Here is a 110332-nt window from a genome sequence, read left to right on the forward strand (position 1 = left end):
GAAGAAGGAAATTCTCTTGGAAAAGGAGGCAAGCCTAGGGGTTAAAACTGATGGCAACTTAACACAAGCAGAGGACTTACAAAGAACGCTTCCAACCAAGGTTGAGAAATCCATTTAGAAAGACATACACCAACCAGAATAAAGACTTTTGGAGAAAGTTTTTGAATTTGCCTAGAAATTTATGTCTTTTAAAGGCATGCCAAGGACTATTTTCCTGTTAAATGATCCACTCATGTGTCTCTTCTACTAAAGGACTTCCTGGTGAGCTGGGTAAGATAAATGGCAAGTGAATGGAAAGGCTTCCCAACCAGCCAACTCTGAGCAGCTTTGAATGCCGGAGATTTGTAAGAAACCTTCCAGATGAAGAAGGGAAGAGAAGAGGCAGAATGGCCAGAGGTAGAACTTGGGCTGTCTCAAGAATGTCCTTGGCCAGTCCTGCAGGCAGCTCTGAAGCTGGGATGACCCTTCTGAGTTGTCTCAATTCTGGTGCAGGTGGGCGGCTTCCCCAAGAGGGCAGAATGTGGGCAAGGTGGCTTTTCATCTAAGGCCTATTGCCAAAAGGGTTCCCAACCAAGGGCTCCAGCCAACAGCTGAGAGATAACAGACTCAGTGCTGAAGGGAGTTCTATGTGGTCAATTCGGCTTCCAGCAGGCTCTGCCTAGGTTATCCTTAGGACAAACCCCCTGACTTCAAGTGTCTTCAAACTAATATTCTTGAATTTGTATCTTTAGAAGGGAGATTTCCGCTGGACTCCAGACCCCTATGCACGAGTTACTTCAATACCTTTGCTTGGATGGTTTGAAGACATCTAAATCTCAATATGTCTGAAATTGAATTCAAGGTCTCATGTTTGCCTCACCCCCCAATTCATACGTTGAAATCTAATTCCCATTGTGGTATTACTTGACGTGGGGTGGTGACTAGGTGACTAGGTGACTTTTGGAGGTGACTAGGTCACGAGGGTAGACCCTTCTGGATGGTATTAATGAATGCCCTTATTAAAGGGACCTAGTAAATCTCTTTAGCCACTACCACTCTTCTGTTTTTCCCACTATGTTAAAAGAAGCCAGCCATCTGCAACCTGGGAGAGCTCACCAGAACCCAACCATGCCAGCGACCTGATCTTGCCCTTCTAATCTCCAGAACTGTGAGAAATAGATTTCTGCTGTTCGTCAGCCACCTGTGTATGGTACTCTGTGATAGCAGCCCAAATGGCCAAGAGAGCCTCTACCCTTGAACTTACTCCTCTGCCGGCCTTGCCTCAGTGAATTGCCCCCTCCTGCCCACATTGTCCTAGCCAGAAACCTGACAGGAATTGTAGACATCTCCTTCTTCCTCATTTTTATGTCTGATTACCAATTCTTAATAATTCTCCCTCCTAAGTGTCTTTCAAATAAGTCTACCCCTTTCTATTACCATGACTCTTACTTAATCTGCTCCATTTCCCGGCTTAACAAATCCCTTTAAAATCATATTTTTCTCCCGCCATGGCAGGAATATGGTTGGAACCAGACAAAACTCAAATTGAAGTTTAACTGCAAAGGCATGGGATTGAGAGGTGGTGGGCCCTTTAAAAGGTGTCTGGGTCATGGAGACAACAGTCTCATGAATGGATGGGTTGGTGGATCCACTAGTATGGATTCCAGGAGAGTGGGTTATTGGTCACAGTGTAGCAAGTTATAGTATAAAGAAAATCCAAGCTGGGAGTTGTGGCACACCCCTGTAATCACAGAGGACTGAAAGTTTGAGACCAGCCTCATAAATTCGGTAAGGTGCTAAGCAAGTTAGAAAGACCCTGCCTCAAAATAAAAAATAAAAAGGGCTGAGGATGTGACTCCGTGGTATTAAAAAAACAAACAAAAAAACCCACACCTGGGTTCAATCCCTGATACCAAAAAAATAAAGATAAAAAAAAATACAGAAAATACAGCTAATCCAGCTTCCTTGGCTTTCTCTTGCTCCTCCCCAAGAAGCGCCCACTGTCCTCTCCACTTTCTACCATGAGTTGAGGCCACACGAGGACCTCACCAGAAGTCAAGCAAATACCTGCTGTGGTTTAGACAAGTGTCCCCTCAAGATCTATATACAACAACTTGGTCCCAGGGTGGTCTTAGGAGATGCTATGACCTTTAGCGGGTGGAGCCCAATGGAGGGTCACCTGAAGTGCCCTCACAGAGAACGGCGGGGCCCTGGCCGATCCTGCCTCTCGGCTTCCAGCATCATGATGTGAGCGCTTGTTTCAACGTATGCTCCTGACATGATGTGCTTCCCTCATCAGAGCCCAAATCTAGGGGACCTCCAGACCTTGGACCTGCGCCTCCAACACAGTGAGATGAATAAACCCTCTATTCTTCATTATTGTGATGCAAAGTCGACTGACAAATGCTGACTCTGCAACCTCGGGCTTCCCAGCCTCCAGAACCATGAGCCAAAACAAATCTCCATCCTTCATAAACGACTCAATCTCAGATCATAGCAACAGAAAACACCAGGACACTTCCTCATCCCTCTTCCAGCCCAGGCAATCCCACACTCAGCCTGGGAGGCTCTTCACAATCTGTCCCCTGTGCCCACGTTCCACTTCCCTTGTCTCCCAAACACACTCCTCACCCAGAGACCTTCCACGTGAGGTTTCCTCTGATGCTTGCTCTGTGGGGAGCACTCTGCCCACTTCGTTAATTAATTTCCTATGATTCTTCAGAGCCATCTAGATATTACCCTCAGAGAAGTCTACCTCAAGGATCTAGATATTCAAGTCCTCTCTCATACCCTCTCCGGGTCAGTGATTTTTATTTTCAGGTTTTGTTTTATTGTTTTGATTTGTTTGCTTATTGTCTCTCCAAAAATATATCACTTATTTTATACCAATGAGAAAAATATGAAAATTTTCTATCAGAGGAAAAATACCCACTCAGTCCTACAAAATGTAAAAAAAAAAAAAATTAATTGTGGATTTATCAAAGACTATTAAGCCAATGTGATAAAATCAAATAATTGAGGGTAAGTTCACTGGGTATTACACAAGACCTTGTGGAAAAGTGCTTCTACAGACCTGAAACCTTTTGATTTATCAGAAAAGCTGAGCAGTTTGTAAATATCTATTACTCTTAAACAAAGTGCAGTGGGGATGTAAGTGCTCTCTCCCAGAAGGTGCGCTATACATTTCCTTTAAAGAAAACATGTAGTATCTGAAAATTCCTTACAAAAAGTCTTTGTAGAGAAGGTCTACTTGCTTGATCTTTTTGTATAGATTAAAGTACAGGAGTAGAGGATCATCCCTCACCGACATTATAAGGTAAGAAGTCCCTCGCCTCCTTGTAGTCCTTTCTCAAAATGGCTGCCAAGGCAGTTCTGTTAAAGTTAGTCGGCTCACATCAATCCTCTGCTCGGAGCTCTTCAGTCCTCTAAGCAGCCCAATATAATCTGGTGTCTCTTGCTCATTTTTTCCTCTCCTCTTATTCACGCCACCAGACCTCATCTTATTTTGTGTTGTTTTGTTTGGGGTGAGGGTGCCCCGATTTCTCCAGCCTTGGGACTCTAGGGCTTCACCCAGGATGCCTCTTATGCTTTCCTCCCATAGAAGTGCCTGTCTGGCTCCATCAGTTCTGGTTTATCTAAGTCACACTTTCTATGGGAGGCCTTTCCTTCACCAACCTATTTAACATTGTACCCCTGAGACATTCTCATATGCTTCCCTCATTTATTGCTTTATTTTTCTCCTTAGCATATTTATTTATTTGTTTGTTTGTTTAGTTTGGTACTGGGGATTAAACTCAGGGGCAATTGACCATTGAGCCACATCCCCAGCCCTAAATCTCTACTAAATTTTGTATTTTATTTAGAGACAGGGTCTTAGTGAGTTGCTAAGCGCCTCACCATTGCTGAGGCTGGCTTTGAAATCACAATTTACCTGTCTCAGCCCCCTGAGCGGCTGGGTGCATGCACCACTGTGCCCATCTCCTTAGCACTTTTTTTTTAAAAAAAAAAAAAACATAGTTTATATTTATTTCAACATCTGCTTCCCCCAAAGATGGGTATTTTTATATATTTTGCTCACATTTGTTTCCCCAGAGCTTAGAAGAGAATCTGGTACATGAAATTGACTCAACATATATGAAACATGAATGCATGTATGTATGCATGTCTTACTTGAACTGGACTCACATAAGGTAGGAGACTCCTGTACAGAGGTCACGGCTCCTCCATAAGCTCTGCCCTAGACCATCTAGACCATTACATAACTGAAGACTCCCACCTTCAGGCAGGAGTGGGTAGTACATAATTGGCAGCCACTTGGCATTATCTTTTGTTGGGATAATTTCAGTTCTCACTTGATCTGTGCCTTTTGATACCCAGAAGATTCCTTTTCATGATGATTTAAAAAAAAAAAAAGAAAAAGAAATGGTCTGGCTCAGAGAGGAAATAGTCCTAATATAGCAGATGCTAACTACTGAGACTAATGGGGTGACCCACAGTCAAACTAGGCCTGTTCTAGTTGTTTGAAATGTTCTCTGAGCATCAATCAAGTCCCAGCATAATGAAATCCAATGAGGACACATTAGGATCCTTGAAAGACCAACATGACAGCTGATATTCTGTAAGTCTTAGCCTGTGCAATAAATTTTCAAATAATAAGAAAAGGGCATATATAGATTGGAAGGGAAAATTAAATCTCTACTCAAAAACAAAATAATTGTCTTTGAAATCACACAAAAAATATATATATGAACAATGAACAAAAAAAAAGTATTACTAAGAGTAAAACCAAAAATCACAAAATACTTATGTCTACATCTTACAAAATACATGGAAGATCTGCAGACTGAAACCACGTGCATTCAAAACCCAAAAAAGGGAAAAGACCAAAATAAGTGAAGACATACACCATATTCCCAAATTAGAATATTAATATCATTATGAGAATTTTCACCAAACACCTATATACAGATCAATAAAAATCCCAATAGTGTTTCTTATCTACACCAACAAGCTGATTCTCAAATTTATATGAAAAGACAAATGACTAGAAGAGTCAAAATAATTGGGCATTCACTACATAACTTTTAAAAATACTATAGCTAGTTGTAGGAAAAACTAACCACACTTCCTGTAGCTTCAAGACAGTGTGCTTTTGAAGAAAGAGTAGAGACACAGATCCACAGAAGAGAATAGAGCATCCAGAAATAATCACAAACATGGTCAACTGATATTTTTAAGGAAAATTTTGTTTATATTATTATAAATAATGATTTATCATAAGGATTATTATGCAGTGTTATAAATTAACTTTTTTGAGAGAATTTGCACAGTCACAAACAATTTTAGGAGGTCTCATGCTCCCCCAATGATGACATCTCACAAAGTACAGTGAAAAATCCCATGCAGAACACTGGTGTTGACAGAGTCGAGATACAGAACGTGTCCATCACCACAAGCTTCCTTCAGGATGCCCTTCAATAGCCACAGGCGCCAGCCTTAATGCCCTCCTTAAACCCTGGAAACCTCCAATCTCTTCTCTATTTAATAATCTTATCATTTCAAGAATGTAATGCAGATTGGATAAGATAACACATCACTTTTGAGATTGGCCTTTTTCACTCAGCATGATTCTCTGGAGACTCGTCCAGGTTGCTGTTGCACGATGGCTTATTTCTTTTCATTGATGAGTATTCCATGGTATGAAGGCACCTCATTTAATCCTCCATTGGAAGACATCTGGGTCACTTACTGCTCTCAGCTATTACTCATAAAACAGCTATAAATATTCATATACAGGTTTCTGCTTTTGTGTGAACAAAAATTCATCTCTCTGGGATGAATGCCCAGGAGTGCAATTGCTGGGTTTGTGTAGTTTTTTAAGGAAATTGCTAAAATATTTTTCAAAGTGGCTACACTATTTTATATTCTCACCAGCAATATATGACCATCTAAGATGCTTTGTACCCTTTCCAAGCCTTTGATGGAGTCAGAAATTTTTATTTACCCACTCTAATAGTGTTATCTCATCATGGTTTTAATTTGCATTTCCCTAAAAACCAACAATGCTGAACATTCCTTGATGGGCTTATTGCCTCTGTATATCTTCTCCAGTGAAGACTAAGTTCAAGTTTTTGTTAATTTTTTAATTATTGATTTTCTTACTATTGAGTTTAGCTCTTTACTAGATTCTAGTCTTTATCAAATCTGTGGTGTTTCAAATATTTTCTCCCATTCTGTAGCTTCCAATTTTCTTATTGACTTTTGCAGAATGAAAGATTTAAATTTAATGAAGCCAGTTTTCTAGCTTTTTATGGATATTTTTGTTGTTGCATGTCTAAGAACTCTCTGCCTAATTCTATGTCGTGAAGACTTTTTTCTGTGTCTTCTAAATATTTTATGGTTTTACATTTATATCTATGATCATTTTGAATTATTTATTTATATAAGATATGAGGTTTAGGTAGATTCTTTTTTTTTTTTTTTTTTGCACATGATACCCAATTGTTCCAGCACCATTTATTGAAAAAATAACCCTTTCTTCATTGAATTAAATGTTTTATTACCTCATAAAATATCAGTTGAGACTATGCTTCCAGGGAAATGGAGTAGACATATGTTTTCCTATTCCTTCTAGAAAATGTTAAGACTAAAAATCTTGGACGTTATATGCAAAACAAACATAAGGCGGAGAGGAAAGGAAAGAGAAAGACTGGATCAAGACCTTATGACTCATGAAACACCATCACGGTGAGTTCCTAGATTTTCTTTTTTGCTTCATATATTCCAGACTTGAAGCTGAAGAAACTGGACACTTGAAAATGCCACCAGGCATGGACAAAAATGGTCCAATGGAAACCTGCTTTCAATCAATAGCCACTGCCGAAGTCTGGCTGCAGCAAACTAACCGGGGGGTGACGAGCAACTTGTGAAGGTTGATACAGCAGGAGTGGGAGCCGTTTATTGTAGGACAGTAGGGGTATATATACATAACTAATTTCACACAGCTTATCTTAATTAACATAAACTAGGTACAGCAGTCAACCAATAAGGAATCATCATCTTAATGATTACACACAGCTTAACTTAGTTGACATAATCTAGACACAGCAGTCAGTCATTAAGGAATCTCTATCATCTTAATGGCTCGCTGGCGTTACTTCACAAACCACTCCCTCTGGCAAAATGCCAAGTGCCATCTTGACTTGTTTACGGACCCTAACAATCCACCCCTGCCCCCAGAAAACCAAGAAAGGGATAGCCTAGCGAGACAAAATTTAAGGAAATAACCACTTCACTCTAGCCAAGTGCCATGGAAGAAACTGGGGCCCTCACCATACCCACATCATTAAAGGCTGAATCAGGACCCCAGACTTCTCCCCTCCTGAGGCCGTACTGATGTGCCCCAACAACCCAAGGCTGTTGCTTTTGACTTGATGGGTTCCAAAAGAATCCTATCCACAAAGTTCCAGGTGCATACATACTTGGTGTGTCCTAGCTAGGCAATTTGTCTCTACCAGAGTCCAGAAACATATCGGAAGCTGTTTTTCAAAAGGCATTTAATTTTGTGCTGTGGGCAGCATGATTTTGATCCATAATCCCATTATAGGACCTGTCTAAGATTTTCCATAAGCAACACATTACATCTTTTTCCAGTACTGACATCTTCAACACCATAAGATCTGCCAGATAATATGACCCAAGCAGCAGGATTACTTACACCACAGCCCAGACCTGCTACAGAGCTCTTTTCTGCACTGGTTTCCACTTAAGTTGACAAATTTCCATGTCACCTAATATATGGGCTGATATAATCAATGTTCTTAGGTGATAAATGTATCACTTTAAAAACTGTCCTTCTCTGATTAGGATGGAAAGGAATGCATTTACCACATCAATACCATGTTCCTACTCTACCAATGATGTCTGTCTAACACAGAGGCTGTGATCAGGGCTACTCTTCAACAAAGTCTGTAGTAGTCTACAGTCTTTCACATTTTCATTGTAGCTATAATCTTTGCCATCCTTCCACACCTGTAAAACATCATCTTGCTCTTTACTTAATATCTTATCTAGGAGCAGTGGGACAATTTTAGATATTTCCACTCATCTTTTCCCAATATAACTCTTACTGCCCAGGACAAGTATCCAATGTGGGGGTTACTTCAACCACCAGGTACTTCAACTCCTGTCACATACCTGGGAAATGGGGAAGTGACTACTGGGTAGGTTTATAAACCCAGTGGGTGCATTGTGCACCAGACTTTAGTCAGGATTCCATTTATTACCTCATTCCTAGAAGATTCCATTCTAATAGGGGTGCCTAGAAGATGCTTTGCAGTTCTAAGTATCAGTGTCAACTCAGAACCTTTGATCAATATTCCTAAGTATTCTTTTTTTCCCAAGCATCTAAAAAAGTGTCCCAAAGTACGTGGATCACTGATTATCTATAGGCTTGAATTCTAGCCTCTTTGATCATGCAGTCTCAACATCCATCCCAGATATGTCCCTTGTTCATGCCAATACATGCTAACTAACTCTTAAAGAGCTTTCTATGTTTTCTCTCCTTCTTCCTTTATCTGGCCGAGTACTTTTCCAGTTGGGTTACACTAGGACTTAATCCTAATTAGACAGAGAAGTGAGGCAGTTCCCGAGAAGGACATCTCTTGCCTTAAAGGTGGGGCTCCTGCACCACCTTCCAACACAAGCTAAGAATAGACCACCTTTGCAAACTCTGAGGATTCATGTGAATCCTTCTGTATACTACCAGCACATAGCTATGATCCCCACTTAGAAACGTAGATACTACTCCAGTGGCATACCTCTGCCTCATCAAGTGTTCCCCCATAGTAAAAGGCTGTGCAGTGCTACTCCCCCATCCACTCCCAGAGTTTTCAGCCTCCCTACTCCCTCAAGCCTGTTCCCTTGTTCTAAACTATTCTTTTACTGTTTTATAAACCTGTTTCCTGAAGGGTCCTAGATTACTCAAGACTTTTCTAAAACGTTAGCCTTTCTTCATGTTGCATTAGATGAAAAAAAAAAAAACCTTCCGTTACTTCTGTGTTAGAAGATCCCACTGATATTTCCTCATAATTCCAAAGTTCATTTGAAATCATCTGAGTGATCTGAAATAAATGGCTGAACGATTATTGGAAATATTGACATATTTCTTCTCCATTCTGTATTCACTAAAATCTTTCATTTTCCTCCTCTTCCTGCCCTGCACATCTAAGCATAAAACATCTACCACAGAGTCCAAAACAGAACATGAAAATAAAATCATACATCACATAATGATATCTTGGCCAACAACAAATTTCATACACAACAGTGACATCACAGACATGCTAACACAATGCATTCTTCACGTGTTTGTGATGATGCTGGTATAAACAAACCTATTGTTCTACCAATCATATAAAAATCAGCACAGGGCTGGGGATGTAGCTCAGTGGTAGAGTGCATGCAGGCATGCATATGGCCCAAGGTTTGATCCCCAGCATTGCAAAAGAAAAAATATAGTAAAGTATAGCACATACATTATGCACAGTAATAATAATAACTTTAATGGTTTATATATTTACTATACTATGCTTTGTTGTTGTTTTAAAGTATACAAGTCTACTGTTATGCCAGTAGCAACCTCACACATCTTGTGTTTACTGCATCTCCTGGTTGCATCAAGAGGACAAGTTGATAACCGACTCAAGCTACCTAAGCTTGTGTATGCAGACTCTCTGATGTTTAATGATGCCTTTATAAGAATGTAGGGCTACAGGACCAGACTACTGGGCTAAAATAAGCTGCCTTTAGTCTAAGAGGAAATAAAGAATTAGGTACGGATTTAATGAGTGGACATTCCTATTCATGGAGGCCACAGAAAAGAGAGTCTGGAAACAGATGAAGAGAAGCCAAGACTATATAGTAGTCTGAGGTTTTAATGTATCAGAGTCATCAACCCTGCTAGAATTATAGAATCATAAATAAACAACAGTATACAATGAACATGTCATCAAAGAAGCCCTATTATATTTAAGAAAACAGAGACTTCAATACATTTTCACCAGGAATTATTTAACAAAAATTAAAATATTTAAAGCATTCATTTCAGTGAGAGTGTTCATTATTCCATGGTTCTAGAACAGTGAGACAAACTAAGTTTGTACCCAGCATTAGATTCATACTGTAAATCTAATGAATACTAGCACACCTGATAAAACAGACTATATTATTATGTCAAGTTGCACAAGTCACATAAATAAAAACTACACTGAAGCAACCTAAAACTTCACCACAAAACTTTATGCAGCATAAATTACAATAGAAACATGTCTCATTTTGCAATGCATTTAAGTTGTACATGCTAAAATTTGAAACTTCACTCAAGGATTTATCATACTAATAATTTATTCAGCACACTTTAAAGAAGTTAGATGTTTCTGTGTGCAGGGGAACTGTGGACCTCATGTGACAGGCAGGACCTGGGCCATGTGCCCAGGCAATATGTCCTTCAACTAAAAACAAGTGGATTGATAAACAATAACCAGAAGACATGCTGCTTCAAATCCTAGGCCATTGGACTTTTATGAAGCAAGTAAGTTATAAGTAGAGGAAGAAACAACACTGTGAATTATTTTACAGTGCTTACATCTTTTATTATTTAATGAGAATTTTGTATATTCCCATTTTGCATCACCAGTGTAAGAAAATTAAGGAAGCTCAACCTCTCAATGCTTCCACGAGGAATTGATGTAATCCATGTTCCCATCTGGATTATTAAAGGAAAAGACCTACCACCTCAAGGGAAAGAAGCAGCTAGTGTACAAAAGGTTTGATACGGAAAACCCTCTTCTGTCTCTCCCTCCCAAATTCCCAAGCCAGCAAAAAAACCAAGAACACTGCTTAATGTAACATTACTACTTAATATTAGGTAGAAAATAAAGGAACTAAACTGGAAACACTTCTAAATAATTGTTTCAGAGTTCTAAAGTTCTCTCTCAATGATTTAAAAATAATGTATCTTTTAATTAGGAGTCTGGCCATGGAGAAGGGCATCTCCTCTGATCTTTGCTCAAAAATGTTCCTAATTACTCCATATCATTATAGAGTCAATTGTAATATATGCATATCATAAACATATACACAGGCTAATTATCCTTAGGATGAAAGCACAGCTTAAGTAATAATTAGTTTAGTTTTAACATCCAAAATAATTATTGCTCTTCACAATTTTAAACAAAGGGAGGAAGCCAAAAATAATTTAAATTAATACAAGTTTAATTTAAAAGTTACACTTAAAAGAAGAGATGCATAAGTAGCACTTGCAGACTTACTAATGAAAGGTAAAAGTTACCAATTATAAACATAATTGTGTTGATATGCTAATTAAATTTTATGTATAAGATTAATTTAAAAGTATTAATTCTGAAAATAATACTTGCATGTATATGATAACAATGTTTAAAAATTGCATCAGCTTGCAAAAAAAATACTATTAATTTATAAAGAGGCTAGTTTTCCCATTGAACTATTAAATTGCCAATTCCAAAATCACAACAAAGTTAACAAATAATTGTGATTCCATTTAACATTCCATCTTTAAACTCTTCATTATCTTCACTGGGAAATAAATCCAAAGATAGGTTAATCCTAAATGAAAGGTAACAAAATTTAATCTTATTAATAAAATAAAACATCATGTCAGTCAGTATTCGTTGACATTTCTGACATTCTAGACTGTAGAGATCAGCGGGACACTCCTGCACTTACTGTGTTAATGACATGCTTGCTCTGGTCAGCCATGGCCTCTGGTGGACTCCAGGTACAGCCCGTACTTTCCTTCTCCACTCAACTCCTGCTAATACCCTTGGTGACTTCATCAGCTCCATGGACAGGAACTATGTCCCAGAAACATGTGTCACAGGCCACTGCAGGCACTCACCGCAAGCCCACTGCCCAGACCTGCCATCACTTGTGCTTTGCTTCCAGGTGCTGGAAGGCTTAGAGTTCCTAGCTGACATGTTCCCTTCCTCCTACTGTTCATGCCCCTCACTCTCAATGAGCACAGTCCCTTGACCTCCTGCAGACTCCATTGTGCTTCTCTCACTGACCCTCAGTGAGCTCTCTCTTTACTGCCAAGTAAGCCCCTAGAATCTCTAACTTTGAAACTAAAAACTCCCCTTCCTCCTCAACCCACCTGGTGTGCAGTCTCCTCTCTCCATCTCACAATGAGGCTTTCCTTTGCCCCTACTGTGAGAGCAACAAATGACCTTTATGCAGCACAGATCGATCACACTGGCTCCAATTCAACACTTTCAATTGCTTGCATGCAATTTTTATCTGGGTCCCCTCACTTCACCTAACATTCAACATTCAAAAATAAAAGCCAATACATTGACTAAAGAGTTCTTTTTCCCCACTCCTTCTTTCTTATTTCCTCGTTCTCAAAGCTCAGTGCCTTCTTTCTGATCCCGACATCTAATCATGTCTCTGCTCTACCTGTCCTTCCACCTTCCTTCAAGAACATTTCACTTTTTACTTGGATTGCCATGACAGTCACAAGTTTTCTTTTTCACCTCCTGATTGGTCTCCATTGAAAACCTTTTCACAAATGACAGATTCTTTCTAAAATGCAGATCTGATAGCTTCACTGTTTTAAAATGTTCTACATATTGATGAAGAATAAGATATTTGCATAGTCTCTTATTATCTTTCCATGGAATATTAATTAATTACAAAAAGAAAAATTGTAACCATAAATGGGCAACTTAACCTAGAGATCCAAGTCAATAAAGGATCAATGAAGATCACATGACTCCAGATATGATACTTTGAGAAGTAACTTTACTAATATAAAGTTCCAGTCAAAATGCATAACATAAATCAAATAGTAACAAAGTACCAGCAAGTCCAGAGGAATAATCTGAAACTTAACTAGTCTACTCCTTAAAAAAAAAAAAATGTCAATATCATGTGCCGTCTCTGTCCAGCAGAGATGGCTAACTTAAGGTCACTCGGGGGAAATTCTCAAGGCGTTAGAAATAAAACACAGACACACAATTTACCTTTAAACCAAGCTCCAGGACAGCTCCTCTGCCCTTGGCTTCAAGCTCTCCAAACAGGAGAGCAAGGAACTACATGAGAGGCTGGCAAGAGAGCAAACACATTTTGGAGCGAGCTTTTATTAGGGGAAATCTAAATTTTTAGGAAATCCCAGTCCAATGAGGGTCAAGGGGAGCAGGGTTACAAGGACAGGTGAGGTGATTGGATCCCTGGGGATGTGGAGAGACACGCCCCTTGCACGAAGACACAGTTGATCGCACCCTAGAAGACTGGGACTATCCAGCAGCGTGATGGCCGGATGCCATACCATTCAGCAGGGGAGTCAAACATGGTCACATGCTAGATTGGCCTCTCACAATCATGAAGTAAAAAGAAAGGTTAAAGAATTGTTACAGATTTAAGAAGATATTTGACAACTAAATACAATACATGATCCTGGACTGGACTTGGTACATAGAAAAAACTACCATTAGACTCATTTGAGGCAATGGAAAACAATCAGAATATAAATTATATAATGGTTTTATATTAATGTCATATTTCCTGAATTCCATAATTATAGTGTGGTTATACAAAAGATACACTTTTTTAGGGCATACATATTAAAGTATTAGGGGCAATAGTTTCATACACAGAGAAAGGATAGGAAAGCAAATGTGGAAAGATGCTAAAATTGGTGGATCTGGATAAATAATAGAGTTCTTTCTTCTTGCAACTTTCCTGAACATTTGAAATCATTTAAAATAAGTGGTCCATGCTTCTTCATTACCTGCTAAACAGACTACAGATCCTTGCCTAGCAGCTAAGTGAGACTCTTTGAAATACAATCTTAGGGTTTTTTTACATCTTTCTTTAATCATACTATCTTAAGTAATCTTTAATAAAACTATACATTCCCTAAATGCTGTGGTTTGGACCTGGAATGTCGCCCAAAGGCTTACATGTTGAAGGCTTGGTGCCCAATGCAGCAGTGTTCAGAAGCGAGACTCTTAAGAAGCAACTGGCTCGCCAGGGCTGTAGCCTGGAGCACTGGCTTAGAGGCTGGTGGCACCATTGGGAGGTGGAAACTTTAAGGGCAACCTAGTGGAGGAAGTAGGTTACTGGGGGTGTGCCTTCCCCGGCCCTTTCCTCCTTCCCTCTCTGTGCCCAGCTGCCCTGAGGTGAGCAGCGTTCACACACCATGCCTTTCTGCCATTGGATTCTGTCTCACCAAAGCAAAGAAGCCAGTCAGCCACAGAGAGAAACCTCTGAAACCATGGGCCAAAATAAAACTTTTCTCAAGTTGTTTTTCTTGGGTGTTTTTCACAGCAACAAAAAGCTGCCTAATACACTCAACATTCTGTTGGAGTCCATCAATTTGCTTATGTTCCTATCTAAGGTATATGCTCCTCTTCACAGTCCCACTTATAAAAATCTAATTTTTATTTTCAAAGGCCTGTCTTACCTCCTCTATTATTTTTCAATTCCCATAAAACTGTATGTAATCTCTCTTTAGGAGCTTAATGAGTCTAAATTATTAAGAAACCAGGGACATGATTGTTAAAAATAAAAAAGAACAAGATGGTCAGTTTAAAACCTGGGATATCAAAAGTAACTATGGAATAGCTTAAAGAAAATCAGAGGTCAGAGATAGAATAGAGATTTAAGTCATATACCTAAAAGAAGTAACTGGAGAGCTATAAATAAATATCAGTATGTTATCTGAAAGTGAATGTAAGGAGAGCACCGGTCTGACAGTTATTCCTAGAAAAGCAAAAGGGGCACATTAAAAATACACAGAAAATACAGTCAAAGAGGCAGAATGAGAACCATGACAGTCTTCAGGACACAAGAGAAAAGAAAATGTTGAAGGAGCTATAATAGAAAGATAGCATTAAATGTGACAGCACTTTCAAAGAAAAAGAGAAATAACTGGAAATATGAATAAAAGGAAGCAGAAGAAAAAAATGGACCATTGGGGGAGTGGTTTCAATAGTTTAATGAGAAGAACCTAAATGAAGTTTTAAATGTCAACAAATACTTAAGGAGTGCCAAATACTGGATTAAGGAAATAAGTAAGCTGGAACTAGCAGTGGATATATATTAAAAGGCAAGGAAAAATCTATACAGTTATTATCTAAATGGATTCTTACCAAAAGATGAGCATGAGATTCATCTTGTGTAATCTGAGTCTAGAAACAATATAAAACACAAAAATTCAAGTTTGTCTTTAGCATTGATTTTCTCTTTAAGAAATACATACTAAGGAATAAAGTTGTAACATTTTTGAAACATTATTGGTTTTATAAAAATTTTGTAATCTAGTTTAAGACTGTAATGTGAACTAATAAATTACAAGGATACCTTTTTGTTTATTAGAAACTATTTCTGAAAAACAAAACAAATTAAGTTGTTAAATAATCTTTACAAGCTTACTTTATGTTTAATAGAAGGCCTTTTGCTGAGGCACAAAACTTGCTAAGTTCAAGGTCATACACCTGGATTATCATTCTGAACAATGCCCAGTGTTCCTGCACACTATTCTGCCTATTCAAACATCATTTTCTTTTAAACAATCTCTGACCACTTTCCTTGCTCCTAATCCCTCTTCCTCTTTATTGTCCTTTACTAGATACATGAAAAAGAATATCATGAATCTGAACATTGGTTTATATGCCACCATTGCAAACAATTTATGCTATTATTGATGCAATATTATATGAACATTAAAAAGTTTGCAGTGTTTATATTGCTTACAAAATGGTATTGTTTTATTATCTTATTAAACTATTCTTCACAAAATTAAATACAAGTTTAATGACTATCAAACAGAAATTGTCACCAAGTGACTATGTATTCTGAGCACCCATAGCAGCATTCATCATGATAGCATGCATGTGCAGCAAATAAATTAACTATTTTGATTTACCAATTCATATGACATTGATTATATTAATTTTATTCAACTTGACATTTTAAAAATCCAGAACTTCCAATTATGATAATAAACATAGTAGATTACATCACATTTTTCCCTGACCACAATATCAACTCATTATTGATGTGGCTTTAGAACATGGTTTAATTCATGAGCTGTTTTCCAGGAATGAAATACTGACATCAAGGCCATAACTCCAAGGCAGGTTTTAAGTGCCTTAAATTGTACTGCAACATCCATGGAAAGGAAATGACCACAAGAAGCTACATAAATAGAATGCATAATTTTATACTAGAGTTAAAATGTTTTTCTTCATCAATAAGGATGAGTTTTGTGATTGGTATTGAAATTCACATTTAACAGACAAGTGTGTTCCCTTTGCTCCATAAATTCCAGCCAACACACACTTTCTGCAACCCACCCACTCCTATACCTATGCCTGCAGTCTGCTCTACACTTACTCCTGGAAGACATCATGTGCTTTCAATTATGATGAATGCTGATAACATAGTAAGCTCACTTCTATAGTTCTATACATTAAATGTGACAACTAGGAAAACTACTAGTATAACATGCTCCAAGGTGAACTAAACCATTTATAGAAGTCAGTTTTCTTGAATACAATAAAAATTGTGTTAACTTACTTTCACTAGATAACTTCTGGCATTTCAGCCTGAGTCTATATTTTTCATTTTCTTCAAGCATTCTAGAAATGACTTTGTATACACTGTTCCATACTGACACCTTAAAAAATAAGCACAATTAAGGAATGCTGAACAGAATGTAGGAATGCAAGGGGTAATGATCCCACTATTACATGTCAATCAACATTATAAGCAACATTAGCACCTAAATTTAAATATGATTGTTTCCTGTGATCACTGAATTATCTGTTCTCCTTTTCCAACTTCCTAGAATTCCACCACCTGTAGTATTTAAACTGTTCTGTATGAAGTTTCCTTTCAAAGGCAATGACCATCAAGTTGGAACCTAAATGGTTCCAAAAACATTCAATTAAAAAAAATAGTAAATTTCTATGTCTACACCATTGGGCAGTGATTTTTAATGTATTTAATTCTAGTTAAGAATTACATATTTTTTCAAGGACACAGAAAAACAAAATTACTAGACATCATGAATATACTAGAATAAGAATGAGTACTATGAGATCTAGACTCATAATCTGGAATTGGTAAGTGTTGAAACCTCATCAGAAATATCTTTACATCCTCAATTATTATGATTGATGAAAAATATATATGTAAAGCACTTACTTCCATGTCTGACATACAACAGTCAAAGCAAATATTGGCTGTTGCTCTTTTCTCCTTACCCCAAAGGAAATTGTTCTTGGAAGAAATATTTCTTAGTGCAGTAGGAAGATTAGATGCTCTCTCAAAGTACATATGGTGCAAGGGTTAGTTACCCTGCATACTATTTTATATATACATATGGATTATATATCAAACAAATTCAAAGATCAGAAACAATACAATTTTATCATGATCAACTAATAATTTCTTTAAATTAAACTAAAATGGCAATCAAAGGCACCTGATCTTGACTTAGTTAGAACATTAAAGGCACCATGACATTTGGACAACTAGGTGGAGAACAGAGCAGCAGTAAAGATTCATCCCTGTCAGCTTTCCACTAGAGGCCTAACATGTACTCCTTGTCTTTGAAAACAGCTATGTGACACTGATATAGATAATTTTCCTTTTATATGAAATCCATGATTTTATTTTTATACCAAATTATCTATCAATGTGTTATATTCCATGAAACACAGATTATGCTTCAAAAGATCTCCCAGGGTTACATTTTGATCAAAAGGCATTTTATACCTTCAAATACTCTAAGGACTGCTCTTCATGGTTAATAAATATATCCAAGCTTACTTCCATTTCTGCCAAATTACTTCTATTTTCTCATTTCAGAAAATTAAATTACTTTATTGGAACTGTTTTCACTGACTTGAATATCTTCACACACTTTGAACTTCAATCTAAAGTTCAAACTATTGCTCACTCCCCTTTACAATAATATACCTTTTTCCTTTTTTTCATTATTTTGGAGGCTTCATTCACTGGTATAGGAAAATCAAACTTTTTAGCTGCATCTTTCTGAATGACACCTAATTTTTTAAAAGAGTAAAAACATATCAAAGTCAGTACATATTTTAAAGAATTCACTAACCTTAACATAGAGAACTCAGAAATGTCTCTTAAGGTCTTTTGGAGAATTTTTACACTTGTTGGTATATTTCTGATCATTAAATAATACTACTTTACCATTTAGTTAACAATATGCTAAAAAAAACCAAGAAACCTGAAAGTGAACAACCCTGTAGGTAACCTAGGAAATCATTCACTTATTCCATCTTCTCCCCTTTCTGATTTGTGAGTCCCCAAAGGGCCAACAACAGAATAAATACAAGAAACCACATCTTGCTGCTGTTCCACAGCCTCCCTCCTCTCCCAGGCCCTCCAGACACAGCTTGTGTTTCCCACCACACAATCCCCTGTGCTTCCTCCAGTGTGTCTCACTCATAACCCTCCCAGCTTCTGCACATGCCTCCCTACCAGGCACACATGTGTGCATACACACATACCCCAGGTGAATTCTGCCCATCCTTCGACACTCAACTCACATGTCACCTCCTCTCCACAGCCTTCCTTCAAAGACACAGCCCCACATACAGCACTGGCTCCCAGACCTCCTGCACTGTGCTTAGCACACTTTTATATCAATTTTCTGCAATCTGTTACCTCTGGGAGGATCTGGCTCTGAGGGTGGTGGCCATGTGTGGCTTATTCATCTCTTCATCTGTAATATTATAGAGGGCTCCTTGACTTATGAGGGGCTTATATCCAGATTAAACCCATCATAATTAGAAAATATACAAGTCACTAATGAATTTACTATACCTAATCTACACTATATCATAGCTTAGCCTGGCCTACCTTAAACAGGCTCTGCACTTCCATTAGCTCACAGTTGAGCAAAATCTCCTGAAACAAAGCCCACTTTGTAATAAAGTGTTGGGTATCTCACATACACACAGAGATGGATGTTTCATTATCACGATGGGATGCAAAAACACTGGCAATACAATACACTGTAGGGTACCTGTTTACCACGATTGACTGAGAGCCATAGCTCCCTGTTACTGTCCAGCAGCACTTGCAAGTGTCCTACCATGTTATCATAAACTACCAAGGTATCATAAAGTTGAAAAATCGGCTAAGTTGGGGGAGGTTTTACAGAATGAATAAGCTTACTGACTCCATTCACTGAACCAGCATTGTGGCCTTCCCAAAGTTAACAGAAGAAAACCAAAGGGCTTGTGTCCAAAGACAAATCATAGACAATGTGTGTTCCCTAAAAGCCTTTGCATTTGCTCTCCTTTTCTACAGCATCCCCTACCCTTCCCCATTTCAGCCCTGACCCACCATCACTCCACCTGAATCTTTTCTACACATTTCATAGTTAGCTTTGCAGGATGTAGTCTCTGATCTCACAAAGCCACTAATGCTCAGTTACACAGGATTTATCACATTATTTACTTGATTATTTATTCTTCCCTAGAGATTCAGTTTCTAATTGTTCCATTTGTTGAATGATCTAGAATAAGCTCTAAAATGACACTTTCCAACTGGTGAGGTACATGTCACTGATATAAGTGAGGCACAGACACAGTACTAAAGGACAATAATTCACACAGTGAGAAATATCCCCTTCCCCAATTCCTTTTCAATCTCTTAATTATATCAAGGAGGAGGTCTGAGTTTGGCACAAGCATGCCATTTAGAATTCTCTAAGTCTTGCAAATTTCCCTTTATGAACATAGACAACCTACTTATTTAGAATTCTTTTTTTTTTTGGCCTTTATTAGATTTATTTTTAATAAATTTCTATTTATGGCAAATAGTATAGGTTTTCCAGTGTGGTAATGATGTAAGGTGTTCTAAAAACAAATTTAATTAAGAAGGATCATGTACCTATTTAAATAAACGTATTAAGTAATAGTATAGATGATAATACAGATATGACATAGAAAATTAAGTTTGGGAAACTCTGCTCTTTACATTCCCATGTTTAATCTTTCTTCTAAATGCCTTCAATATTTAGAACATTATATTTGCATCATTCCCAAAATTTCCTGTCTAAGTGTTATCCAGCCTATACCTATACTTCTTGAAGCTAGGATAGGAGCCATCAAGTTTGTCTGTAATTACTTGCAGATCTAAGGTATAGTAAGAAATATAGCCTGGCATTTTGGTACGTGCCTATGATCCCATCAGCTCAGGAGATTGAGCCACAAGGATTGCAAGTTCAAGACCAGCCTCAGCAGTTTAGTGAGGCCCCAAGAAACAACTTAGTTGAGACCCTGTCTCAAAAAAACAGCAAAAGAGAGAATGTACAAAACAGGCAAAAATATTTCTTCCACTTAATTTTTGTACCACACTGAGGCTAACTCCAGTGTACACCATGGATTTTTGCCCCAACTTGTCCATCAAACCTTTCTCTACTCCTCTTTCTACACACTCCACCCAAACTGTATTTAAAGTTTTACCTAATTACTGCCCATTGCTGATCCATATTCAATAACTTGTCCACATTTCCTCCCAAGTGTCCTTTGTCCCTATCTCAGCTCCACATAGATATCACAAGGAACTTCCACCACCATCAAGCTGTCCTTGATTCTCTCACCCCCAAGTTATTCAACACTTCCAAAATAGTATAGCACTTCCACAATAGAATTCAATCCTCTTTTATTTATAATTTATGGATATATCTCCCAAACTCTGTGTAGACAAAAAGCCAGCCTGATTTATTAGTCTTCTCTGGAATGTTAGGCCAGGTGCCGTGGCACACACCTGTAATCTCAGTGACTTGGGAGGTTATCGCAGGAGGATCACAAGTTCAAAGGTAGCTATGGCAACTTGGTGAGGCCCTAAGCAATTTAAAGAGACCCTGCCTCAAAATAAAAATAAATTATAAAAGGGCTAAGGTGTAGCTCAGAGGTTACCTGGGTTCCGTTCCTTGTTCCAAAAAGAAAAGAAAAAAGAAATGTTAGAAGATTGCCTGATCTCACTGTTCCTGGATCTCTGAACTCCAGTACATCTTACAGTTAACAAACTTATCTTCCAGAAATAAACCTGTCCCTGATAATTTTACTCCATTATGCAAAAATCTTTAATTATGATAAAAATGACAAACATTCCAAATCTGATCCAAAACTTATTTTTCATTTATGCAATAAATATGGGTATGTACCTACCATATACTAGACACTGGACTAAGTCACCTGTTGCCTTCTAGCTTTCTCTGCTCTATGTGTCCACATAGTCAGGGCATTTATTGTGTGCCAGGCATTTTTTATGTATTATTTCACTTAGGTAGGAAATATTAACTCCATTTTACAGAATCAAAAATTGTGGATCAGAGTAGTTACAAACACAACCAGTATTACCCTACTAATAAAAGACAAAGCCAAGGTTGTCTTTGACTTCAAAGCCTGAGGATTTCTACTATCCCATTAGAAACTTTTCTATTCAGTTGCCTTGATTTTCTGCCTCTATGTCTCTTCTTTCTTTGAACTTGATTATCAAAGCCTGGTTGAGGTCCCTCTGCCAGCACTCACAGCTACTAGCATAAATCCTCATAATTCACGTATAAGTCCTTCAAGTGCTGAATATATGACCCATCTTTGTCACTAGCCAAGTGCCCACCACAGTGTGATAGATGCTAAAAAAATGCTACTGGATGGATAAATAATTCATCTTTATTCCCCACGGAGAGTGAGGTATAAGTATTTAATGGATACTTTTAAAAAGTGACAATGGAAACAATATATATTAGAATCTAAGGGAAATATTTAAATAGTGATTTTAAAAATTCACTATCACTGAAATCTCCTGCTTAAAAAAAATCCATTAAAAGAACAAAGAAACCCTACGGAAATAACAGGAAAAGAAATACAGGTGCGCTGAAACTAATGATGAAGAGACTAAAAACAAAATATCTATCAGTTAATCAAAATTGTAGCTTTTTAAAACAGACTGAATACGAGGTAACTCGTCAAGAGGAGGGGGCAGCAGATCTCCAAAAACTAGGGGCTACCGTGCCTGTGGCACAGGGCGGCACCGCGGGCCCAAACCCCTGCCGGCGGCCATGCGGGTTCCAGACCGACGGAGCCACTGAGTCATCCCGGGGATGGGGACCCGAGGGCTGGCTGCCGCGAGGGCTGGCTGACGGGCGAGTGACCGGCAGAGCTAAGCCACAGGAAGGCTGGCTGCCAGGAGGGCCGACAGGGGGTGACCGCGCGCTGGCTGACAGAACCGCGGCGGGGAAGGGAGTGGACAGAGAGAGCAGTCGGCCCGCAGGACCGCCTGGGAGGCGGAGGACGGGGGACAGGACGGGGGACAGGACGGGGGACAGGGGAACTGGCAGGAGGCTGAGGGGCGGCTGCCTGGCAAAATGGCTCGCAGCAGCGGGGACGGGAAGTGACCGCCGCGGCACGTGGCGGCGCCGAGGAGCCCGCCCGCCCGCATGCGCGCGCCACGCCACCTGCAGGGCCGGGGCGGCCTGGCGCGCTCGACGCCCGCAGCCGGGAGCTGCCGGCACGGCCCGCGGGGACCCTGCGCTCGGGACCCGCGGGCAGCTCGCCGCCGCTCAGGAACCCTGCCGCCGCCTCCCGCGGTTCCTTTGGGCCGCCGCGGGTCTCGGGCCTTGACCATCCGCGGCCGGAAACCCGAGGGCCACCCAGCTGCAACACGCAGCCACACTGGTGCGAGCCGAAGCGGGTCACGTAGACGAAGCGCGCTGGAGTCCGCCGCTCCCCGCGGCCCGCTGGCGCCATCTTACTCTGTCGCGCGGCCCAGGGGTGGGGGTAGGCAGGGGAGGGTGTTCCTCTGTGGGGGAGTGGGCGGGGCCACTGCAGGGATGGGGCGGGGCCACTGGGGTGGAAAGCAGACGGGGTTCCTCTGTGGGAGGGCGGGGCGCTGCGCAGGTGGGCGGGGTCATTGCTGGGCTGGAAAGCGGATGGGATTCTTCTGTGGGGGGGACGGAAGACTGCGCAGGTGGGCGGGTTCACTGCAGGGCTGGGGCGGGGCCACTGTAGGGCTGGGGCGGGACCGCTGGGGGTGGAAAGCAGAGGGGGTTCCTCTGTGTCGGGGCGCAGAGCGCTGCGCGGGTGGGCGGGGCCAATGCTGGGGGGCAGGACCGTTGGTTGAGCAGGGGTAGGAGGGGCTGGGGCAGAAAGGCTATCACTTCATATGGCCAGCATTCGCCTGGGTTCACTGACCTCTCACCCCTCCCACTGCCTTTCATTCATTATCACCCGTCCATGCTTTCCAGTGGGGTCATTTTCCCTGTGCCTGAAGTGCCACCTTAACGCTCCCAAAGGCTTCTGTACTAAAGGCTTGCTTGCCAGCCAGTGGCACTGTTGGGGGTGGGGCCTTTAAGAGGTGGGGCCTCAGGGAAGGCGGTCAGGTCCTAGGGGCGTGCCCTAGAAGAGGACAATGGACCCTAGCTCATCTTGCTTGCTCTGCTTCCTGGACACCTGAGGTGAGCAGCTCAGCTTCATCACAGACTCCCCACGTGATGTTCTGCCTCAACACAGGTCCCAAAGCGATGGTCCGGGGACCATGGACTGAAACCTCTGTACCCAGGAGCCAAAATAAACTCTTCATTTTAAGTTGTTCACGCCAGATATTTGTCATCGTGACCAAAGCTGACTCTCACGCCACCTTAGTTTTCACTTTAGTATGATCCTGCTGGTGATGAGTTAGCTTAGATTTTATCTAATACATATTTTTAACTGAATTTTTAAAGAATGTTTTGCTGCACATTGAATCCAAGGTAGCCATTATTTCCTTTCAACACCTTGAAGCTACGATTTTCTGGTTTCTGGTAAAGATGTCCCTTGACTCATGATGGGGTTACCCTTACACCCCGTTAAACCCGTTATATGTTGAAAATATCTTAAGTCCAAAAAAGCACTTAATCCTGTTCATCTGGCCCACCAGGCATCACGGCCCAGCAACACGCTGTGCCCTGGAGCACGGCAGTTCATCCTGACCATGCGTGGTCCACACCACACACTGCTGGGGCAAGAGAAGACCAGAATTCAGCGTGGTTTCCGCTGGCCATCTGTTGATTTTGCACCATTATAAAGTTGAAGAATTCTACATGGAAGAATGTTCAGTCGGGGTCCATCTATTTCTGTTGAGAACTCAGCTGTCAGAGTGTCACTACCTGTTTCAGGTCAGTCATCTTTTTTTCCCTCTGCCTCTTTTGCAGATTGACCTTGTGCCTCCGCTTTTGGAGGTGTCACTGTGATGGGCTGGAAGAGGTTTTCTTGGCATTGCTCTGCTTGGGCTTAATGGTGCTTCCGGAAGCCCTTTGTTGGAGCTGCCGAGTTCTAGGCCGTTGCTTAGTTACCCATTGCTGCTTTGCTCTCTCTCCTCTTCTAAGGTCCTGCTACACACATTCAGTCTTGTCACTCTGCTTTGTGTATCTCTCACGCCCCTCTGCGAGGCATCTGTGTTTGTTCCACTCATTGCTAGGGTCTGGTTATTTTCTACTGGTTGTGCACCAGTTAACTAGTCTCTTCTTCAAAACTATCTAATCTGCTATTAAGCCCTGCTAGAGTTTGGGTCTGGACCATCCCCAAAGGCCCTAGTGTTAAAGTCTTGGTCCCCAGTAAGATGTCCTTAGGAGGTGGTGGAACCTCTGGGAGGTGTGGCCAGTGGGGGGTTTTCTGTAATTGGGGGTATGTTCTGGAAGAACTGTGGGCCCAGCCCCTTTCTCTTCATCACATCCCAGCCTAGGGTGAGTGACTCTACTCCACTCTTCCCCACCACAGGTCCAGAAGCAGTGTGACCCCTGACCTTGGATGGAAACCTCTAAAACTGTGGACCAAAACAACCCTCTTGTCTTTCTAACTTGATGATTTCAGGTGTTTTAACAGTAACAGAAGCCAGATCCACATGAGCTCCTTTATTGAATTTTTAATTCCAGCTGTATTTTTCAATTCTAGAATTTCCATTTCCATTCTCATGAATTTTATCCAGAATTTCTTCAGAGTTTTTTCTACTACATATCAATCAGAGTTATTTTCAATACCATTATGATGATGGGAAAATATTTTCTTGGTTTTTGGTCATTGGATTTTAAATTCCTGGGTTTTTTTTTTATCAAACACCATATTAAGTCATAAAAATGATAGAGATTATTTGAGGCTCCATATGATAATGTCTTACTCCACAGAGAATATATGTGTTTCTGGCAGGCAGTTAAGGTAGGGGAGTTTACCTGAATCCTGTCTGGAATCAAACTGATTTATTGCTGGGTTCAGCCTTTACTAAAGTGGGTGTGAATCTTGTTTAGTCTTTATCCTTACTTAGAGCATAGCTCTTCAGGGCTAGAGTGTTTACTAGGGCCCTCTTTGGCTAGCCTTGAACTTGCTTTGTCCCTCCAGCCCCTGAAACCATCTGAACTCTTCTTGAAATTTTTTTGAGTTTCTTTTTTGGTAGGGGGAGAGTAACAGGGATTGAACTCAGGGGCAATCGACCACTGAGCCACATCCCCAGCCCTGTTTTATATTTTATTTAGAGACAGGGTCTCACTGAGTTGCTTAGTGCCTCACTGTTGCTGAGGTTGGCTTTGAACTCATGATCCTCTGGTCTCAGCCTCCTGAGCCATTGGGATTATAGGCGTGCGCTACAGCCTGGCTCATTTTATTTTTTGATTGACATATAATAATTGTACATACTTTTGATATACAATATCTGGAAAAGGTATTTTGGATAAGACCTCAGAAAGGCCAGCAATAAAAGCAAAAATAGACAAGAGATTATGTCAGACTAAAAGAGACAATCAGAAGGGACACCCTACTTACAGGATGGGGGAAGAGGTCTGCAAACCACACGTCTGATAAGGGGTCAATATCCAAAATGTATAAGGAACTCAAACAACTCAGTAGCAAAGCCAACACGCAAAAACTCCACAAAGACCAACCTGACTTGAAACTGGGCAGAAGCTCTGAACACACATCTCACTGCTCGCCATCTTAGCCTGTGGCTTCCCCTCCCAGAACCATGATGCCTGGGTAGGTCTTGCTCAGTCACCTTAAGCCTTCCTCTCCCTGCGATCGGTGGCCCCCTCGTGGCCCCCTCTGCGTCTCACCACCTCAGTGGCTTGCCATTCCTTTTGCATAGAATTATTTCCTTTTGAATCCAGTATTGTCACCGGGTAGAAGGGACAACAAATCAGAGGCACACTAGTTCCCACAGCCAGACCAGGGATGGGGAGACGCAGGGGGGGGCTTGAGGCTGCACCTCAAGCACCCATTTCTGCCTGCCTATGTGCTCAGTCACCAAGCCACCCCACTGTCCTTGTTACCTGGGGCCTTCTGTGAACTGCACAAGCAGTAGGCATGGATGGGCCCTGGACAGGAGCCCAGCCCCTCTTAGGGAAAATCCACACAGCCAGCTCCTTCTCCTGCTCAGATCCTAGCCCCAGGGCCCCCTGAGGGCAGCCACCCTGATCCCCTCCCAGGCGCCATCTCTGCCGTGGTCTGAATGACTTGCTTGGTGGTAGTTTACTTGTTCACGAAGGGTCACCCTCCCTCCACCCCTGTGGCCGCATGCAGGCAAGGTCCTTGACTGTCCTGTTCCCACAGCACCTGCCCAGTGCTGACCACAGTGCTGTCGTGCAGGCGTGCCACCTGGATCTGTGTGTAAATGAGCAGACAGATGTCAGAAATCACAGAGCCCGCACAGAGGGAAGGAGAGGTGGAATCTGCAGGACCAGCCCTCCCCTGCCTCCCTCCCTTCCTGGCTCCTCCACCATTCCAAGCTCTGTCCCCTGTGCACACTGCCCAGACCTCGCCTCCTCCCTCAGGAAGCTTCACCCCTCCACGGGGACCTGACCAGTGCCTTTGGTGTCGGGCAGACAGTGTGGCCTTTCGTGTTCTGTCCCTGCTGCTGGAAAGGGAGGTGTCAGACCTGAGGCCCAAGACTGAGGGTGAGGTGAGCATGGCAGGCCCAGCTGGGTCTCCGTCACACCGAGTTCCTTAGGAAAGACTCAGGAAAGAGCCTGAGTTTCCTGGGTGTCAGCTCACTCTGTGGAGAAGACGCTTCTCGATTCTTCTGTGAGCATGGTTCAGGCCTTTAAGAGCAATCCTCTCCCACCCCGTCCATCCTTCTCGGTGGACTCCAAATACACACACCCTGACGTCAGCTGTCTCTGAGAAATGCCACCAGCCTGCCCTATCAGCTTCCTCGGCCTTCCTTTGGTGCTAGGGGACCTTCGGGTTCATCCCCGCTGACCCATCCCACCCAAGCCAAGGGCCAGCCTTCAGCCTGGAGTGGGCTGCTCCACCCACCCCTGACGCTCAAGGGCCTTCTCCCTTCTGAGCCTTGCTCCCCTCAGGGCCCCGTCCTTGCAGTCCTCAGAGGGTCCGGCCCCTCCCCCTTCAGCCTCACCCACCTGTGCCCTTGGCCTCAGCCCCACCGAGCTGCTCCACCTCCTCAGCCGAGCCTGCCAGCCTCACTCCACCTGCTGGACCCTCCCCTGCGTCCACTGGCTTCCCCTCACCTCAAAGCTCAGCTCAGGAGCCCTTTCTCACCAGGTGCCTGGCTCCCTATGGCTCTGAGGAGCACCCAGAACAAGCTTATCACAAATCGTGATCACCTGTTAACGGGTCTACCTGCCCAGCTAGACCCAGCTGGCCTCAGCACCGGTCCATTCTCCATTCACACGCTGACTCATTCACACCCTCTCCCCACCAGAGCCACCTCGAGGAGATAGGGAGCATCTTGGTTCACCGTTGTATTTTCAATGTGGAGCAGAGCACCCGACACACGATAGGTCCACACAGTCCCACCTTTTCCTTATACAACTTTCACTGAACACTTTCTTGAGCCAGCGTGTACCTGGAGTGTGTCATTTAATTCATATACCCACCGTATGAGACAAGTATAGTCACCCCTGCTTATCTGAGAGACACATTCCAAGACCCCCCAGTGGTTGCCTAAAACCTTGAATAATACTGACACCTCTATATTGTTTCCTATACATACATACCTATGATAAACTTGCACCTTTTCACTCAAAGAAAGCACTTTATGGCTTCTCTTTGGCATATCCAAATTGCCAGTATCAGTATTCTTGTGCCTTGAGGCAGTTATTAAATACAATAAGTGTTACTTGAACACAAGCACTGTGATACCACCACGGTCAATCTGATAACTAAGACAAACTAAGTAGCTCACAGGTGGGTAGCATATACAGCATGGATACGCTGACAAAAGGATGATTTATGTCATGGCAGGATGGAGCAGGATGACAGGGATTTCATCATGCTACGCAGAATGACATGTGATTTAAACTTATGGATTACCCATTTAATATTTGCAAACCAAGGTTGACCAAGGCTAACTGAAACCTTGAATAAAGAGGGGATTACTTTACTATGATTCTGTCATAAGGATCATTAGCCCCATTTTACAGATAAGGAATAAAAGGCATAGATCAAGTTGCAGAGGGAAAAAAAAAAAAATCCCAGAATCACAGAGGGTTTCAGAATCAGGCAGCATGGCTCCAGCAGGCAAACCTTAACCCCTGCTCCAGACGTCCCTGTCGCCACATCTGTCACACTGCATAGTACCTGTCTCTCTCCTCCTCAACTGAGCAGCTCCCAGACAGAAATGATGGAGGGGAGCGTGAAGAAATGAATGAGTCTAACTGTGACAGCCAGACGCCCTTGCCGCTGCTCAGCTACCGTCAACCACCAGGTGGCAGTCACAGCTCCCAGATGAACGCCTGCTCCCTCCTCCCCCTCCCTCCCTCCCTCTCTTTTTAAAAATAGAAATGTGTCCATTTTTATTGTTATCAAGACGTGAGCTTGAATTCAAAACACAACTCCCGACTGGACTTTGGGAAATGGCACTTAGAGAAAGAGTCCCCATCCTCGCACACCGTGCGCATCCCCGCCCCCCTGCCAGGTGGGCCAGGGCAGGTGGAGCCGGGGATGCCCTTGGGCAGTGCACCGCACAGCCGCCGGGGCCAGGGTGAAACATAATTTCAGCCCAAGTCAGAGAAGCTTTGCTCCTCCTCCTCCGGCAGCTGCAGGAGCCCGGAGAAACAGAAGAGCAGCTCCTCCCAGCGAGCGCTCCACGTGGTCCTCCAAAGGGACAGCGCACAGGACTGTGGGAAGGGCCTTCCACCTCGTCTGCGCCTGAAGTGCGTTGTCACCCTCCGCTGGCACTGCCACCGGCTTGTGGTGGCTTCCACTGTGTTCCCGAGAACGTTCCCCGACTCCACGTGGGAGGTGGGGGCTGAAAGCCCTGAGGCAGCTTCGCCTTTCAAAAAGCGAACCTGGGACTGCAGGGAGGGAGAGAGGGAGGCCAGCCCACGAGGCCGCGGAGGGAGGGAGGCCAGTCCACGGGGAGGGAAACAGGAGCGCTGCGACCCTCCAGAAGGCCAGGCAGCGCACTCAGAGCCTCCTGGACGATGCCGAGGCTTCTTGTTTCTAAGACTGGGTTTCAGGGTGGGATCTTGGGACCCAAGTTTAGAGGTGCCTGAGGGTTCGAGCCTGTTCTCAGAGCAGTCAGCGGATCCCATGGCTGTTGTTCCACCTCAAATGTCAACGCCTCCATTTTCAGTCCTGGGTAGTGAGAGAACCGCTGGCCCCAGGTTACCCAGCCCAACGCTGAGCTGAGCTGGGGCCCAGTGAATGGCAGCCCCCACCCCTCTGGGGGCTGAGAGATGCAGGAAAGTCGAGCCTGCCCTCCCCCCCTGCACTAAGCCACCTAGCACACACCTGGCTCCTACTTCCAGGGACTCGGAGTCTAAATTAATTAAGTTTCCTACATCATTTTGCATAAGCCGCCTCAGGCAAGTATCAGAATAAGGTAGAGTAACAATCGGAATTAGGATCAGTTCAATGCATCGCAGTGTCACCTGCCTTCTTGTTAAAAAGGGAACCTTCTGCCCTTTCAAACAAGAATTTCATGGAGACTCCACTAGACCTGCATCACCCATAGGGCAGCAGCCGTCCCCTCCTAAAGGGCTTTGCCACCCTGGCTCCTCCACACCAGGTCTCCCAATTGCCAGGATGAGCAGGAATCGGCTCAGATGCCTCCCTGACCCCCTTCTTCGGTGGCTCTCCCTAAATCTAATTGACGATACAGTTTTTAAAATGTAAAAATAAATGTAAAAGCCCAAACTATGAACCTTCTAGGAGAAAACACAGGAGAAATGCTTCCTGGCTTCTGACTGGGCAAGGATGGTTTGAACAAGACCTCAAAGGCCCCATCAAGAAAAAACAAAGAATAGACAAGTTGGATGACATCAAACGGAGAGCTTCTGCACAGAAAAGGAAACGCTCCGTGGAGGGAAGAGACAGCCACAGAATGGGAGGGAATATTCGCATAATATACATCTGAGAGGCCGTTGATGTCTAGAGGACTCAAGGAACTCGGCATCTCAGTAGCAAGAAAGCAGATGACCCAGTTCAAAATGGGCAAAGGGCCCCAATAGACATTTCTCCCCAGAAGATATTCAAGGAGGTACCTAGAAGATGCTCCCCATCCCTGATCATCAGGGAAATGCAAATCGAAACCACACCTAGAAAATGCCTCACTTCAGTGAGGACAGCGGTTATGGAAAAAAGAAGCCGGTGCTGGGAAGACATGGAGAAAAATGAACCCCCGCCCCTGTTGGTGGAATTGAATTAGCACCGCCATTACGGAAAACAGTGCAGAGTTTCCTTTAAAAATAAATGAAAATAGAACTAAAATAGAAACCAGAGTCTCCAACCTAACTGGTGAGGCTCTACGAGGTGTCCCCTTGGCCTCTCAGCTCAGCTCCTGCCTACCCCTTGCCCAGGCATCCAGCCACACTGCCCTTCAGGCGTGTTTATCTAGCTTGGTGTTACCCCAGGAGGTTTGCACAGGTTGCTTCCTCTGCAGAACACTTCACCCCAGATTGCAGCACTGCTTGTTTTTTCTTGTTATTTAGATTTTTACCTGCCATCCCATCTCTGCAGCCAAGTAGCCCCTCTCCTTCCTGGTCTCCACCTCTCTTTCCTAATTTATTCCCCTCACAACACTAAACACACTTTCTTGTTTGTGGATGTGTTTACGTGTTAATTGCCTGGGTTTTCTTTCTAGAATGCAAATGCCAAGAGGATAGGGACTTTGCTACTTTTGCCTCCACCATGTCCCCAGACACTGGGACAGTGCAAAGTCTTGTTAGGTGAATGAGTAAGTGAATAAGAAAACTCCCTGGTTAATTCTCCTTTGCAGATCGACAACTCTGGCTAGCAGCTGTCAAGTTCAGCATTCAGACTAGCACTTATGTACGGTGGGCTCTTGGGGTCCTAGCACTTCACCTTTGCAGATTTAACCAACCACAGACTCAGCCAACCTTGGATCAGAAATACTCAGAAAAAATTCTTCATCTATACTGAGCACGTGCAGACATCCCATCCCTAAGCAGAACAGGATGGCACCTGTTTCCCTAGCGTTTGCATTGTCCTGGGTGTCACAAGTCACCTAAAGGTGTTTTAAAATATACAGGAGGGTGTACGCAGGTGGGAGGCAAACACTCTGCTGTTAGATAAGGGGCTTGATCCTCCTAGCATTTTGGTGTCCTTGGGGGCTAAAGGACAACTGTCACACCTTGCTTTTGCAAGACTTTATCTGCCTAGATGCTCCCCAGGTCCCCGTCCTGGTGAGGACAGTCAGAGTTCTCTAAGACTCACCAGATCAGTCACAGAAAGAAACACATGCCCACATGCACACGCACGGGCACGCCAAGGGCTCGAACGTAGGCCTTTGTCCCAAGAAAGCCATGCCAAGAGGGCCTTTGCCTGTCCTCCTCCACGGTGCTTTGGGGCCTGGCCCAATATCTTTGTTGAAGGAATGGATGGATGAATGACTGAGTGAGTGGGGAACCGGCACCGTCCCCTCTCGGGGGTTGTCAGGCTGGTCTGCTCAGGCCTGGGGAGAGGCCATCTCTTCCTCTGTGCCTCCCATCCCTGCCTAAAGCTCTGGCTAGGAGCCTTCCAGCTCAGGAGGCCGGGCACCCCGCCCACAGAGGGCACTGCTCCCAGCACCTCACTTGCGGTGACTCCCAAGGGTCAAGAATACCTCTCAGGACCTGCTCGCTCCTGAGAAGGCGTAACACGGGGCTCACCTCCCTCTGGGCCAGCAGTGTGGGGTCCCAGGCCTCAGCCTCACTGTGACTCTGTCCCTGGGGAGCTTTCTTGGCCCCAGTGGGGGGCTGCCTTGCCTTCTTCATCAGACACTCCGGCCTCCATTTTCCCTGTGAAAAGGATGAGCCTTGGAGCCCAGGGGCTGTGAGCATCCTCTTGGGACACAGAAATCCTGTCCCTGGTGACTATAAGAGCAGGTCTAGGAAAGAGAATGAACCTTCTGACCCTGTGAGTCCCTCGCTCACCAGCAGCAAGCCACATGATGGGCCCCAGGACACATTCACTGGGAAAAGCAGTGCTTGTCCCCCGTCCCCAAGAAGGCAAAGGGATGCTGTGAGCGACAGCTACCCACTGTGGTAAGTGTGCATCAGAGGAGGCTTCTGATGACAGACGAGTGGTGACGAAGGGGAGGGGTTGCTGTGGTCCTGACGGCCCCTCCCAAATTCTCCTTGAACTTTGCCACCCCTGAAACGGTGCTAAGAGGCGGGACCCGCAGGAGGTGACTGGGTTGTGGGTACATGGCTCTCAGGCACGGGTCGGTACTGTGTCTGGCAGTGGGCGCCACATCTGGAGAAGTTGGACCCTCTTGCCAGCTCCAGGCCCTGGACAGAGACTGGGGCCCAGCTTGTGGACTTCTAGGTTTCTGTTATCATCCACCTAGTCCAGAGGGTTCTGAGACAGCACCAGAAATGGACAAGATGGGGTCTTTAGAAAGTGACCCAGGCAGCTGACCCCAGTGGGGCAGGCCTGCAGTCTCCGCTGCTCAGGAGGCTGAGGCAGGAGGATGGCAATGGAGCAAGACCCTGCCTCAAAATAAAAAGGGCCGGGGACACAGGTCAGTGGTGGAGCACTCCTGGGTCCATTCCTCAGCACCAAAACCATCGTCATCATCCAGCAGGTTCTCTGGGGCAGGAGGGAGGATCCAGCTCTGGGTTGGTTGGGTTGGAGTGAGGGAAGGGGCGGAGAGGCGGGAAGGTCATTTACACTGAGGACGTGGCCAATGAGAAGAGCTTGCACCAGGACAGGGTCTCGCACCAGAGGAATGGAAGGAGGCCCCTCAGTGTCATTGGAGTCCGTGATCAAGAGGAGGCTGGGGTAGAGGTCGAGGGCAGATCCTGCAGGCCGGGACCCAGGGACATGTGGATCTGATGTCCAGGGCAACGGGAAACTGCTGAACAGAGCTCGCAAGGCTGCGGCAAAGCTGGGCTTCTGTTCCACTCATCCGCATCAGGTGGATGGTGCAGGTGGTCATCTCAGGGAGGGGAAGGGACCTCTCTGCCCTGGTGGCCCAAGGTGAACCATAACCCTATGGTCGTGGGAGCCACCGGTGTGTGTGGTTTACGTGCTTTTTCATTATTACTTCATTTCATCCTGACCCCAAACAATGGGATATTATTTGCCCCCCTGACCCAGGAGAAAATGGATTCTCAGAGTTACCGAGGGCACCTGGCCAGTCAGAGGTGGTGCAGGGGCAGAGTCCAGCAGTGTCCCTGCAGAGGCATGGCAGAGACACAGGGATCCCTGTTTCGGGGGTTTGAGCCCAGCTTTGCCGGACCAGCAAGCCCAAGTCCTTCACGTTGGCCTGCGATGCCTTGCGGCCACCTTCGCCTGCATTCGCAGCCTCCAGGGCAAGGGGACCAATCAGAGAAACTAAAATCCACATGTCCTTAAAGCAGTGCCACTGAGCTGCCAACCGGGGGTCAAGGCCTGCTTTGCAATCCCCTCCCTTTCTTTTCCCAAAGAGAATGATCTGGGGCTCATCCCAAATGGTCCAGAAAACCACACCTGGGGACACAGCCCTCTGGAGTCTGTCCATTTGGTGGCACACACAACACCCTCTGCTGTGGGAGGAGTCTCCTGTTTGCAAGATGGAGAGAAAGATGCCAATAGCTGGCACTGCTGCAGCAGCATGGCCAAGGAGTCTCAGCTTTCTTCGTCACCATGGCAACTGCTGTAGGCTGTGGGAGTGGGGAGCCCAGAAGGCAGCCAAGGAACCTGGCGTGGAAGAGGGGCATCCCAGGGCTCCTGTGGCCGCCCACGCCCACTCCTGCGCCCGCCAGCCTGGCACCAGCACTTTGAGCAGACAGTGGAGACAGCAGCACTGGGATGGCCGTGGTCACAGTAAGGCTTCCCACTCGCTGAGCGCTTCCTCGTGGCAGGATGTGGCCCCAGGGCTCCAAGACCTGGACCCCAGCCCCCAACCTCCAAAGACCACGACACTCCACTCTCCATGTGGAATTCAAAGAAAAAGCATTGAATTATAAAGTAGACATTTAAAAAGAAAGAGAGACTCCATCTGCTCCATTTGAGTGGTGGCTGTGTGGCTATAAAATTGCCTGGGCCTCCGAGAGCTGAGAATGTGATCAGGAGGTGGAAGCCGCACATCCCTAGTCATGGTGCCTATGTGCACAGCTGGGGCCCTTGGCTTCAGATGAGAAGTCCCTTTCCTTCTCCTCCTGCCCCACCCGGCACCCTCCCTCCTGGGTTTGCTGGATTCGCTTTAGCCCACCCTCCTGCACTCCACCTCTCATACCCCCAAGGCTGCCAATCCTGACCTAAATAGGGCATTATGGGACTAAATCTCACCCCACGTGCATCCTAATTTTAGCATTTCATGTTCAGTTGTGTTGGATTTGAATTTTGGGGGTAGCCAAGGAAAAGGAAGTAGCTGATGACTGCATTCAGCTGTGGCCTGAACACATCATCGCCTGCAGAAGGACATTTTGCTGCAAATCAAGATTCAGATCTTCTCAGTCGATTCTTCCGGGCTCTGCAGCATCACATCTGTTTGAGAACAGCTGTTTAGGCTGCAGCACATCAAAGCTGTGTGCTCCAGAGGGCCGGTGCTCTAAAAATGGAAAGCATTTTCCTCTCTTCTGTAAAGACATACAAAATCTGGAATATAAATTCTCTGCAGAAACCTATTTTGATGCTTCCAACATCCCAGTGCTGAAGCAAAATGTTCAAGTGCTGTTTAAGAATTCACAAGGACACACGAGTGACAAAGCCCCTCCTCCACGCCTTTGGATTTCAGGACTATTTTTGTGAGAGCACAGAGACTATGCAGAGAATCGAAGGATAGGACGCATAACAGGCGCTTGATTCTCTATGCAGAGTGTGCTGCTAATAGAGTTTTAGAGGAGGAAGTAAAACCCTTCCTCCTTGCTGGGATTTTCCTTGATAGCTAAAAATACAGCCGGGTGGTAGCTCACACCTGTGATCCCAGTGACTCAGGAGGCTGAGACAGGAGGATGGCAAGTTCAAGGCCACCCTGGGCAATTTAAGGAGACCCTGTCTTAAAAAGGGCTGGGGGTGTATTTTGGTGGTAGAGCTCCCCAGGTTCAATACCCAGTGCTGCAAACATCATAATAACGTGTATAGATGGATCTGTGTGTGTCACTTTTCCACCTATCTACCCAACCACCGCAGCCATCCACTGAGCCAGCTAGTTATCCTTTCTTGACACCCATGTGATTTGGGTGGTTTGGGCCACTTGTCTTAGTTCCCTGGCCATCTGGGGGATGCTGTAACTAGGACAAACAGTAGCTCTCACATTATGGTCTCAGGCATCCTTCTCAAAGCCAGCTAAGGGTAAAGGATTTATAGATGGGCTTGCAGGATGGTATGTGTCCATGAGTGCGACTTCTTGGTGACTCCCTGTCAGTGCAGGGGAAATGAAGTTTTAAGGAAGTTTCTCCTTCTCAGCTTAGAAATTTATGAGATGTGAAGTGAAGCAGGACCTGCCTTCTGTGACCCTGGATGCGAATCCCGGATTCGCAGGTTGGTCAACCTTTCTGGTTTGGTCACCTTAAATGGAGTAGAACTCCTGTACCCGTCTCCCTGGGTTGTGGGGGAAAGGGCTTCTGTGGCACAACACCTGGCACCTGGGAAGCACTCCACCGAGGCCAGGAGATGCCGTTCTTACTCCCAGAAATTTACTTCTGGAAATCTAGCACACACTGCTAGGGAACAGGGCTGTCCTTTTCCTTTGCTTCCCACCTCAACTGCTGTGTGTCTTTCCACTGTGGTTGAATCAAAGAGAAAGGACATGGACTCAGCCATCTCTACTTCCCCACAGTGAGTAGAAATAACATGTGAACCTTTTGTTCCCACTCCTGAAAATGGCCACAGGACCACAGGCTTGAGCTCACAGGAGGCCAGTAAGGCAGACAGACCTGCAGGGGGACAGCAGGGCCACCTGGTTGATAGAACTCAAGGACATTAGTGTGGCCTCCTTACCGCCCCCAACTGGCCAATCCATGATCCGCAACGCATCTCTTAGTTGACTTAGAGGTCAGTTCTTAGGGAGAAGGTGAACTCACGTGAGGACTCACCATCAAAACTCACACTCCTTCTTACAACGTTTGTTTCATAGCTTATCTCTATATTTTTGAATATAGCACTTGTAACCAGGTTAGGCTTAGGGATGGTAATTTGGTTTTACAAACAAAGTACAACTTTTTTAAAAACAAAAAAATTCCTGATCCTGTCCATTGCTAACCCAGTGGCTGAGGCTTCCGGGGAAGCCATGGAGACTGCACAGATGAGAACAGGAATCTGGGCTTCATGGGGCCTGAGCTGTGGCCTTGCTGCAGCACCCACCTTCTCTGTGGGACAGTCCCATGTTCTTTTCAAGGGGGCATTAACCTTGCTGATGTGTGTAAGTGCCTGACATAGAACAAGTGATCGTCAATGAGTAGTTTCCTCTTCCAGAACCAAATCTTTTGGCCACTGCAGTCAGGGACGCTGAGAGGCCTGTGATGGTGGAGGCCATTCCATTTTCCCACCGCAGCCCAACCTGCCCCAGCAGGTCACTGCAATCAAATATCCCACAGTTAGAGACACAAGGGCAGATAGGAGGCTCTTAGTCCTCACTGGATGCTACCTAAAATCATTTTTGGTGGTTCACAAATTTAGATTACCATGGCCCTCCAGGTTCTCCTGGAGAGGAACTCATTTCAGATCACGCTTCAAATGCCCTATTGGCTTTAAAGGGTGCTGGGAGTCATGACTAGATCTGTTTTTTGTCTCTTAAGATGTTGCAGGGGTTGGGAGAAGAGTTGAAAATAATCTCTTTAAAATGGTGACATTTGCTTGATCACATTGACATTTTTGTGGTATTGAAGTTCTGCTTCCTGAAATAGACCTCCAAAGAAAAGGAAGAAGATCACGCTTTGCCTTGGCGTCTGTATTCGCTGATTCACCACCACCCTCCGCCCCCATCTGCCCACGAGCAGTTTTTCATGCCACTTAATCAGATTATATGCAGTACAAAACACTGGCAGTTTGCTCACATTCTGGATTTGGACACTGCTGTTCATTTTTAACTTCCTTGAGACAAACTGTACTTTTCCAACTCTGGTCACCATGCTGAATCACAATAAGACACTTTTTCCAGGCGACCAACACTGACACCCAATTTGACTAGAGAAAGATTAGAACTTAAAATATCCTGAGAAAACTCAACTCATGACAGAACAGAATGTTCTCTAATAAGGTACCAAATCAGTACCTGCTAGGTGAGAGTTGGGAATTCTTAGTTTACTCAAAGCCAGGATTTGGATCCTCAGTGCTTGGAGGAGGTATGCTGGGGAAAGTTTGCAAAGAAAACTTTTGAAGGAGGAAATGACACGAATTCTCAGAAAGCTCTCATATCACAGAATGCAGATGTTAAGTACAGGTTGCTTGTTTGAAGCGGGGCTTGTGGTACTTCTGAGAAATAGGGCTAGTCCAAGTCAGGGAATGTGTGACCGACAGGGCTCTGTAAGATGCCGGTTTATCCACAGAGTAACTTCTTTTTCTATTTTTATCTTTATTTATTTATGGGGTGGGAATTAAGGAGATGAATTAGAAATGGGACAGGGGCTGGAAGCTAGATAGGTGGATAGGACCCCAGTAAAACAAATGTGGACATGGGAATCAGCTCTGGATGTGACTAACTAGGGGCCAAGTACCTGTGTAGAACTTCACAGAACACCTGTGCAGGTCGCTAAGTGGGATTCTATGGGGGCACAGTGGTGCACACCTATTATCCCAGCCACCCGGGAGGTTGCAGCAGGACCACATCAGAGGCCAGCCTGGGCAGCTTGCCAAGATCCCATCTCAAAATAAAATAAAAAGGGCTGAGGATGTTCAGTGGAGCCCTTGCCTAACATGTGTGAGGCCCTGGTTCAATCCCCAATACAAAAGAAAGTGAGGTTTCTAAGGCTCTCTGAGACTAGTAAATAATACTAAAATGTCACAATCATGTTTTTCAAAATATGTTCCTTGGGATCCTGGGCCACATGCAAACAGAGTTTATATTCTAAGAAATTGGGGGAAGGATCACTTCCAACAAAATAAATAGGTTTCTTCACTGGAGAGCTTCAAGCCTGCAGCTAAGGCACAGTTCTACTTTTTCAAGGAACAGGTGACCTCATTTCCTAAGTTTAGTTAATGATGTGGCTTTTAAAATTTTTTGTTCTTTTTAATAAAATTATTTTCAAGGAAATGTGCATTCAATTTTGGATTGATGCAGAATAAACAAAGAAGAAAAAAATCAAAATGCCCCAAACAGGTAGCTGTCCCAAAGGCTGTCAGACTCGGAGTCTGACAGCAGTGCTCCTGGTCCTCGACTTGAGAAATAAATATTGGCATTTCCTCATGGGTATTACTGTTACCCCACACATACTTCAGGGAAAAATACACCCTTAAATGTTTTCACTCATCTCATCAACACTTGTAACTGCTCCTTAATTTTTAAAATCAGGAATACACTTTTCCTGGGAAATTTTATATCAGACTTTTAGAGAGTTTCTCAAACTTAAAGAAAAAATCTAAAATTTCATTTATTTTCTTTGTGAACGCAGCATGAAAACAAACCCACTACCCAATGAGGTTATGAAGTAACTGGATGGTTAAGAACACAGTGGGTTTGGGTGAACAGCCAGTACGGCAGGCAGCTGGGAGTCCTGGGCTCACCACTCTGGGCCTGCCAACAGCAGGGGAGCTGCTCCTCCATGTCCACCCTGCGCCAAGACAATCGAGCGCATTGTGCAGAGCCGATGTTTCACGTGCTTAAAATAAATATTTCCCAAATTAAAGAAACTAAATATGCTCATGTCTCCCTTCCTCTCTTTTTTCCTCTTAAAATGCTGAAACCATCTCAGAAGGCCTAAGAGGATCGTGGAGGTGGCAACCAAATGCCACCCCCATCTCTGATGTCCCTGGGCTTCCTCAGGAGCCTTCCCTGAAATCTGAAGGGAAGTCTGGGATACTGCGACCAAGTCAAAGCCCTGCCAGCAGGTCAGAATCCCTGGCCCCACCCTAACCCCCAGTTTTATTCATTCAACATCTCACATTACAAATATTTAAGAATATCCCAGTGACCCGGAAAGCTGCATGCAGGGAAAGACAGTCTAGAAGCCAACCATCCGGCAGTCCGCCTGCCTCAGGGTCAGACCTGCCTCCAGTCCTGAGAAGGCTGCACTAGTGGGAAGAAAGAGGAGACATTACCTCTGACAAAACAGGAGATTCTCAGGTCACACATTTTGTCACAACCAACCCTTAACCTGGAAGTGTATAGTCTAAAAATATAAATACGAACACATTGCAGCACTCAGTAGTCTATACCCCCATGAACCAACTCAAAGGTGATATTTCTGATTCACATGCTGCAGAGACCATCCAGAGGACATCCCAGAGGCCATATCCTGTCACCTGGGGTCTAGAGAAAACTAGGCCTTCAAAGTCAGATGAGACTTGCTTTTTGAACTGGGAGTGTAGCTCGGTGGCAGAGCATGTGCTGAGCATGAGTGAGGCCCATGGTTCCATTCCCCAGCACCAAAAAAAGGAAAAAAAGAGAGATTGTTTCTAAGTCCTCTGGCAGAGGAGCCAGAAATCTTCCCTGACAAACACCCCAAAGTGAAACTCCCGGATGTGGACTTCATTACATTAACATTTGTTCTTTTACTTTTTTTTTTTTTTTTTTACATTTGGCCTTAGGCAGGTGGCTGAACACTCAGATCCAGGCTGAGGCCCCAACGCACACGAATAAAAGGAACTCTGGGGCCTGTGAGCCAACAGCCCGCTCAGGGACACCGCAAGCCGCCCACATTTCCAGGCTGAAGCTAGCAAGGGGCGCTCACCACGGACACCCCCGCTGAACAATTTTCCTTGTTGGTTGCCCTGCCTTGGCCCAAAGGTACACCTAATATTTTTTTAAGCGATATATTCCCAACCACGGAAGCATAATGTACTTATGTTGAAAAGAAATATTAAAAGAAATCTGAGTTAAAAGTTTTATTCATTCAACATCTCACATTACAAATATTTAAAAATTATATGCATACTGGTATAAATAGTCATTTGCAAACTATTTAATAACATTAATTTTCCACTAGCACTTCAACAAATGAACTCTTTTAAAAAAGGAACTGTGTTATATAACTTAAGAGTAGAACATACAAAAATAGGAACTTAACGTGAAAATGACTTTAATAAAAAATGAATTACCCTTATTTAAAATGCTATAATAAATACTACAACCTCCCCATACACAGTAAAAACTATATGGAAATTCAGCCAAGTAGTACAATTAACTGACACACTTAAATAACTTTTCCTTCTGATAATATGAGCAATACACTGGGAAAAAAATTAGGGATTAGTAAAAACTAGACACCCACTTGCTAAAAGTTTCACTTCCAAAAAATATAACAAAAATCTGATGAAAATTATAAAAACTAATTATACTTTAAATTTTAAAAATATAAAAAATAAAAGTTGAATACAATATTGTCCCAATTCTTACAATGCTATCAATCACAGTAGCTTTAAAATAAGATAATAAAATAAAGCAAATGACCAAAACCTCTTTTATTCCATTTTTAAAAATAATCTCAAATTTACATTAGTAGAAAGATTGATTTCTGATTCTTTTCTTTAGAAACACCAGCAAGAAAGAGGATTACTCTTAACAGTAGAAAATGACATTTTTAAATGTCTGCAATTAAAAACAAAGAATTACACTGCAAAGATCTTTCAAAAGTTTGAAATAAGTATTGCACATAACTTGAAGTTAACTTGCCACAATTCATCACATTCAAGTTTTAAATCACCTTTTAACAGAAGATTCAACTCTTCAAAACAAAAGGGGTGAGTTATCAAGTCTTTCCAACAGCACTCTCATAAAATGCTAAATTCATTCACTGCAAGTTTTATTTTGCATTCTGCAGAGGTCTGTGTATGGAGAAGTATATATATTATACCAAAGCGTGGGGACCGGAAAAGGGAGGGCGAGGGTTCCTTTACATAGAAAATAATCAGAAACACTTTATTTTACATTGCAAAAATAACCATGTAATTACTCTGTAACTACATTGTAAGTACATGGCTGGTGCCATGCTAGTGCGCTAGAACTACATGCTTGGTAAATTGAAGTGAGACCCTAAAATCTGTAAACTAATTACATGTTAATTACGTTTGAGTTACATGGTAACTCCCAACTACAATCCCATGTAATCTGAAGGACATGTAATCAATAAAATTCAGAGTAATAGATAATCATTGTTTATGCCCTGTAAATTGAAGTGTAACCAAATAATCTGTAAACACGCTTGTCACACAATCACAAGTAAATATTAGTAGAATAACAATTTCTTACATTAGTCATGCATACTAACATTACACACCTGTCCCATGGCAGGCTATTTTTTTTTTTTTCCTTATATATAATTTAAAAGAGCAGACATCTCTGAATCAAACACTTAACATCAATTTATTAAGATTAAAAATGGCTAAACATTCACCAAAAATGTCTGCGTTTTATGAATAATTTTAAAAACTTAGTAAGAAGCTGTAGACAATTTTGTTATTTTAAATTTCTACCCTATGTTTATGCATTTAATTTTTTTTTCTTTTAGGAACTACAGTGTTATCTGTCATTTTCATGCGAATTTTTTTTTCATTAATTTGTGACTTTACATAGACTATTTCTTAAATTACAGGCACACCAAGAGCTGGTGCCGGGGAGGGATGTTTAAGCAACATGCTTTCTCTTCTCTGCAGACTCTAAAATAGCATTGCCAGTGCACAACATTCATAATTTAAAATGTATGCAGAGCACTGAAATGTATAAAAAGCAGAATATAAGAAAATAAAATTTATTAAAATTATTTATATTAAAAAATGAAGTATATGAAGATCTCTCAGTAATAAAAGTACAAAAAGCTACTCTTTGCAATATGAAAAATTGAGGTATTGCATAAAGAGATATCCCGTCAGTGAAAAGTGTGCCTAAAAATGTTCACTGTTGGAAAAACAAGATATACAAAAGTAGTGCATAACAAATATACATTATGTGCATGACAAAATAAGTTAGCTACAAAAACACTGTACCGAAATTCAGCAGGTCATGTACAAAGGGGAAAATTATTATCCAAAGCTAGTTTTCAAACAGTGTTGTTTCTTGTTAACTCACCACACCTGTTTACTGAGTAGGAACAGCACATAGCACACCCCAAGCCACCTACAAGCATGGAAAAGAATCAAAAGAGGCAAATGAACATTCCAATCAGAATCATGTGGTTCAGGAGAAAAGGAAAACAAAAGTCCCTGACCAGCTAGCTACGCGAGAGCACCCTCCATCGCATGACTGCTTTACTGTTCACAGGGAGTTCTTGAAAAGCAGCTCCCTCTCTGTGTTGGACTCCTAGACAGCAATGCCTCCATTTTGACCTTTGGAACTTAACAGGTATAGTTCATTAAAGCCTGTATCAAAAATAAAGGACTGCTTTTCCTAAAGATAATCAGTGGGGGTCATCAGCCGGATGGTTCCACAGCAGTGCTGGGCAAGTCTTTGGTTTTGAAGGATCCAAGATGGTAACTGTTAGGTAGCACAACTAGCAAGATGGCCGTTAGGTTGTTGTTGTTTACTGTTTTGCACACTGATAAGAATCCTTTGAATTGTTGATAGGGCATTTAATAAAAGAATGTCAATTAAAATAAAAGTTACTTCCATGACTAGGACTTCAAGAGACTATTTTAAATTTACTCCTGAAGCATACTGTTCAACACATAAGAACGCCTTTCGAAGCAAGAATTTTATTTATAAGAAAGCATGCATTACTTGATGAAGTTGGCACTTCAAACACTGACTATGTCCCATGCTAAGTTCTGAAACTGTAAGGTTATTTTATTTTATAGGAAGAGTAAGATAAACATACGTACCTTTGCACAGATTTACACAGTTACTTAGTTCAACAGTGCAAAACACTTTGCAACTACTTAACTTTTTTAAAACTTTTTTCCATTTTCTATGTTACAACTAAATTACAGGATATCCAAAGTAAGTTTAAATCTAAAAGTAAGCCAATCAGCAGCCAATTTGTATATTGTTTTTTGTCTCCGGGTTTTGGCTACGAGTGTTCTGGAACAAAATTAAAAATGGAATCCTTGAGGTATCTCTAGATCTGTTGCTTTTAATGTCAAAATGGAGAGCAAAGGCTGACACCTGACGAGTGTTAGTGAATTAGGATATAGAGTTTGTATATAATATCAAAAACAAAATGCATACATTTGTTCTTCAGGAGAGGAAATGCTAGTTTTCCCACCAGTTGTCATGAATTCTAGCTTTGGTAGGTTTCCTGGGGCTGTGACCAAATAAGTCAGTTAAATAAATAAGTGCACTCCCCTCAGTAGTAAATTTACCCAATTCTTACATTCTGAATTTTTAAAATTTTTTAAATATTTGAAAGAAAGTAAACCTAGCTCTGCCTACTTGACTATTTTTTCTGATGTCCTAATAATGCTGAGGCAGAGTGAGTTCTCTTCAGCCTCAGGACCCTTAATATGAATTACAACGCTGTTCACCCTTGCTCAGGCATCTGTGTGCTGTGACACGCTCTTTCCTGGTAGTGACTGTTCACTTCCTCCATTGCTGTTAAAAGCATTAGAAGGGGATGGAAAAAAGAGAGAGAAAAAAAAAAAAAAAAGGAAGAAAAGGAAGGAAAAGGCAGAAGCACTTCCCTGGGGGGAACTGTGTCAGAACAGACCGATAGTGTTCTTGTTGCATGGTTATCTTAATAAAAGTATTCTTATATGTTATATTATTAACAATAATTTAATTAAAAACCCAAAATACTCTATTGTTTCATTTCTCTGTTAATATTTCTCTCTCTCCTCTAAGAAAATGCTGCAGGAAGTTGGAACCCTCTTGGTCTCCAGCAAAGCAAGAGAACAGAACTTCCACGCAGCAGGTGCCAATACAAAAAGGAGTTCAGACACGTTGTTTGCAGTGACACAAGGATCTACAAAACACCTATACCATAGGTCACTCTTTTCGTTATACTATTGTTAAGTTACACACTGCTACAAAAGGACATGCCAGCGTGAAGAGGCTGAGGAAGGGTCAGAAGAACGAAGAGTGCACTTATTCTGAGGCCTGGAAACGAGCACTGTAGTTAGGTAGCCTTTAGTTCCAGCGGAATGAAATGTGCCGAGGGCGGTCGCCGCCTTCCTTCACCAGGGGCTTGTGGAATTCCCTGCCAGCACGAGAATGAATAGCAGCCCAGCAATATTCACAGTAATACTGCAGACAGGTAACATTAGCACAGAAAAATGGGGCGAATTTGCCCCCGCAACGGGCCCCCTGACATTCATCACACAGCTGATCATCCAAGACATATGGCTTAACTTCCACCTGCAACGAAACAATAAAGAGGGAGTTCACATTTGTCGTGACTGGACCAGGCACCTCTTACCAGGAATACAGTACGGTTCCCTCCACCATCTGGATGAATCTGTGCCAACGTGCCCAAAAGGGAGGGCCAACAAGTCCTTTACTGCAATGAAGACGGACCATCTTTTAAGAACTTTGGTTATAAGACTTTTATACCTTTTGCTTTTATGGTTTCATCTTATTAAATAAATATCCTTCAGAGGGAAAAGAGGATCTCACTAGAAATCAGAAAGTGAAGCCAGCTATTCAGAACAGCACACTATGAGATTAAACTCATGGGGAATTTTCAAACCCTTGTTTTCACTAGTGGATCTGGACTTTTGTCATAGGTACAATTGTAATTTAAACAAAACCTATGAAGAGTTCCCAGGTTCCATAAAACAGCACTCCATGACAGTGACCAGTGGGAAGGGGCCTGACTTCTGCATTACCAGCATCTGAGTTGTCACCGAGCGGGCTCACAGTTTCTATTTACAGCATCCACATCAAGGGTCATAATCACAACCCTGGAATGCTGGTGAAACAGGACCTGGCCAGGGCACTCACAATCTGAAACCTTGTTTAGTTTTGTCAGTAAGAATGGTTTACTTGAGTCTAAAAGTCAGAGGTGAATTTATAAAACTGGGCTGTTCAGTACTCAATAGGCCAACCTGTCATTGGAGCCTCTCGACAAATAAAAGTCACATGGCTCTCAGCTCACTAGCTAGAAGACAGCTGGTCATTCTTAGTGCAGGAGACACCCGTAGTGGAGGCTCCCTCACATCACAGTATTGGTACCACTGGGGCCATCCAGTTCTGAAAGGAATCCTCACAAAGGTTAGCCAGGAAGGAAGGGACAGGAGTAACATGGAAGATGCCAAGGGCAGACAGAGCTGGCCCTGAGGCTCGGGCCTCTAGGCCACTCTATGTCATCTACAGAGTGGCAAGAACATGTCACAGGATGTCACTGTAGAGGACATAAATTGAGCCTGAATTTCTGATGAACACAACTCCAAAACTTACAGTAGAAATTTATATTACAGTGAGGTACAGATATTTTTCAGTGTGAATAAAAAGCAAGTAGGCATGTTAACATACACTGCGATGAGTCCTGCCCCTTTTACCAGAGTTTATAATGTACACCTTTCTGCTTAACGTAATCACAGTATTGTAAATGACCACTATTATTTCAAAATGTTTACTGCCACTGAAGCAGAAAACACATGACGTGAAACACAAATGGTGTGTGTAGACCACTACTGACTTGCCAGCTTCCACACCTCGGAGTGAGAATGGCACGGGAAAACCAATCAATAAAGACTTTAGCACAAGGCCCCCGAGTGCTGGGTATCAACATCAGTGCTAATGAGAGTGCTGGCCTGCTGCAAAATAGGGCTTGCACCAGAATACACCTCAGCACGCTGCCTCCCTCATGAGGAAGGTCCTTCTCATCAAAAACCACTGTCGGCTGAAGCCAGCACTGCACCTGGTCATGCAGTGGATTCAGATTCTGGTGTAAATTCCTATCTCACCACAACCTACTAACAGTTTCTGGCCTGGCCTTTGGCTCACAGGCCACACATTCAGTAATACTGGCGTAAAATATGGTTCTATCAGAATGTGGGCTCATGAGGACGGTAACTTCTTATCCTAGGCACTAAAACATCTGTGGAATGCATGAAACACAAAGAAAAGGAATAAATCTGTGGGAAAAAAATAAGACATAATAGAATACAGAGCGCTGATATAATATACTGGAAAGAGGAAAGAACTATCTTTCAGGGTTTCTTTCCCAGTCTTGTGATTCAGAGGGTAAATCCAACAAAGAGGAATTTAAAAAGTGTTGAAAATAATGCTAAGTAATACTACCTAATATTAGGTGGAAAAACAGACTACTAATAAAAAGATGATTCCTTCTATTTCATCTATTACAATGAAAGATTTCTAAGCAAGGTGGATCTAGAAGTGAATTAATTCAATAACACGTTACCACCGTGCATTGAGAAATAGACTTACAGGGGTATTCATGATGTTCCAAGATTTTTTTAAAAATCAGGAGATATTATATGCATTCATGTTTCCATAACTGATATAAGGTAGGACAGAGGATTCAGTAAATTTTATTGAATGAATGAAAGGATGGGGTGACAGTCTAGGAAAGATTAAATTAACTCAAGTAAACTTGTTACGGTGTCCAGTGTCCTAGTCCAGCTATCCAAAAATCAGAGAAGAAACTCAGAGGCAATTCTTAGAGCCCACATGTGACTGACTCTATAGGCATAACTGCCAGCTGTCAATTACAGCAATACAAAATCCCCCATTCAGCAGCCTAGGACTTACCCGTTTATCTATCTCTCCGTGCTGCAGCTGGACAAAGCGGGCACTGATAGCAGCTATGTAGCTCTGTTGATTAGAGAATGCCACTCGCCCAGCTCCTTTTGGGTATTTCAGCTCAGGGTCCGTGTCGATCCCAGCATAGCACACACCTCCATACAGCCGATCCATTATCATAGCCAGCTCCACTGAATGAGGGGAGCAAAGGGGGCATTTAAATCAGGAAAATTCATCTGGTTCATCGACGGTTTCCTTCAAAGTAGTTCATTTTCCTCCGAGCTCACATTATTACAGTCATTATTAATTAAACTCATTACTATGACCAGTAGTACAGTGGGTTAATCATCAATTTTTTAATTGTGGGCAGGGGCTCTGTGGTTTTACATGTTCTTTTCTAATCTTCACAACAACTCTAGGAAATAGGTAAGAATTTCCTAAGGAAATTGAGGCACAAAGATGATCCATCTGTCCAAAGTCTCAGATTGTTAAGTGACAGTCCTGGGCTTGGCAACCAGTTTTGCTTCCTATCCATGTTATTGCTGCATGGTCACCAGTTAGCAAGGTATTTCTTACTATAAATAACTAATTAAACACTAATTAAGAGGGGCTTTGCAGCCTCTCTCCATCAAAACCTGTTACCTTTTCCTATAGTCTAGCTATTCATCTATTTCTCATATAAAATTTGAAATAATTAAAGCATCCTTTCCATGAACTGTTACAATTCTGAAACTGCATTTCTGTTCATCTTATGTTCTTTACCTCATTCATGCTATTAAACCCCAAGCTACTAGATGGTGGAGATGTAATTTCTTCTGTAATTACTACTCTAAAAACATGATGCACTGCTGAGAGCCAGTAAACAGCTCTCAGCAAACAGCCGAGCTCAGTAAATAGCTGCAGCAACTGAGGACATGGGAAACCAGCGCTGAGTGGCTCAGTACATAAGCTACTTTCCAAGGGCTTCTTTTTTCTTCAGACAATGATGAGAAAGATAATGTGAGCCCTTCACATCGGTTACCCCATTCGATCCAAAATAACCCTACGAAGCACATGCACTTTCCACTGTCTTGACAGATGGGGAAATTGAAAATCAGAGAAATTATGTCATTTGTCCAAGGCCACTCAGAGCAGAGCATGTAAATTCAAACCCTCACAAAACTGATTGCTAGAACTCTCACTCTTAGACAATGAGCTCAAACACTCATTAAGAGTTCATCCTAATGATCTTTATATTTCTTATTTTAAAGGGCAGGGAGTGTTTTTGGATGTTTGATCATACCAGCTCGTAATGGTCGAGGAACACCCCCAACAAATATAGTTTTTCTTGGGTCAAGTGGCTGTGAACCATCCATCACAAAGTCACTGTCACTGAGATTCCAGGGCCGAATCTGTACCTAGGGAGTGCAGAAACCAAAAGTGTCTCATTATCAAAAGGTTTAAAATTATCGAAGAGTATTGTATCTTTAAAAGTCAAAATCTATGTCATGACAAATCAAAAAAGGTATAAAGCTCAAAGACTTAAAAATAATCTATATCCTAACCCTTCATTTCATCTGTTAGAGCAAAATAAACCAAGGTGGAAAGTTCAATTTCAATGTCTACTATAAGCCAAATCACTTAGCAGGTCCTTATTTATTTGTAAGTTAATTAGCTCTTTTTCAGCTTATTGGGTCTTCTACTCTATCCAACCCCTCAATATCTGCATAATTAAAATTTAGCATGGTATCTGACACTGATCAGCTTATAGTGATAAACTAGGATTGAATGTCCAAATCAACATATGTATAGAAAATGCAAATTATTTCTGATCTTAATAAATCTGTTGCATTATTTCAAAAAACATTTCAAAGTAAAAATATCACTGATATCTGTAATAAACCATTTTGTGATAAAGACTTCAGTATGTCAAACAATCAATCGATCGAGAATCATGTACCTCATTTAAATTTGTTTGCATTTACTAACTGCTACAGGTGCCCACACCAAAGGTAAGGTATTTCCAAATATGCACACCAATAATGCCTGAAGCCAGAGGTACCCAATTCAAACACCTATAAGAATTGGCGTGAAACATAAACAAGTGAAGCAGAAAGAATCCAGGCCATAGGAACTCAAAAGTATGTTCCTGACCCAGACACCAATACAAGCTCCACAAATCATTGCCTGAGCAGGCACCCCATGCTGTGCTCCTGCACCACTTTATTTGGATGGTAGAGAAGTGTCTCTTCACTAACTGCTACCTGGCTAAGAAGGAACTGCTGATTGGTCAAGTTCATCACTACACTCCCTAATGATGAAATTCTATGATAAAGAAAAACTTCCAGGAAGAAAAAATAGCACCCAATATACCTTTACGAGAATACACATAATCAATTCTACTTTGGGAAAGCATCACAGGTAAAAAGTTAAGGACTCTTTGGGTAAAATCTTGATCCAAGAGAGGATAGAGATAGAAAGACATGGAACATATTTGTGATTTGAGTTTTATTCTTCAGAAGAAATTCAGCTGCTTTACCTTTGTAAAATGTTTTTTTTTTTTTTTTTCAAGTGAAGACTTTAAATAGTGAAGACTTACCAAATAGTTCAACTAACTACACATTCAATGTCAAAATAATGTGCACGGATATACAGAATGTCAATGTTAGGAACCTGATAATAACAAAACCTTTTTATTTAGATTCTACTTACAAACATGTCGATTAAGTACATCAAGATGTTTTTCAAATACAGCAGATGGATCGAGGCAAAAACTAACAGCTATTTTACGCTAGACTGCACTTACTGGCTTATCCTTGATGGTGGGACTTGATACACACAGGTAGAGCTTTCCATCTTCTTCAATGCATGCATCAATGAGAGCCTGAACAGAGCTTTCATCTTGAAATAGCAGGAATGCATAGCCTGAGAAAAAAAGAAGAAAGGGCTTATACTTTTTCCTATCTTCTTTGTGATTCTTCAAGAGATAGAAAGTGTAAATTAATACCAAGGAAAGGAAAAGGAATAGAAAAATATAAAAAAATTTAAAACTTAACCAAAAATCTGATAATATCAATGCATAATTCACTTTTGTAGTAAAACATAGAGTAGAATTGAATTTGAATTAAAAGTAAGTTATATAGAAATTTTAAAGACCACTTAGAAAAATATAAGCTGAAAAATAGGAAATGTTGTGATGAAGGTAAACATTTATGAAAAGGCTGAACGCTGAACAATATAAGGTTAAACTGTACTTGTATACTGAATCTTGGGAATTACCTTTAGGAGGAAAATAAGATTTGCTCTCTGCTTTATGAGGCCAGTCCACAATCAAAGGGCCGAAGCGACGAAAACTAGCTGTGATCTCATCTAATGAACAAGAAAAAAATTCAAATATTTTAGGGTTACTTTTTTAAAGTAGTAGTTTTATTAACAAAAGCTTTAAATCTGCCATCTCTGAGAACAGTTCACAGAACTCCTTTCAGCCAGATTCACCAGCTATCAATGTTGGGCACATTTGCCTTCACCCTCTTCCTTCTCTCTTCCCCTCCCCCCCTCCATCTGCACATGCATGAACCAATCTAGCAATCCACCCACACACCATCTTTTTCTGACATGATACTCTGTAACCCCAAAACACGACAGTTGGTATCTGCTCAGAGCAAGGTCACCTCCTTATATACCAACATATAGAGTATTCACAATCAGGAAATCAACATGGGTACAACACTACCACCCAATTCACAGACTCCATTTACATTTCAAACTATCCCAGCAATATCCCTGTTTCCCTTTTTGATCCGGAGTTCTACCTAGAACACACGCTGCATTGAGCCCTCACAACCCTGCAGCGCTGGTCCTTTTTAATTGGGAAGAGCTCCCCATTCTTCCATTTTTCACATTCATTCTACAGGATGCTGCTATGCTCTGAATATTTGTGTCCCTTCCCCACCCCTGCCCAGATTCACATGTTGAAACCTAACCTCCAGCGTGAGGTATCTGGAAATGTGGCCTTCAGTAGATGACTGGGTCTTGGGGGCAGGGTCCTCAACAATGTGATCAATGCCCTTGTAAAAGAGGCCTCAGAGACAGCCTTTATCCCTTCTTCCATGTGTGCTTACAATGAAAAGATAGCTGCTATGAGGAACCAGCCCTTATCAGACACTGAGCTTGCTACGGCCTGGATCTTGAACTTCTCAGCCTACAGAACTGTGGGAAATTTCTGTTGTTAATAAACTATTCAGTCTTTGGTAATTTGTGATAAGTCAAGGACCCTTGATGTGAGTCTGTACTCTGTTTACTAATGACCAGATTCATGCTACACATTTGAATACAAATACCACCATGACGACAGTCTGTTGTCCTATCCTACCACACTGGACATGTTAAGCTTGATCACTGGTCAAGTTGGTATCTGTCTGGGTTCTCCATCTCAAGGAGATCACTTCCCCTTTGTATCTGATAAGTGTATTACAAAGAAATATTGTGTAGTCACCAATATCCCATTTCCTCATTAGCCTTGGCATCCTGAAGAGTCCTGCTTCTATCCACTACCTCAATGATGATCACCAATTTTCATCATTCCTTCTACATTTACTAGTTAGGATTAAACAGTAATACTTCTTTCCCTTTTATTCATTTATTTATATCAACAAAGATTTTTTAAAATTTATTTTCTGAGATGTTGGAGATTGAACCCAGGGCCTCAAGGATGCCAAGCAGGCGTTCTGCCACTGAGCTACACCCCAGCCCTAGGCCTACTTTTTTATAAGTCATATAATCCAATTCTCTCCTTATTTATTTTGATGCTCACTTTGTCCAAAAATATTATCCCTGATTTTGCCCATAGGAACTTCCTTGTCCTCTGCCGTGTCCCTACCATTTTTTTAAACACTTCTATAATTTGTGGCACAAGAAGATACTTGAGACTCATCCTGACCTTCCATTGCTCAAGCTCTAGAATCAACTATTTTTTTTTTTTTCATGAAGTCCTGGTTCCTTTTGGTGGCAAAAGATACTTAAAAAACTAAAATTTAGGTGTGCCACAAGTTCATTACTAGTGAGTTTTCATTATTTCCAAGTCTACCCAGTGGACAAAGCTAGAAAACAAATGAAATATGCACATGTACATTCATGTTGATGGCTATTTCTATATCTGTGTATTATAAAAACCTATGATCTTACATTAGTATTCCCAGTTCCACTCTAAATTCTCAGTTTTTTCTAGCCTTCCTTCCATATTTGTAAGTTCCCTTCTCATGGTGAGAAACTTAGCTCCTCTGGTCTGCAACACCCTTATTACTTGTTCAGTATAACCAATCTTCCAGCCCCTGCTAGACTCCTCTGCCTCCTAGCTTGGTGCTCCGGCTTGGGTTGGCCCTGACTCCTGTACACACCATGCCCGCTGCTGCCAAGGCTCCTGGGCCCTGTGCACATACAGGAAAACACACCCCTTGACTTTGTCATTGCTCCTCTTATCAGCCCACCTCCGTGGACAGCAAGAAACCTAAGTCAGGCAGGAAGGGAGAAGGAAAGAAGGGAAAGATAGCAAAAAAAAAAAAAAGAGAGAGAGAGAGAGAGAGAGAGAGAGAGAGAGAAAAGTGAAGACTTGATCATACTTAACCATTAATTTAATGATATTATTTGCGCCTCATCATATATTTGGATAACTAGCAGGTAAATTCTAGGAAAATATATTTCCAAAAAGCTTCTGCAAAAAATTGGTTAAGCATTGTAAAGGAGACCTGATGAAAGTCAGGAAGAACAAAAAATTGAGATGGGGACTACATTCAAATTCCATCCTGGAGGAACTGTTTTCATTTCCCCCAGACTGTGAAGCGGACAGTCTGTTCTGCTACGCCTGTTTCTACATTAAAGGGGACTCACGTGAGACTGGTAAATAGGAGAATGACGTCAGCCGAACATGGAAAAGAGAATGACAGCCATCAGAAAAGACAAAAGCCCGGGCTCCAGAGATGCGCGTGTAAGCCCCACTCTGCTCTAAGCACACTGGAACGAGGACCACCAGGGCTCTCTCACCACAGGTGCATCTCCAACCCTGAAGGACATCTGACCACTTGCATGTCCTCAGGTCCAGAGGCCCGGTTCCCTCTGCTTCTTCTCACACTGCCCTTGGGACATATTTAGTACTCCCTGAGGCTGCCCCTGCCATGCTGAGATTCTTCCTTCAATTTTTGATCCGGAGTTCTACCCAGAACACACGCTGCATTGAGTCCTCACAACCCTGCAGCGCTGGTCCTATGAAGAGGCTGATCCCCACGGCCATCATCACATCCATGTCTGTGACATGTCCAGTGGTTAATTCTCTTTTTGTTCATGTCGCAGGTACAGATTCACTTGGTTTTAAATGATCTGCCTCTATATTCCTCATAAATCCTGAAATTTTTAGAACATAATTCTATAGAACACAATACTCTTTAAGATATGCTCGCTAAGGAAAGGATAGAGATGGTTTCAGACTAAATTGAAATTTCCCCAAGACATTTCATTATGTGTGTGGGGGGGAAAACAAACCAAACCCTGTGTTTATTTCAATCTTTGACTTTTCAGAACCATTACTGTCTCAGCCTTCCAAAAGACTGATCATCTTGTAGAAAATGAAGTGGCTTGATAAGTTTTAATTCCAGTCTAAATGGTGAGTTATTAAATATTATTATTGGACCCAACAGATTTTTAGAGAAACCTGCTCTATTCTTAAAATATGAATTAGTTTACTTCCATTTCCATTCAGGAAACCAAGACCAAAGAAGTTTGGAAGAAAGCAACCAAGATATATGATCACTATATGTCTACTTTGAATTTTACTTAGAGTTACTTAGATCCAGAGATGAATTGTGGATTCCTAGATAACTGGTCCCACTAACCCTTGGCATGGCTGGCTCCTTACTAAAGTCTCAGTTCACATTTCACCTCCACAAAGAGGCTTTCCTTCACCACTTGCATCACTAGCTCAGGTCACCATGTTTGCTTTCAATACTTACTCTGGTATTTTCTTGCATGTGTACATATTTTTAATGGGCCTTCCCTAACCAGAATATCAACTCTATGCAAGCAAGGACATTCCATCTTGTTTACTGTTGTAAACAAGCCTGAGGGCGGTGCACAGCATTTAGAAAGCAAGTAAATATTTGCTGAATGAATAACTTTTAAGATTCCTTTTCTTGTGCTACAGTTGTAGGCTACATTTATCAAAAGTTCACTATTAACCTAAGATTTAAAAGTCTGAAACAATGAACTGCACATTTATGAAGCACTTATAAAAGGTGGGAAAGAAAGATGGAGACACATAACTGAGTTGGCCAAGGCAGGATGAGCAGCACCACGTGTGCTCATGACAACAGAATGGCTGCCCGTTTCCCAGCAACCCGGCTCTTTCTCACTGAATGCGCCCCTTGCTTCAGCAGGTCCCCGCAGCCTGCCTTCCTCACCACTGCACCTAGGCTCTGTAGGACAGGAAGGCAGGAGACAACAATGCCATGGAGCCTGAATTCCCGGAGTCAGATGGCACCGCAGCTATAAAGACGAGAGCCCTACTATGTGCCACCACAGGCACCCTACTGTAGACAGTTTTTTCTAAATATACCTTCATCGATGTCAGGAGGCAATCCGCCCACGAACACCTTGCGAGAATACCGCTCGACCCGTTCCCCGTTCTGGTGAGTGAAGCAGTGAGGGGAGCCAAGGCCGCTATGAAGAGGCTGATCCCCACGGCCATCATCCAGGAACCCATCTTCCATTGGGAACAATGAAGACTGACCTGAAATAGAAAGCAGGACAGAAAGCTAACAGGAAATGCTGCTTGTCACTGATTACTATGCATAAGAACAAGGAAAGCAGCAGATCCAATAAAACTGCTTTTACTTTTCTCACTGAATAATAGGATCACTTAGATATGCTCTTTAGTCCCCATCACCTTTAAGTCCCAACTGAGTCAGAGAAAGTACATGGTTAAATAGAGGGCTGCTCGAGTATCCCACTGGGACCCAGAAGCCTCAGCGAGGTGAAAGGGAAGTCCAGCAGGAGAGAGCACTCCTTTGAAAGCAGTTGGCAGCAGACTGCACTGCCTTGGCAGGGCCCCAGGGCCACCGGCACACTAGATATGGACACTAAGCATGGGATCTGACTGTAAGATGCTAAGCCCTTAAATTTCTTCAACAGATCAAATAGCACAGCCTGCCCAATTTCCTCTAAGAATGGGTTTAAAATGAACAAGTCAATTTTTAAGTGAACGCTCATTTTGTTTACCTTTACTAAGGGGATACAACCAAAACCCACCTACTATTGATACCCAAGTTCACTGTCTGAATATAAGACCCACAGGCATGCTAAAGACACATTTGTTATTAGCTGAGTAATTATTAGCTCACCAAGGATGTTGTCTATTTCTAAAAACTAGTCACTAAATTTGTTGTTTGAAAATGATATTGCCAGAAAAGGAGAAAAGACCAGAGATGCCTCTGTGTGGACAGTCTTCCCATGTTTACCTGACAGAAAATAGGAACTTGTACACCATCAACAAAACACAGAGCTACAAATAACTGCAAAATCTCTCAAACACTGCTTTTTGTCACTGTTCAGCTGCCAATTTACATCTAAGATCTATAAAAGGAACTTGCTAATGGGTCCTCTAAAACTTATTTCAAGTGCTCTTCCCTTATCAGAACATCCCAATACCCTTTTGCAGCCACCCTTGTCTTTAATTTTCATTACTAAACACAAACAATAACAGTATCTTTATTGCACATTTATCCTAAATTCCATGTCAAATGAAGACAAAAAGTAATTATAAAATTAGATATTGTTTTCTGAATGATCTTCAAAAATCACTTAGATTTTACATCTTAGCTATTTAACTGTCTTCTTGCTTGGAAAATGGCAAAACTATTACAGACAGCAAAAATAAGGTTTATTCAGGCACCTCTAGGAAATGAGTCTTTAAGATTCCCTAACACTTCTAGAGCTCCCCCCCACCCCAGTATTTGAAATATATAGGAAGTCATTTATTTAGCTCAGCTTATTTTAAACCAAATGTTTTATGCTTACTTAGTAAAATCAGCTGACCCAAATTACTTTAAGTGAAATTGAGCCTCAAAGATAATGAGGTATTTTGAGACTAGTCTACATTATTGCTTTTAAATTTTTTTAAAATTTTTTTTTCTCCCAAGAAATTCCCTCAAAAGGAAAAGGGGGGGGGGGAATCTTTAGATATAAGTAAGTTGAATATCTAATGTAATATAGGGAAGTCACATGAATTTAAATCAAAATCCCAGCATTCTGGCAATTTGACTAGAGCTCATTAACTCCTTCAAAACACAATGTCTGGAATGCCAACTAGGACACAGAGGCCATGGAGGATCAAAGCTGTGTTTCTGTGCTTTGCCTTCCCTTACCCCTTCCTTCCCCTCAAAGGCTATAGAAAGTGCAAGCTTGGGTCCTCTCCAAACACAACCAATACATTCAAAAGTTAGAAACAATAATGTTACCTCTCCTTCGCCCATATGTCCTTGCTGCATGTCAAATGAGAAGAAAAAAAACAAAACAAAACAAAAAACAAACAAAACAAAACAAAACAAAAAAAACAAAAAAACAACCTTTCAAACATTGTCAAAAGAATCAACTGAGATTTCATCTATCAGCTTTTGAAACAAAATTTGGCTATATTCTTCATGTCCTAGTTAATGTTTCCAAAACAAGGAACTGAATGGTGAGAAGTCAACTGAATGCATTTTTTAAAAGTTCTTCAAAGACATTGTAAATCTTTACTGAATCTTACTTGTTTTAAGGGAAACTTTTGGCTGTAGTTGTCACTCAAAGTCCAAACCATTATAAAACTGAAACAGCATGTAACAAGATTTAAACCAACTAGTATATTAATCATATTTTTTCAGATTTTCCTGTTCACTAGCAATTTAGTAGATATACTGGTATTTAATTCATGTCTTTTCACCACTACAGGATAAACAACATTTTTACAGTATTTCTCAGTTCATTCCTAATAAAAAAATCATAACAAATGAATATTTAGGCAATTTAAAGCTTCTTTTTAACCAACAATTTTTTTGTGACCCTAATCAAATCTTCTACCAAACCCAAATGCTGAAAAGTAAAAGGCTGGGCATTACATCACCAGGTAGGCTGTAGCCAAGGGGAAAGGAAAAGGCAATCATTGAATACCCAGGAAACAAGAGCACAAACCTTAAGTCAGGAAATTTTGGAGAAACAAACAAATTGGCACTTAAAGCCCTGACAGTCAAAGGCCTCAATTCTGTACAACAAACTTTTTGTAAATGACCTATCTTGCTAGCACTATGGATAACAGCACAAGGGCCTGTCCTCAAAGGACTGGCGACTTTATGTGTCACAGGCCACATAAGCCAACACAAGGATAATGTACCATGACTGCTGCTACACAGTTCTCCCCTCATCCCTGGTTTCTGTCCTAAGCTTTGGTTATCAGGTGTCCACCTCAGTCCAAAAATACTAAACAGGAAATTCCAGAAATAAACAACTCATAAGTTTTAAATTGCACCATCTGAGTACCATGATGAAATATGGAACCTTCCCATCCATCCCGCCTGGGATTTGAATCGTCCCTTCACCCAGAGAATTCAAGCTGTTCATGCTACCTGCCTGTTTATCACTTTTGAGAAGTATTTTCAGAGACAGAGATCACATTCACAAAACATTTATTACGGTATATGTTATAGCAGCTCTGCTTTTATTATTGGTATTGCTAATCTCTTAACTATGCTCAATCTGTACATTAAATTTTATCATATATTTGTGTGTGTGTATATATACATATCTCTCAGTATGTATATTTATGTATTTAACCTTAGTATATGTAGGGTTCAGTACTATCCTTGGCTTCAGTCATCTACGGGGTCTTGGAACACAGTCCTTAGTTAACTCTCCTAGTTATATGGTAGGAGTGACAGGACAGAAGAGAAGCGACAAATCTGATTAGCTGGCATCTGAGATGGTCCTTCAGGGAAAATCAGAGGAATAGCACCTGAGGCCTGGCAGGGCCATAGGCGGGATGCTGTAAAGTTCAGGGAGAGTGAACCAGAACAGAACCCTACGGCTTGGCTAGGGACAAGGTTTAACAGGACGGTGGAATAGGTTTTTGAGTTAGAAGGCATAGCACCTTTTAGAAGTCACATTACACAATGGCCAGGGTTTTCATTCTTCGTCTTCTAAGTAAGTATAAGTTCTAAGTATGTATAACTTAGAAGCAACACAGGAGTTATTTTCCAAAATGAAATTACATCTCATATCAAAATACACTTCTACCATTACTAGATAAAACAGGATTTCACCAAAGTACCTGACTAAGCAGACTGAAACAAAATAAAGCCTTCCTTGAGGAAAACTTCATAGGTTTTAAGTTTAAGAGGAATAGGTATTTTCCAACTTACCAGACAGAAGTTGGAAAGACAAATAGTATCATAAAAGCAGATGCCTGCTTAAGAGTCTCCATTTACACAACTGTTTTGAAGACAAGGGAACTTGGGAAAACAATGATTTGAAGATCTTCGTTGGTTCTGTTTATCTTAAAAAAGAAGATTCACGCTGCTTGGATTTCTGAGACAGAGATACTTGAAAAGAGTAGGATTTTAAAAGCTACAAAATTAACGTGAAAATGCTCATAGCTTCTATTTACTAATGTCATTTCAGGAACAGTTAAAAATAAAACATCTCAAAATCTTCAAATGTATACTTTCAAAATTTGATAATGTTATACAAAATTAAGCTGGTTAATATAGAGGAATTCATGGTTAGATTCTAAGACCAAATATCTGAAAACTATGCAGACACTCTCCTATATAACAGGAAAAATCAACTACAGGTGTACATCCTTGCAAACTACAAAAATTGCCCAGTCAAATAGATGGATGAATTAATAAAGCTGGGGGAGGGAATGACATTCTGGAACACACAAAATAAGAATGTGTAAATTTTTATTTCCAGTTATTATAATAGTTTATAAATTATTTTGACATACAATAAAGGAAAAGTAAATGAACCATAAATTCAGTGACTCTTCCATGAAGTGAACACATCTATATACCCAGAACAGAATGCTAAATGGTGCCACTTTACTCCATGTATAAAAGATGTATTAAGTACCCCCTTCTCATTTATTTCAAATTATATTTGAAGCAAACTTTTTGGTGAAATACACTGAAACAGATTCCCATCACTTTCCTGAGAAAAATGTCAGGAAGATGTCTAAGCTCATGACCATAAAGTGTTGCTTGCTATCTGATGTTTTGCAAGCATCTGAGGAAGTAGCAAGGAACAAAATGGCTTTAATTATGTTCAAATAAATCTGTTTTAGGAAAGTTCTAAACTTAGCTGAAATAAACTCTGCTCAGAATTTTCCTTTAACTATTTAAGAATAAACTATTTAAAGATTTGAAAAATACACATGTAAACACCACTGAATAAAAATCTCCCATTCCCCATCTGAGTTAAAATCAATGCTATACATATGTGTAGCTACCTTTATTTTTATTACTTAGCTTTGATTTATAAAGTCCTCAATAATTTACATTCAGAATTAATAGGAGTCCAGAATGTTAAAATGGGTTTTAAGCATTATGATGATAATTTTTTTAAATTTCCAGTTACATGTTATTAGATGTATTAGTAAATATTTTATTTCTATAATGTCTTTACAGGACTGCTTATACATGTTTTTCTTCTTATTAGCCCTGTGTTCATCATGAAATTCCCCTTACTAAAATATTTCATTAATCTACAGTGCTTGATTTGCCAAGAAGGTAAAGAAAGACCGTCCAGGACTTTTCCTTCTCCCTCCACATATATACATATTTCATTGTAAAAATAAAATATTATTTATCTCTTCAAAATTATCTTTTTCTCATTTGCTTTAACAATGGATAAGTGTCCATAATATGATACATTCATAAAGAGAAAGCATCTAGTATGCAACCATATTAAAATGTGGCACATGGGCTGATGCGGAAGCTCTCTAAGATCTAGTTTGCATGCAGTGTCTAAGTGTGTATTATATGATCCTTGTGTAAACTTAAAAGTAAAAATATAGAGAGATATTAAAATATGTATTAGCCTTTTTTCCAAAACAACCACAAGATCCTGAAAAAGAGAAAAAATAGAATAGGAAAAGAAAGAAGGCCTTTGCTTCTTGTTCCATCTACTTCTGTACTACCTGAATTCATGACTACTGTGTATGTGGCATTGCTCTATTGGCTGATGGGCCATTTCTAGTTTTCTTCTTGGTAGTTAGTACCTGCATTAAAGACAAACAAATGTTACTAAAGAAACGCTCCCTTTCCTACATGACAGCCATAATTCTGGAAGGAAGAAGACTTAGGCCAGGAAAGATAAAATATTAGTAAGTTTCAGCAGGCAGTGCAGAACGGAGCCTCTTCAGGCTCCTGGTCTACCTCAGGCTTCCCACTGTTTCCCCTGTGGCTGCCCTCTTGCTGAGAAGGAAGCGGGCACTCTACTGGGGGAAAATAAAAAGGGTGGTGGCTCAGATGGAAAGAACTGACTTTTCTGCAGGAAAATGTGGGGGAACCGGACATGGTGAGGAGCTTCTGTAGTCCCAGCTACTCAGGACTGAAGTAGGAGAATCAATTGAACCCAGGAGTGAGCAACACAGAGAAAACTTGTCTCAAAAAAAAAAAAAAACCTGGGGAAAATTAGCCAAATCAGTAAATCTTAAAATTACAGGCTCAAACTAAAAGTTGCAAATCTGGGAACAAAAGATTAAAGACGGTGGAACCAGAAAGCTTGACCTCATCGCTGCAGGAGGCAGGAGGACGGCTCAAAAGGACACAAGGAGGCCAATAGTCATTCAAATTATCTTTTTAATCAACCTCAAATTTATCAGGCTCACTAATTTTTAATCCACATCTATGCTTACTAGTTACAATTCCCAATGTCAAGCTGACTTGAGCTTTTATTAGCTTGTAGGTACAACAACATTCAAAGAACATTCATAAGCTATGGTAATGATATGCATTATTAATTTGTAAAGAGTTTCCCAAGAGGAGGGCAACTCTAGTTTCTGCATACCTCTAATTCTCAGTTTATTAGAAAGAGAAAGGAACAAATGAGAGACCAGGGGAAGATATCACATGCTTATGTGATGGACAGTCACATGCTTAGTAAGTAATCTCCCCCTTTCTCAAAAACAACTCAAATGTGTCATTCTTAGTTTAATCTTCAAGAGTTCCTCTGGGCTTTTCATTACTATTCTAACCCAACAACTGTAGAGGACATGAGTTTACAATGTTCCCACATCACCTTTTTCATGAAAGGATAGTTCACCAGGCCCCATATTCTAGCCCCCAGAACCATATCATACATTTCAGTGACTATCATCCACAGTGCTCCTGGGTAAATGATACCCTTCTTTTTAATAGATTTCTGCCCCCACCCCAAGCAGACATCTTCCCTCCTTCCATTCCAAACAACTATAGCTAAGGAGATGTTGTTCTATGCTAGCCTTTAAAAACTGTCTTACTAATCTCCTTCACTGGAACAAACAAATATTTAGTTGATGCTTCTAAATGAACAGACAGCCTTAGAAGAAAGGAATATACAGATAAATCTGTTAAAAACTAACATTTTCCTGTTGTTCTATAATTTTGGGGGGCCATACGTTCATTTTTGAAGAAGCTAATCCTAAGGGCTGAAGAAGTGAAACAGGAAATGGGAAAAATAAGCATTTTAAAAAGAGAGCAATGCACAGCACTTTTATACAGAGGTGGTGGCAACTGCATAGTCTCCTTAAGTTAAAAAAAAAATTAATCTTTCACCTAACATCTACCACAGAGCTTAGCCAAGCTGTGCCATGAGAAAATGGATATGCTCACTGCATTCCTATGACATAAAATGTACTGTCAAAGGCATCAGCTAATGGGCTGAATTCTGTCCCCCTACCCACTCACAAAATTCAAAGTTGAAGTCTAGCCTCCAGGGCCTCAGGACGTGACTGCACTTGGAGATAGGGTATTTAAGGGCTGAAGTTAAATGAGGTCATTGGGGTGGGCCCTAATCCAATATCACTGGGGTCCTTCTAAGAAGAGACAGACACAGACAAGCACATAGGGAAGAGCACGTGAACACACAACAGCCTAAAAGCCAGGGAGAGCTGTTCAGAAGATATCACCCTGAGAACACACCCAGCCTCCAGGATGAGGGAAATCTGTTGTCTAAGGCACACCACCTGCAGTACTTGTTGTGGCAGCTCTAGCAAACTAAAACAGTATCCAAAAAGTGGACACAAAGTGAGTTTTTTAAAATACATTCTAAATCCAAGAATTTTCCCCCAAGATCCCCCGACCTCCCTGCAAAAAAAAAAAAAAAAAAAAAAAAAAACACCTCTATAACTAATCTCACACAGCAACAAGTTGAATCATTTTCTGAAATGAACTCTGCAATATTCTTAGCAGAGTTTTTTTTTTAATCATTATTTGTTGAATTATATTGGCAATGACTCTTAAAAGTCATAAGTGACATATGAAGGTCACCGGGTAGCATAAAAGCTGATGAGGAGCAGGGCCAAATAATAATAAGTAATTTGATCCGTGGATGAGTAAGCTCCTTTTATCTGTGTACAGGCAAATGTCAAGGTTATTCCAATATAAATTGCCAAAACTTGTGGAAGGCTCTTTTTTTTCCCTTTATTTATTTAGAACTTAAACCCCATTTCTTCCTCAAAAGCTTTGAGATTGCTTGAAAATTTCAAAACAAGTTGGATAATAAAATCATAGTGGAAATTCAAATGTTTGTGTTACAATGTTCACGTGAAAAAGAAGCTAACAGCAGCTCTAACTACTTTCATCCAAAGCAAACACGAAATGCCTCTAGGCTCAGAAACTTGGAAAGAGAGCTCTGAAAGTCACAGCTGAACAGTACAGAGGCCAGGCCACCACCTCTACAGGCCTCTTACAGCCCGAATAGACTGGCTACAGCAGACAAGGACAGACAGGTCCCTAGAGTTCCCTTCTATAACTGCAAGTTGACACCATGTATTAAGCATTTATTTTCAGCTCTAATAAAAGGTTCCATGGCCATAAGATATGGAGGGACTGCATTGGGACGTCGAACCAAGTTTTAGGTCATCCATCTCAGTAGTAGACACAGAAAGCATGTTTAATAGTGGACAGTTTTTTACAAACTCCTCTTAACCCATTGTTTTGTAATTTTTCCTTTTCTAAATCTTTAGCACTAAAATTTATAACCAAAAAAATCACTATAATTATTTTAGTTTGATTACTATGTGCCAGGTGTCATGTGAAATGATTTATATGCATTTATAATTGTCACCACAACCTCAGGAGGTGGCAGGTATCTAATTCTTGAGTTTGTTTTCATTAAGCACAATTCATGACATGAGATTTTTAATATAGCTACCCAAAACCTGAGATACAGCAAGAACAAAGCTAGTAAGAAATATACAGGAATGAAATGAAGTTACATTTATAGATGATTTCTATAAGTGATCTGCTCTAGAGGATGTTTTATGACTATGAGTAGGGAACAGACAATGCCCACATCTAAATGAAGGTGAATAAGGGCTGGTCTCAATGCCTCCTTCCCGGCCTAGATTCAATTTCATGATTTTTTTTTTTTTTTTTTTTTACTGGGGACTGAAATCAGGGCATTAACCACTGAGCCACATCCCCAGCCCTATTTTATATTTTATTTAGAGACAGGGTCTCACTGAGTTGCTTAGTGCCTCACCATTACTGAGGCTGGCTTTGAACTCTCTATTCTCCTGTCTCGGCCTCCTGAGCCACTGGGATTACAGGCATGCACCACCTCACCTGTCCAATTTCATGATTTTTAAGCAATATTCTGCTATAATCTGGACTTTTCTACTGTAGAGAAAATGGGTCTATTACTCAACACCAGCATCCAACCTACCTGGAAATGTTTTTCTTCCTTATAAATGAATACACTGGCATCTGATCCTAGCTGGTTGGTCACTAAAACCTAACACTTGATCACATCTGTTACAATCAAGGCCAGAGGCCAGGGCAAGACCTTGCACTGCTGCTCCTGGCTTGAGGAGCCAGGAAGTTTCCCCTTGTTGACATCTCTTTTGGTTCTTCTTTTATTTCATGTCTCTTGGTTTGAGTCAATGCTAACCTCAGCCAACACACCTTTATAATAACCAAAACTTCCATATAAGCAGCAGTAAAAACCAACCATTCTAGAGTTTATGAAGCAGTAAAATTTCAAAACATAAATGTTGGAGGGGTGGTTTCCTTTGCCAAATAAGGGTCATTAAAACTAACCTATTCATAAAGAAAGGCTATTAATGGAGAAAAAAGGAAAGGCAACTTCATAATCATAGAGGATTTTTTTAATTAAATGAATTTTGCTTTAAAGAAAAACCCACTAGAGAGTTCTTATCACCTCAACAAAGATGCAGCCTGAAGGCAACTGATCCAACTGAATAACCTCCTGAGGGGAATGGGACACAGAAGCTTTGATCCTGTTGCCTGAGAACACACAGCAGTAAGCCACATGGTGGGTCCCTGAACTTCCCAGAACCTGGACCTGAGCAGGAACTAGTTCCCAGGAAACGCTAAACCTGCTTCAGGGCAGGTACATCCTCTTTATCCTGATGATACTGTCACCCCTGGGTTTGGATTTGGAACTACACACTTTTATGCTAGAATATTATACCATGGGATTATTATTATATATTACTATTATCTTTATTTATGCTGGAATCCTAAGGCATTGCTTTCTGTTGTAACTATTATTATGATGATATTATTTCTCGCACTATAGCATGAAGAGACCAAAGTCTGAGACCAAACTCTCATCAATCAAATCTCCTTCCAACATTTTCTGGCTCGACAAGCCTATAACCCACAGCACACAGACTTTACACACTAACCAAAAGGAGATGCACTCACAAAACTAATTTTCAATTCACCACATACCATAGACAAGGTTTTGTTGTTGCTGTTGTTGTTTTGATTTGTTTTGTTTTGTTTTCTGGTTGTTGATTGGGAAATAATGAGAACACAGCTATTTGGTCGAGAATATTTCTTGGAGACTGTAGGACTTAAATGAACTTTGGCCAAGGAGGAGAGATTATCAACACAGCAACAGTAAATGAGAAGAAAAGAAATCAGCAAGACCTGTTCATTCTACTCAGCTATTCTAAACACTAAAAACCAGACACTTTGCAATTCTTTAATTCTGTGAGGAGACGCCCTTCTCTGTAAAGCTCAACTTGCTTCTACACATGTACTCATTAGCACAGAAGTAAAATTTAGAACAGGTAATGAGAGAATCTACAGAAGGTACTGTAAAAGCCAACAAACTTCATTTTCCCTGATCTCCTTTGGCAGCAGTGAATGACCTTGTCTTTCCCAATGTCAAGCACTGTGGTCTCCGGCTGCCTCTATCTGGTTTTAGATCTCTGATTATCCTCTTTTTTCTGGCACAGTTTTCCATTGACACAGAAATGGCTTTTATGTTGACATTTCAAAGGTCACTCTTCAGAAGGTAATGTTCAATAAAGCTGGTCTTTATCTATCATGTGGGATTCTCACTTACTGTTAGCAATTTCAAGACAGGGAATCAGCATCCAAGTTTTCTTAAAAAAAAAAAAAAATCCTGCCCAATTTTGAGGGAAAGAATTATTTTAAAATAGCTTATTAGTAGCAACTTTCAACTATCATTGCAGAACAATTAATGTCATTTTCTCTATTAATCAAAGTACAATTTCTCTATTAATTGTATTTTCTCCCCTAGTACTGACTTCTGCTTTGTGAACTTCACTGTGGTAAATCAATTATCACTTACCATTAATAAGCAGAGAGCTATCGGATCCTGGGTATGAATAGTTTAGACGACCTGAAGGTAAAAGAAGGCCGTTACTAAATTTATTTTTTTCATTGATGGTTTAAACTCATTCAATAACAGAGCTGAACTGATTGCTTTTAATAGGCAAAGTATTTAAAAATCTGTATTATAAGACCAAACTTTGTGGTGCTACAGAAAACAATGAATCAACATGTTCCCCAAAATTCAAAAAGAGAAAGTTTGGAGGAGACAAAATACAGTATCCCTCATGTTTAACAACTAAGTCATTCTAATTTCCAAATACCCACCCAAAGTAATTTTCTTTATACCATTGTGTTCTAACTCCAACTTATAATAGCAATCTTCACATTTTTTCATTTGTGCATTTTTTTGTTACTTTTTACAAATATTTAATTAGCAATAATATTTTCCTATGTGGCCCATAACAAAAGTGCTAGCTGATGCCTGCATGTACAGACAAACTTAAATTCAGACTTTGGTCAATACATACTAAAGATTGTATAATGGCACTTACACATGGTAGGAAATAATGAAAGTCCCTAACATTATACCCAAGAATAGTAGGGTCTTACTAAATCCTGAGATTCCTCTTAAATTTTGAAGTAGTTCAAAAGTGTTTAACCTAAAATGATCACCCAAGATGCCCCTCCTTAATGAATTTATAGACATACTAAAAATGTTGGATAAGCTGTCTTCAAAAATCATAGCCATAATAACGGGGGAAAGGCAATGGATCTTTTCTACCCTGAAGGAATGACATTTCTGTTTTGGAAGAGCTTTTACATGTAAGTTGAAGAACCTAGACCACAGCTTCTCAAGAGTGCATACTACGTACACTAGAAGATATAAAATAAAATCACTATGGTATATTTTAAGTTTCCATAGCCCACATGCCCATCCACACCCATTTAGAAGAAGGGTGATGAGCCTTCAGCAAGACTTGCTAAGCTAAGAAATGGACAGAAAACCTTGGTGGGTCACTCTCTGCCATGGTCCAGCACTCTATGAATCAGGAATAGTGTGCAAATTTAAAATTGACTCAGAACTACCAACACTCCTTTAGAAAACAGCACTCTGAACTCTGACCTCTCAGAACTGTGACTCTCAAGACTCTGAAAAGTGGATAAAGAGGGAGGTTGTCCCAAGCCCTGAGACTGGAGTGAGACTTTTCCTAGCTTGCTGAATACTCAGGACCCGAGCAGGTGTGCAGCCACATAATAACAGCTTTTCTGAAAGGAACTTTAGACCTTCCCTGTTTTAGAATCCAGTGTCTCTGAAAGGATCTCCATGATAATGAACTCCTGCCATGAGAAGAGAAAACTGTTCTTTACGGCCAGCAGCTTTAATCAATCCAAACCCAAAGCCTGGAGTCTATCATGAAAAATCAGAACTCAGTTTAAACCAAATAAAATGGCATTCTAAAGTTAAATTGTTCCACTTAAAATTTCAGCTTATTCCTATTTGGGGAGTGACAGCAGGTATGGAGATAAGAGCAAAGAAGGTAAAAATTAATTTCTACATTTCAATTTGTTTCTACAAACTGGCTTCATTCATTAATGGTAACATACAGTCAAGTATCCAAATCTAGTAAACTCTTACAACCGTTTTAACTAGCCTGGATCTTGTTACTTGTCATAAATATATATTTTTTAAAATATATACTTCAGATGCTAAGCACAGGAACATGACTTGAACTGTAAAAAACTTCAGGGGGCGAAGCCCAGTTTCTGAATCACCTAACTCCAAGTAGCAGCCAACCTGCTGGGATGGAATGCATGTATGACCAGGGTAGATGTAGAATACTCCAGTAAACGCACTAACAAGGAGCTATCACATACCACCTTCGTGTGTTATAAAACATGCTTAAAAGATGATTTACTCAATATAGAAATAAAAATATTTAATGATATTAATTGAAATTGAGGATTAATATAATCCTTAGATTATTATTCTAAGGAGATGTTCTAACTTTTTTAATGCTTTCAGTACAATTGAAGTCATGGCTGTTCTATATGAACCAAATGTCTCTTATTTGATACTAAAGAAGGAGAAAAACAATAACAATGAGAATGCAAAAGACAAATTACCAAACTGGCTGGCCCAATTGAACCAATGAAGTTCTACCTCTTCAGAAACTCATCTTTTGGGGTATCTTTTACGTAGAAGATGCCCTTAACTCAGTAGAGAGTTTGCCTCACTGCACAGTTCCTGAAGAAACAGACCCTCACTCCAAGGATAGGTGACCTTGGACACCTTTTCTGCTCTTAGCCTTTCTGAATATAGTAATTCTACCCACCTAGACACACACATACACACACACACACACACACACACACACACACGACAAAAAAAAAATCACTGACAGAACTCAGCTGAACTCAGAAAAAGATACTTGTTTTTGATTTTTTTGACCTGATCCTGTAATATGATTCTTGTCAGGCTAGATTCAGTTTTGGTCTCCAAGCAGCAAGTACACTCATGACATTTCCTTAAACAACCAGTTATTCTTTCTACTTCGATTTTAAGATTCAAGCAGTGACATTGTAAGGGTAAAAGAAATTGAAGTTAAAGTGTAAAAGTTAAAGGGTAAAAGACCGGGTGTTGTAAAGTTTCTAAGCTGCAAGGTCTGAGTTAAAATGTAAAGGATTAGGTATTGTTAGGTTCCTATGCTACCTGCAAAACCTGAAATTTCTGTAGCTATTAAGACAATGCTTGGAACTGCCCAGTAAATATTTCCCCTGACTGGTTGTTTAATAAAGGCTCTGTGTGGTCTCACTTAGGCATTGCAGGGCCTGGACCAATCAGTTTAAATGTAACCCCCTCCTTAGGAATGACCTATCACTCCAGCCTGACCTGTTCCCGCCAATGAATGAACTAATCATGTTTAGGAGTTGTTGTTCAATTTTCCCGCGCCTCATGATGATTTGTTCTGATGTATACAAAGCCCTCCGCCCTCCCCAAAAAGTGTACTTAAGCAGTGCTCAGCCCCTGCGCGGGGCTCTGGGCTGCTTTCCCTTCTTGAGTGGGCACGGAGCCCCAGCATGCTGGTTCAATAAATCCCCTTCTGCCAATTGCATGAGTGGTCACTTGGTGGTCTCTTTCTCCGACGTTTCGCGGGACCCTTACAACATTTAGAAGATTTTCTAGGGAACTTTCACAATGCTTCCCCAACCTGTCTGCCCTACTCTTCTGTAAATTCTTTCCACAACTAAACTATCCAGAGTCACTCACAGTTAAGAATAGAGCTCCTCCTGTTCCTCCTGGGAGTCCCCAAGGCGGCCTTGGTGAGTGCTCCAGGGAATCATCGCACAGCCTGTTTCACTTCCGCTCTAATATCCCTCCGCCCTCCCGGTGCCATCGCACTGACAGCACCCAGGGCTCCACATACCACCTTCCCACCAAGGGGTGGCTCGGGTTGAGGCATATTTCTTTAAGTCCATCTATCTAAAGACCTGATTTTTTTTAGAGTAGTTTTAGATTCACAGCAGAACTACGAGGAAGGTACACAGATTTCCTACACCCGCTGCCTCCCGCGTGCAGAGCCTCCCAATGATAGACATCGCACACCAGAGTGGCACATTGTCACACCATGAACCTCCACTTGGCTATCCCGGAGGTCACAGTTGACTCAAGGTCCATCTTGGCACTGTGCAGTCCGCAGGTCTGATTGCCGTACAGTGCCACGTGTCCAGCATCCGTCACCCCACGGAGCAGCTTCACCTAGAAGTTCTCAGGACGCCAGCCACCTAATCTTTCTTCCCTAGATCTTTTGGCTGGATCCAGTTTTGACCTTTCCAGAATGTCACGGAGTTGAAATCACAGAATAAAAGTCTTTCACTGAGTAGCAAGCATTTAAATTTCCTCTCTGTCTTTTGGGGGCTTGATAGCTCATTTCTTTTTAGCACTGAGTAACAAGTGTTCGGTTGTCTGTATGGACCACAGTTTATTTACCCATTCACCTACTGAAGGATTCTCAGTTGCTTCCAAGTTTTAGCAATTATGAATAAGCTGCCATAAACATCCATGTGCGGGTTCTGAGATAGTTTTCTGAAGAGTTTTTTCGATTTTTGCTTCAGATTTACCTTCTTTAGAAAACCCTTCCCAAAAGGAAGCCTCTTTTTAAATTAACTTGCCAAATTGTAGGCAATCATTTCGGCATCTGGCTGCCTCTCATCTCTTTTACATAATCACCATCCCTCCCCCAGCCCTTAGGAACTAGAGCTCTTCAAATTCAGCAACTTGAGCCTTCTGCACAAGCCCCAGGCTAGCTCATTCCACTGAACCCTAAACACTAGAATCGCACAAGGAAAACAAAAATAACTGAGATACCTGAATGCGAACAGAACCTAGTGCCTGTGGTTTCATTTGGCTGGTTTGTGATAACTCACCTGTCTACAAACAGAACCCAGGTTTGAGTACATTTGTAATTTAATTTTGAAGGGAGAAAGAAGGCACTAGGATTTGCAAGTGACTCTTAACTCTATTTGATGAGTAAAACTCAACCTTCCAAGGCTCTTGGTATTGATTGTGTTATAAATATAAAAAAACACTGCCTGATCAGCACTACTTCTCTTAAGGGCTATTATGACAAGAAAAGTAGTAGTCTCTGGAGGCCAGCTGTGGCATTTGGAGCCAGATGCCTTGCATACATCATGCAGAAGGCGTAGGCTATATTTGGTGACATGACTCAACCCAGCCCAATACAGGCAACTGATCGTGTGACTCTGAGGAACCACACCACCAAATTCTACAGCCTAGAAAAGACCCATACACCAACTAGACAATTCTACAGTAGGTGTCCATGAGCGGCTGTGAGTTGGAAAGAACCAATATTTACCAAACAGACTGACAGAGAACAGGTGGGGTGAGGAGTGCTCACAAGAACAGTATGTACTATCATATTCTTTTAAGACTCCCAACAACCTCATCAAAGAGATGAAAGAAGGACAGACTGGAAGCAATTACTTGATTATGTGAGCAATGTATGTATGCATTACTTTCTAATTAGGTAAAACCTATTTCCTAAAGAGGAACACATATTATTGCTAGTAAGGATTCATGAGGGAAAGACAAAATAAATACTTCCATTTCAAACAAGAGCTGAAAAACACTAAGTGTTCCTCAGTGCTACCAGGTGTCATGCTATGATCTTCTCTTAGTCAGAGGCATGCCAGCATCGTTGGTGACATGGCACCAACCAAAGAACCATAATAAGGAATGACTCTGCAAGGCTGTCCAAACATACCCTTAGTCTCATAGACTACAAGGAGCATGGAATCCTAAGTTATTTTTTTGGATTGGCTCAAGCTATAAAAATTTAGTTCAAAGAAAAAAGAGGGGAGGAGTTTTCAGAGAACACCATTAAGAACTTTTAACTACACACATATATATTCACACACAAACATCTGTAGCAATTGTTTAACTAGAGGTCTCACTCCTGCCTCTGTTCTTGCTAATTTTATTTAGTTCACATCTAAGTAAATCAAAGTTATGCTGCCACAAATGTTTGTTTGTTTTTGCGGGGGGCAGGTGCTGGGATTGAACCCAGAGGCACTGTACCACTGAGCCACATCTCCAGCCCATTTTATCTCATTTTTAAAAAATATTTTTAGTTGTAGCTGGACACGATATCTTTATTTTATTTACTTATAATTATGTGGTGCTGATAATCGAACCCAGTGCCTTACATATGCTGGGCAAGCACTCTACCACTGAGCCACAACCCCAGCCCCTTATTTTAAATTTTAGGTCAGGGTCTCACTAAGTTGCTTAGGGTTTCACCAATTTGCTGAGGCTGCTCTCAAACTTGGCAATCCTCATGCCTCAACCTCCTGAGTCGCTGGGATTACAGGTGTGTACCATCACACCCAGACACACGTGTTTTTTTAAAGAAAACACTCCACCTACCTCTTCTACATCTGCTGTTTTTACCCACACTGCCTGACACTCGCAGCAAGATGGCGCTGTGGGGATCTGGACAACACATGGCAGTTCACTGGATGCAAACACCAACTTTACATAAATGCAGAACCAATATTAATAGGAACTAACAAAACTTATTCAATACGTTCTGTAACTTCATGCTATGAAGATAATTTTTAGTAATTTACTCTATCAATGTAAAAATAATTTCCCAAATCAAAATCGCAAGCTTATTGTATCCCTGATCTGCCTGTGCTCCAACCAACTTCCCATAAAGGCATTTCTATGCAAAATTACAAAGGCAGAACTGGTTGGGACTGACACCAACTGGAGAGTCTTGTTTCTTCCCAAAGAGCCATTTAAAATTCATTAAACACACAGAGTTTAGGCCAAACAAAAGCCCTCTCTGACATGAATCTGGCTTTCAGTTTCAAAGCCAGAGCTTATAAAAATCCTTGAATTCATGCCCTTTCCTGTCTCTGCACACTGCCATTTCCCCTCTCACATCAGGCATCCAGCCATTCAGAACTCCTGGTTCATAACTTCTACTTGTAAGTTACTCTCTCTCTTCGGCACCTGCCTCCAATGTGTCAACTCAAGCCTCCACCCTCTTGTCCAGATAATTCCTTAGGTTCACATCCTATGGGAAGTCCTCCCTGCCCCAAGCCACCCCATGCTCTGGCTCAGATTAACCCCCAGTGCTCCATACAGAATCCTGACACTTTCGTACTATACCCTAAGTTAATCCATTTTAAGCTACCTCTTGCTCTAGGGCAACAAAATCTTTGAGGATGGATTTTGAGTTTTGCATCCTGAGCAAGAAAAGAGAAAAGTGCTCAATAAAATATTGTCAAATGAATTAATGAATATATGAGTGAATGAAACAAAGTCAGCAACTGGTGGTTCTCTCTGCCTTGAAAGACACAGTGGGAAAGGCAGAATCAAACCTATCTCATCTCGTGACCTGTGTCAAATACTTAGCTTTATTGAATCTCAGGAAAACAGAGGTTCATATTTCTATTTACTTCACATAGCTGTTGTGAGACAATCCTGAGATAATTTTTTGCAGAATAGCAAGAAAAGTTTCCAGGATACAATAGGTGCCTAAATAATATTAATTTCTTTCCCCTCCCAACTATGATCCAGAGAAAATCAATAACTTTCCATTTGTGAGAGAAAGGAGATGGAGGGTTCCTCTTGGCTAGTCAGTCCCAAACTGGAACCTTGGTGAAGGAAAGGAAAATATGGGGAATCTTTCAGTTCCAGAGAAATGAAAAGTTTGCTAGTGTCCTTGGTTACAAACAGGGATACAATTCTTCTCCAGGAAATTAAAAAAAAAAAAGGAAGAAAAACCTAACTCCTTACCATAGCCAAACTAGCAAGTAGCCAGAAGAATTTTTAGGAAAGGAGAATTTTGAAAATTCAACTTAAATTTTTTCCTATTAATTAAATCAAGGAGGGTCTCCTTTTTGCACTAAGAACTCAAATTTAATTTTTAAATTGTAATAGGACAGTGAAAAACAGACTGTAATAGTGGCAAAAAATATATAGTGATCTACAATTAAAAGTGGATGGAATAAATTTCTATAGAGTAAGGAAGGTTTCATGTAAAGGAAAGATTGACTACAACTCACAACAGGTGCAAAGTTGTAAGATCTAAAAGCATCTCAGAATTTCAGGCAGAAGGGAATGTCTCTAGAGAAGCCAGCAAGGAACTGACCCAATTAAGGAATTCAAAAGATTTCCTACTGCCAGGAAAGCCAACAGCGGAGAAGCAGGCAGGAGGCTATTTTTATCCTTGCCAGAGCCTTCTGACTCGGCTGCCACATTTAGAGGACAGAGCTACAAGATAACTTGCCTTAAGAGGATGTTATGATACCAGTGATTAATGGCAATTTTTAAAGCTCTACAAAACTAGGCATAATTTTGGTTCAAACAAAACCAGCCAAAGCCAGCTTTAAAAAAAAAAAAAGGATAATATAGTGAAAAAGAAAAGTAGAAAACCAACCAATGGATAGAACAAAATTTGTAAATAATCCAGGGGAAAAAAAGTCAATGCAATAAGTTAAAGTTCTTCTAAGTTAGGTTGCAAAAACACTAAACACATGTGTTTTCAGAAGCACATTTTAAAAGATCCACTGAATAAAGAATTGTAGAACTGGCTCCAAGGTAAAAAAGATTTTCCAAAAACGGCTCTCCCTACTGACATGAACACTTAAAAACGACAAACTTATGATAGCCCTTGGAACCCTGGCTAGGTGGCTGTGATTGAAACCTTTGGAGATGAGAGAGAACAGACTAAAAGAAATCTAATTAACATTGTTCTGACTGACCACAGATACTAAAGAAAAAAAGTAAGAGTGCTTTTCTTATTTATAATCATTATTTTATAAAATAGACCACTACCCCTGCATTGACAAGCAGATACCCATAAAACTGGTCAATGAGGGGCTGGGGTTGTGGCTCAGCAGTAAAGTGCTTGCCTAGTATGTGCGAGGCCCTGGGCTCGATCCTCAGCACCAGATATAAATAAATAAAATAAAAGTATTGTGTCCAACTATGACTAAAAACAAATATTAAAAAAAAAAAAAACTGGTCAATGAAATCCAAATCCCTGAAAATAATTGACCAAGTCATTAGCTGGCTCTGCACACAGACCTGTCATCAATCTAATCATGTATTTCATTATAAGGTCTAAAGGCTTTTTGAAACTTAATGAAGATTGTACTTGAATTTCATACCTAATCCAAGAATTCTCTTTGCTCTCTCTCTGAAGGCTCAGTCTCTATTTTTCTTATACACACTCAGGGTCTGAGTCTTCATTCTTAGCCTTCAAAATAAATAACAAGCTATTCAAATATCTCTGCTAATTATTTGGAGAATAAGCTGCACGAGGCCGGGAACCTGTTTTTAGTGCCTGCTTGACATCAACAGCCCAACATACTCCCTGGAACAGAGCAGATGCTTGATGTATATTTGTTGTATGAATGGCCTCGGCCAGCCTTGAACTTTGTAGATATTTCCAAAGTGGAATGAGGTTGGGGGGGTTGGGAGGGAGAGCGGTGTATCTGAATCACTCAGGGAAGACACATGCTTAAGTCCCATGACAGACCCAGTGAATCAGAATCAGGGCAGATAGTAAGCCAGCTTGGAAAAGTCCCCTCAGTGAGTCTATACTGACCTCCTCTCTTCAATATATGAAGCTATCAAATATGAGATCCAAATCTTTTATTACAGATCATCATGATAAAATACATAAATTCAGTCCTTAGACTCCTAAATTGAAATTAGGAAGTGTTAATGTCTTCCCTGTCAAAGTAAACAAGCCTGAAGTGTTTAAGTTTTCTAAAGTTTGTTTCCCCCTTAAAGGCTACAATAATCAATGCCTGAGCCACTGAATCAGGAACAAGAGGCCCTGTGTACCTGTCCCAACCTCTAGGTACTGGAAAGGGGAAGGACTTTATAGATCCTGTTGCATCTCATTGAGCTTTGATGGTTTTCAACTATAAAATAGAGATGATAAATTTTAAATAAAAAGTTACTGTACAGATTCAGGTTAGGGATCATTCTCAAAGGATACTCAGTAAAAGTCAGCAAAATGGTACCTACAGTGCCCTGAAACTTGCACTGGTTGTTAACACCGCCGTCCATATGGGAGGTTTACCTCAAAATCGAAAATGCGAAAGTGTCCTTCAACCTACCTGGTACACAGAATATGCTCCAATGTTTGTGGAGCTGGATTATAAGAAGAGGCTATAAGGTAAGATATTTTCAAGTCAAATGGCTTAAAGAAGGTTTTAGTGGTCCCCGTCTTCCCCCCTAGGAACAGCCTTGTTACATAATTCCAGGATATCCCTACACACATAGCTCTGCCTTAAAGGGCAAAAAGATGGCTCAGATATCAAAAATGATACTCCAACATGTTCTTTGGTGAAGATGACAATGTAGGATAGGGTGAGTGACTTCCTCAACATTCCTCCATTAAATTCCTTTTTTATGCTATGTTCTTTTTGATATTGGGGACGGTTCTAATGACAGGAGTATAAAGTAGAATGGTTGAAGAAGATCTCTAGAACAGTATTTTGTAACCTTTGTAACTATTAAGACCTACTACTTTGAACAACATTATTTCATAGAGGCTCCCTCCAGGATAACAATGGAAGACCTCTACCCTCATCCCCAATCCAGCAAATAAACACAAAACAACTCAAACGTTAACAAAATAACCTTAGGAACAATATGAATTCACAACGCATTTAAATGTATTCTGACTGCATTACATCAGCATCCTCGTGCTCTTAGAAGATAATCACACATACATAAGTGACATACCAATTATCTAACTAGAATGTTCGGTCACTAATGGGTTCACAGGCTCCATCAAACAATTTCTATAGCTGAAGAGACTCATGGTCCACAAATGGAGAATAGAAATGTTTCAAGAGGCCAAGTAGAAAATAACTGTTTCCTAAACAGTTTTTAGGCCTATCTCAAAAAGAAAAGATGTAGTCTAGAAGCAAAGCCTTCATTCAACTGATTCAGTTGACTGGTTTGTGTTTATACACACGCTTTCCACAAGCTACTCAATATCAAATACTGCCACACGCAGACTCGCATGATAACATGTGCTACTCTGTCATGAAACTGTAAAAACATTGAATTTTGTAATGTAAGACTATATAGAACTGCCTACGGTAATTTAAAATTCATTGAGATCAACCCCTCTGATTACAGGTGAGAAAAGAAAAGTGACCAACCTCAGGCCACACAGCTGGTGATGGCATAGCCAGATTTGAACACAATCCCAAATGTTTCTCTTTTTGTTTATTAATACTTCAAGAAGTATATTATATGTTAACAACTTCTGATCATTACAATAAAGAGACCAAGCTAGCTGATTTAAATATCTCTATTTAGGCAACTATGATAGATATTTATTATTTGGAATATTACAGCCCGTAGAAGTTAGATTTAAGTTCTTTATACTTCAATTAATCATGTCTGATCTTCAAACTAAGACTTGTGCTATACTGTTGGTTTCCCAAGCACTAAAAAGGGCCCTCTAATTGGCTAACTCCTCCTTCTCTTTCCCAATGTATAGCAACTGGCATCTGCCCAACTGGATTCCAAAGAGATTATGGAACTGCTTTTCCTTCAGAGTTCCACTAATGTTCTTAATTGACTGGTTACCAGGTAAAACCAGGGATAAAACAAAGCCTTGCTTTTGGATCTGAGTGCACTGGTGTGGGAATGAATTCAGAACCAGCCAATTAGACAAAACAATGAAGCCAGAGGCAGCAGAGGATGGGCACTACAACAGCTTTTTCAAAGAGTAGTAACTAGTTTAAAATTAGCTAAAAAGTCTGATTTACACAAACTTTACTGCTGAGCAGCAACAAGTTCAATGTGGGTTTCTTCTGAGGTTTTGGCTCCCCTCCCCACTTCCTCTCCTTTTAAACTGTTAGAGGGAGGACAGAGGCAACATGAGGAAAAAAAGAAATTCACAAGCCAGGCACAGATAGCTGATAAATTAATCAAGTGCATACAGCATTCAGGTAAAAATTCCATGCATACCATCAGGAAGCAATAATTTTTGAGGCTCAAGTGTGAACTATTCCCTCTTCCTGTTGCTAAACTGCATGTGATGAGAACCTTGGATACTTTTATGACAGCTTTCCCTCCCCCAAAGTCACCCAACGCCACAGTCCAGGATTACATAACAGGATCAAGGAAGGCCTCAAGACCTTCACGATGACAAAGGGCTTATTAAGCAGATATTAGTATATGGGGCTGTTTCAATAGCTACCAGCAAGTGAGAAAGCAAGAATTACCTCTCTATGTGGTTTTATAAAAATTTAACGGAAACACATTAAGAAAAAAAGATAAGTGACACTATCAAAAGGTACACTATGCTCAAATTAATCAGGTGTGTAGCACAAGCAACATGGATATCTAGAAATGTGGACCCATTTTCTCTTAGATAAACTGCTGGAAGTCTAAAAGCCTTATTCCTTAAATTTTATTCAGATTTCACTTCTAAATGGAGACTATTACTATTTTTGTCTGTCCATCTGGTAAAATCCACCCATACATACACAATACGTATGCAACAATGTAAGTCATTAAAAAAACGTATCTATTAATTTGCTACCTGATTATTACTTGCTTTCTGATTTGTTATCTTTGAAGTGTTTAGTTACCACATCTACTTTATTACTTTACCAGTCCCTACCCTGAATGTGTATCAAACTAAATTCAATCATAGCACACTGTTTCCCCCAGCTCCTCTCCATCCTCACCTCCTCACCCAGGTAAAAATCAGAGTTGCGTCACCAACTCAAAATAGGATTCCTCTGCTCAATATTCAAGATGAAAGTAAGGGACTGCCTAAGTAATTGTGGACTCACATCATGAATATGACAATTGCCTGTATAATTTTCAGAACAAATAAAAACAAGGGTCAAATATTACAAATGTGAGGAGGGCAGATGGCAGAAGATCACTACTTTCGACTTTCAGGGCATGTTACGCAAGGACCAGGGCCCATGAAGGTTTGGCCAGAGTACAAGATGTGCTCAGCACGAACTGAGTTGGTTTCAGTTCAGAGGCACAGCAAGGAAGATCCCAGTCCAATTCGTGGTTATAAGCACGTTGATTTGTTATGAGCAAATCAACGTTCACACATCACATTTTTTTCTCTCCCAGGCATTCCCTTTCCCTCCTCCCCTTAAAGGCGGGTGGGGGGGAGGGAAACAATAGCAACCCCAAATCTGGAAAAGCACAACACACTGTTCAAAGTCCACACCTCGTAAACTCTGCCCACACAGGGCCCAGAGGAATCCAATAAATCCTGATCAAAAGTCAACGAGAAAGCAGGCAGCTGTTCAAGTTAGGAAAAGGCCCTGTACCAGCAGCGACACAAAGCATCTTGCCCCACAACCCTGCCCTCTTCTTCATCAGGACAGTTACCTCAACAGGAGAAAGCCCAGGTCCCATCCTACTTGCACAAGTAAAGGCAAAGGAGACTGTGTAGGATGTTCCATGTCCCTGGTCAGGAAAGGGAGGTTCAGAAGGAGAGGAAATCTACTTCATGTCTAAACAGCCACACATCATGTTAACTATAGCCCAGTTTAAATTGTACGCTTAGGTATGTACCTCTCCCCATGACCCAGGAGGCTTTTAGAAGGAAAGCAATTTTCCACTCTCTGGAGATCTCAGCCACTCCCCTACTCTGCTGCTTTGAATTACTTGGTATCACCCAAAGAGAGCAAGAAAGAGCCAGCAGTTCAGGAAGGATCTGGGCAGGCATGCAGGGCAGCTAGAGGGCTAAGCCTGGATCCTGAACACTCCTAACATGTAAAGATCCCTGGATTTGCCAGAAGATATTTGATACCATATAACAGCAATTTATCTGGAAGGAGAAATCTGATTATGAATCCCAAGAAAATTGGCTGGTTTGCACTGTCCATTTCTTCCATATGGTACCTTGCATCATGCCCCACTAGATGTCTCTAAAGGAAAATGGCCATCTAACCCTGTAAAAAGATTGGGGGTGGCTGGGGTACTGAGTTATCTGTTCTCAAATTGCCACAGCAAATCCATTTAAACAGAGAAAGGTTAAACACTGTAAGAATGATACTGCTCCCCTACACCATTCCTTCTTGAAATAAATCCTTCTAATATTAAAGCAACAGAACCTATTTCCGTAGGAGATCCTCTAATTTTTAACATTTTTATTTATGCCCAGATTATATCAAGTTTATAACATATAATTTAAATAAATGAAAGAATTTAATCCTATACATTATAACTCTCAGTAAGTTTCTAGAGCTCTCAGTCTACATAAAGTGCATATCCATATAAAATCTGTTCTAAGACATCTGTTTATCAGTATATAATGTCTCTTCTCCAACACAGAGAACTGAGTGATGGGAATTTGGAATACAGGAATATTAAGAGAAGTGAGTATCAAAAAAAAGTTAAGGTTTCTCAGATATTGCTTCTTAGACAGCAGCACTAAATTCATTCTCTCCCCACAATAAAGATATAAAATTTAAATAATTATCCCAACAGTCACTCTTTTATAGTGACATAAAAAAATCTTATATGAAATTAATGAAACAAGCTTTTGTACTAAACTTGCAACTGAGTTTCATGATTTCCTTCAAGAAGAATATTATAAATTCTTTTGCTTAGCAACAAAGAAAAGAGGCACAGATGGAATCTTTGCCCACTCATTTAAGCATTTGTTTCAAACAAATTTTACAGCAATGAAAAGTAGTGGGAGAGGGTCCCTAAATATAATGTGCAAAGAAAGAAAAAAACATCAAGATTGTGTTAAAACGAAAGGTCACAACATCTTTGGCAATCAGGAGTAGATGGACAACGTTTAAAATAAATGTGTATTAAATGAATGCATGAAGCAAGTGAGGCAGTGGCGTGTTGAGCTATGTAATAAGCACCACTTCTACTCTGCATACGCCATCGGTTTTCTGAGCACACAGGCATCTGGACAAGACAGGTCTCTAATCGCCCTGCATTGCTGAATGCGATCCCTTATTGCCTGCATTCAAACTAAATATCTGAAATGCCTGAAACTCACAGGAAATATGGTGGGTATGCCAAGTCCCCCTCTTCCAAAAATTGAAAGCAAGATACATTCTCAAGCAATACGAGGAAAAAATACTCCATTTTTACCATATTCAAAGGAAAATTGGGATGATATTCTGATTCATAATTCAGTTAATATCTGAAATACAACTATAATGTTTTGACAATTGCCTTTGTTCTTGCTGTCTCATTCTGACATTCTACTAAAATGAAGCAAACTGGATGTTGAATTGTTTTCATATATCAAATTTTAAACACTCAGCCACTCTATGAAATTGTGAATTGAACATTCTGCTAACATCTGATAATTTTCAAGTACTGTTTTTTGTCTCTTTATCCAGTATGTCTCCTTCTGCCTCCATTCCATAGCTACTGCTTCTTGGTTTATTCCTAAGTCCTTTTATTCCCTTCACATGGCGGGTGGGTCTGTCTTACAGGATAAGCTGAATATAACTGCTTCATGAATCTGTATTTCACCGTGCCCAACCTATGCTTCAGATGGCCAAAAACAGATGTACTCACATGTGGTTTTAATCTATTCCATGCTGCTCTATTTCTAAATAATAACTACCATTTCACAGGTGAGAAAAACCCACAAATACAGTAAGATAAAATAAGCCCAAAATAAGCATCTGGGCATTTATGATAGTAAAATATTTTTCTATCCAGGGAAAAAATTCTTGATAAGCTCAGTAATACTGCGGCAACGAGCAAGCCGCCTTGCAGGTGATCAGAATTCAGAATCAGCCTGTAGCTCAGGCTCTGGGCTTATGAGACTGGGTGTGCAGCAAAGAAAACGACATCAGTCGCTGGGGACAAGCTTCTGTGGACTGTCGCTGGCGCTGGTTATGGAGAAGGCAAGGCACAATTTCCAGAATAAAAATAACACAGAGACCTGCCAGCTGACCAGAGAAAGGACTCAGCGATAAGAGAGAAGGCGGACCCTGTTCCTCCCCAGGGAGCGAAGCCACTGTGAGAAGATGACAGTGGCTTTAAAATTCTTAGAAAATTCGTTAAAGAATAAGTTATTTTTTAAAAGAAATGGATATAAATTATGAAATGAAGACAAAGTCCTCCTGAACATATGTTGGGGAAAAAAAAGATAAAAGTTTTCCAGGAAGCCAGCTGGAATCAACAACACATTCAAAAACAAAATCAAAAACAATATCGGAAGTTCTCTAGGCATATCAAGTATCTTATTTGTGGATGACAAAAATAAAAAAATTAAACACCATATCAAGAGAGATTTTTTTCCCCAAAATGGAAAACATAAATTCAATTTTCTGGCTTTTTGTTCATGTAAATTAATTAAGCTGAAACAATAAATTCAACTTTTAGTTTTGTAGCCATTTTAGGTTTCATTATTTAAATACAAACACAAACCACATATCTATGAGCACTGCCATAAAAGCTAAAAATAAATGGGATTATTCATGATATGCTTTGTAAAATTATTAATATAAAATAAACTCAAATATAAAATCTGCCTTCATGTTTTAAAAAATTCCTCAATGATCCTTCTAATTCAATTTCTACATTTTTTATTCTGAGAGATATATTGCTGTCTACTAGTCTCATAGAATGAATGCCAATTTCTATTTCTGTTCCAGTGGAAGCAGAGCACTGGGAGAGGTATTTTATTTATTTACTTTCAAAATGGATTGGCAGATTTTAGATACCTATTCTAAAAAGACAGTGTTATTTTGTTAAGGTATTCAAATTTTCTTATTATCTTTAAACCAAATCACACAAAAGAATCACCGTTAAAATCAAGCATGATATTTCTTAAACTATCTAACCTGGAACAGAGTTTGATAACAATAAACTATTTCCCTGAACAACACTACATTTTGGTAGTAAGAGACTATAATGATATCAAGTTCATGATCTTGGTTTTAAAAATTATAAACTAGCTTTTTAAGACTGCCCTTACTTATGAATTCTTTACTGCTCTTTGAAGGAAAAAAACACACTTAATACCTAAACTTAAACTGAAGCTGGTTTTCTCATTTGATGTACATGAAAAAAGACTTAATAGATATTTAGTAACACGCCATGCCATATTATTTCTTGAGTGTCTTCTATAACTAGGCATGTGCTGGATTTTACAGATACATCACATCATTTAACCTCATGAGCACCACAGAATGTAGTGGCAGAGTGGTGGTTTAAATCCAGACCTCATGCCAAAACCCCTGGTTTTTCCACCTGCCATGCTGCTTCTTATAAATCACAATTTCACAAAATCTTAAGGTTCCCAGACTAGATAAATCATACATAATTTTTTCTATCATTTAATTTTTGATTCTTCCTCCCTACAGAATCAGCTAAAGAGAATTAAGGGAAAATTGATTGAGAATATGTTTAGAAAAGGAATACAGAATAAAAGTGAACTTTATATAATAATCCATTTAGCAAACTAGAAGATAGACATAAAACTGAGATATCCTGGCTAAAACTGATAGACCAAGGAAATTCTACAGTTAATCTTATAATAATGTGTGCAAATTCTTCGTATTTATTTCAGTACCAGTTAGAGGTTTGCTTCTTAGAAAAGTCACATAACAAATTATATCTACTGTTGTTTGTAGCCTGTATTTTCTCTGATAAAAACCATAGGCACTTACCATGAAAAATGATTTGACTACCTATCATTCCTAGGATCCAGTATGTAGGAGGCTTTTAAAAAAAAATGGCCAAAAAAAATTAAATACATTAGGAATAAAAGAGCCTAGCACAGCAGTGCGTGCCTGTAATCTCAGCAACTCAGAGGCTGAGGCAGAAGGATGGTAAGTGCAAGGCCAGCCTTAGCAACGTAGAGAGACCCTGTCTCAAAATAAAAAAGATTAAAAAGACTAGAGATGTAGATCAAGGGTAGTGGAACCCTGGGTTCAATCCCTAGTACCAAATAAATAAATGAATGTCCTTCAGCTACTTTTTTTGTACTTAACTTTTAATTCTGAAGTAATTATAGATTCTCACCAAATTACAAAAAAGTACTACAGAGAGATTCTCACGTGCCCTTTATCTGGTGTCCCCAAATGGTAACATCTCACATCACCATGGTACAAAACCAGGACACTGACATCATATAACCCCAGACCTCACCCAAATTCCTCCTAGAGTTACTCTTCTAAGTGCAGTTTTCCTGGTGCTAGAAATGGCCTCAGATCCTCTTCACTTTTCATGATGAGAATACGAGAGTGGAGAGGAGGAAAGACTGCCTAAGTCAGAGTGCTGGAAAGCAGCGAACAAAACCAAGTTTGAGAAGGCATCTTTCTTAAGAGATAGAGCATGCATCTGGATCAGAATCATTTTCCAGAATCCCACGAGGCATTCAGTAAGAACCTTCAAAATATTATTAAAGACCCTTGAAACAGTTCTAATATTTCAAAGTTATCTCGTGAAATGGATGCATATTTTTGTACACATTATTTTTCATCTCTCCAGAAGCCCCAAAGCATTCCTTATTTTTTTTTAAAAAAGGACCCCTACTGGTCTTTTAAAAATATTTAAACATATTACTGCAGCAGTAATATGATAAACCAAACTCAAAGGGAAACTAACTGGCTTGTCACCACTTGCCACCTTTGTCCTTAGTACAAAGCTCTACATTTGGCACAAAGCAGGCTCTTAAAGGCCACGTGAATGAAAGAATGAATGAACGAACTAACTAACTAACAAATAAGTGGGGTTACCAATATACTAAACACTCCAAATTTCTTTGGGAGGAAAAAAAAATAACTTGCAGCTGGGGGTGCAGTGGCACATGCCTGTAATCCTAGTGACCTGGGAGGCTGAGACAGGGGAATTGCAAGTTCAAGGCCAGCCTGGGCAACCTAGCCAGACCTGTCTCAAAATAATAAAAGGGCTGGAGGGATAGTTTGGTGGTAGAGTGCCCCAGAGCTCCAACCCCAGTACTACCAAAAACAAACAAAAAATCTTGGTTGTCACTTTTTAGCAAACTGCGATTTTTGTGAAAAATGTTTTATTTTATTTTGTGGAGTAGTTTTCACAGAATCAGAAGAAGGGCCTTTATAGAACATGTAGTCTGGTAAATCCCAACAAAGGTACATGCTGCACCTGACAATAAAAAGAACCCACCACGTCCTATCCCACATTTGGGGTGGGGCTGGCATCTGCTTTTTATTGCTGAAACTCCCAGGTGATATAAGGTCCTATAGCATAAAGGTGAAGAAATAGGTCTGGTCAAGCTGAATGTTTTTTCAAGATACTACGGCTGGTCAGTACCAGAATTGAGACCAGAGGCCAAGCAGGAATACTGCTACTTTTTAAACATAATATGTTAAAAAAAATTAATTATGAAACTTATTTTAATTGTAAAAACTGTTGGCCATCTTTTAAAAATTTACAACTAGGCAGAATTTAAAAAAAAAAAAAACCTATCAAGACTTGACTCTTACTGGTTTACAGTCACTAGCATAAGTGGGTAGACATATACAGTTAGGGCCCTGAGAAGATTTTTGCCTGATACATTAAAAATAAATAAGAGTACAGTTCATGCTTTGAGCTAACTGCCCACATCTACCAATTTGTCCTCTTGCAGGACTTAATTTGGTATCATAATGGGTCTATTATAGATGCTCATCAAATATGTTTGATTTTTTAACAAAAAGTTCATGTACAAAATTGAGAGCACTTACTTGATACAAAGTATGACTTTATAATATTGGCTATATGCTCATCAGATTAAATAGATAATATACGTTCTGACTATCTGCTAAAATAGAATAGTATATTTCTCAACTTACCTTTAATGGAATCATTCTCAGCTCTCATTATGTCAATGAGTGAACTCTCCAGGGAGTGCATATCGAATGTCCTAGGGCGGTCCTGTAAGTCCAAACACCACAAACCACTTTTTAAAACAGCATTTACATGTAAAAGAGGAAAACAAGTTGCACTTCATGGGACAGAGATCAAAAAACAGCAAAAGTACTCCCTTTCCATATCAGGTAGTTATTACTTCATGTTATTACTTATCCTTTCAAAACATCAAAAACCACAAAGTACATAGAGCTAAGTAGAAAGTAATTTTTGTTTTTAACAACGTATTCCAACAAAGCACCATTTTTATTAATAAAGCATAAACCATTAAAACTAATCTCCATATCAGTTAAGAACATTAAATAAAATATAAATAAGTCTATCTTTTCTACCACTTGAGACTCTAAAATGCGGCAAAGCTTTCTAACTTGTTTCAAGACTTACTTCTAAACTGGCATCTCTGTGTGCTCTCAGAATAGATATATTTTCTTATAAGCCAAGGTTTGCTAATAGTCATCAAATATCTGTTAGATGATATTCCAAAACAATATTACTGGTTAATCATGAAAAAGACATTATACCCTCAATGAAAAAAAAGAAAAATTTATCTCTTTCTATATTACCAAGGCTGTCCTTGAATTCTAATGATTTACATTCTCTAAAGATTTTTTAAAACTAACAACTCATTCAGAATATAGACAATATCCCCAAATACACACACACACACACACAATACATTTTTAAAAAAGATATAATCACCCCTCCCCCAACATAAAACTCAATCTGGAATGATGGGTTACAGGGACAGCTCTCATTACTTTCACAAAGCTTCCTCCAAAGAGGAAACTATGAGGAGCTGTGGAAGCAGGTTCCATCTCTCCCTGCCCCCTAGGCACAAGGTAGGAGGTCCCAAAAAAAACCCAGCCTTTACCCTGATAAGTAAAGAATAAAAGACACAGATAAGAGTCAGCATCTGGATGAGAAAACCAAAGGCCATCCCAATCTTATTTACCATGTCAACTTGGAAGAAAGGTGTAGGGTAAGTTGTTCTCTGAAACCCTGGCTCAACCTGGCGCATTTTAAGAATGGGTGGGGACTCCTAAATATATAGCAAATATCCTACTGCTCTGGGAGTCCTCAGGATGAAAACAACTACAGATAACTCAAATTAAAGTCTGGCTTGCTAAGTTAAATGCAGGAGAGGAAACCTTTTCATATTAAACTCTGAGAGGAAGCAGCGATCCATGCTTCTGATCCACCCTCTACACACAGAATATTAATGGGCTTCCAAAGCAGACAGACAGGCAGGTTCCATAAAACTCTCTCTTCACTTCTGCTTTCTCTTCCATTACTTTTCTTGCTTATTTCTTTTCTTTCTTTATTTTTGGCGCTAGGGAGTGAATTCAGGGATTTGGGTATTCTAAGCACACACTCTAGTACTGAGCTACAGTCCCAATATTATTTTTTCTTTTTCTTTCTTTCTTTTTTTTTTTTTTTTTTTTTTTGTTACTGGAGATTGAACTCAAGGTCACTTTACCACTGAGCTATCATCAGCCTTTTAATTTTTTTATTCTGAGACCAAGTCTGGCCTCAAACTTGCAATCCTCCTGCCACAGCCTCCCAGCCCAATATTACTTTATAACTCAAAACTTTAGCTTCTTAAAAAATTCACCTCCAGGGCTGTGGCTGTAGCTCAGTGATAAAGCACTTTCCTAGCATAGGTGAGGCCCTGGGTTCGATCCTCAGCACCTCATAAAAATAAATAAAGATACTGTGTGTCCATCTACAACTAAAAAAATATTAAAAAACAAAATTCACCTCATAATTTTATTGTTTGTTTGCTTAATTGTTGGGATCTCCCTTTTCTATTTTCTGAGCTAACTTCTAGAACCTCTAACTGATAGCAACTATCCTTCACAAGAGAGCATTTTTGATCAAGCTGACATTTCTCCCTTGTGCTGCTCTAATACCACGCCCTGTAGGATTATCATGCTTCCCTGAAGCAGGGCCACTCCTCACCCTGCCCCACCGTGTAGACAGACACTCAGCAGTGTTTACCAGATGGACTGCTCTGTAATGCAAACTGTTCATCCCTGTGATTTGAGGCATCTGAACACAATTCTATTCAGATATAAACAATATTAGAGGAGAATGATGCAGGTTCCTCTGTGAGGGAGAGACCGGGGACTTAACACAGGGCTCTGCTCTGAGAGTGGTGGCCACAGCCCAGAACCTCCTCCCCACTTCTCCTCCCGAGTCTTTTCTCACCAGCTTCTCCTCAGCAAGATTCACAGAGCAGCAGGAGGATGTGGCCAGAATCAGAACTTCTGAAGGTCAGTATTCCTAAGAGTATTCGTACTGCATGTCAAGCACTGAATCACTGTATTTTCTCTGAGCAGAGAAGTGCATAAGAAGGTCATGAAGCTCCACCAGCCGTCCGGCCGTAGCTGGACTGGCCCTCCTCTCGGCAGTCTAGAACCAGGTCATAACTGGGCCTTCCCTACAACCCATCTTCCCCACATGCCCATACTGAAGGCCAGACTTCTGGGTTACTGTTCACCTGACTGTCCTCTGACTGCGAGATTCCCAAAGGCAGCAGCTGCATCCTACTTGAAATGTTCCCAGGGAGTCCGCCTCAAATGGGCGCCTATATGCCAAGACAGTCATCCCGTCAGTCCCTGGTACTGGCAGGGGTCTGAGGTGAGGAGCTCCCTGGAGAACAACTTTTGTCTATGTGTGCCATGGCACAAAACAGGTGAAGAAGCACTGTCCCACATTCTGTACCACCATGTCCCAAGCACATTCTATTAGTGCACAAATGTTGCAACATCAAGGAATGGATGAATTCCTTCAAGTCATTTTTAATGTTTAAATATTTCTTCTTTCCTACTTCCTTATCTTAAGGTTTGTTTGTAGATTTCCCCTTTCCCACTATAGAGCTGTATGTTTTCTTTTGCCAAAATAAATAATGGAGTAGGAGGAAGAACTCGGCCTATTATTCTTTTTCAGGCAAATAAAGCAGTAAGCGACCTTGTGAATTTCCGGAACTTGCATTCTGACAATCACTGATGAAGAACGCCAAAGAGAAACAGTTGAAAAAGAATAGAACACAGAGAGGTTTTTGCTTAGTTTCTTTCATAAGAGCTCTTCTCATTAAGTCAAGAAGCCCTGTGAGTTTCTACATGGAGTACTAGAACTTAGCAAATAATTTTACAGCATCCTCTGCCCCAAGTACACTGCCTGGAACATAAATTTTTGCTAAACTTAATAACTGATCATTTCTAAATGGTAGAGTACATTAGAGCTAAAATTCTAATGAAAAGTTTAAATTTCAGTAGTATTTTGTGTGATTGAAAAAAACAAATCCTTTACCCCTTTTCCTTTAAATTTTATGATTTAGTTGAGGGGTGACAAGTAAATAACATTATACAAACTCTGATCAATTGCAATGCATCAAGGATTCTCAGACTCTATGTGAACTTGGAAGGACACTGCGCCTCAACAGATTGCTGGTGATTATATTAAACTCAAAGTATAAAGCCCAGTGGAACAAGCACCACATTCTTGCCAATCCTAGTCTAAAATGTATTCTTCTCCACAACCCAACCATATTAGGAATTATACTTATTATAAACTACATTTGAATAGTAATAGCATTACTTTTTTTTTTTTTTTTTTTTGGCAATACCAGGAATAAAACCTAAGGCCTCCCATGTTAAGCAAGCATTCTACCACTGACACTGAGCTACCTCCCAAGCCCCTTTTTAAAAAATGTTTATTTTGAGACAGGGTCTCACTAAGTTGCTACAACTTCAACTTGGGATCCAACTTGAAATCCTCCTGCCTCAGCCTCCCAAGTAGCCCAGATTACAGGCCAGTACCACCATACCCAACGAAGTTTTACTTCATATGATGCTTTGGTAATTTAAAGTTCAAAAACCACACACTATTTCAAGTAAATATTTTGCTCTCAGAGAGGGTCCAAAGTTTATCATTCTTATGCTACTCGGCTGATTTTCTTCAATTTTTAAATACAATAATTTTAAAAACTTAAACTGGAAGTGTCTGTGCCATTAGGAAGCTGGCAGAGGAAGAGAAACACACAGAAACCCAACATATAAGCACACAAAACAATACCAGCTTTCCTGCCCAACAGCCAGGTTCAATCAAGGGAGTAAGAGTGCTTTCAGTTCCTAACTCCATCCTCAATTTTGCCCCTTCTGATTACTAACTGAACCAAACATAATTACTGACCTATTTTCTAGGATCCATTTCCCAGAAAGTAAACTGTCAAAAAAAAAAAAAAAAATTCCTTAAGTGACAGCTCTTCTTCACTGAACTTGAGCTGATGACCAAAATATGAAGATCAGCATAAATCCATGTAATGAGTATCGGACACAGGAAAGCTCAGCTCTGTGGGGGCATATCCATTCTCCAGAGCTCCCTCCTGGCCCATGAAAGGAAATGGTTTGATTAGCTCTCTAATTTCTCCTTCCCAGCTCCAACGTCTTTTTGGTTTTGGTTTTTGGTTTTGTTTCAGTTTGGGCAGTGCTGGGGTGGAACCCAGGGCTCTATGGAGGCTGCACAAGTGCTCCACCGTGGAGCCACACCCCTGCCCGTCTTTGTATTTTAGTTTTCCAAAATGGACTCTTCCAAAATGTACATTTTATAAATTGTAATGAAAATATGGCAGGAACCAGAAATCTGGATAAAACGATGAATTCAAGTTCACCACATTTTGTCCATGAAAAAGCAAAGGGCCAAAGGTAGGTCAGTAAGAAAATAAACCTCTAGAGTTTTGTTTCCTTAGTTTTGGGGATCAAACCCAGGAATTCGCAGGTGTTCAGTACATGTTCTAACCACTGAGGTATACTCCCAGACCCCCTTAGAGTCTTAACAGTCAATTCACTTTCATTACACTATACACAATGCAAAATAACAAGTTTCTTTGAAAAGAAATTACTGAAACAATTTGTTGGGAGAAAAGGAAGTAAAGCGTCCTGATTTCAGATAAAAGATTAAAGAATCTCTTACAAACAAAAAACACCAACAACTTTATTTGCTTCGACTCACTTTTGCCAGTTTCTCTTGGCAGCTTAAAGGGGGAAGAGGTGAATCAGCAGAACCCGCCTTTATTCAGCACCTATTAGGTGCCTCTTCTCAGCACCTTCTTAATACTGTCTTATTTAATCCTCAAGACTTCTAAGTTAGGCCATCTTATTCCATTTAATAATAAACACTGGGGTGGGAAAATACAGTTTACTGCCCAGACTGTGCTGCAGAGTTCAGCAGTCAGGACTCCAGCCCAGGTCTCCTGCCAAAGTGGCTGACATGTCCTCAGGTAAGGGAAAGGTCATGGCAGTCATGACTGGGGACTTCAGACACACATTTGAATAAAGGTGGCCCTCTGCTTTGAGGGCAGGAACATGATGGCCAGTGCCTGGCAAACAGGCAACCACGAATTACATAACAAAGGAAAGAATGACCAAAACCCAGAAGGATGACAGAAGATGATATCAGAATTCTGAAAACCATATGAAAAGAGAAGTCTTACCTTCCTTCTCCCCATGGGATGACAGACAGGTGCAGCACACAAATGATCTCTAAGTTACCACAGGAGAAGAGACAGCAGTACTAATGTCAGCAGCAGCTAGCATTACGCCTTACATACAGCTTCATTTATTCCTCACAAACCCTAGGCAATTGGGGATGTTCAGTTATTACCCCATTTCACAGATGAAGAAACTGAAGCTTACAGTGACTAAACAAGTTTATCATCGCCATGTAAGTAGAGGAGGCAGAACTTGAACCCAGGCCTTCTGATCTTAGAACACGTGAGCTTAATAATCATGCCCAAAAATAAAAGAGCAACAATTATCTTCAAGGCTCAGCAAAGTACACTTTATTACAGTATTTAGCCCTCATTTTGTTTTGTAATCTTAATTCTTATATTTAATATGCTGAGCTGCATGTCAGAAACTGGCTGGTTAAGTTTCTGTCATCTCTATTTCACAGGACTATTTCTATAGAAAAAAACTATACAATACCACTATGAAAATCAAAGTTAATAAAAATGACCTTCTTAAAAAACAAAGTGAGCATTTCAAAGGGCAAGACCCCACCTTTCATATATGCCCCTGAAAAATGCTGCTGGCTGTGGCAAAATAGGAAGACCTATGTCAAAACACAGCTACCCACAGGGCTTCTCATAACATTCCAGAAGTAGCCGCAAGAAGCACAGGAACCTGTCGGTCCATCACTGTCAGGAAGAACAACTTAACTGTGATCACACCACAAGCCAAAATCATCATCATCTGTGACAACTTATTTTGAGACCAGGTCTCACTAAATTGCCCTGGCTGCCTCAAACCTGAGAACTTCCCAGCTCAGTCTCCCTGTGGCTGGGATTCCAGGTGTGTGCCACCATACCTAGCCACGGCAACTTCTTTTAACATCCAGATGATGATCTAAGCCAATGTGTCTTATACTTGAAAAAACATCAGAATCACCTGGAGGTCTTGTTAAAAACGAGGATTACCGAGTCAACCTCCAGAGTCTCTCATCAGTAGGTCTGGGTGGAGCCCAAGAAGCCACATTTCTTTGAGTTTTCAAGTGACGCCAGGAAACACATTTTGAGAACCACTGCGGTAAGCAATTCCATTCGACAGGTTAGCTTCACTAGATTTGTAGCTTATACTCTGACTGGTCAGCTGTGTATAGTCCAGCCTAAAATATTCCACAAGAATCATTTTAAGGTTTTCATAGGAAGAGAAGGCCTTTGTTTTCAAAACCTGAAACAAAGCTCTCTTCTCCACCTCTAAGATACATACCTCGGGAAAAGATTACAATCAAGTCCAATTTCAACAAATAGGGAGTTGCTCCTTGAGAAAAAGCCTGGCGAGGTAAGTGGCTTATCATTAAGAACAAACAAAATACAAATCTGGAACTTACATTTTCACTCTAAAATATTATCTCTGGCATTTATATATCTGGTACCTTAGGTATAGGGTTCTATTTTCGCCCAATGACAGAATAACTGCCGTCTGGCTTACTAATTTTGTATCTCTTCTCTATCAAAAATATTAGTCAAATGTTCTCTGCTATCCATATTCAAAACAGAGTCTCAACAAAGGATAGGCTCATTACTGATTTATTGAGTTTTTGTTTGTTTTTTTTTTTAATCAAGTCTCGTCACCAGACAATTGCCTAGGATATGCCAGTCCCCCTTGGCTTGCCTTGATAGAACTGTGGCTTAACAGTATTATCTCAGATTTTAATAAGTAGAAAACAGTAGTATCTATCATTTACTAAATATTTATGGATGTTATCAAGGGAAAAAGTCATTATGTCTGCCAATACGCCGTGGTTTGAAACCCACAAGGCAAATTTTTCTGAAAGGTTTCACTCTTACGTAAAAGAAAGCTTACTTCCGTTGGAGAATGAGAGGTATGTAACCCTTCAAATTCCATTTTTGGGGCAGGATGTTGGGATATTGATAGCTAAGTTTTTTGCTCAGACGTAGTAGCTGTCCTCAGCCTCAATTTTCTCATCTAAATATATCCCATCTACCCACCACTGTCCCCACCACCACTCAATTGTTTATAAACTTGAGTTAGTATGTTTTGGCATTCCTGGACCAGGTCTAAAACAAAATGTAATTAGTTGAATATAACCAAATTATTAAAAGCCAAAGCCAAATCAGCTATCCTCTTTACTCATTCTCTTTCTGTAAAATATCTGTTACTGTGATTGCTTTTCAGACCTGCTATGAATCTCTATCAGGCTATGGAAGCTTCTCTTTTTGGCTTAAACATTCCCTGGTGAAGAAGGGAAAGAAAATATTTTGGTTTAAAAAGAAAGTCTATGCCAGTATGTCAGCTGCCAAAATAAATAGGAAGTTTGAGATGCCAGTAGGGCCCATAATTAATCAGAGGTAATACAGGAGTTTAATCCAAGATTTTTAAAAATGTAAATATTCTTTTTGGATCAAATGATATTTAACTCCACAGATCATCAAGAGTTGATGATACATTCCACGTTTAGAGTCCCACTTCCAAATGAACCTCACTCACATCCCAGTGCAGGCAGAAGTTCGCCTCTGCACTCGGGCATTGTACAGGATGTCAAGAGGCTCAGTTAGGACTACTTCCCTGCTGAATCATGAGCTTCTCTCACTTTCACACTCACATGTTATACAGCACATATAGAGCATGCTGTAAATTCATCCCCACCAACAGAGAAGGGGCTGATATGTTCCTCCTGCCTCTGTTATGCATCTTGTGTGATTTATCATTTGCCTTCATTAATTTCTCACCTTATGAAGTCACTACTGTTATTAGTCCCATCTTAGGCAAATGAAGCTATGAGAGTTTAACTAATTGCCCTTGTAGTCACACAGTGAGTGGCAGTTCATTTAAATGAATCTTGTCATGAACTAGAATTTTCACTACTGACATCTGCAAGGCTTGAAATCCTTCATTCTATTTACATGATCTGAATGCAGACAAGTGTCGAAGGTTGAAGTCAAAGAGGTAGTTGTGTGACCTAGGAGGAAGCATCTCATATTTCTTAGCAAGTTCCCCTTTCCATCAGTACTTTCTCATCATGACCTCTAAAAGGAGGCAAAGAGCTCTTATGTTACCAAATGTTCCCTAACAGAATTACAAACTACATATAAAGGGATGAAATGTTTTCAGTGTTTCACTCTGACTAGATCAACAGCTGCATCTGCTTCCCACCTAAACCAATGAATCAGAAGATCCCTCCAGAAAGCCTTTGAGAACATTTTCTTTAATTCCTCCTTCACTAAACTAACTACAGTCATTTTGAAAGCATCAGAAATCTTTAATGTGGTAAACACTTCGTATCACCACTTATTTGTACTAAAAAAAATCAAACTGGCATTCGAGGCTCCATTAGTCAGTTCTTGGACCATCAGACCCTTCTTCCTCATTCTTACCTTGCCTGGCAGAAGAAATCATTGGAATCTATCATAAGACCTGCATTCAAATCATCACTTATGGGCTGGGGTTGTAGCTTAGTGACAGAGGGCTTGTGAACACTGGGTTCAATCCTCAGCACCACATAAAAATAAATAAACAAAATAAAGATATTGTTCCCATGTATAACTTAAAAAAATGTTTTAAAAAAATCATCACTTAGTAGGTAAGTAATGCTGATACAGCAGCAGATTGAACACTGATTTCTTCTTCAAAATGAAGATAATAATGCTCCCCTTATGAAACTACGGTAAAGAGTAAACGAGATGAGATATGCGACAGCAGGTGCCCACGGCCTAGCAGAATAAACACTTCCTCTGCCCCTTCTCTCTGTGGGACAGTGGGAAAGAGCCTGAAACTCACATGTTAAATTAGGTACTGACTACAGCAGGACAATTCAGCTGTTCTGTTATTTCCTATAGCCTGTTTTCATAGAGATAATCACATACCTAAATCTCTGAACCCACAAGTATCCCAGAAGGTTTCTGTTACCTAATAAGCCATTCAGAACAAAGGACCATTGGTTTAAGGAAAGCAAATACTACTAAAACTCAGCCCAGAGAGGTGAAGTCACAAAGATCCACGAAGACCCTGAGTGGCCATCGGGGTTCCTCTTCCTCATGTCTGAGGCCTGAGCAGAGCCTAGAGTCAGCAGGGGAATGTGCCCCAAAACACGCAATCCTTACTCCTAAACTGATGCTTCTGTCCCAGAACTACCGACATCTCTTCTCTTTGTGAGCTTGGAGAACAATCCTCAGGCAGCGTCTGCCCAGCCTCTACCTTTTGGGTCCTCACCAGTCTTTTGCCACATTCTTAGATCTCCAGAGTCTCCTGGGCAAAAGCTCCTCCTCCACCCTGAAACAGGCCACCACACTGTACTCTTCATAAGAAGGATGCCCTTAGCCTGGGTTAATTATTCCCAGCCCATCAGAAGCATCAAACGTTTGTGCACTAAAAGAGAACGGAATGAGAAGGGCTGGTGGAGCCAAGGCCTACAGAAGACCCAAGCCTCCACATTCCTTCCAAGGGCAGCGCACATGGATGTTAGTTCCTGGGAATGGAACCCAGGGGCACTCCACCCCTGACCTACACCCCCAATCCTTTAATATTTTATCTTGAGACAGGGTCTCATTTAGTTGCTAAGGCTGGCCTCGAACTTTTGATCCTGCCTCAGACTCCAGAGTAGCTGAGGCTATAGGCATGGGCCTCCACGCCTGCTACTTCTACATTCCTCTTAAAAGACAAAAATATAACCCAAAAGACTCAGTCCTGTCCTGTTCTCTGTCTCATTATTCTTCCTTCCAGAGGTCCAGCCACTAGTGTCCAGAAACCAGGACCCAGAGAAAGACTAAGATGGAAAAAAGACTCCCAAATTTCTGGTCACCAGCTGATGTTCTGATATTTTGGCTGGACCTTTTCTTTTCTCTTTATTTGTTTTGGTGGCTGAGAAGGAGATGAGGCCATTAGGGTCGTCTGTAGTGATTAAGAGGAGGCTGAGCAGTGGAACAGGCTGGGCGGTCTCAGAAATGCAGCTTTGCCTCAGTTTCTCACTCTTTTTCTTTAAAAACAAAAAAAACTTTTGTTGTGTTTTGTTTTTTAAAGATTCCTTTATCTTTTAGAGATACCTGAGCCATTTTCAGATGAAATGATACCTATCTGGGAAGTGCTTTAAGATAACATAAAAGGAGAGAGGGTGTTAGCACTATAGAAGAAAGGCCGGCCAGGAGCGTCCTCCAGGAGCAGACAGCTCAGCTCGTGAAGCCAGGTGACAAGTACATGGCAGTTCGCTAGACTCTTCTGCCTACTATTGAATATGTTTACATTTTTCCATGATAAAATATTTAAAAGAGCGGGGCTGGGGTAGCACAGTGGTTGAGCATTTGCCTCACATGCATGAGGCACTGCATTCAATCTGCAGCACCACATAAAAAAATAAATAAATAAAACAAAGATGTTGTGTCCATCTAAAACTTAAAAAAAAAAAAAGTTAAAAACACTGTGGAAGAAACTTATAAAAAGTGGGGGTAGAGGTAGGAATCAGTGGGTTCAAGAAAACAAACATTATCTAGCCCAATCCACCATTACCTAAGTATAGTCATTTTATTTTTAAAACTAAAGAAACTGCTATTCGTAAGATTGAATTAATATTTCTATTGGAAGACTTGTTTTTGTTTAACAACAGAATCTTCTGAAAGCCAAATATCAGACATATTTTTTAATCTCAAAAAATCACACAAGCAAAAAAAGAAAAGAAAAAAAAAAACAGACTAAATAAATGAGAAAATGAAGGATCGGGAAGGTTGGAGTAGCTTGCCCTGGGTCACATAGCTAGGAAGTGTCAGAGCCATATATGAAATCCAGATTCAACTCTCGTTACTATAATTAGGATATTTTTCTGAGTAGTAATGCTCTTATATTGAGGTGTCTGTCCTTTTTAAGTCTCACAGACAATAAAATGACAAGAGCTATTTTACTGACTAGCACCATGAACCTACAGACTAGATGCAATCCTCAAGAATACTTGAAAGAACTATTATTAAAAAGGTTACATGATGTTTTAAGTATAAATATGGTCTTAAAATGTATAAAACCTAGGGATTAATTATAATAATTTTGGACTATAAAAATGACTGGGATATATTTGATAAATATTTGGCAAAAAGAAACTGTCCAACCTAATAAATATCCTACAATATGGAAATGACATGCAGAGCTTATGGCTCTAAACTTTAATAATCAAGTCTGAAAACATGAGACAGGACCTATAAACAGCTGATAGAGTTGTTCCTTGACATGTAAATGGGATTGAATTCTGTTATTCATAGGTTACAGTCTGCCTTTTGCAGTACTATTTTATCATAGAATGTAAATCAGCACATGTTATAAGTATTCAAGGTAACTTACACAAGTATATATTTGCAAATGCCCAGATATTTTCGGAAGTTTCCACACATTTCATTAATGGTTACATTTATACATAGTTTTTATCCTACCTAAAGTTGAGCCTGTTAGTTTATCTTAAAAGTTTAATCATAGATTAAAATGACATCATTAGGCTAGCTGATAATTTATTCATCATGTTTAAGACGAAAAATTCATGTTCAGTATAATTTAAGATTATCACAGGTCAGAATACATTATAAAATCAATTTTGAGAGTCCTATGCCTAGTCCATAACATAGCAGGTGTTCAATAAATGTATGCTAAAAATTAAGATATAAGAAAACAAAACCTAATTCCAGGATAAAAATAAAATTATACCCAATTCAAATCTATAGTATCATCTCCTACTTCTTACCAAAAAGTCACAATTTTTCCATTAAAATGTTGTCTTCTTTAGTGTATATAAAAGCAATACATGTTCTAAAGTTCTTAATAAAACAACTATAGACAAACTCTTTCAAAATACTAAAAAATACAGGCTGCAAATCAATAAATAAGTGTGTGCGTGTGCGTGTATTTATTTATTTGTTTATTTATTTATAATACTTCCCTTCAAGAAAACAGATAATTCTAACAATTTACCTGTCCTGGGTCACATCTATAACTGATTCAAAAGGAGTACTTTGAGAAATAAAGCAAGAATTGTTCAAAATCTTTTAAAGGAACCCAAGCTAAACTTGTAATTATTTTATGATTTTATTCAATATTTGGGAGCCATATTTTAAATTTAAAAAAATTTAAGCTGCCTAATAAGGCTACATACTTAAAGGACCTCACCCTTCATTGTTAGGTACTATTATCTTGATGAGGAACTGTCTTCCAAATTTAAGGGATTTACTCAAGGCCATGATGCGAATTAGAATTCAGGGTCAAACTTCAGTTTGCTTGGATCCACAGCCCATGCCATGTATTCGGCCTCACAAAACAGCTTCTCAATAATTATTCATGTTACACATGGAGAAACTGATTTAATAAAATAAGACATACATTTTATCATTTTATAATCTTAAGCATTTCCTGAGAACTTGAAAAATGTAATTCACTCTGTTTCAATAATATGTGACAGAAAAATTTTGATGAAAATCTACACTAAATTTGAATTTATCTATATGTGTGTGTGTGTGTGTGTGTGTGTATATACATATTTGAAAATTTATCATGGCAAAAACATACTTTTAATTTCTGATAGACACCTTTACTCAATTAAAATGAAATAATGCATTTGCCATGCATTTTTTATTCACATTATCTTATCTGTGATGAGACCAAAAAACCCAAGTATAACACATTGCTAAAAATAATGTGGTAATAGAGCTTGCAAGATTATTTTCCTACTATCTGAAGAGAAAAATCACACAGGAAATGAATTTAGACAGGAAAATTCAAATCTAGGCACAAGTTAAGGGCACCTTTCCCATTTCTTTTCACAAACACCAATAAGGATTACTCCCAAATCGTAACCTCATGACTAGGAAGCATCTTTCTACTTGCAACTAGCAATCATCACCTTCACCAAGATGGCAATAAACAGGTTTTTCCTGAAATGTGTTGGAACAATGTGTTGACCATATTCTACAGTTTCTCCAAAGACAAAATAGAATACAAAAAAAATCTATCCTAAGATCATTCCCACTCCATCAGAAAAACAAATAAATCTACAAAGAGGGAGGAAATCTTATGTGGAGGCTTTTCCCAAAGTTTCTTCAAAATCTCAATTCTATTAAAGCTAGAACCATCCAACCCATATTTGCAAGTCAGAAAGTTAGTTTCTCCCCTTTCTAAGTCAAAGAAAATGTTTCCTATGCAAAAATTCCTTTTGGGATTATATTTAAAAAAATAAAATGGAATGAGATTGCATGTTGAGATGGTTCCAACAATTCACCGTGAGTGTCAGAACTGAAACACTGCTGCGACTTTGTTTGCAAATAGAAGATGTGGTACAGAATTTAAGCATCAATAAACTGACAACATGAGGAGAGTTTAAATTAAAGTAATGAGAATTACTTGCCTAGTTAAGACAACTTGACAAATCTGTGGTACCTGGGTCTAAAGTAAGGGCAAATGGGGCTGGTTCTAAGTCCTAAAGTATTTCCTACCATTCAGTTTTAGGTTAATCTTTTTAACAGAGACATGTGTGACTTCCCAGTTCTTAGCTAATAGAAGCAAGAGCACAATTAAGCAGTAGATAACAGTGTTAGCATACAAACTAGGCAACTCTCCTCTACTTTCCTGCAAAGACAAGGGACCTAAGCATCCCACTAAAGTGGTGCTATATTCACACATCATTGTTGGCAGTTGTCCTAATTCACTATTTGATTTGGTCACCAGAATTCCAGAATCAGTTTGGCAAGACAGGATTTTTCCCCCCTTAATGTAAGGATCAAATCATTCCTGTACTCACAAGAATATGGACCCTGTTTTTTTTTTTTTTTTTCCTTTTGAAATCAGGACAATAAAACCAAAAGTCACAGTGTTGATACATTCTACACATGAAGTAAAATAACACATATGAAAGCACCTAGCCCAGTACCTGGTATATAGCAACCACTCAAAATTAAAAACAAAAGTACTGACTTGAACATTATCTTAGTTTAACATTTAAAGTTGATAAACAAATATAACCTATTATTTTTCACTCTCAAAACCCTGCAATCAGCTTTTATGTTTGTTTGTTTGTTTTAAGAGACAGGGTCTGTCGATATTGCACAGGCTGATCTGAAACTCTAGGCTCAAGCGGCCCTCCGCCTCAGGCCTCCAGAGGACCTACAGCCCTACAATCAGCTTTGTTCAACACTTGTAAAGGTTGTAAAAGTTTTTCTTCCATCTTCCACACTTCTTGGAGACCTTCTCTCCTCATCCCCAAACTTGCCTATGTTATAATGACTTGAGGGTACACAATGCTATAGCACAGTGGTTAAGGGTTGATTCTTATGTGTGAGTAATAATAATTTCTACCTCAGGACTGTTGAATGAATTAAATGTGTTAATATGTGTCAAACACTTAGAACCGAGCAGGCATCTTAGCTCTCATTAGATGCATACTACTTTAATATGCTGGAAAACAGGATTTGAGGCATGGCATCTGAATTCATACAATGAAGTTTTAGGCTAAGCAAAAATGCCCTATAAATACATTTTAATACAAAAAAATTCTAAAATGCAATGCCTTTCCATACAAGTTATTGGAGGGAGCATTATTCATATAATTGGAATCTTCTCATGCTTTATAACCATGGATAAAAGGAAATGTTGAGATTAGACAAAAAACTAATTTAAAATGTCATCATTAATTTTAATTCTCTCTGTGTACCCAAGCCTGCAGTAAACAAAGATAGAAATAATTCTGGTTCTTTTCAAATTAAAATAAACATTGCCCAGTAACAGTTACATTTCAGGGACATAATTCCCTTTAATATAACAATTCCATGCTAACCTCTGGTTGAATATCAATATTATAATGTAACCATGCTAAACTCTAGCCTATAATTTCTGTAATATATTTCAAGATCTCTCCATAACATCTTAGGAATTCTTTTCAGCAGCAATTGAAATTTAATGACTAATATCTATAAACTTTCTTTCCTAAAATTATTAGTGCTCAAATTATAAATTTAAATAAGCCAGGAATGTTTAGAAAAAAAGAGTATGAATTACAGTCACCCAGTTGAGGTTTCACAGTAGGCTGCTTTAGGATCATAAGGAACTTTAGGGATCACCTGGGTCACCTCCACACTTTATGAAGAAACTGAGGCCTCACAATGCTGCTTCTGATAGAGCCACGACTTCAACCTAGGTCTCCTGGGTCCCAGTCAAAGAAATGTTCCTTCCAGTCTTTTCATATCAAATTTAACCACGCAATTTATATCAACCCAGAGCACTTTTTGCCAAAAAGTAGTTCAAAAGAATTATTGTTTAAAACACACACACACACACACACAAACACACACGAACTGCATTCATTTAAGCAAGCACCACAGTCCTAAGTTTATTTACGTCTTATGAACTTTTTTCAAATTTCAACTAGGAGTTGTTTGTTATAGAGATTTTTTCTCATATTACTTATTTCTCTTGACTTTCGAATCACCCCACGGTTTGTTTTCTCTCCCAGCCCCCCGCCACACACACACTCCTAAAACTGGTGATGAAAGAGAGCAGAAATGAGCAGTTTACTTTCTAAATCTATCCTACCATATTTGAGCCATGTACTTTGACCTTTTTCCATTCTCAACAAAATAGACAAGGGAAGGGTTAGTTTCTAAGAATATCTTTTAGTATTAGCCTATTATTTTATAAATCAGCTTAATCTCCAAAGAAACTGATCAAAAATATTTCACATTAAATACATTCCATTAACCCCGCACAGAAAAATATTAATGTACACATGTGCATATTTAATTCATTCTCTGAACTTTTTATTTTTCCCAAAGCAAATTTTTATCATAAGTCAAAAAGCTGAGAATGAGAGAAAACAATCATGAGTTTGCATAAATTTCATTCTGTCATCATATAATAGCAAATTAAGAATGAAAATTATGTTTAATTCTGAGCCAAATTTTAATTCAGTTAAAAGCTATAGAATGCCACCTTGGATTTTTAAAATTAGCAATACATAAATAATTCATAGATGTTACCTTTCCATTACATTTCCTTTAAATTTATGTTCAAAGGAATATCAAGAGCAACTTTTTATAAATAGTCCTTATAGGACTGTCAATGTCTTAGCCATTTATCTGACCACTAAAACATGATAATTCCTCTTTATTTTGAGTAAAAATGGTGTCTAAAAGCAAATGTCAACAGCTGCTCAACAGGCAACACAAGCATTTTTTAAAATCTAAAACTAAATTTAACTAAATATTTTAAGCTACATTGCACCTGAATTCTTAGGGTAGAAACAGATATTTAATTCCACAGAATAACAGGATTCTCTTGGCAAACTTCCTGTCCCACTAAATAGTTACTAATAAAAACATATTTAGGCTTATGCTAACATGGAATTTGGAAACACTACAACTATTTTGTACTGTTTTGTCCCTTACAGAAAGAGCTCTAAATAGCCCTCCAGTTGCAACATGCGTGTCTGTATTACACACACAGTCACATATTTTTAATCCTTGTTTTTTAACCTAGAATTCATACCCATAGCAGCTATAATTTCCTTATCTGTAAAATGGGGATAATAATAGAACTTACCTTGTAGGGCTGTTGTGATGACTGACTCAATGTTATCTTACCACCTAACTTTTCTAAACATACATAAATGATCATACTCCCAAAGTATAAAAATTTAATGAGGCATGTGATACTCAACTAATGATGAAATTCCCTTTATCTTGTTTCTATCAACTAAACTGGCTGCTCATTAGTTCAAAACGTCCAACAATGTGACTCTTGCCAGAGAGAGGATATACTGGTAGCAAGAAAGACAAGTGATCTTTGCCTGCATCTATTTTTAGGAATGGTTTAATTATCTACACCCCTAGTGTTAACACTGGAAAGTAAACAAATGGGTGAAAGGCGTCATCAAAAAAAAAAAAAAAAAAAAAGTCACCATGAGATTAACAGTTTCATAGTATTCAAAAGAAATTATTAGCCTGCTGGAGGAGAAGGGCCCGGGTTCAATCCCCAGCACCACAAAAAATAAAACAAAAACGGTGATCAAATTACACTTTAGATCACCTCTCTCATGAGTAGTCCTTACTGACACAAGGCGGGCCAGAATTTGCACAGGTCTCAGAGGAATTAGGGATTGACAATAAGACTATCCAGGTTTAAAATACAACCTAGTGAAAAAACTGGAATTCAATAGTCAATTTTCAGTGAATCACTATCTTAACAGTGTCAAAAGAAATTTTTTTTAAAGTTACACAGTTACTTCATATGGAAAGAAAATATTCATTGGCTTCTACAATGAAATACATTTACATTTATATATTGTTTGTTCTCACCTAACTAAGCAGGGAAAACTGACCCTGATTTCTCTTGTCAGGCAAGAAAGATACTATAGTTAATAATCATGACATCACTAGCTACCTGGTATGCATAATTATCTATGGAAAAATTAAGGCTATAATTAGAAAATTGCCAAAGAATCAGCTGAACATTTTGTTCCAAATTACACTCTTCTGATAAAGTCTGGAAATGGCTTCATTTTCTAAGAAGAGCTCTGAGGTGAATATGGACAATTCGAACTCTTTAGTTCCAGAGATATTACACCATACTATTTCCTTATTCATCTTAATCTATTAATGGAACATAATCTTACCGGAAAAGGAAAAATATTGTCAGCCCTGTTCAAGCTATCTTCCATCCAGGATTTTGGAGCAAAGGCAGAGGTGGGACGAGCATACTTTTGGAGCTGAATGTGATTGCTTGCAAAATTTTTCTTCAAAGGTGAGATGGAGTTCAGGGGTGTTATTCCACCATTCAGCCCTCTGCGGTGATCTCGGCCCTGGGAGCCTCCCCAGCCTCCGTATCCACCACCTCCTGGGCTCCAGGAAGATGAAGGGGTTGGAGAGGGACTCTGGTAGCTGCTCCACGGAGAGGGGGGTTTGTTAAGATTATTCGCCAAATGAGGCAGCTGGTTAAAAGCAGCACTCCTGTGTGTGAAGGGAGGCGGGTGGGGGCTGGCAGGAGACCTCCTCTGCTGTTGATGCTGGCTGTGATGATGCTGGAAATGAGGGTGGTGAGGGTGGTGCTGTGAGAGGGGCCCGATCTGAGGGGAGAAGCTGCCTCCAAAGCCAGGGCTGACATGATGGGGGAAATTTTGAAACAACAGAGCACCGTTATTAGCTGAAGCAGCAGGGACCCCTCCCTGGTGAAAGAAACTTGCATCCTCATTGATTATTGTAGATGAAGAAGGCGCTATGGCTGCTGACCAGTTACTGAAACCAGTAAGAGAGGATGCACTAGATGTCAAGGGTTGGGTCGAAGTACCTAGCCCTGTGGTTTCTTGATAATCAAACCCTGTCAAAACTGGTGATTCAATTCGTATTTTCTCCTTCCCATTGCTGTTTTCTGAAGAACTGTCCCCTTGGTTTTCTTCAGACTTTGCCTTCTCCGTTTCAGGCAGTATTCCAGCTTCCTGACCTGGACTCGGGGAGAGCTGCTGCTTCTCTAAAGGGTCTTGCTGTTCCTGTTGCTGACTTTTGGCTTTTTCTGACCCCAAGATCTCATCCTGAATGTTATGGGTAGCTGGAGCAGGAAAGAGCCAAGCTGACCCAGCACTGCTGCCATTGGCAGCTGTGTTATTATTTATAAAAGCAGCAGGGTTGGGGGTGGCATTCTGGTGATGGTGTGGAGGTTGCAGATGTGGATGGAATCGGACTGGAAAAGCAGATTTGTTCCCAGTATTGCTTTGCACTAGCACTCCAAACCCGTAATCCCCCATTTATTATTTTTAGGATCAGAATCTCACAAAAAAAAAAAAACACACACACACAACCTGATGTCTCACACCGTTTTGGTTCCTCTACTCCAATTTAAGTTGCTTGTTTGTTTGCTTGAAATATCTTATTTATAGCTAGCTCAAAGATCGTAGCTTATCACCCTAAGTAGCTCTGATTTGGAATTCTGGTCTCTCTCTGAAAGAAGAAAAAAAGCAACTAAAAAAAATCTCTTAAAATATTGACATGAATCCAATTGGGCTGATTTCTAGGAGGGAATAAAAACGAAGAGGGTAAAAATCAAGTCTTTGGTTAGTAAAATAGGCGCTTTCTTTTTCCAAAGGAAAATACACATGAATGACAAAAACACAGCTTCTCAAGCATCTATGGATGTAGAAGAATAAGCATTGCTCGGAGTAAAAATATATATATGTGTATATATATATATATATATATATAATTTAACAATCACATATGGTCTTCCTCAGCAGTTTAGATTCACTCACATAAAAATTAGAATAGTGCTAAGGGGGAGAATACGTTCTTCTCTTCTTGGCAGCTTGGTTAAAAAAATCAGGAATAATTTAAGAACATTATATATTATATATTTATATATATAGATTATATTAGGTTATCTGGGGCGGGAGGTGAATTCTTGGTTGCGGGAGAGGAAATCAGCATTGACTAAAGGAAAGACGATTGCAGGGAGGTTTCTGCTGTTCCTGGTCCTGTCTCTGCTCCTTCGCTGGGCGCAGTTCTGGCCTCCGGGGCTGTTCCCGAGGCTCCGGGTGCAGATCCTGCTGCGGTCGCTGTTCTCGGGCTCCCCCCGGCCTCCTCTCCCCCATGAAAGGGGCTGGAAACCCGCGTCTGCCCCTCTCGGGTTGCGATCGGGAGGGGTTAGCGGGACAGGGCGAGCGGGCGGCCCGGGGGTGCGCGGACCACGGGGGCGAGCGGGCAGGTCCTGCGGTTGCTGCCTCTTCCCCTCTCTGCGGCTCCGGGGTTTTTCTCCCTCATGGGACCCAGGGGCGGTTTGTTCAGTTCTCCCAGTTCGATTCTCCGCAGGGGTGGGGGGGGCGGGGAGGAAGGAAAACCCCACTACGGCAGGTAGACTACAGAGAAAGGCCTCCCCCCCCGGCGCTCTCTCGGCTCCCCCGGGTTTTTTTAAACTATAATTTAGAAGGCTTTTGTTTCTCCTCACGGTTGCTGGGCCGTCGTTGTCGTCACCGCCGCCGCCGCCGCCGCTCTACCCCGGTCCCGCAGTCCCAGCTGTCGTCGTTGCGGACTCCGCCTGGCTCTTCTTTTTCTTTCCTTCTTCCTCCTCTTCCTCCCTGCTGTCGCCGCCGCCGCCTCCCGGTGCCCGGGTCCAGCAGCCGCGGCTGAGTCCTTCTCCTCAGGACCGAGCCGAGTGAAATGACAACCAGCTGGAAAGACCAAGAGATACTTCCGGTTCGAGGAAGGAGGGGTGGGGCGCCGCTTGAGCCCCGCCCACATTCCGGAAGACCAATGCGCTGCTAGCGAGCAGACCCAGCCCCGCCTCCTGGGCGCGGAGCCCCTCCTAGGAAGGTCAAGAAGTTGCCTGGAGAGACGCCCCTTCCGTCTGCGCCTCGCCCAGTGAGGCCGGGCGCCTAGAACCTGTCCCCCAACCCAGAGACGGCGCAGTAAGCCGCCATCTTTTATGTGGGCAAAGGGCCCCTTCGATGTTTATCTTCCCGAAACAGGCTCCGAAGGAGGATTATCCAGGGACACTTGGGAGAGAATGGGCTTCTAGCATTCTGTGGCATAAAGTCAAGGTGTTGGGGATCGAAGTGGAGATCTATGAAACGGCCGATGAACGAGAGGACTGCCCTTAGTAAAGGTGGTGCCCCAGGCGTCACGTGCTCTGGCCCGAGCTCCGCCCCAGAGGGATCAGGATAAGGAAGCGAGTCTTCCCAGCAGCTGTGCGGTGCCCGGCTCTGCGTAGGTCTTTGCCCAGAATGTGGACCTTGTGATGGATTCTCCCCTCACCACCATCCCCCACCCCCAACTGTCCCATGCTGTCTTAGAGGTGTAGCTGCGGTAAGCAGCGTGGCTGCCGTCATCTCGCTGGTGCTGCTCTAGCCTAACGCATTGCGGAGGGGCATTTCCTAAAGGAAAATTTAATCATGGTCCTCTGCTCATATCTCTTCTCTGTCTGCACATTAACTCGAGGATAAAGGCCAGACTAGGTCTGGTTCCTTTTCACCTTGTGGGCGGCATATCTTTAATGTCTCATCTCCCTCTGAGTATACTCTTAAGTGCCTTTCTATGTGTCCTTTACTCTTATCTCTGCTTGCCAAACTCCTGGTTTTAGAGGTCAGTTCGAAAGCCACCAACTCTGCTTTCTAAATTCTCTCTCGTGCGTGTCCACGGGCCTATGCACATCTCAGTCTTGTTTATCACACTATATGGTAATAGTCTGTCTCCCAGACCTGTGCTGGACTATGAGATCTTGGAGGAGTAGGCATTATAGATAGGAGGCATTAGTGAATGAATCCTGAAGACATGAATGGACAGACAGCGACAATGGAGTCTTTCCTAAGTGACAGCTTCTATTTTCGAATCTGAATTAATTTTATTCCTTATACCATTTGACTTGGGGCTCACATCTCAAATTTCTATCATGTAGGTTGTTTGCTTGCTGCTCAGTCCTGAGTGTCATTTTCATCTTGCACATTCCCAGCATTATGGTCACCATCAGGGCCTGAGATAGTTCTGCTCTTGGCACAAGCCTTAATGTTGAAGAATTGTTTTCCTTTAGCAGGAAATGAAAAAGAAACAAAGGGGGGGGGGTATCAGTGTAGAAATGACTATGGAAAAATTAATGAGGAAAAGACATAGCGGTTTCAAAAGAATCCTGTAAGCAAAAGTGCCTTCAATGTCATTTCTGTATCCTTCCTGCAATGGCCCCAATTTATGTGCCTCAGTCTTTCATTTCTCCAACACCTATATGCAGCTCACCTGTGTGGGCCCTGAATCAGGGATTCTCTGTCATTGTACCATAAGTATGAGTCTTGTCTTTGTAATTCTATGAGTTACTAGAGCACAGAGATTGGATATTACTCTGGTGTTTTTTGGTTTTTGTTTGTTTGTTTTGGTTTGGTTTTTATTTCCCACCACTGGACATGCCTTGAGACCTACTTGGTTCAGCCAGGTGGTGTTTCCTCCAGAATGATTTCCCCTCCTTCCCTCCCTCTAGCATCTTGTACATTCTTTTTTTGTTTGTTTTTTAATTATATTACTGATGGTTGTCAGTAGGTTAGTTTCTTGAGGGCATAGGTTATGTCTGATTTGTCCTTATGCCCCAATGACCAGGAGTGGATCAGGCACAGAGAGACTCTGGACATGTTTATTGAATGAATGGATGGATTCCCAGTAGATGGCAGAGGGTCTCTTGAAGGTACCAATTCTTCTCAGTAGCTACAGTGGCAGCTATGACTTAAGAGAAAAAGGGACTATCTTAGAACCAAACAGCCATGAATTTGAACCTCAGGTTTGCTACTTCCTCATTGTGAAGCCCTGGGCATCACTTTTACAAACCTTCCTTCCTCATAAAGCGAGGACAGTGTGTCCACCACCACCACTCTCACTAGGTTTGTAAATGATATGAGAGGCACAGAAGTACTGGGCTGATCGGAGGTGTTCAAAAAAGTCAATTCCCTATCAGCATATTAAGTGCAGAGAATTATTTTACAAGCATTTTCACACAGAAGCAGTTACATGCACTACAGAATCTGGGAGCCTGTCTTGATCTGTAGGAGGAGGAACCACACCCTGAGCCACAGTCAGGTGCTTCCAGGTCAGCCTGATCTTCTAGGACTAAATCCAGCAGGCAGTAGTTTCGGGCAGGGCAAGGCTGCAGCTAGGAAGATCACTGTAGACATTAGTCAGTTTCCTTGTTTGGTATTGGAGGCAGGAGAGAAGGAAGAGGGATTCAATTCTCTTAGATTTGTCGCCCACTCAGAAACCCAGGATACACAGCCCAGGACTGCCCTCCTTGGAAAAAATATCTGGCCTCAGAAACTGTCCCATGGTAACCATGACAACAATTCAGTGCTCCATTTAGGATCTCCAAAGGGATCTCCAGTTGCAGATGAGTGCTGGCTGGAATACTCTGCAGGGAGAAGAGAGCCCTTCCCATAGAGCATGCTCAACAGAAAGCTTTCAGGTTACGGGGAAAGCAAGCTCTTCCCAAACATTAAGGGTGCTACCAGATAACAAAACAAAGCCCTCCCTGTCCAGTGCACAAATACACCTTCAGAGAAGTTGTAGGCTGGCGAATGCCTGTACCTGTAGGCTGCCTCCCAGCCCCTCTGGGATTTGAGGTCAACCATGCCCCAAACCTGGAGCCTCCCCGGAAGCAGAGCCTCGGTGCCTTCTCCACCAGACCTTTTAAAGTCTGGTGGAGGACATAAACCTCACCCTGTAATCACACAGGATGAACTCTGCTCCACCCCTGCTCTAATGTCCTCTCCACTGCCCTTGAACACACACTATCAGCCTTCTCCCAAGGGCCCACACCCAGCTACGAGGGCCTAGCTGATGACTATGGCAATCAGAGCCACCACCCTGGGCTGCCCATGCCATGCACTGTGAAGCTCCCTAAGGCACAAGGACTGGTCTGCGAATGTGGCCCATGGGAGCTAGGCGATGCATCAACCCTGCTGCAGTTCATTTCCATGACCCAGGGACACAAGGAAACATTGCATCCTGACACAAAGAGACACCACAATAGCGTGGGCCCATGTGCATTGCATGCAGAAATGTTTCAAGCAGTGGATCTTTTCAGCATTATGGCCCAGAGCTTTCTGTAATTGAATTGAAGGACACAGTGTCCTTGGTATTGGTTTCAGCTAGTGAGCTGTAAGGAGAAGACAGGTCCAGACAGGTAAATGGTCCAGTCTCCAAGAGATTAATACCCAGCAGTTACTTTGCCTGACAGCATTAATGAGCATTCTGGTGTAGTGGTAGACTCTAAAACATCAGATTCAAAGGCAGATCTATGAAGGCAGGGGAAGAGAGAAGGATGGAATTACTTTTGGAAGATACTCTTTTCCAAGAGTAGCTGGAATATTACTGCCATAATTACTGCAAGCTGGACAGAAACAAAACCAAGTTCTAAAAGCAGGTTTTATGAAATTGCACCTCCCATCTTCACCCCATTCCAATATTGGAAAGTGTGCATGTGGGTTTAGGAAGCACCCCCTTTTTAAACAACTAATTGTAGGTTGTGTTTTCTGTTTTTGTTGTTTTGCAACCTGTGCAAGCCCTCTGCCTTTTAACCACTGTTTTCCTCCTGCCCTCCCACTTGAGGTATTACCATTTGCATAGACTCCGCAGTTAACAAGCTCTTTTGCTAGGGAGTGGCGAAGCCAGTCCTCCAAGGCATCGTTACTGAATAACTGGTTTGGAAAGGTCCAGGACACGGACATGCTTCACTTGAAATGGCTGTGTCCTGGCAAAGATTTAGGTGAGCTGGCCCAGGGGGTTGACCTTCCAAACTGTGACGTGCATCACGCAGAATGACTTGGAGCATTCCGCGGCTGGCTCCCGGCCCCCTAAGTGAGCAGGCTGCTGACCTGGGTTACCCCTTTTGCTGTTTTG

The 110332-nt window shown here is 40.8% G+C and overlaps 2 protein-coding genes and 1 long non-coding RNA gene across 4 annotated transcripts; all 3 read right to left on the reverse strand.

The window, feature by feature from the left end:
• Positions 1-13129: 13129 nt before the first annotated feature.
• Positions 13130-22836, reverse strand: C5H5orf47 (chromosome 5 C5orf47 homolog). The gene is made up of 5 exons (XM_027938572.2): positions 22532-22836; positions 18007-18092; positions 16600-16699; positions 15171-15209; positions 13130-13389 (listed from the first exon to the last, which is right to left on the reverse strand). The coding sequence occupies exons 1-4, from the start codon at positions 22821-22823 to the stop codon at positions 15190-15192; spliced, it is 498 nt and encodes a 165-aa protein (XP_027794373.1). The 5' UTR covers positions 22824-22836; the 3' UTR covers positions 13130-13389; positions 15171-15189.
• A 17618-nt stretch (positions 22837-40454) lies between these two features.
• Cpeb4 (cytoplasmic polyadenylation element binding protein 4) lies at positions 40455-106138 on the reverse strand. 2 transcript variants are annotated; one of them, XM_027938592.2, is made up of 9 exons: positions 103594-106138; positions 85371-85452; positions 66046-66096; positions 54800-54973; positions 50476-50565; positions 50003-50121; positions 48500-48614; positions 47227-47408; positions 40455-44868 (listed from the first exon to the last, which is right to left on the reverse strand). In XM_027938592.2, the coding sequence occupies exons 1-9, from the start codon at positions 104716-104718 to the stop codon at positions 44641-44643; spliced, it is 2166 nt and encodes a 721-aa protein (XP_027794393.1). In that variant the 5' UTR covers positions 104719-106138; the 3' UTR covers positions 40455-44640. The 2 variants fall into 2 exon arrangements, with proteins under 2 accessions (XP_027794393.1, XP_027794394.1); XM_027938593.3 differs by lacking the exon at positions 66046-66096.
• Positions 106139-108061: 1923 nt separating this feature from the next.
• LOC114095356 (uncharacterized) lies at positions 108062-109104 on the reverse strand. Its single transcript, XR_003583241.1, has 2 exons — positions 109019-109104; positions 108062-108166 (listed from the first exon to the last, which is right to left on the reverse strand). It is a non-coding gene; the product is annotated as an uncharacterized lncRNA (long non-coding RNA).
• Positions 109105-110332: the final 1228 nt, after the last annotated feature.

This window comes from Marmota flaviventris, chromosome 5 (genome assembly GCF_047511675.1).
Source record: "Marmota flaviventris isolate mMarFla1 chromosome 5, mMarFla1.hap1, whole genome shotgun sequence".
Classification (NCBI taxonomy): domain Eukaryota; kingdom Metazoa; phylum Chordata; class Mammalia; order Rodentia; family Sciuridae; genus Marmota; species Marmota flaviventris.

What these genes read in the sequence shown, in the direction of transcription:
- C5H5orf47 (XM_027938572.2), bottom strand. Translation starts at nt 22,823, where the DNA reads ATGGCGCCAGCGGGCCGCGGGGAGCGGCGGACTCCAGCGCGCTTCGTC. An exon ending in AGGCCGCCCCGGCCCTGCAG is followed by an intron (nt 18,093 to 22,531) that starts GTGGCGTGGCGC and finishes TTAAAAAATTAG; the next exon opens with GTGTCATTCAGAAAGATGCA. An exon ending in CCAGAAGTTATCTAGTGAAA is followed by an intron (nt 15,210 to 16,599) that starts GTAAGTTAACAC and finishes TATTGTTTCTAG; the next exon opens with ACTCAGATTACACAAGATGA.
- Cpeb4 (XM_027938592.2), bottom strand. Translation starts at nt 104,718, where the DNA reads ATGGGGGATTACGGGTTTGGAGTGCTAGTGCAAAGCAATACTGGGAAC. An exon ending in GCCTCCTGACATCGATGAAG is followed by an intron (nt 50,566 to 54,799) that starts GTATATTTAGAA and finishes CTTGTTCATTAG; the next exon opens with ATGAGATCACAGCTAGTTTT. An exon ending in CCACCATCAAGGATAAGCCA is followed by an intron (nt 48,615 to 50,002) that starts GTAAGTGCAGTC and finishes TGCACTCCCTAG; the next exon opens with GTACAGATTCGGCCCTGGAA.